At 54.8% G+C, this 135,914-nt stretch overlaps 7 protein-coding genes across 20 annotated transcripts; 2 read left to right on the top strand and 5 right to left on the bottom strand.

Annotated features, from left to right (window-relative positions):
* Nucleotides 1-47,480: 47,480 nt before the first annotated feature.
* On the bottom strand, nt 47,481-52,409 carry KAZALD1 (Kazal type serine peptidase inhibitor domain 1). The gene is made up of 5 exons (XM_043597298.1): nt 51,052-52,409; nt 50,072-50,628; nt 48,735-48,895; nt 48,506-48,653; nt 47,481-48,312 (listed from the first exon to the last, which is right to left on the bottom strand). Exons 2-5 carry the CDS (start codon nt 50,574-50,576, stop codon nt 48,218-48,220), a joined length of 909 nt encoding a protein of 302 aa, XP_043453233.1. The 5' UTR covers nt 50,577-50,628; nt 51,052-52,409; the 3' UTR covers nt 47,481-48,217.
* Nucleotides 52,410-71,027: 18,618 nt separating this feature from the next.
* SFXN3 (sideroflexin 3) lies at nt 71,028-79,339 on the bottom strand. Of its 2 annotated transcripts, none has more exons than XM_043597296.1 (11): nt 79,140-79,339; nt 76,741-76,904; nt 75,913-76,083; nt 75,466-75,564; nt 75,018-75,093; nt 74,763-74,848; nt 74,374-74,501; nt 74,145-74,194; nt 73,255-73,304; nt 72,727-72,774; nt 71,028-72,459 (listed from the first exon to the last, which is right to left on the bottom strand). In XM_043597296.1, the coding sequence occupies exons 2-11, from the start codon at nt 76,899-76,901 to the stop codon at nt 72,363-72,365; spliced, it is 966 nt and encodes a 321-aa protein (XP_043453231.1). In that variant the 5' UTR covers nt 76,902-76,904; nt 79,140-79,339; the 3' UTR covers nt 71,028-72,362. The 2 variants fall into 2 exon arrangements, with proteins under 2 accessions (XP_043453231.1, XP_043453230.1); XM_043597295.1 differs by lacking the exon at nt 79,140-79,339 and adding an exon at nt 78,146-78,413.
* A 203-nt stretch (nt 79,340-79,542) lies between these two features.
* On the top strand, nt 79,543-98,957 carry PDZD7 (PDZ domain containing 7). Of its 3 annotated transcripts, XM_043597281.1 has the most exons (17): nt 79,543-79,640; nt 80,298-80,688; nt 85,455-85,595; nt 85,901-86,075; nt 86,620-86,796; nt 87,031-87,178; nt 88,473-88,533; nt 88,924-89,331; nt 89,839-90,036; nt 91,602-91,649; nt 92,225-92,400; nt 95,333-95,424; nt 95,535-95,626; nt 95,782-95,853; nt 96,353-96,958; nt 97,253-97,353; nt 97,762-98,957. In XM_043597281.1, exons 2-17 carry the CDS (start codon nt 80,463-80,465, stop codon nt 97,975-97,977), a joined length of 2,937 nt encoding a protein of 978 aa, XP_043453216.1. In that variant the 5' UTR covers nt 79,543-79,640; nt 80,298-80,462; the 3' UTR covers nt 97,978-98,957. The 3 variants fall into 3 exon arrangements, 2 of the variants coding, with proteins under 2 accessions (XP_043453216.1, XP_043453217.1); XM_043597282.1 differs by lacking the exons at nt 97,253-97,353; nt 97,762-98,957 and having other exon boundaries at nt 79,547-79,640; nt 96,357-96,508; XR_006299833.1 differs by lacking the exons at nt 95,333-95,424; nt 95,535-95,626; nt 95,782-95,853; ... (1 more) ...; nt 97,253-97,353; nt 97,762-98,957 and adding an exon at nt 91,182-91,278 and having other exon boundaries at nt 79,546-79,640; nt 92,225-92,290.
* LZTS2 (leucine zipper tumor suppressor 2) lies at nt 98,800-109,418 on the bottom strand. Of its 7 annotated transcripts, XM_043597288.1 has the most exons (6): nt 106,029-106,121; nt 103,630-103,693; nt 103,035-103,484; nt 101,750-102,412; nt 100,963-101,220; nt 98,800-100,153 (listed from the first exon to the last, which is right to left on the bottom strand). In XM_043597288.1, exons 3-6 carry the CDS (start codon nt 103,440-103,442, stop codon nt 99,470-99,472), a joined length of 2,013 nt encoding a protein of 670 aa, XP_043453223.1. In that variant the 5' UTR covers nt 103,443-103,484; nt 103,630-103,693; nt 106,029-106,121; the 3' UTR covers nt 98,800-99,469. The 7 variants fall into 7 exon arrangements, with proteins under 7 accessions (XP_043453223.1, XP_043453224.1, XP_043453229.1 ...); XM_043597289.1 differs by lacking the exons at nt 103,630-103,693; nt 106,029-106,121 and adding an exon at nt 108,809-109,418; XM_043597294.1 differs by lacking the exons at nt 103,630-103,693; nt 106,029-106,121 and adding an exon at nt 108,809-108,942 and having other exon boundaries at nt 101,765-102,412.
* Nucleotides 109,419-111,224: 1,806 nt separating this feature from the next.
* On the bottom strand, nt 111,225-116,514 carry TWNK (twinkle mtDNA helicase). 2 transcript variants are annotated; one of them, XM_043597286.1, is made up of 5 exons: nt 114,727-116,514; nt 114,508-114,562; nt 114,041-114,148; nt 113,583-113,724; nt 111,225-112,423 (listed from the first exon to the last, which is right to left on the bottom strand). In XM_043597286.1, exons 1-5 carry the CDS (start codon nt 115,967-115,969, stop codon nt 112,103-112,105), a joined length of 1,869 nt encoding a protein of 622 aa, XP_043453221.1. In that variant the 5' UTR covers nt 115,970-116,514; the 3' UTR covers nt 111,225-112,102. The 2 variants fall into 2 exon arrangements, with proteins under 2 accessions (XP_043453221.1, XP_043453220.1); XM_043597285.1 differs by having other exon boundaries at nt 114,300-114,540.
* Nucleotides 116,515-116,547: 33 nt separating this feature from the next.
* On the top strand, nt 116,548-118,040 carry MRPL43 (mitochondrial ribosomal protein L43). The gene is made up of 3 exons (XM_043597297.1): nt 116,548-116,745; nt 116,835-116,941; nt 117,070-118,040. Exons 1-3 carry the CDS (start codon nt 116,615-116,617, stop codon nt 117,309-117,311), a joined length of 480 nt encoding a protein of 159 aa, XP_043453232.1. The 5' UTR covers nt 116,548-116,614; the 3' UTR covers nt 117,312-118,040.
* A 630-nt stretch (nt 118,041-118,670) lies between these two features.
* SEMA4G (semaphorin 4G) lies at nt 118,671-132,847 on the bottom strand. 4 transcript variants are annotated; one of them, XR_006299834.1, is made up of 16 exons: nt 132,713-132,847; nt 129,323-129,802; nt 129,066-129,214; nt 128,721-128,783; nt 125,341-125,439; nt 125,125-125,218; nt 124,860-124,973; nt 124,505-124,674; nt 124,260-124,429; nt 123,819-123,963; nt 123,449-123,671; nt 122,913-123,028; nt 122,627-122,790; nt 122,398-122,459; nt 119,901-120,963; nt 118,671-119,766 (listed from the first exon to the last, which is right to left on the bottom strand). XR_006299834.1 is itself a non-coding variant. In XM_043597283.1 (15 exons), the coding sequence occupies exons 2-15, from the start codon at nt 129,444-129,446 to the stop codon at nt 120,134-120,136; spliced, it is 2,523 nt and encodes an 840-aa protein (XP_043453218.1). In that variant the 5' UTR covers nt 129,447-129,802; nt 132,713-132,847; the 3' UTR covers nt 118,671-120,133. The 4 variants fall into 4 exon arrangements, 2 of the variants coding, with proteins under 2 accessions (XP_043453218.1, XP_043453219.1); XR_006299835.1 differs by having other exon boundaries at nt 118,671-119,762; XM_043597283.1 differs by having other exon boundaries at nt 118,671-120,963.
* Nucleotides 132,848-135,914: the final 3,067 nt, after the last annotated feature.

Raw genomic sequence — 135,914 nt, 5'->3', positions numbered from 1 at the left:
AAATGACTTTGCTGAGTGCTGCAAACCTGTCTGAATCTGTCTGGGGCATTTCGGACTTACTGCAACATCCCTTTGCTTATTTACGAAGCATTAGGCTTGACTCTTTTTTTCTGTTTTCCCTTTCTCTCTTACCTGTCCTGTCCAGTCTCCCTGCTGAGTGTTTTCTTAGTGCTCTTGGTCTGGGAAACTTCCTAACCAGCCCCTTTACCCAACTCGTAGGTTGTATGCACACAAACGCACATGCAAACTGAGAGGTGTGTGCAGACCTTTACTCTCAAAAACACACGAACAAAGTCCTGAGCGTAACATTAACCCCCCTCCCCCATGAAGTCCCGGATCCACCTGTGCAGACAGACATGCACCTGCGCTGTCCCCACTGAAATGCCGTCTCCCACTGTCTCCCATGCAGAGAAGTATACAGCCACATAGGTTAGCATGTTCATGCAAACACAAATACTCAACCAATCAACATGCCAAGCACAGTTTCTGAAGTTGGTGCTGCCATTGAATCTTCCAGAGTTTGCCGGGGATCAAACTCTGGAAGATTTGATATCTATTTCATTCTTTATTTTGTTAAGTTTATTTTTGAGAGAGAGAGAGAGAGCTCGAGTGAGCGAGGGGCAGCGAGAGAGGGAGAGAGAAAGAATCCCACGCAGGCTCCCAACTGTCAGTGCAGAGCCCAAAGTGGGACTCAAGCTCACCCGATAAGGGGCTTGGACTCACAAACCATGAGATCATGACCTGAGCCGAAGGTGGATGCTTAACCAACTGAGCCACCCAGGCACCCAGGAAGTGCCTTCTTTTATCCTGGGTGGGAACTCGGTATATCTAGGATAATATATGCTCAAGGGTATCTGGGGCTTGTAGAATTGTATGGCGGTATTGGTAAAAACCACTCCCCACAAGGTACCTGAGCTATGAGTCATTCCGGAGGACCTGAAAAAGTAGGAGGAGCACACATCTGAACAGAGGGATGTGGTCTACTCATTGGAATCCGAACCTGTCCATCATGTGCACTCTGTAAATCAGGTGCGGATCCTGAGACAGGAAGTCGGAAGGAACCCGGTGGGCGGGCTCCACAGGGCGTGGACTTTGAAACAGGAAAGGAAGGAGCTATCTGGGCCTCTCTCAGGGAGTGGCCCTCAGTTCCAAGAAGCACAAGGTAAAGCTAGCACTTATCTTGGGGGTGACTACTTAGGCCCTGGTGAAGCCAGGCCTCACCGTGGCCAGGAAAAGTAGTGGAGCTGTACCAAAAGGGTTTGTTTCCACCTCAGCGTACGTGAAGAAGGCCACTCGTGGCAAAGAAAAATGGACTAGGGTAAAAGGTGGGGGCTTCAGGAGGCTGGGGAGGAGGGAAGTATAATGGAAAGACCAAAGACACTGATGTTGGAACAGGATTCAAATTGTCCCCGTGCTCCACTAGCCGTGTGGTTTGGGGCAACATGTTTAGCCTCTCTGATCTTCGGTTTACTCCTCCATAAAATGAAGATACGCCACCTACTTTGTTTGATTGTGGTGAAGAATAAAGGAGATGAAGATACCTAAAAGTGCTCAGCCCAATGGCTGGCACAGGGCAGGATCCAACGGATGGGGGCTGTATGTGAGAAGAAAGTAGTTAGAAGGCCAATGTAAGAAAGACTGAAACGCAGGACCAGAAGGTTTAGGGCCTTCCTTTCCTGAAGGGGATTGGGCTGCTGGGGCCAAGGCAGGACCCAGAAAAAGAAGGGTGGCTTCAAGTTGAAGTGCCTGTACCTGGTCAAGTGAGCAGAGCACAGTGGTTAATAATCCAATGCCAGACGGCCCGAGTTCAAGTTCTTCTAGCTATAAGACCTACAGCCAATTTCTTTATGGCTTGATTTCTTTATAAAACGAGCATCATAATAATAACAGGATCTAGCAGGGTGCCTGGGTGGCTCAGGTGGTTAAGCATCTGACTCTCGATTTCTGTTCGGGTCACATCTCAGTTTTGTGAGATCGAGCCCCACATGGGGCTCTGCACTGACAGTGAGAAGCCTTGCTTGGGATTCTCTCTCTCCCTCCCCCTCTGCCCCTCCCTCTGTTCACATATGCGTGTGTGCCTGCTCTCTCTCAAAACAAATAAATAAACGCTTAAAATAATAACAACAATAACAATAACACCTATCTTGTGAACTTGATCTGAGAAGTAAATGAGTTATTATTTGCAAAGTGCTTAGAATGGTACCTGACACAGAATAAATGCCCTACGAATGTATGCTCAGTCAATAGAAACAAACCAGGCTCACGTGCTGACGGGGAACCTGGTCCCGGGGACTCGGTGGGGCAGGCCACACACCAGAGGCAGCCTGCCTCTTTGGCTGCATGATCAGTGATCTTCAGAACCCTGTGCTTTCGAACTCCTGTTTTTGTCCTCCCGTGGCTGTGGTTTGTTTACTTTAGGAACAGGTTACCCTTTTAAGTTTTCAAGGTGCTTGAGGGTTTGTTAAGGGAAGAGTAGACATTTCTTTATATGTTGCTGGTGGTGCTGTAAATTAATCCCGTCCTCGAGTGATGTAAAAACCATGATACTGTTCATATCCTTTGATCAGATAATCCCACTTTTGGGACCATATCCCAGGGAAATAAAAAAAGCAATTTGTACAAAGATGTTCATAGGAGCACCATTCATAACAGCTCAACCTTGGAAGCAGCCCAAACACCCAACACGAGGGTAATGGTTAAGCCAGCTAGAAAGCTGCTTCACAAAGGAATAGCACACAGCCATTAAACTGCTAACGAGGGCGCAGGTAAGGAGTGGGACGTGCCGTATTCCTAGGGGAAGATGCCAAACTGTAAAAATGTCAGAACTCCCTAAGAAAATGTACAGGCTCAATGTCCTACTAATCAAAAATCAAAGCAGACATTTTCTTATATTAAAAGAAAAAAAGATTCCGACATTCACATGAAAGAGTAAATAGGTGGACATATCAAATGTTTCTTTTTTTTTTGTTATTTTTTAGTGTTTATTTTTGAGAGACAGAGACAGAGCGTGAGCGGGGGAGGGGCAGAGAGAAGAGGGAGACACAGACTCTGAAGCAGCCTCCAGACTCTGAGCTGTCGGCACAGAGCCTGATGCGGGGCTCGAACCCGTGAACCGGGAGATCATGACCTGAGTCGAAGTCAGACGCTCAACCCACTGAGCCAGCCCCCCGGGTGCCCCATGAATACCTTCTGATCTGACTCCTGAACCTGGCCCTGCTGAACTTCCCTGCCTCCAAACCAGACTGAGACACCTCCTACCAGCTCCCTAGAGGCCAGACTGCCTGGGTTCCAATTTCAGTTCTCCACTTAAAAACTGGGCGATCTTGGACCAGTAGCTTAACCTCTCTAGATCTCAGTTTTCTTATCTGGAAGGTGGAATAACAGTAGTACTTATATAGAGAATTATTGCCCTGATTTAATCAGTCAACTTACGGAAACCCAGAGAACAGTGTCTGGCCTAGAGTAACATCTCAGTAACAGTTGGTCATTCTTTGGGTTGGGTTTGGGGGAACTCTAAAGGGAGGAGGCAGAAAACTGTTTAATTTCTCTGATGCTTATGTCTTCCGGGTCTCTGGTTGGTTTTGAAGCCTAGGGCACCTGGCTTTCTCCTTCATCTCAGCTGACGAAGCAAGAGAGTCTTAGCCAAGAGGGGGCCCTCTGTGCAGACCAAGAATCCAGTGCTGACACACAGGGCTCAGCTGCCTCAGATTCTTCCAGCCTGCGTGCCCTCCCTACCCCAGCCGGGGAGTTTAGCCCTGTCCTGCCCCCAGGGACTAAGACCAAGTCAAGTCTCTGTCATGGATTTGGGGAAAATGGGCTTTGTGCTTAGGGGATAAAGAAGGGCCAGGTTCTGAGCGCTTGGCTGCAGGCGATGTCTCACTGACCGGAGGGAACTCCCCCAGCCGAGGACTGGCCCCCATGCTGGCTCTGACCTTTTGCTCAGCTTCCTCCACAGATCACTCCCTCCAACTGAAGACTGGAGCTCCCGCCAGAAGTTTCCAGGCTTGCGGGAAAATGGGGGTGCTTTTCTTGAACTCTCTCTGTGTATTTGTCTTGCTAAGTCAGGCCCAGATGGGGTGATAGGGCTGGGAGGTGGAGTGGGTCTATTTTCTGTCATCTTTCCCTATACGTCCCTCACACACAAACCTGGGAGTGTCCTCATCTTGTGGTGAAAATTTTGTTCATTGCCCTGTTTGACTACACTTGATCTTAGCCAAAAGGCCAAGAAGCAATGTTTATTGCTCTGTTTTCATGTTATCGTCACTTTTGTTGTAATTAGCCAAGGTGAGACTTCCCAGAATCGACTTAGTGGCCACTTAGTGGCCCCTAGGAGGAGCAAAGGAAGTGACTACTGGGTCTGTACAGGATAGAGAGACATGAGGGCAGGGATCTTTGAGAGCCAGATTGAAAAACACTTTCTTCTTCTAGGGACTAGACCAGGTGAACCTTTAGTAGCCAAGGTGGCTACAGAATGAAGTGAGTGTCAGCCCTAGGGAAGGGGGGTTGCCCAAAGGGTCACCTGCAAAGAGTAAACAAGGAGGAGGCCTGGAAAGGGCTGAGGATCCTTCCTGACTCCCCAGTGAGACCAGCCCCACGTATGTGCTCAAAGAGTTTTGAACCCACACAGAGTCGGGAGGTTGACTACCAAGAAACCTTCCTGCCTTCACCTAGCCATGCGTGTATTCACTTATCTATCCATGTAGCCCACTTCGCTGACCTTTGTTCTAAGCCAGGCACCGTGCCTGCTATGTGAGAGCTAGGCAGGCCCCTTGGGAAAGGGGTTGGGGGGCCTGGGGGGCAGGCCCAGCAAGTCCCTTACTTCTGTCAAAGCCAGAACCAACCACTTCTCAACCTTTCTGGGATTCCAGTGACTCTGTAGTTTGTGTTTGTTTGTTTTGTTTGTTTTTTGTTTCTGCTCATCCCTGTTTGCCTGTAGTTCCTGGTGATTAGAAAAACAAGCAGGGCAAAGCCTTAAACATGAGAAAGGGGACCTGTGCTTGTTTCAGAGTCCAGGAGCGGAAGAGGCCTGGGAGGGAGAACCCGAAGTCAGAGCCTTCTTCCCCATCCCACCCTCCCCAGTGTCCCCCACCCCACCTCCTTCCAGATCCCCGGTTCCTCTCTCTACACCCCTTTAAACATCCCCCGGCATCGCACAGTTTCTCACGTCCCCTCTCCCTCCCCCTCTGGAGTCTGGCTTTGAGCCTTGGGTGCTGGAGGACTTGGGCTGGGCCTGAGCACCCCCCCCCCAAATGATCATTCGTCCTGGGATGAGCCCTGGCCTCCAGGGGTCAAAGGTGGCAGCTTTATTTACTCCCAGTCAAGCTCTCACTGCTCGGGTGCTTTCATCATTTTGTTATAATGGAAACAGCCCGATGGCCACAGGCGCCTTGGGAGACCGTCAGCCACCTCCCTTCTCCCCCCAGCCTCCAGACACACAGACAAGTGTATCCCTCCAATAAGGGCTCGGATTTCTCAGCAAAGTACAGCTTTGCTCTTACGACAGTTTTCAGCTGTCGGCGTGATCACATTCCTCTGTCTGTTTAGAGCCTGTGCCAGAGAGGCTGGGGGGCTGGCCCGCGTGTGAGAGTGGGCATGAGTGTGCGAAATGGGCACGGTGCGCGAGTCTGAGAGTGCGTGGCGTGAGTGTGTGTTTGTGTGTGAGAACTTGCACGAGTGTGTGGACGCGTGAGGTTCTGGGTGTATTTGTGTACACGTGTGTGTGTGTGTGTGTGTGTGTGTGTGTGACAGTCACGTAGGTGAGCCTAACGGGAATGCGCATATGTGCGTGAGAGCCCGGGCATGTCCGTGCTGTGCGTGTGCATGCTTGTAGCAGAACCTTATTCACATAAGCCGGCCCGTGTGCCAGCTCTTACAAGTGTGTGTGCATCTCCACGTGCAAATATCGTTTAAGGATGTGTCTGCACAACATGGATAGATCTCAGAACTATAATGCTGGGCAACAGAAGACAGACAAAGAAGGTAACATACCCTGTGATTCCATTCATATAAAGTGTAAAAACAGGAAAATCCATGTTTGGTGTAAGAAGTCGGAACAGAGTATTGTGCCTGGAAAGGGGTTCTGAGGGCATTCCTGGGTACTAATGATATTGTACTTTTTTTAAATTCATTTTTAAAAAAATATTTTTTAACGTTTATTTATTTTTGAGACAGAGAGAGACAGAGCATGAACGGGGGAGGGGCAGAGAGAGAGGGAGACACAGAATCCGAAACAGGCTCCAGGCTCTGAGCCATCAGCCCAGAGCCTGACGCAGGGCTCGAACTCACGGACCGCAAGATCGTGACCTGGCTGAAGTCGGATGCTCAACCGACTGAGCCACCCAGGTGTCCCTTTAAATTCATTTTTGAGAGCGACAGAGATAGCGTGAGTGGGGGAGAGGCAGAGAGAGGGAGAGAGAGAGAGAGAGAATCCCAAGCCGGCTCCACACTATCAGCCCAGAGTCCGACGCTGGGCTCGAGCTCACGAAACCACGAGATCATGACCTGAGCCGAAACCAAGAGTGGGATGCTTAACCGACTGAGTCACCCAGGTGCCCCAATAATATTCTACTTTTTGATCGGGATGCTGTTTACATGTATACATGTATGTGTCCGCTTTGTGGAAATTCACTGACCCCTATACTCATATATAATGAGAAATCATAAAGTACATATATAATTTTACTGGCTGAATATGTTATAATTCAGTGAAACATTGGTCCAAGAATATCTAACCTGAAGACCGTCCCCTGCACACCCCCCCCGAGTCCCTCCCACATGCCTGCGTTGCTCACCTTCTCCAACTGGCCCCTCGGCCTGCTTTCCCCCCTCACCCCCCCCCCCCCCACTGGCCTGGCACACACACTGTCTGTTTGTGTAAGAGGCCTATGTCTCTGGGTTGCCGAGATGCCTGCTCGGATCCCAGCTCACCTCTGGGCTTCTCCCCACAGCCCTCCTTTTCACTCCCATCTCACCTCTTGGTCTCTCCCCGAACTCAGTGACTCCCTTGGAAGGCAGTGTCCCTAAAGGCAGAGCGAAGATGACGGAAGATTTGGCTTCACCCTCCGGGAGCTCCCAAGCTGACGTTCTGGGTCTGGACAGGCCTCCAGCGTGCACACCAGTGTGGAAGGTCAGCCACGCTCCTGCAGGACAAACGACACATGGGAGGGAGTGGGTGACCGCAAGGCATTAGTTAAGGACGGCCTTTTATGAAGGAAAAACCTTGAAGGTCTCTCTCTGAAGACCCCAAAGGTGAGCCTTGGCTGCACTATTTAAGCTCCCAGAATCTGGCTCGTTAATCTGTAAAGGGAGAGAAAGCACTCTGGTTTCCAGCACCGTCCCTGTGATTATCTGTGCCTGAGTGTCTCTTTGTGTACAGGACCGTGTGCACATGCCCGCAGGTGAGGCGTGTGACTGTGGGTATGCTTGTGCCTGTGTCACCAGATGGGGTCCTGTAGGATTTCATAGGGAGTGTGCTCCTGTTCCATGCAGGAGGCAGGATAATCATATCACATTCCAAATCACTTTGCCCCGTGATTCTCACAAACACGTCCCTGCCACATGTCTCAATTTGGGGTTCAGAACTTCTGATAGAAATCAGAGCCGGGACATAGGGTCTACACTGGGAAGGGGGTTATGGCTCCAGAGAAGAGGGGGAGCCTGGCTCGACTCTCTCATCTTTCTCCAGGTTGGGTTTATTCACTCCCTCCCAAGCTGGCGCCTGGCATGGCACCCTGAGAAACCTGGCCCTGTCAGCTCTGTCCCTGGCCCAGGGCCCTCCCCCAAGTCAGAGCTCCTCCCACCCTCTCCCAAACCTGCTCAACCCGCCTGGCAGGCCAGCGTCTCCCAGAGGTGCCTCTGGTGCCCCCTGGGCGGGGGGTGGGGGGGGTGGGGGGGGCAGTGGGCAACAGGCATCCCACCATCATCAGGAGAGCCAGCAAGAGTAGCAGCAATGGGGTAGGTGGGAGGGTAGGCTGACCCCTTCGGGAGGGGTTGGGGAAATTAGGCTGCCAGAAATTGCCTCGATCCTTCTCCTGACCTGAGCTCGCTGCGCCCCCTCCCCCATGGTCCCTGGTCCCTCTTTCCTGCCGGCCAGAATTTTCCCGCTCTTCACCACCCACCCTCAAGGGCTCGGTCCTCCCTGCTGGTTCAGCTAACATCCAATCTGAATGACCCAGGGGGGCAAATGGGCATTGGCCTGGAATGTCCTAGAAGCACAGAAAGCATGAGAGCTAGATGTGAGTCATCCCATCCCTCTCCAGGGCCCCCTTGAGGACAGGCCTGGGCTCTGGATCTCAGGATCAGCAAGCACCCTAGATCCCTGCAGTAGGTGTGTACAAACAGACCGGAAGGGGAGACCTACCCAGCCGTCCCCCCTTCCTTGATGGAAGACAGGCTGAGATGGTGGCTCTTCTTTTAAGAGGCTCTTCTTTTTTTTTTTTTTAATTTTTTTTTTCAACGTTTATTTATTTTTGGGACAGAGAGAGACAGAGCATGAACGGGGGAGGGGCAGAGAGAGAGGGAGACACAGAATCCGAAACAGGCTCCAGGCTCTGAGCCATCAGCCCAGAGCCTGATGCGGGGCTCGAACTCACGGACCGCGAGATCGTGACCTGGCTGAAGTCGGACGCTTAACCGACTGCGCCACCCAGGCGCCCCTTGAGGCTCTTCTTTTAAAGAACAATTTGTTGAACACTTACTATGTGCCAGGGGCTGTTCAAAGAGTTTTATAGAACTCAGCTCATTTTAACTTTCGTAGCAATCCTATAGAGCAGCTACATTCCTTATCCCCCTTTTAAAGATAGGAAGACTGAGGCACGGAGAGGTCACATAAGTTGGTCAAGATCGTATCTCCAGTAAACAGAGGATTTAAGATTCAAACTCAGGCAACAGGGCTGCTAAGCCTGTGCTGTTAACCATCCCCTTATAACATTTGCATAATTACCCTTAAGTATATATACACCCCCTCATACTTAGGCCGTCTCACATACATAATTGTGCATAGAAACATATCATTACCCAGACGCTAATCACACCTAACATCTATACAGCAATTTATTTACAAATCGCTTTTACACCTAGATACAATGCCCACTGAAAGAGGGATTGTTGCCCTCTTAACCGTTAACAGACGTCAATTAAGGCTGCCACTTACTGACTCAACTTACCACTAACTGGCTCGGTTATTTGGCTGGAAGCGGTTTATCCTCTCTTTCTTTCTTTCTTTCTTTTTTTAAAAAATTTTTTTTAATGTTTATTTATTTTTGGGACAGAGAGAGACAGAGCATGAACGGGGGAGGGGCAGAGAGAGAGGGAGACACAGAGTCGGAAGCAGGCTCCAGGCTCCGAACCATCAGCCCAGAGCCTGACGCGGGGCTCGAACTCACGGACCGCGAGATCGTGACCTGAGCCGAAGTCGGACGCTTAACCGACTTTTAAACGAAAGTAAAATAGGCTCAGTAGGAAAATTAAAACAGGGCAACGGGAATAACGCGAAAAGTAGAAGATCCCCCCCCCCCTTTTCCTCCCAATATTTCTGTTTCCAGAGGTAACTGCTGCTGACAGTTTCTTTGTAACCCCTCTGGAAATGGTCAGTGCACACGTAAGTAAACAGTATTGGAGATTCTATTTGGCTTCAAATCCTTGCAACGTCTCACTTGCGAAGAAGCCCTGATTCTCCTCCTTTTACAGATGGAACTCGAAAGCAGGTGGCTCTCCGAAGTCACTCAGGTGTTGAGTGGAGAAGTTTGCTGCCCATCCAAGTTTTCCTGGTCTGGAACCTGGTCCAGGTCTGGTGTCGTCACTGGTTCCTGGTTCCTGGTCTGGTGTCGTCATCGTCATCTTCTTTTCTCCTCCTCCTCCTTCTTTCTTCTTTCTTCTTCTTCTTCTCCTTCTCCTCCTCCTCCTTCTTCCTTTCCTTTTTTTTTTTTAATGTTTATTTTTGAGAAAGAGAGAGTGTGCATGCAGGCGAAAGGCAGAGAAAGAGGGGGCCAGAGGATCCAAAGTAGGCTCTGGGCTGACAGCAGACAGCCCAACGTGGGGCTTGATCTCATGAATGACACTATCATGACCTGAGCCAAAGTCAGATGTTTATCCGACTGAGGCACCCAGACGCCCTGGAACCTGTGTCTTCTACACCCTCTGCCCCAGGGTTCCTTGCCTCCTCCATCTCACCCTGGCAGCGCGATGGGCCAGCTGAGGTGAGAGCCCCCTCATTCCCATGGGCAGGCCGGGACTCTGCTGCTCTGTGCTTTTAGGGCAGGGTGGCCCCCTCTGACGACTCAATCTAGGAGAGAACTTGCTGATGGGAAGGGCAAGGAGCAGGCCCAGGAACTTGACTGAGATGACCGTGGGGTCCACATCCGCGGAAGGGCCCATCCCAGGATGCCCTCTGGGGTCCGTATTGGGTTTCGCTGAGGCCTTGAGGGTTACAGAGAACTACAGGCCTCAGTGCCTGCAGGACCTCCCAGACAGGGACACAGGATCGGGGAGGAAAGTGGTCCGGGGCTCCCAGGGAGGAGAGGGACATTTAGATGAGAACTCCAGCCCTCCAGAGGGAAGAGGCCGAGCAGGAGCAAAGACAGTACTGTTGCTCCTGGCTGTGAGGAGAGGCTCTGGAAGGCCCTGCCCCCTGGGTAAGCTTTCAGAACGACTCCCAGACCTGTCCTCAAGTCCTCTTTTGTACAGAGCCTTCAGGTTGGGGCCTTAGGAGATGTGAGTTGCCAAGGTCCAGCCATAGTCGCTGAGGCCTCGGAGGAGACTCTCCCAAGGGACTGGGTGCAGGGGGCATCTGACCCTGGCCGCCTGGGCTGTCCCTGCCTGGGCCTGCATGCCTCAGGCCTGCGTCCCAGTTCTCACACTCCCTATCCTCACACAGAGTGTAGACAATGGGCCAGGCTGGCACCTACCCCTTCCCAGTCCTCGTGGGACGCTCTTTGGGACAGGATCCTCAGTGAGGTGCTCCTTCCTATCTGTCCAAGACGGAGCTTATATCAGGGATCCCTGAGGCCAGTACTCGGAAGGGAGAGCAGTCTCGACGAGGCTTGTGAAAGCCCGAGGAGAGGCTGAAGGTGGACCCATCTCTCTGAAATTTCTGGGCCAGACTGACTCCAAGGGACCAGGTAAGCCTGCCCGAGGGCTCAACCCTCTCCCTCGGCACACGGCAGAGGTCCCCAGGTCCCTGTTACCCCCAGGAATCATGTCCACATGCCTTAACGTGGACTTATTACTCGTGAAGGCTCACAGCTCTGATGTGTACCAGGTGGACATTTGTGGGACAGCCCGCTTCTATCTGTTGATAGTGACAGTGCTGGACTGGGGGTCTGAGGACATGGGTCTGTTCCCAGCTTGCCTTCTAACTGACTTAAGTGCCTGGGACAAGTCACTTCCCCACTCAGCCTCAGTTTGCCCATCTGTGAAATGTGAGAGCTGGACCGAGTTTGGAATCGTGGAAATCCGGGAATGAGCTGGCGTGAGTGGGGTTGGCAGGGGGAGTTCTGCTCGTCGAATTGAGGAGGATCTCTGTCTAGGGAGCTGGGGAGCACTGTGCAAGGTGGGGACCCCTAAAAGGATATTATTGGTCATGAGGAAAGAATGTACGTGTGTGTGCCATCGGTGTGTTTATAAGTGTGCATGCGATGTGCATATATGTACACCGGAGCATGAGTACATGTGTAGGCGAGCATGTGTTCGCGTGTACGTGTGTGTGTGTGTGTGTGTGTGGCAGCTAATTGATCCCTCCCTCCCAGCTGGGGTGGGGGAAGGGGCCAAGAAGGCACTCACTCATTAGGAGGCAGCTAATGGGCCCAAATGGCCGTGTCAGCAAAGGCTGAGCTCAGATGATCTTCCTCCCGGAGGGGGGCAGGGGAGAGATGTGAAATAGGAAAGAGCGGGGAGAAGAAAGCAAAGAAGAGGGAGAGAAAGAAGGGGAAAGGATGAAGCTTGCTTTCCCAGGGGGAACTGTAACGTTTGCCGGGGGCCTCACTTGGGCCCCGTCAATAAATACTCCCACCTGCTTGGAGAAAACGCTCCAGTACCCGAGAAGGGGAGGGGGAGAAACGGGATAGGGGACGGTGGAGGAAAGCGCGCCTATGTTCCTGTGCCCCAGGCACAGTATGTTCACGGACCCGCCCATGCCTATCGTGCACGCCTATCCATGCGCGCAGGAGCCACGGGCTCACCCAGGGACACACCCCTCGGGCACAAACTGAGCACACAAAAGGGCAGGTGCATGTGTGCATGAGGGTGTATATGCGCATTCACCCCAGGATGCTGGCTCTGTGTTAGGTGTGAGGGAGATCAAAGTGAAGAGGACAGGTCCCTGCCCCCTGGGGGCAGACATTTCAGTGGGGGTCCATGCTAATGAAACAGACCATCATGTGGTTTGACACAGGTACACATAGGTGGACTTCTCAGGACCCCGGGGGGATCACCTGCCATTCCTTTGCCTGGGGCCATTTTCATACTGAGGGGTGGGAAAGGGGGAACCAAGGCCAAAGTCTGTACCTCAGTCAGCTAAGCCCTAGGAGGATGTGACCCTCGTGTCACATCCATTTCCCCCACACCCTTCCTTCACCACACCAGACCGTTGCCATTGCTTACAAAATCTCTCACTTTCAAATTGTGAAAACACTAGCTGCATGCATTGATAATAGCAAATCAGATTCATAGTCTGGATACCTGGCCGGGGAATTCTCTAAACTTGACTTTACAAGAGGATTATTTCTATCTTGCACCATTTACAAACTAGATTCCAGAGGAAATAAAAATCTGATTCTTAAAATGTTAGAAGACAATATGAGCTAAAATGAAATAATTTCACATTAGAGAAGGCTGTTTAAAATAAGACACAGGGGCGCCTCGGTGGCTCAGTCAGTTAAGCGTCAGACTTTGGCTCAGGTCATGATCTCGCGGTTCATGGGTTCAAGCCCCATGTCGGGCTCTGTGCTAACAGCTGAGAGCCTGGAGCCTGCTTCAAGTTCTGTGTCTCCGTCTCTCTCTGCAGCCTCCCTTGCTCGCCCTCTGTCTCTCTCTGTCTCTCTCAAAAATAAATAAACATTAAAGAAAATTTAAAATAAGACACAAACTATAACAGTCATCAAGAAAAGCACTGAAAAATATTCATCTAAATTTAAAACTGCTTTCTGATAAAATATTGAAAATGACATAGAGAGAAAAGCAACCAAAGCATAACAAATACTAATATGCAGAATAACGAATTCTAATACACCAATAGGAAAAAGATTTTAAGAACCTACTTGAAAAATGGGCAAAGTATATGAACAGGCAGTTTATACAAGAAATACACAATATCCAATAAACTTAATAAAATATGTTCAACATTAGAGCGATGCAATCATAATTAGGAAAATGTAAATTAGAACAAAGATAAGATTTATTTCTGCTTGATCCATTAGATTAGCAAAACTCAGAAGACTGCTATTATCCAATACTGGAGAGAGTGTATGTAAAGTGGGTTGTCTCATCAGCAACTGGAAGCACCATAAATTGCTCCAGTCCAGTCTTTTGGGAAGGTACTTTGGCAGTTTCTATTAAAATTAACAAGGCCCATCTTTGTCTTAGCAGCTCTATTTCTAGATATCCATTATCCTAACGAAATACTCATGTCTGTCCACAGAACCACATACCAGGGAGTTCACTGAGCATTTTTAATAACAATGAAAAGCTGGAACTAACCTCCCAGTCCACTGGTGGGGCAATGGCCAAACTAAATAACAATGGCAACCTGTGCTATGGAATGCTTAGTATGTCGCAGTTAAAACTAATGAGGCAGATCTATAGGTATTGAGTCAGGACATCTCTGTGCCATATTTTTTTCCAAACCATATTTTTTTAAAAATAGAAACCTAGCTTATTTTTAGTGTTTATTTATGTATGTGTGTGCGTGTGTGTGTGTGTGTGAGAGAGAGAGAGAGAGACAGACAGACAGACAGAGACAGAGAGAGAGAGAGAGAGACAAGCGTGACCAAGGGAGGGGCAGAGAGAAAGGGAGACACAGGCTCCAGGCTCTGAGCTGTCAGCACAGAGTCTGACATGGGTTTGAACCCACGAACGGCGAGATCATGACCTGAGCCGAAGTTGGACGTTTAACTGACTGAGCCACCTGGGCGCCACCCCCCCCCAAGCCATATTTTTAACTAGAAAATCAAATTGCAGAAAAATAATGTGTACACAAAGCTAAAAACACACCCCCAAAAATCTGTATGTTTTCTCATGTAAAATATTTACATATACATGTAAACTCATAGGAAATTGTCTAGAAGGATACCTAGTAAACTGACCACAGTAGTGATCTCTGGGGAGGGTTCTGGAATCTGAAAGGGTGCTTCATAGTTATTTCTTACAACAGGAATGTATCCAGGCCGCCTGGCTGGCTCAGTCACTAGAGGGTGCAACTCTTGATCTCGGGGTCTTGAGTTTGAGCCCCACGTTGGGTATAGAGCTTATTTAATAAAAAAAATAAATAATAAATGGACAAAAGAATGCGTCCATGGCTTACTTTTGAAATTTAAAATAAAAAGTTAACTGAAGGTATTTTGAATGACTTCCTGAATGACGGGGGCAGCAGTGAGACCCGACATACACACGCGAGGAGGCACCAAGAGTTATTATCCATTGAATGAAGAGTGGAGATCCTCTCTGGAAGCCATGATGCCTTGGCAGATGTCACAAGGATTCGCCTTCCATTCCACTCCTGGGATGTTAACATTGGGGAGCTGTCCAGACTGACTGGCTAGAACCCCTCATTTTACAGAGGTGAGAGAGATGGCCGGGGCCCTAGCCAGAGCTGCAGAAAGATCACAAAAGGTTAATGGAAGGCAGAGGGTGGCAATTTGACCGTACACCTGTTTGACTCGTCATTTGTTGTCTCGGAGACAGATCCAGGCCGGGGGCTCCTGGATGTCACCACAGGCACTGCCTTCTGTCCCAGCGATTCAAAACAAATATTGAGTGATGATTGGTGCTAACAGTCACTCCCAGCAGCCCTCTGCAGTTGATAGGATCTTGCCTTGCACATGTCCTCATTTGTTCTCGTCATGGCTCTGAAAGGTGGATAGCCCCAGATGCACCAGGGCTCTCTAGCTTAGCGAGCTTGAGCACATGCCTCAACATTTTTGACTCTGTTTCTTCATCCATAAAATAGCAATAATATGAGAATCTCGCTTGAGGATGTGGCGAACATACACTGAGATAATACACAGAAAGGCCTTGGTTTGGGCCCCAGCATTTTATTAGCTCTCACTAATACGCTGAAGGCGCTGATGGCACACATTTATGGTGGGATGGCCCTTCCGCCCAGGTAAGCACGACTTAATCTCGGGTTTAGTGCACACTTGCACTACAGAAGGAGCTACGTCAGAGAAAAGTGTGACGGCAGCCTGGGAACTCCGGAGGAGCACCTGAGGCCGGGAGAGGATGAGCCAGTCTCCAGCTGCCAACAGGGAGAAATAAACCCCCAAACAGGAAAACAAGCCCCGTGTCTTTAGAGTGGATGGTCTGAGAGGCAGTCAGAACTCATTGTCGGGGGAGGGCGAGGGGGAGGGCCGTGGTCAAGGGCAGGACGGGGCCAGTATGCCAAGCAAAGATGCCAGGAGGATGGCCGGGGACAGGTTTTAGGGGTACTTAGGATCCACAGTGAGAGTCAGCCAGATAGGATCCACAAGCCAGGGTGGGTCTGGATTTCCCTTCCTCGGGGCTTTTGGGTCTAGAAGGAGCCAGAGAGGGATAAAGTAGAGGGCCGAGGGACTCAGAAGGCTGAATACCCAAAGCAGTCTCCAAGTCTTCTTGGCAACGGCTGATAGGGGACATCCAGAGTCATCCAAGGTCAAGGAGAGGGGCTCTCTGAGACAGTTCCATAACATTTTCCAGGCTGCTTCCTGTTGCCTCTCCCCAACTCTTGTCCCACAGGAGCCTAAGGCCAAACAGTTACCAGACTGTGGGGGCAGCCAGTGTGGAAGGAAGCGGCCTAGCCCAGCTGAGGTGTGGGGCGCTCTCGTTCGCCAACTGCCCGTCCAGGGGCCGGTCTCGAGCTTCCCCCCCCTCCCCCTCCCTCCACATCCACCTGATCATGAAACCCTCCCTAGGATTTCTAACGTCTCCCTTCCTTCTCCCTGCTTTCCCTGCCCAGGCCACCACCTTCCGCCTGGACAGAGGCAATGGCCTCCTCGCTGCTGTCCCACCCTCCCATCCACCGCTCGTGGCCACAAGAATAATCCTCCTAAAATTATCTATCTGAACAAACTACGCCTCTGATAAAATAAAAAACAACAATACCCTTCAGTGATTCCTCATTGCCCTGGAGGCCAAGTTCAAGTTCAAGGTCCTTATCAGGGTTGGTGAGGTCCCTGCTCTCCTCTGTGGTGTCATCGCTTATCATTCACCATCTCATAATTTATGCTCTGGCTGGATGGGACCGCGGGCTCTCACCTCAGGACCACTGAACCAGAATCTGCGTTGGAACCAGCTCCCTAGGTGATTCTCACGCACATCAAAGTCTGAGAAGACAGCTCTAGGCTCGTGTGTCCCAAATTCTCTGATAATTAGAATCTCCTGGGATGTTTATTAAAAATGCAAATCCCTGGGTCCCACCCTAGCCCAGCCAAATCAGAAGTTCCATGGGAGAGGCCTGGGAAGCTGTGTATTTAACAAGCCTCTCAAGTGACTCTCTTCGTCAGGGAAGTTTAGGAATCATTATCGGTGGTTCTCAATCTTGGCTGCACATGCGAATCACATGAGGGAGCTTTAAATCTATATAACCGATTGGGGGTTGTTTTCTGGGGTGCAGCCTGGCTGGGACCCAGAGCCTCCCTGTATGGGCTGTGGCCGTGGGATAACATCCCACTGCAGCTTGGAACCGACTGGGGTGAGAGCAGGGAGAGAGGCGGAGGGTGGAGAGAGCGCGCTGGCTTCCGAGGATCACAAACGGCACTGGAGCCTCAGGATTACTCCGGAAGAAGGTTTTCTCCCCACGTGCAGGTACAGAAACAGACTCAGAGAAGTCACGTGTCCATAGCCACAGAGCTGATCAATGGCAGAGCTTGGGCTCTGGGTCTTCTGGGATTTTCCCTCTGAGATACACAGGCAGTGACTGCCTTCCCCACTCACGTTTGCGCTGTCACACCCAAGCACAATCATTTACACTCAGAAGCACCCACACATGTACGCAGACACACGCCTACACACAGTCACACACATGCACACCGTCAGTCCTCCAGCATGCACACTCACGGATACGGACACAAATGCATCCATACCCGCTCTGATGAGCCCCTGGCGGCTCTCCCTCTTTCCCAGAGGCTGACTCTCTAATCTTCACCTGGACCTCATTCAAAGTGTGTATTGAGGGGTAGGTTTGGGCCTCAGAGGAGTGGCAGGGAAGCAGATGTCTGGCCCCAACAGCCCACCTCTCATCCCTCCGCCTTACGAATCGTGCCTCCAGCCCTGGGTCAAGGGGCTGACTGTGTTTGGGCACAAACACAGTTCATTCTTGAACGACCGAGAAGCCAGAATGGAGATCAGGATAGAAATCCACCATCAACCAGAGCCCCCGCAGGCCATTCTGAGCCTGGAGCGAAATCCTGGGGCTCAGAAGTCAGACCGAATTGGGGTTTGAATCCTGTTCTTACCACTTCCTAGTGGCGTGGCTTCCAACAATTCACTTCCACGTCTCTAAGTCTCAGCTTCCTGGTCCGTAAAGCAGGGCTGTGAGTTCTGCCTTCCTGCAGCACTGATAGGAAAAGCAAATTGCAAGGGCGTCTGGCACAACACATGGAAAGCATTCCATCCATTGAAGCTGTTTTTCACTATCCTTGCTATTATCATCATCAAATATCATCATTATTACAAACGCCCCCGCGGGTGGCCCGTTGAGGAGATCAGCCAACGGGCAGATGGGCTGAGGTGGCCTTTCCAGGGCAGAGCAGAAGGGCAAGGGTAGGGGTAAAACAGGTCGTGGGGCAGAGAAGCTAGAGAGGGCCGTGAGGGGGCTCCTTCCGGGCGGGAGCAGGTACAGCCGGAGAGGGTGTCGAGCATGGACCCAGCTGTGTCCCCCGGTTCATAGGGCACTTCCTGCCCTATCAGAGAGGCAGAAGGGAGCTGGGGGCCCTTCCCTAGGCTTCAGTGCCTGGTATCCCATCCCTCTGAAGCTCTAGATAGAAACCAGGGTCTACCCATCAGCAGTGGGTATCCTCCTCTTTATCTCTGCTATCAGTGCCCCGAGCCAGCACCACCTCCTGCTTACCATTGCTCCCTGAGAAGCTTCGCTGCATTCTCCAGGCACCCCGGGGGGAGGCTTAGAGGGTCAGGAGTTTTCTCCTTCACGGAGAGTCAGACTGGGAAGCATTTTCTGCTAATTGACCTTGAGGTGGGAAATTGAGACACAGGACCCCAATCCGAGCCACAGGGAGAATTCAGAAAAGCTGGGGCTGGAATCCTTGACTTTTACTTCCTCCCCCAGACAGTGACCGCCAGGGCTGGGAGGGGATAAAAAGGTCACCCCGGGCCGGCCTGAACTGAAGGGTCAAGATCTCCATCTTCTGGAGGTAAGGCCAGATTTAGCCAGTAGCTGGGGAGCGGCAAGACTTTTCCAAGGCACCCCCAGGCCTCTGCCAAATAAGACGGAAGGGAAGCCGAGATGGGTTGGGGGGGGGGGGTATTGCACTGAGACCGGTACTGCCCTCTCTGTGGCCGGAGCCCAGCCGAGGAGGCCAATTACCCACGAGCCCCTGCTCCCCAGGGCCCCATCACCAGGAGCTCTCATCACCTCCAGGCCCAAGCGGATCCCCCTTTATCAGCCCCCCTGGCACCAGCCTGTCTGAGCCTCCCGCACCTCTGACGCCCAGGACATTTGTTTTGGTATCTGTGGTGACTGTGGTCAGAACATAATTGGAGCTGAAACACCCACTCGGACCCCCTGAAGGATAAACAAGCTAGGCTGGGGCAGCCCTGGAACCGACGTGAAGACAGACATAAAGACAGTGGGCTGAGGAAGCCAGGCAAGCTGGGTGTGGAAGGCCAGGCGGGGAAGGGAGAGGGCCCAGGTGGGGAGACAGCCATGGGCCTGCATGCATCCAGGGCAGGGAAGTCAGCGCCCAGGTGCACCTGCGAAAGCCTCCCCACCCCCAGCCCGCCCGGGTCCGTGGCTGATCCTCAGGAAACTCTGGGCCTAACCAGGGTTTTCCCCAGCCTCCAAGGAAGTCCGCTGTGCAGACTAGAAGCTAGCTAACAGTTCTGTTCCCTGGACCCTATCCCCACAGCCTGCAGCTCAGTGGGTCTTCAGGCCCAGGAGTCACGCTTGGAAAAACACTGGCCTTCATTGAGGGGGACGTCTTGACCTTCCCTTCAGGGAACCTGAGAGCAGGAGACTGGGCCCTGCCTGGGGCTGGGAGTTCCCAGCCAGACCCAAAGGCCCCACAGCCACGAGGGGCACTCCAGGATCCCAGCTAATACCTGCAGAGAGCTGGGGGGAGGAGATGATGGCAAGGACAGCTAGGCAAGATCTGCCAAGGAGACGGATGGTTCCAGCTGTTTTCCTGGGGCTCTAGTTGAGGCAGCTGGGGCTAAAGGAGGCCTGGCTGTCCTTCAGAGTCCGGCTCTGCCAGCTCCACCCTTGGGGCTCAAGGCATTTAAAGGGCCAGAGCCCTGCGTCTCTGGGGGAAACAGCTTGTTGGCTAGGTGGTGATGCAATGCCACGCGTGCTATGCACACCATCATACCGCAGCTCTGCCCGGCCTCGGGAGAGGCCAGAAGACCATACCCTTGCGTGGGATGTGGGGGTTGAGGGGCTTGGAGAAGGGTCAGGCTGGGGGCCTCTGGCAAGCCCGTTGTTGAAGCCACAAGTCTCCTGAATCTTACGACTCATTTGTGTCTCTGGGCACCTCACCATTTACATGGAGGAGGGAGAGGGAGGAGGGGGCGGGTCTGTGGGGGGCCAGGGGTCCTTGAGTGGAAAGGGTCCACGCAGCTCACAGGCCCGTGTGTCTGAACGATCCGTTTGAGGGCCAGCGAGCCCTCCAGATGCTGAGGATGGGCTTGGACCTGGGAAGGAGAGCCTTAAGAGCCTGGCCACATTTCAGGGGAGCCCGGCCCCAGCCAGTGATGTTGGGACTGGCCACGTCCTCCCCGGCTCGGGTCCCGTTGCTCACACACGCCTTCTGGGACCCCCGACTCTTCTGAGACGATCCCATTGGAGGATGGCACCGGGTGTGGTCTCATGTGTGAGATGGGTCCTGTCTTTTGGTCCCACTGAGGCTCGGGGCTCTTTCCCTCAGCAAGACTCACATCTCCACCTATCCCCCCCCCCCCCCCCCACACGCGTCTGTCTCCTGCCCAGCCCACCTTTTCCAAAGGCATTTCCTCCAGCGCTGCTGTCCTGGGTTTTAGGTCTGCCCTCTGGTGGACACTGCCATAACTACTGCCACCACCTTCTGAGGCTTTGGCCTTCTCAGAGGTGTGGCCAGAGAGAGCGGCACCGACCCCAGAGAGACAGGGCCCTGGGGGAGGCAGGCAGGACTCCACGTCCATCCTCCATCCATCCGGTGAGCACGCCCACATCCTGCTTCCTGGGACGGGGCGCTCCCAAGAGTTGGGCTTCTTTGGCAGCCGAGGCTCTTAGGTGCTGGGCAGGAACCTCCCAGGAAAGTCTCCCTCTGCTCCACCCACAACGGCCTCAGGAAGCCCAAGGGGCCAACCACGGGCCTCTCATTCTGCCCCGTTTCTCCTGGCCAGGACTAGAAAGGTCCCGGAGGCCACAGCCCCATTTCCTAGAGCTGAGAAGTTCCTGTGCGTGTTCGCAGGCGGAGCAGACACTCACTTGCTAATGGGGCACTTCTCCCTACTATCCGCTCAATCCCTTTGCCTGGGGCTCCTTGCCTGGGCCAGACCAGTGAACACCCACAGTCCTGTAGAGCTGCTATGAGGACCCAGAGGTCCAATGATCCACCTCACAGACGCAGACGGAAGGACGGAAGCCCTCATCACAGGATTCCTCCACGCGCCCCAGCAACGGTGAATAATTTATGTACAAGGCGGAGAAGACAATAAATCAGCAGCAATGATTAACATGAGCTATTTTATGTGTGAGAAAGATCTATGGCAGGAGGCTGCCAGGTTGCTGGTGATTAATGCTGCTGTTTGCACTGGCTTCTGGGCCTTTATATTCAATTATGGGCCTGGAGTATGTGGGGGGTCCTGGGAATGGCATGGGGGAGACCAGGAAACAAGGGTGGAATAGTTGTTGCCTAGGACCGAGGTTGAGATGACAACAGGTGGCAGCCTAGCCCCGTGGACACCTTTACCGATGAAAAGGCTGTTAGTGGGACAGAGAAGTGGCTATTTCTGTGATGGGAGTCACTTTGCCCCTGGGATCCCCTGTAACTACTGGTGAAAAGGGTGCCCCGGCAAGGGGGCACAGATGGAAGGAAGTATTCTTGGGCAAATCTGACCCTTCTAGAGTCCAATGTTGGATTTCTGAGTCAGGAATGGAGTAACATCAGCCAGTCAGCTTGGGGTTGGGGTCAGCGGTTAATGCTGGGAAAAGCTCCCTGTCAGCAACAGAGCCAGGGAACCAGGGCCTAATTTCACATCCTAGACGTGGATGGCGGCAGGGGGACAGGCCGGGGAAGAACTCTCCGGGTGCCCTCGTCCCAGCTGACCCAGGAAGCCCTGGGAGGCCCCCTCCCTGCATTCCCACACTCGGCCTCTCTTTCTCAGCCGGCTCCAGCTGGCCCCTGTCAGTGCTGGGGGGGGGGGGGTGCGGGTTGGGGGGGGGTCCAAAGAACAGTGGCGGCTTTGGGGTTAAATGATTTCCCCCTGCCCACCCCCTCCCAGCCCTGGCTCCTATCAGCTCCTTCCTCCTCTTCCTCCTCCTCCTCCGCTCCAGTGACCTCTGTGCAGTATGGCCCTGCCTCCCCTTAGAACCCAAGGCTTGTCATGAAGGGTGGGGGTGGGGAGTCTTCTGGGGGCTGGGCTGACAGCTGAGCACTGGGACCCTTTGGAGGACCCGGACGTGCAGGAAGAGCTCCCTCCCTCCCCCCAGCCTGGCGTGGAGACTTCTGTAAGTCATTCTATCCACAGGCCAATGCTTCAGAATCGCAGGTCTGGGGTGGGAGGAGGCTTGAGGGAAAAGGAAAAGGGAACATCATCACCCTGGTAGGGGATGGGACGGGGCACCAGAGGAGGCTGGTTTCAGCAGGCCAGAGTTTCTGGCTGGAGAGAGAGCCTGTGGCTCATCTCCCCCAAGCCCCCGCCCCTTGCACACCCTGCAACTTCGTGGGAAGTGGTCCTAAGTCATAATGCTGTATGTCTGTGTGTGTGAGCCTGTGTGGGTATGAAATTCTGTGTGTCTGCCTCTAGAAGTCTCTGGGAAGCGTCTGGGTCCGTGGCCGCGTGTGCCTGTGTTTCTGAGCACCTGTTGTGGCTGTACGAGGGCCCGTGTGGGGAGCACATGAACACACACGCTTGAGGCTGACCCCAGCCCGGGCCTCGCTCACAGCCCCATCTGACCCACCATTCCCCGACAACTGTCTTCCTCGGCCCCTAATCCCCTGCTTGCCCAGCTCATCCCCTGGACTCCTTGGGACTCCATTAATGAGCCCCGGCCGCCCCAGGACAAGCTCCAAATTAACCCCACTGCTGACCCCGACATGGACACCTGTAATTAGGCCAGGAGTGGCTGAGGCAGAGAAGGCCCTGGGGCTGAGGGGGGTGAGGGTAAGGCTGGGCTGGGACAGGGAGCCTAATGCCCAGGAATGCTCTAAAAGCTGCGCCTGGCTCCAGGGCCCGCCGCCTGGCTCATCTCTAATACCTCACAAAGCCTCCCAGACGGGGCTCCGGGGGGGATTACCCCCCAGAGAGGCCCTGGAAGTGGGCAGGGCTGCTCAGTGCGCCCACCCTGCTGGCTCTGGGCTGGGGAGGCCTTACGGGAGGGGAAAGCCGCCCCCGCCCCCGTGGCCTCAGAGCCCAGCAGCTAGCCCCCAGGGTTTCGGCAGCCCAGAGCCTGTGTTCGTGAAGGCAGCCGCCCAGGGGAGAGCCAAGTCCGGGCTGGCTGGTGCACCCCCCACCCCAGGGCCAGCCCCTCCCTCCCCCAACTTGTTTTGTTTGCTCTGTGTGGCGTGTCCGGTAGCCCCACCTGCATTAACCCCTGACCCCAACCGTAACTCTTCCTCCACGGTCTGACAACTGTGTTTATCCAGTTCCCCTTCGAGCCTTTCCCCTCCTGCCGGGCCTCTCCCAGGGAAAGCTGCATCCACCCTGGGACTCCCCCGATCCTGGGAGCTGCGGGAAGAACCGTTGCCCGTGAGTGTGCCTGAGAGCAAAGGCGCACAACTGATGTGGCTGCTGCTGAGGGCCTGGCAGGCAGCACGCGCGCGGGCTTGGGAGATCACCTTGATGTGCAATCTGGCAATATCTATCAGGCGTTTTCAATGAACATATCATTTGGCCGAGCAATTCTACATCCAGGAATTTGTCTATCCGCGTCCCGCGTGTGTGCTCGGGCAAATATATATCGTCAGTATTTATGGTCGTGTTGTAAGAGCTAAAGACAGGAAGCATTCTAGGTGTCTACCCAGACGCTGGCTGATAATGAAGCCACAGCCACACAATGGAATACTCCGCAGCCATTCAAAAGAGTAGCCACATATTCCCATCATCAATGATCTTCAAGATATAAGGGTAGCAAGGTGCAGACAGAAGGCAAGATGCAGAGCAGAGTAGGGTATATGCCACCATTTGGGGAGGGTGCGGAAGAAGAGGAAATATGCACATAAGCATTCACCAGTTTTTGAAAATCTATAGTTTTAAATCTTCAAGAAGTAACAGTGATGGCACTGAGGACCAGGAGGGGAACTGACGTCAGGAGTTTCACTCCTTTGTACTTTATGATTTTTTTTTTTGAATTTTGTATATGCTTCACCTTTCAAAAACAAACACGTTTATTATAACACAAAAATAAAATACATATCTCTTGGGGCCCAACTATTCAATTTCCAGAAATCTAGCCTACAGAAATAAACAACTACACAAAGACAATACAAGGATGGTCTGCTGTTTAAATGTCACACACTGGGGGCGCCTGGGTGGCTCAGTCAGTTAAGTGCACGATTTTGGCCCAGGTCATGATCTCACGGTTTGAGGGTTTGAGCTTCGTGTCCGGCTCTGTGCTGACAGCTCGGAGCCTGGAGCCTGCTTCCGATTCTGTGTCTCCCTCCCTCTCTGCCCCTCCCCCGCTTACACTCTGTCTCTGTCTCTCAAAAAACTAAATAAATGTTTACAAAAATTGTTAAATGTCATACACTGGAAACAACTTACATGCTCATGAATAGGTTAACTGTTTAAATAAATGATGGTATATCTGAACAATAGAATATGAGTGGCCATATAAAAATGAGGTAGATCTCCACGTACTGGCATGGGAACACTACAAAGACAAATGTAAGAGGAAAAAGTAAATTGCAAGCCAATTCAAAAATATTCCATGTGTCAAAAAAGAGAAGGAGCAAGAGGAAGAAGGAAGGAAGGAAGGAAGGAAGGAAGGAAGGTGGAGAGGGGAAGGAAACGAAGGTGGAGAGGGGAAAGAAAGGAAGGAAGACAACTATATATTTCTCTATGTACATGTATATGACATAAATGTATCCCCAAAACTCTAGAAAGATAAACACCAAATGGATGGGAGAGGGAAAATGGGAAGAGGATGTCACGTATGCTTCTGCATCTATAACAAGACTTTAGGGGCACCTGGGTGGCTCGGTCAGTTAAGTGGCCGACTTCGGCTCAGGTCATGATCTTGTGGTTCTGAGAGTTCGGGCCCCGTGTCGGGCTCTGTGCTTACCGCTCAGAGCCTGGAGCCTGCTTGGGATTCTGTGTCTCCCTCTCTCTCTGCCCCTCCAGCTCACTTCTGTCTGTCTCTCTCTCAAAAATAAATAAACGTTAAAAAAAATTGTAAGACTTTAAGTACTTCTTGTATAATTAAAAAATCAAATAAATAAAAGCTCCAAAGATAACGACAGCGCCAGTCACTCGTCTGGTTTCCTCCCACCACATCAGCTTCTGAAACTGGCGTGAACAGCGCCAGTATTATCCTTCTGTTATGGAGGGGGAAACGGAGACTGAGAGAGGTTATACAACCTCCCCAAGGTCACACAGCACACCCGAGCTGGAGCCAGGCCCCGAAGCTCATAGCTCGTCCATACCATCTCTCCTTGGAGGTGCCATTTCTTCTGTGTTCTGAGCCTCCTCAAGGGTATGGACATCTGGGTTGGGGTTAATAATTTCCCCCTGCTCTTATGTACAGCATATCATGGACGCCCTTCCCTTCCTGTCCACCTCATCCCCTCCAGCTCCCAGAGGACCTGCTGGTGAGCCCAGCCCGGGGTGCAGCTCCTGGCCTTGGCATGGCTGCCAGCTTCCCCATCACCTGCTCCTGTTCTGGCTCCTTCTACCAGCAAGACTTATGTACCCGTTCCCCGCCAACACCCCCCACCCTGCCACAGAGCACCCCCTTAATTACAGTTAATGGCAAAGACCATAAGAGCTTTATTAACTTTATTATGGACCCAATTAGCAGCTAATGCCCCATGACTACTATCCCCCCCAATAATCCCATTAAACATAATGAAGCAGTCTTCTCCCTCCCCTGCTGGGTTGGGGCTGAGGGGACCGGGGAAATCCATCTTCCTGGGCCTGATTCTGCCCCCTCAGGCCCATTGGACACCAGTGAAGGCCTGGAGCTTCTAGGGGACCAGGGCTGGGTACGAGAAGACAGAGATTAATCAGCAAGTATTTTGATGTCAGCCATTGAGCCTAGACACACACACACACACACACACACACACACACACACACTCACATATACCACCTGGCTGATGTCCAAACAATTCCATTCTTGAAACAGGGATGTGGAATCACACCCAGTCCTCGAGTACATCCCTGTCCGGCACACAGACACTCTCCCAGCCTTGTCCAAGAGCTCTTCAGAGTGGGGCGTCCAAGTCCAAGGCCTCTGCCTGGGCTTGTCACTGGGTAAGGGATCAGGAGCCAGGAGGTAAGGAAGGCAGAGGGCGAGAAAGAGTCATTCTCCCCTAAAGCCCACACCTCCACCACACCCCTAGCTCTTGCCCTGCTCTGGCTGATGGTTTTGATATTTATTCAGCACCCACAATGTGCCAGACACAGTGCGAGACCCTCTCTGCCATCTCACTTGAGCACCGCCACAAGCCACGGAAGTAGGCATTACTTGTCCCGTTTTACAGATGAAGAAACTGAGGCTTTGAGAGACAGCCAGGTTTTGAAAGAGATGTTCTACATGATTTGCCTTAGAAGATCTCTCCTCTCTCCTTCCCCAACAACCCACCTTTCCCCCTCCTAAGGCAGAAGAGGGAGAGATCATGGAGGCAGTTCCCTATTACCTAGATGGGGAGCTAAGGCATAGAGAAGATTCGAGGGGCCATCATGGTGCTCATGACAAGACAGCTCATTCTACTGTCTTGAGAATGAGAATGGGTCTCATTCTACTCCCGCCTTGATGGGGTGAGAAAGCTAGAAACCAGAGAACGCTGCCCCCGCCCCCAACACTACTGCCACAAGAGGCCCCTGAACTGTTAAAGCCCAGGCCTCAATGTAGGATCTGGCATGAAGGAGAAGGTGGGAGGGGACAGGAGTGTGCGAGGGTAGCCACAACAGGTGAAATCCCCAGCTACCCCCATGATCAAAGCCTTCAGACTTGGGGATTCTTCTGGTCCCTGAGGGTCTATGCCAGGGGACCTCGTCCATCCCCACCCGAAGTACAAGAACCACCTCCAGATGGGCTGGGGGTGGCACGTACTCTCCTTCCCTTGGCCCCGGATAAAGAATAAGGAGTAGACGCTGAGACTGACAGCGTGGAATCAATGGCTGCCCTGAGCAAGGGGGCAGGGGCTCAGGAAGGGAGACCCTTGAACCTTGGCTTGGAAGCAGTCTCCCTGTTCCCACTCCCCCTCCCTCTGGCTGGCCCAGCCTGGAAGCAGCCACTTGAAATGGGTCCCAGGGAGCCTGGGAGAGGGGCTGGCCTGGCTGCCTCCCCAGTCAGACCCACTCCCCCACCCCAACCCCGACCCAGCCCCAGCTGGGGTCAGGCAAGAGAGCGAGAGCTTTCTCTCTAGATCCATCCAAGTCAGGATCCCTCCCTGCCACACACACCCAGCATGGCATCCCTCCAATTGTTCCATCCCTGGGGAGGGGGCGGATGTGGGTAAGTCAGCACCCTCTCCTTTCCCACAAGGCCATGGGGCCTGGGGAGGGGGCAATCCTACTCCCTGGGGTTACTCTAGGGCACTGAGTAGCCTCCCCGGGCGGGGCCCTATTCTCCTCTTTGCCCTGGATGAGTGTTCTCTGACACCCAGCCCCCCCCACCCCACCCTCTGAACAAACAGCACCACCCTCCCCACCCTCCTCACACCCAGAGGGATCCGGTGCCCAGGGAACCTCAGCTGGAGATATCCAGAATCAGCCAATAGGGGATGCTGCGGAGGGGCCACGGTGGAGTGCAAGTGAATTTGGGGGCCTTGGGCAAAGTCAGCCTGTACTGAGGCGCTGGGCAGCGCAACTATTGGCTTTACCATTTCCTGGCAAGGCCAGCTTAAGCAAGTACCCAAACCCTTCTGAACCTCAAGTGTTCTTCTGTAAAATGCGACTGAAAATTGAAGCTACTCTGTAGAGCTTTTTGTGAACATTAAAGTTGTAACATATATAAAACGCTTAGCGAGAATCTAGAAATACTTAGAACACAATAAATGAGAATTGTATTGTTGTCTGCAGGGTGGGGTGGTCCCTAGATTGGCAATAATAATCACAACATAATAATAGATAACGTTGTTAGAGCACTAGAGGGACCATGGCCCCTCAAGTAACTATGCCTGGTTCTTACTAAGAAAGGAGGAGAGGACTTCTGTCTCCTCACCTTGACCGTCCAAGGCCTCCACTACTTACAGTGCACCCTGGCCTGAGGATTTCAGAGGGCTGACTCAGTCCTGGCTCACTTCCCTCATACCCTAAAGGTATCTTTTTACATGCCCGCATCACATCTTTATACACGGCCCCCCAAAACTACACACACACACACACACACACACACACTGTGCCTTCTTCCCCCTTCCTTTCCCCGGAGCAAGGAAGAAAGAGATATCAGAGTTTGAAGGATGTGAAAATTAGCCAGAACTGAGAGAGGCGTCAACTTCAAGGCAGTATCCCCCCCCCCACACACACACACCCCTTCTCTGCCCAAGGGATGGTGTTTCCACAAGTCTCTGCAGGGAGACCCCCACCCCACCCCAGGTGCGGACTGACACTGTCGGGCGAGGAGAGGGAGCAGGAAAGGTGGCTTGCCAGCAAGAACAGGGCCCCAGCCCAAGGCCGGGGCGGGGCCTCCAAGCAGCCCACTCAGCACTCAGAGCTGTGCTCAGGGTGGGCAGAGGCCAGAGGAGGAGACAGCTGGAGCCCAGCTTCCTCAGCCAGAGCTGAAAGTGCCACGGGTTTGTGCCCCCTCGTTGGGGGACAGCTCCTTCCCTGGGAAGCAAGAGGGATCTAGGACAGTGTCCTTATCTCCAAGTGCCTTCCCAACCCCACCTCTGGCCCGTCTGAAGGTCTTGTTGGAGCCCCTGCCTCGATTTCCCCACCTCTCAAGGAGGGCCACCGGCTGTTACTTGCTCTGCCTTCTGGTCACACTGAGCGGCGGGCGGGAGTTCCCGGAGAGAAGGCCCTGGCAGAAGAGCCTGTCTCTGTCATCGTTAACAGCCACAATTATTATTATTTGGAGAGACAGGCCAGAGGTGGTCAGGGACGTGGTTGGGGTGAATGAAATGAAGAAGTCCTCGGTATGTGCCGTCTCGCCAGGTTAATACTCCTGCCTGTCGGCCTGACAGCTGCAAGATTGATTACCCAGGCCTCCCGCTCTTTATAACTCGATCAGTCGAATTAATCTCTGGCTGTCGGCCCATCTGATGCCTGAATCACAAATTTAATTTGGAGGTGCACGGCTCCTCCCCCATCCCGTCTCCTCCTTTCCTGCCAGCCCCCTTCCTCCTCAGTCCCTCCCTCCTCCTCCTCCTCTTTCCTCCCTACACCTCTGCTTCTCCCCACTTCTTCCTGTTCCTCCTGCTCCTGCTTCCCTGGGCCTCTAGGGCCTCTCAGCGGGCGGTGGGCGGAGGAGGGAGAGGGGGGTGGGTGGCCCTGAGTCAGCAGACCCTCTGCCCAGGCCACGGGAGGGGTCATGGTCACCCGCCCACCGGGCAAGGCGCCCATCCCACCGTGCTCCACCCCAAACGGAGAAAGAGGCTTAGCTGACACTAAGTAAGACATATTAATGTACTAAAGACTTAATGAAGTTGGGGGGGGGGGTGTGGGGTGGAAAGTGCTTGCTTTATTAGTTTATGGCCGATTAATGGGGACGCCATTACTGTGATGGAGATGAATCGCTGCTGTCAGCAGCCTGGGCTGAGGGCCGGCCCTGGCTCTTCCTTGGTGGTGGGTGCCCTGAACAGAGTCAGGGAGAACTGCATTAGAAGCGCCTATAGGATCCCACCCCGGGAGGCCCTGAGGCCAAGCTGGAGGGGTCGGAGAAGGGCTCAGCTCTAGGCTTTGGGAGGAGGGGTGCAAGAGGTCAGGGCTGGGCGCCAATGTCAGTTGGGAACGCAACCAAAGGCAGCAGGGCAGGGAGGTGGCCTGGCTCTGGACCTGCACACAGCAGGGGCTCAATAATGTCACCTGGGGGAAAGGGAGGGGGAATCTAAAAGGCCAGAATAACCAGCAACCACTTGATTCGCCTGAGACCCTTCCCAGAGTGAAGAGCAAGGGAGGCGAGCCGGATCTCTTCCATCCTTCCTCTGAGGGTGGTGGCGCACAAAGACCCCAGGTCCGCTGGCCCAGAGGACTGGGCGTCTCATCACCAGCAGCAGGCGGCCCTACCGCTGGGATCCCCAGCACCGGAGCCAGACACGTCACCCCACACTCTGCAAAAGCCTTGCCTCAACTAGCTGGCAGCTACTGACTGCCCAGGCAGCGAGGTGGAGAACAGGGCAGGTGGACTTGGGGGACAGCCATGGGGAAACGGGAATGATGCCACCCGACCTCTAGGCTTTCTCAGGCCTGGGGGACAGGCTGTCCCAGTCAGCGGGTGAGCTGATCCAGACACACCCTTGGTGGCTTCCCCCTCCCCTCAGCTCCTTCTTACCTCCATGACCCCAGCCCCACCTTGCCTTCTATGAAGAGGGAGAAGTAAGGACTGAACCTAACACAGCCCTGCTCCCAAGGGCCACTCTATTTGGAAGACTCCAGAGGCCCCCATCTCTCAAGAGTATATGACATCTTGACACGGACATTTTGATGCAGGAACATTAAACTCTCCGATTTTTTAAATTATTATCAAGTGATGTTCTTCTATCCTTCCCTGAGCCCCACGCTGCCCTAAGCCCCTCCCAACCCCGACACAGCCCTGAGAGGAATCGGGGATGAAAAGAGATTCTAGAAGGACTAGATGGACTCAGAATCAGTCTGTTGGCCACAGTACACGGTACTAAAAATACATTTTGACATTTTGACACAAGTTAGGCCAAGCAGCTGTGGCCAAACGACAGAGCAAAAGTGCCCTGTTTGGTCTTTTTGCCCTTCTTGCTACGTGCATGGTTTACATGACGCTGTGGGTGCGCGCGCGCGTCCCCGCCTCCACCGGCGACCACGTGTGTGAGAGCCAGCCCCTGGGTCTGAGCGTGCTCCACGAGGGCCTGCATCTGTGTGTGTCGAGCGTCCGTCTGCATCACGGGGCGGACACTCCCTCCTGCGGCACCGAGGTTGCCACTCTGAGTGCTCAGGCGGGGGGGCCAACCATTGGTTCAGGGGTCACCACCCAGGCTCACTCCCCAAGGTAGGAGCTACCTGCTCAGCCTAACTGGGAAATAAATACCCTGTTTCTGAGAGTAATTTAATTACTGGCTCCTGCGGACGAGTGGGTAATTAAATTCCGCAGCTCCCAAAGTAATTAATTGCTATGCAAATAGTAATGCCCTCTGCTTTGGAGAGAAGGATCTCGGCCTGGGTTTGCCCTGCAATTAGAAGCTAATAATTACCCTGTCAGTTCCCAGCCTCTGCCCGGTAATTACCTGCTGCAGCCCCACCGGTCACCAAGGGCCGGGACGGTCATCTGCTGCCGCAGCTCTGGCTACGGTGGCCCCAACTGCCAGGGCAGGGCATCTCCGGAGCACTGGTTGATCTTGAGGTCCTCCCCATGATGTGCCATATCCACACACCTCAGGAGCCCCACAGAGACACCCTCGCTTCTGACCAAAGACAACTATGGCCGGAACCTCTTCCGGTCCCCTCTGTTAAGAGAAGCAGAGCCTCAGCTCCTTGGTGCGTAAATTCCCGAGCGAGTCCCAGCTGTCGGGAAACTGTCCCAAAGAGTATCTAATAGTTAATCTTCATAAAAATCATTTTTGCCGTGTGATTTCCTTTGACGGGTCAACCAGGCTACACTCTCTCGGAGAACGGGAGAGAGGGCGGCCGCCACTTTGTAGCAAACACACACCCTCTCCCTGTTATTCAAGCAAACACTGATCTAGGGCCTGCTGCAAAGGGATTTGAAGGATGTAATTAAAGTCCCTAATTAGTCAACTTTAGGGAGAGTATCCCCTGTGAGCCTGGCCTAAGCAGGCAAGCCCTTGAAAGGGACACACTTCCTGATGAAGGACACTCCGGCTGCCCTACCCCCGCTAGACTCCTCTTCCTGATGGGCTGTGGACAATGGCCTTACCACTGCCCCGGGGTCCAACTTGTTCCTGAGCTATTCTCTTTCCTTCCTGATTGCATGACCTACAGATTTTGTACTTGCCTAGCCAACCTCCACAGTTGCATAAACCAGTTCCTTGAAATAGATCTCCTGCATATAAAATATGCATATATTATGATAACGCACGCTCCGCCCCACTCAGGCCCACCCCCTTAGAAGGAGTCAGAGCATCAAGAACCCAGGATGCCACTCAGGATGCCAACCCCCACAATCACATCATGCCAATTCCTTGTAATAAATCTCTGTCCTGGGTTCTCAGCCTAACTTTTACAGATAAAGAAACAAGAGTCAGATACACAGCAGTGGCTGACCAAAGATGCCATGGCTAGGAAGGGTGAAAACAGAGTTTGAAGCCAGGCCCCTGACCGTATTGCCACTTCCCATTCAGCAGCAGGATGTGGCTCCAGGTCCCATGTCCCAGGTAGGTTACATCTGTGCTGGAATGAGAGGGTATTTACGGATCCCCACACCCCAGAACTCTCAGGTATCCCTGTGGTTCGCCTGCTTATTCATTTCTTATCTGGATCTCGTCCCCTCTGTCAGCTCCCTCTGCCCCAGGTCTCTGATCCCCACCTGAGGTCATGGCCCTGGGAGCAGCAGCACCACGTGCCTTCTTGCCACCAGGTGCTCCCTTTGAGGAATACCCAGATCCCACCCTCTCTGGATCCTTCTCCTCTGGGTCCTACGTCTTTCAACTGAATCCCTGGGGGAAAGTGTCCCCAGAGTTGGGAAGTCTCTGGGGAAGCTGGATGCTGGGCAGGGTGTGGCTAGTGGAGGAGGACCTCTTGAGGAGACTGGACTGAAGGGCCCTGAGCCAAGAAGCGGTCCCACAAGTCTGGGAGAAAAGAGGTGTGAGGAGCAGAAGGGGCCAATAAGGGTGACGGTCCCCATCCTGCCCCACACTTGGGCATTTCCCCCTTACCCTTCAGGTCTCCATTTCAGTGTGCTTGGTCCAGAAAGTTCTCCCTCACCCCTAGGGGCAGGTGGGCCACATGCTCCATTCTCTCCCTCCCCTACTTTTGTCCTGGGCCAGGTGAGCAGAAGGGCAGAGGAGACAGGGGATGCAGGTGACAGTGCTCCTCAGCCCCTAGGACTGTCTAGGATTGAAGGTGGCAGGAAGCGCTACAGACTTTGAGGCCACAGTCTAGCCCTTGAATGCCTTGCCCTTGGGTCAGACACACTCTGGGATGAGTTTGTGCCACCTGAGGCAACACACCCACCAACACTACCAGGGAGGGTAAGAGAAAAATGGCAGACAGAGAGTGGCACCAGGGAAGCCAGTGGAGGTCAACAAATAGGTTTTCCGAACTTCCAGTGGGGATGTGGGCAGGTACCACAGGGAAACAGTCAAGAGTCTCAATGCCAGAAGGCGAAAGTCACTTGACACCAATGAGAGCCTCATCTGTTTGGGAGAGGCCAACCTTGGAGACGTCCCTTGCCCTTCTCCCTGGCTTCCCCTGGCCCAGTTCCCCCCCTAGTAGAAGGGAAGTAATGTGTTCCTTAGTCTGGAGTCTGCAGCTTGCCTTCTGTGCCCAACTTCTGCCGCTGACTTGCTGTAGGGACTGGGAGGCATCATGCTCTTACCTCTGCCTTCACGAGGAGGTAATTTCTTGCTTCTTGCTAGAGATTTTGGGACAAAGATGTCTGTCACTTCTAAGTTAGCACTCTTCGGAGAGCAGTCTAGAAAGTGGGCGCCATTTCTCTCCCCATTAGACTGGGGGTTCCCTACAAGCAAGGGATGATGTGTCTCCCCTCTAAACAGGGACGCCCAAAGGCAGTTGATATTTCCCTATCTTCCCCCTTGGTGCCTGGCCCCCAGGCCTGTAAACAGTGATTCTCAAAGCAAAAACACAAGCAAAAACTATGAGGTAGCCTCATAGGACGAGGGGTCCCGGGGCATGGCCAGGGGCTGCCAGGCCCCCTCTGCACAATCTGGCCTCCTGTCTCGGCGGGTGCGGTTACTGCTCCAGTGACAGCTCTTTAGAATCCATTCAGAGCTTTGGCCCTGCTGTAATCTCTGGGTGATGAATATTTCCCCTAATGAACGGATGGGAATTGGATTAGGCTGGAATGCCCGTGTGCTTAGACTCCAGCTGATTAAACCCCCATCTGTGCAAGTACTGCCTGTGAACAGCTCGTTACATATAATTTTTTGAAGGAGGGTAAAAATGATGTTGGTATTTGGGTTTTGCAAAGGAGGTGAGGGAAAGTAGAAGCAAAATGTCTGTCCAGAATTTGGTAGGGTTTAGTTGCTTTAAGTCTGACCAGGCCGGCGCTCCCCACACTAGGGCACCCCCACTTTCCTCCACTCAGGCCAAGGGTCCCCAGGGCTCGGATGCCTGCACTCTTAACCAGGAGCCCTACCCAGGGTTCTCTGGGCCCACACCTATCTGTCCCCTGCAAGGAGCATTGACTGGACAGGGGGTTGCTTTGAAAAAGGCAGGAGAGGGAGATGGGGCAAGAGTGGGAGGGGTCAGATCTGTGCATTCAGTTCTCACCAGATGAGCTCCAGAGCTTTGTTCCTACTCTAAAAATCCTTCAGTCCCTTTCAAAGGATATTGTAGGGAGTTGGGAGGACCATCCAAGACAGGGACTCTGGGATATTCCTGGGACCTTTGTCAGTCAGGACCAAGGATAGCACCTATGCCAAGGATCTCCAAACTTCCAGGCCCCTCCACCCATCCCTCTTTCTTCCCTACTGAACATGTTTCTCTACTCTTTAACACTCCTTCCTTTTCCTCCTCCTGCCCTTCCTTTTAACCCTCCCTCTCTCCCTCCTTCTCCTCTCTCTCCTCGATCCTTCTCCTTCTGAATCCCAGGGACAGAGCTTGGCCCTGGTTCTTCACCACATACTTCATCCCAGGAATTCCTCAAGAAAAGTTATTTGAGTACCTCAAGAAGCCTGTCTTATGTAACCTCTGTTAAAAAGCCTTATCCCCAGGATTGTTGCTCACCCACAGCATACAAGAACACACACACACACACACAGACACACACGCACACGCACACACACACACGCTGAAACACGGTATCTAGCAGGAAGGAAGGTCAGAGTGATTGTGTTTCAGACTGGCTGGCCAGCTCTCCCCATCTCCAGTGGGGTCAGGGATCGGCCCATCTGCCTGAAGGACTCCCAACATAACTACCAACTCTAACTCCACAGCCCTCCCTCATCTCTCCTTCCCTCTCCTCCCACCCTTTCCCGCCTCCTCCCTTCCCTTTCATGCCTCTCCTCTGCGTCTCTTTGAAAAGTGGCAGCAGCTGCTAGAGAAGGCATACCCTTCAATGAACATCAGCAATTGTAGTGACTGAGTGTCCCAGCCTTCTTTCCTGGTTAATCTAACTTGGGAAGAGTTGAGGTGCGCTCTGGCTTTGCTGCCCATGAAAGGCAGAGAATAAATAACAAGCCAGAGGCATAAACAGATGTGCAGATATATGCAGCTGGCGCTTTCCTGCCAAATTACCATGGACGGAACACTGGCGGGGGGCCAGGATGCCTCCCCCTTTGTTTGGAATTTGGCCACCAGGATCTATCCAGGCTCACCATCCATTTGGCAACATCTGAGTGAAGGGAGGGGACGCCGGGGAAGGGAGTGGAAAGGCTGCAGGTGCCCTTAGATTTGGTGAAGAGGTCTGGAGGCTTATCATAAAGACTCAGGTGGGTGGGGGTTAACGTGGTGGGGGAGGAAGAGGGAGTTCTGACTAAGGTTCCCTTAGTTTCCCTAGAATAGTTCCCCCAGGCTGTGGCTTGAAGCATTTGAAGGCTGACTCTAACAATACCGCATATGCATACAACGGGCTCTATGTTGCCACCCTTACTCTTACCCAAGGATTGGGTGTTCCTGTGATCCTTGATCCTGTAGAATGCTGCTCCCAGTTGGCCTGGAGTGCAGCAGGCAGGCAGCAGCTGGATGAGAGCCAACCAGAAATGGCCAAACATGAAAAGAGGTCCCTGAGGACTCCAGCCCTGGAACCAGAAATGGAGGAAAACTGGCTGGAATTTTGTGAAACCAGGGGAAAAAGCAGGTGAGCGGTGGGGAGAAAACGTGAGCTGGGGGGGTTGTTGCCCAAGGAGACCTCTCTCTATGGACACCCCCAGATCTGAATTCAGAGAGACACCAAGCCACTTGCCAGGATTCATTCAGACCACATGAAATCTTTTCTCTTCATCAATTATTAATTTGTCTTCCTCTTGCCAGGCCATCTCATGCAGATCTAGGGGGCATGGAACAATTTTTCCAGTGCCTGATTACTAGCCCTTCTCCAGATAATGCGATACAGATTCCTGACCTGTCGGATGGGTGTATGTTCTCTGGACAGCTATGGCATAAGATGGGTCTAGAGTGGACTCCGTCTTGTAGGCAATGGGAAGCAGGAGAGTAGTAAGATAAAAGTCATGGCCTAAATAGACAAGACTGGTGGTGAGGTCTAAGGATGAGTTGAACAGAGGAGAAATACAGAGCAGGGAGGCTAGTTTAAGAGCCTGTCATCACCGAAGGCTAACGATGTGGGTGGGACTTACTGATGGGTTGAACAGGAATCAGAGATGAGGAGGAATAGCGTGACCATATAATTTATGGTCCAATCCAGAATGGTTTTGAGGATGAAAAGAGTACTATCGGTCATTTTACCAAGACAGTAGACACACACTGAACAATCCTGGGCAAATCTGGACACGCAGACACCTTGGTCAAAGATGACCCAAGGTGTGGCACGTGGGCGACAAGATCTATAGGGTGATGCTGACCAACGTAGTCTGGGAGGCAGAGTAGCAGGATGGAAGGGAGGGAATAATGAGCTTGGAACAGGACTTACTGAGTTTGAAGTGTTGGAGACATTTACCTGGAAATAACCAGATCACCATCTTGGAAGCATCCACGGGCACTTGCTTGGAAATGTCGGTTTCAGGCTTAAAGGAAAAATCCCAGTTAGATATACAGCGAGTGTCTTTGGGCCCAGTGATGCCGTTTTTAGAAATCTGAATCTCATAAATACTCATTCCTTTTAAAACAATTTTTAATGTTTATTTATTTTTGAGAAAGAGACAGAGCATGAGCAGGGGAGGGACAGAGAGAGAGGGAGACACAGAATCCGAAGCGGGCTCCAGGCTCTGAGCTGTCAGCACAGAGCCCAACGTGGGGCTCGAACCCAAGAACCGTGAGATCATGACCTGAGCCAAAGTCAGACGCTTAACCAACTGAGCCACCCGGGCGCCCCAGAATCACTCATTCTTGTACAAAATGACATACATTTAAGAAGGCTTACCGTGGCATTGTTTGTAAAAGAACGACTTGGGAATAACAAAAAGGCCCACCAATAAGGAATTGGTGAAATCTCTTATGGAGTGCCGTGTGAAACATCTGTATGTGTTGAGGTGTATCCTTATGTGTTGGCCTGGAAAATATCTCTGATAGTTTTTAAGTGAAAAGAACAAATAATAAGATAGTAGTATGGCATGATAAATCTATATAGTAATTGTTTTTCAATCTAATTTGTTTTAATTTTTTTTTCAACGTTTTTTATTTATTTTTGGGACAGAGAGAGACAGAGCATGAACGGGGGAGGGGCAGAGAGAGAGGGAGACGCAGAATCGGAAACAGGCTCCAGGCTCCGAGCCATCAGCCCAGAGCCGGACGCGGGGCTCGAACTCACGGACCGCGAGATCGTGACCTGGCTGAAGTCGGACGCTTAACCGACTGCGCCACCCAGGCGCCCCTCAATCTAATTTGTGTGCGCGTCTGTCCCACTGTACATGTATGGTAGATATGTAAAAGATCTAGAAGAATACACACCAAATTGTTCAGAGCAGTCACTTACAGAGAAGAGAATAAGATTAGCGGGAAAGAGGAAAGAGGGGCTTTTCCTTCTTACTCTACGCACTTCTGGATCGTTTGAAATTCCTCTAATCCTATATTCATGTACTAGATTGTAAAAATAAAAACGATTAAAAGGATTCCTAGAGACAGACGCAGAGTCTGTCACCTTAGGAAGGTGATGGATGGGTGACATGATGGGGGAAGCTCTGGGGGTGACAGTCAGGACTGGGGCCAGAACATGAGGTTTATACCAACTGAAGAGGCCCTAGGAGAAAGGAGGCAGGGCCAGAGAAGAAGCCCCAGAGTGCGCCTGAAGAAAGTGGGACTCATTTCTGACCCCCCCCCCCCCCAGGGCTGAGAGAGAGAGACTCTCCGCTCCACAAATGAGGCTGCCTGAAACCACTCCCTCCAACTCCAAGCCTCCCCTTCAGCAGGACCGAGTTTAAACAAGAAGCCAGTTTTTTTCCAGGGCCCCTGACGGGTCCTAGGTGGCCTACTGCTGTCCCAGGCCCCATGCTGTTAGAGCAAAAACCCCTTCTTCCTTAAGTACCGTGCTTGCCTAGAAGACCAGCTCAGTCCAAGGCACCACACTGCCCTGGGTCACTCAGCGCCCCGCCACCCCCCGCCCTAGGCAGTCCTGACTTCTGCTTCTCTCCTCTCCCCTTATGCTGCCAAAATGCCCAGCACTTCTCCAGGTGAAGAAAATAAGAGCCCGAAATTAATTCCCTTCTGGAGCAGAGCTGTGCGCTTGGGGGGTGGGGAGTGAAATCCAGGGGACCGACGGCAGCAGTGACTCACAGGGGCTCCTCCCCTGGGGAGATGGAACTGACAGACCAGGGTGTGGGATGCTTCGAGGTGATTTCCTGACAAGGCTGTCAGCGCGTTTCACTCCTCACTCTCCGCGTGAGTCCCCTGCAGCTGAGCTGCGCCTTCTCTTTCTCTCTCTTCACCTTTCCTGGCCCTCTTCCGTTCCCAATGCTCCCTCTCCCCATTTGGCAAGTCCTTACCAGTGCTAACTTTGTGCCTTGGTGCCCCGCTACCCAGCTCTGCTAGGCTTTTCTTCTTTTTTTCTGTTAACAGAAATACACAGAGTCAGCTTTTCTGTTGGGGTGCCCTGGCCCCAGGCTCCTTCCCAACCACAGCAAATTTTATGGATGATTGGGAGTCCAGGGATGCACAGTACATGGGGCAAGGAGGCTGTGTGTGTGTGTGTGTGTGTGTGTGTGTGTGTGTGTGTGTGTGAGGGGGTGGGGAGGGGAAGAGGGAGAGAGAGCAGAAAGCGAGCCTCTTTGGAGTTGCATCTGTGCTGCTCAGGCGGGAGGCTTCAGAGCACAGCACGAGTAAGGGGAGGGGGACACGGCTGAGGCTGTCAATGCTCCTCAGGTCTTAGAAGATCATAGGACACCAGTAGCAGCGGTATCTCTAGTTTGTCGCATCAGCCCTCCCCGCTCCCCTCCCCCTTTACAAATGAGAAAGCTGAGGTCCAGAGAGGTTAAATGACTTCTCTTCATTCCCGCAGCTAGCTAAAACTGGTTCTGTCGGCAGAACCAGGATGAGAACCGGGGATGCTGACACGTGGACAATGAATGCCGGGTCCACAAGTCTATCAGAGACTTTGGAGGAAAGGTCCCATTTCTCAGATGCTGTCGATGACAGATTTGACTAACAACTTCTCAAAGAGATGGAAAATGCTAGAATCCCCTGGCTTTCAGGCTGCTCAGGGGACAGGCTGGGCCCTGTCTCTGTGCCCCCAGCAGCCCCAGCAGTGACAGCAACAGTTCTCTTCCCCTCTGGCTGCTTCCCAGCTCCTTCCTGGGTATACCCCGACACACAGCAGTCCGCCTGGGAATGCTCTATATCCAAGTCCATCCCCTTAGCTACAGGCAAGTCTTGTCTGACCCTGAATCCTGCCTGCTTCATCCAAGGACCTAGCCCAAGACAAATTCATCTTCTTTTCATCTAAGCTCTGATTCCAGCCACTCCCTCCCCAAAGGCTTTTTTTTTTTTTTCCTTTTTCAAAGTGTCCTCTGTCTCCCACCCCAAACCCGGAGAGCTTTTAATCCAGGGTCCCTTGGCATTGGAGTCACTTGCCTCCCCAGAAATAACATATGACCCCTCCCCCTTCACTGACTGAAAGAAAAATTAATCCTTAACACAGGCTCCAGTCATTTGTCCTAAATGGGAGATACCGGCATGGCATCCCCACGGAGGCTACATGGTCCAAAGCCCTCTCCTCTTCCTCCAGGTCCCCGTGCTAAGCTAGTATGCGGACAACCTCCCCCCTACCCCACTGTTCCCCAGATCCGCCCCCAGGACTTCCAGAGGGGCCCGAACTCCGGGATGTGAGGGGAAGCGGTGAGTTCTGAGCACACAATGCTTTCTTGTACTCTCCTGGCCTCTCGAAACTGCCCGCCATTCCCCAGGAAGAGAGAGTGGAAAGAGCGCTTGGACAGGAGGTTGGCAGGGCAATAAAAATGTCAGGGCCTTTCCTCTCCGCTCCCTTCCTCCCAATCGTCTCCGGCTCTCTCCTTCGCCCCTCTCCATCTCCTCCCTTCCCTCCCTCCTTCTCTCCCGCAGACCCTGCTGCAGCCGGGCCGAGGCGGCGGTATTTGGGGTATGAGACGGGAGAGGTTAATTATTGCTCCCCCGCCCCCACGCCCCCCCCCACAAGATGTATCTGACTGTCAGAAGGGGTGACAGATGAAGACAAAGTACAGGTACGGCTCCCGCAAACCCAGCCCTCCATGTACCAGCCAGGGGTGGGAGTGGAGGGGGGCGCGCTACCGAAGTTTTAACCCCTCCGACGCCGCCATCCACACAGCCAGGCAGGGCGGGGCGAGTGGGGGAAGCCGGGGTTAGAACCTGGGTCCCAGCCAGCGCGGGCTGAGCCTGGGAGACCTGTTGGCCTGCTCCCGCCCTCCACCAGCGGCCAGGTGGGAGGGAGGGAGGCAGCAGCTCTGTCCCAGAGGCTGCAGAATCAAGGTCACAAGCAGGCCTCCCAAGATCGTTACAGGTGCAGAGAAAGGGACTCCTGGAGTGGCCTGGGGGATAGATAGATTTGGGGGCCCAGGAATCCCAATGAGACAGAGGTCCACTACTCCTCCACCTTCTCCACGACAATGTCCCCCCTCACCCAAATCTGTCCCCAGGCATCCTTGGCAGGGTGTGCATGGGGTGTGAGACTGAGAGTTGTGTGTTTGAACCCGGGTGTGCTTGTGATGAAGTACCTCAATAGGCTCAGAAGGACTTGAATATGGTGTGGGGTGTGGGGGGGGGGGCTGTGCACACGTAAACCACAGTGCTCGGAAGTGTCATTTGCAGGTATCCGCAAGAGGGCCTATACTGCACTCCCAGCACAATGTGTTGGGAGTGTTTGTGCCCGAGAGAGAGAGAGAGAGAGAGAGAGAGAGAGAGAGAGGGAGAGAGAGAGCGAGAGCTTTTGCCTGGAAGCATGGCTGTGGGGAAGAAGTGTGTCTTCAGGAGAGTGTAGACGTGTGCTTCCAAGAGGTGAGGTGTCTGTGTTTGGGAAGATGTGGACAAGGCATGTCGTTCTGTGGGTACACAGTGTGTGCCGATGTGAGGGCATATGTGTAGACATTGCTGTTGGTATGAACATGGGTGTGATTGTGTGTGTGTGTGTGTGTGTGTGTGCGCGTGCACACGTGCCTGCTTGCACACGTGCCGGTCCAAAGCTGCCAGCATCTTCCTCTTACTGGCATCCCTCCCTTTCCTGACTCTCCCTTCTCCGTAAGCAAACGAGGTGAAATAATTACTTTTCCATTTAAATGCCCCATATTCAAGCCAGAATGAAAACAAAGTGATTTAATAAAATTGTCTTTAAAAGGGAAAAGAGGAAAATAAACGTCTGTTCCGTTCCTCTCCCTGGTGTTCAGGGAGGCCCCAAGCCCTTCAGAGTTAATTAAAACAGGAACTAAAATCGCAGAATAGCTTACCAACCCTTTTCCCATCTCCACCTTAAAGGTAAGGCGGCCCCCAAAAGCCCTGCCTTTGGCCGGGAACTTGAGGCCCTCCTGTTCTCAGGCTCAGCTTTACCCTGAGAGGAACCCTCATCCCTGGCAGGCAGGCCATCCCTGGCCTTCCTGCAGCCCCACCTAGGGGAGGAAACTCTGCTCCTTTTCTCCTCCCAAAGAGTCATGAAAGGCCTTGTCTGCACATTTGAAAGCCTTGATGGACACTGGCCCCCATCAGGAGCTTCCGGCCCTTGCCTCCTCCCAGGACACAGCCTGCCCTAAGCCCCTCCTGCCCCTCCCCATGCGTCCCCTGAGTCCCCAGCTGCTCTGAGCTTTATCTGTCTTCACTGACCCCCTGGCCTGGTCCTCAGCTCCAGCGCGGCACAGTTCCGGCTGTTTCCGCCTGGTCTGTATCTGTTCCCCATCAGAGGCCCCATTGGAGCTCCGGCCCTTCAGCAGCCCAGATAAAAGAGATGGATGGAGGTGAGTTTGGGGGACGCCCCTCCCTGCAAGCTCAGAGCTAGAGCCCTGGGTTGTGACAGGGGCTCCCTGAGGAGGCCTGAAGGTGAGGCTAAAGACTGCCAAGTTCTCCGGAGGCCCAGTTGCTACCCATCCCCACCCTGCCTTAGCCCTTTCCCTCCTCCAAAGGCCCAATTCCTAAGGCCCCCTCCAGGCAGGCACTAAGACTGCAGTCACCCCCTCTTCTAACACACACACTTCAGCAGGAAGCTCTGTACTAGGTACCCGACCCCCATCTCCATGCAACTCATCAGCCCACAAATAGTAGTAGTAAAATTGACCATTTACTATTGTGTTCCAGACACATTACTTATAAGATCTCTAATGTCATCACAACCCCCTACGGAGCAAGTTTTATATTATTTTTCAGAGGAGGACACAGAAGAAGGGAAGCTAAGAAAATTGCCCAGGTATGCACTTGAAAAGCAGTAGAACTGACATTCAAACCCGTTCTGCAAAACCCCATGTGCCCTTGCCAGGCTATCCTTGACCTCTGAGGTCTAGTTCTACTCGCAAAGACCCATCATTGCCCTTCAGAGACCACTGGCATTGAGACTGCCCCCCCCCAACTACTACCCCCCAATTCAAACCCTTCTAACACTGATTCACATTGCAGAGGAGGGGGAGCTGGGAAACCAGAGTTGAAACCTGGGTCTCTTGAGGGTCAGGGGAGTCCAGGAGGCCTGTGGGGCCTTCTCCAGCCCTGCTTCAGTGATCTGGGATGAGGGTGGGGTGGGAGGTAGGAAGTGTTTGTCCCTGAGTCTCAGCTCTCATCCCGGGAGACCCTCTCTCTTCTCACAAAGACTCCATCTTTTCTCCCAGGGAACTCCAGACCCCACTTCTGCACCCTCAAGGTCGTGCTGCCTCCCAAGGGGACAAGGTGAGACTTGACTGTGGGGTAACGTTTGTCACCCAAGCTGGCTTTCGTAACTGTCCACCCTGTTCAGAGAGCCTTCGGCCACTCGCTTGGCAGAGAAAATGTCAAAAATAAATTCAGGCCGGGATTTATAAATAAATAAAGCCAGCCTCTGTCTTCAGCCCCTCCCCCTGTACACACCAGGGATCTAAGATCTCAACCCTGGGAAGAAAAGAGAGACTGAAGGAAGGGAAGAGAGGCAACGAAGGGACAGAAGCCCTGGTTTTAGGGGGAAATAGTTGGGCTTGAGGTGTTGCCACAGACCAAGGGGCACCTGAAGGCTTCTGGCCTTGACTGCATCTGGAAAACATCTAGCAAAGGAGGAAAAGAAGGAAGAAATCATTCAGAAGCACCTTTCCTAATTCAGTCCCAGGAATGTGTGGGTGTACGTGGGGAGGGGGATCTGTGACCTTTCCCAGGTCCAGGCCTCACCCTTGTTTGAACCCCCTGCGCTGAGCCCAAACTGAAAGCGGTAATGGCAAAGCGGCGGGCAATGACCCAGGCAGTTGGGATGAGGCTTCATGGTCCAGTGGTGTTGGGATCCGTGCCTCACCTCGCCTACCAGTGAGTCACCTGAGCCAGGCCAAGCCCCACGGCCTCCACTCTTCTCTGCCACCAGCATATCTGGGACCCAGCTTGAGCAGAGAGAGGACTAGAGAACATTAGGGGCCCCAGAATGGAGAAGGGAGAGTGGGGAGAAATGCAGGGATGACTCCATCGGAGCTGGCCTCCAGGTTCCACCCCGAGACTGCCACCAGAGCCTCTATATCTGGACCCCTCCAACTCCATCCCTAATCCTAACCTCATTACTCCCATTGGGTCCCATCTCTATCCACCAGCCCATCCCTCCCAGAGTTCTCAAAACACCCTCCATTATCTGCAACTGACTCCCAGAGCTCTCATCACTACCTTCCAGATCAGATCCCTTCTACTCTCTACATGCCCCAACCACTGCCCTCAGAGAACACCTTCCTACCGCCACCTTCCCAGACTCCATTCCCACCCATCCCAATCTTCAAACTTTCCTCCCAAGGTGCTTTGCTTTGAGAGGTGAGAGTTGAGCTTCATTAACATCTCATTACCCAGAGTGGATTTCCATAACTGTTCACCCTTTTAGAAAGAATCTAGTCATTTACAGGGCTGAGGAAGTGACCAAAATATATCCCAGGAGGTGATGGGCCTGTGTCTCCAGCCTATTTCCCTCTGCCTTAAGCTGTCTGCACACTTAGAATAGAGTCCTAGGTGATAGGACCTGAAATTTTGAGCAAAAAAGAGTTCAATAAATCTCCAAGTCCACCCGAAGAGGGCTTAAGCTTGTCTGCCCCTCACATGTGTAGACAGAGTTACACAATCATGTGCATGTAATCCTGTAAACACACACGTATATAATTAATCTAAGTATACATACATTCACATGCACATGTTAGAACAGAATGTAAGCTCCATGAGTCAGGGACAATGTGCCTTTCTGTGACGTACCTCCAGCTCCTACAATGATGTTAGCACATAACAAGTATTTGTTGAAAGAATGGCATGTAATGGAACACATATTTGCAAATAAATGTATAATACATAATGGAACATATATTTGCAAATGTGTATACATGTATATACACAAATAACAATACATCCATCCATGTATACAATGCTTATGCACACACATACATATACGTGTCTACATGGTTATCCACATACACACATATGCTTTTAGATAATCCATATATATAACATATTGTGATGTACATACATACATGTATACACACACCTCATAAAATGCAGGTAAGCACACACACATATAACTACTATGAACATATAATAGACATTACATGTAAATATCACACACATATACACATATATGTAGGTGTAGGTACGTGTGCACGCTCACATACATAAATGAATACAAATAGAAGCACCTTTTTACTCAGAAATTTCCAGTCAATTTAACTGTCTAACCCCCCCCCCCCGCCCCCACCGGCCCAGGTCTGGCTGCCGCAACCAGAAATATCCACCAGATGGCACTCCTTTGCCACTTCCTGTACTCCCAAGTGTTGCCAGAGATGTCGCCCCTTTTGGCCAAGGCACAAAACTGGTGGAGTCGGCGTACCCCAAGAGCTTCCCCGTCACTCCCCTACCCAGCAGGGCGGTGGACATATCCTTCGTCCCCAAAGTCTGCAAACTCGTTCCCTCTCCGAAGTCGAACTCCTCCTCTGGGGCCTCCAGGCTTCTGTTGGAGGGGGGACTCCTCTTTGGGGGTCCCTCTTCTGCTCAGCCCTCAAATCCAGCCCCCTTCACCAGTGAGTCAAGGGTTGGGCCTCACCCAGACTCCCTCTGTTCAGAACAGCGTGCTCAAGGGCCTTTACTAGGAGCCTTCGTAGTAATAAGCAGATTCCCCACCACGGCGGAGGAGCGAGTCAAGGTCATCTGTACACGTGTGGCACCTCCACTCCTGTACACACAGCCCTCCGACCCCCGGCGTACCCCCGACATCGTGCCCTGGATGCCCAGCGGGAGTCAGCCAAAAGCCGAGGGAATGGCCAGGCCCTGGGACCTAGTACCCTAGGCTAGGGAGGAGCAGGTCCCGGTTAACCCCTCCTGCACCGGTCCAGTGTTGACTCCGATCTCTGGCTTAGAGTCGGAAGGAAGTACATTCGCTCATCTTAACCAAACCACTTCAAATCCCGGAGGTGAGGGAAGTGGGGTGCAACAGAGGTCCTCCCGCCACTTCGAGTCAGCTCTCACGGAACCTCACATTTCGGGGGTGAGCAACCTCGAACAGAAAACGCAGGGAAGGCTTGGAAACCCGTTGGGAGGCGAGGCCGGGGTTCTGGCAGCGGCTCTGCTTCCCCCTCCTCTTCCCCTCTCTTCCCCCGGGAGCGGCGGGAAATTATTTATTAAAACGCCGCCCGCGCTCTCATTTATTTGCGGTGAATAATCCTCGGCATCGCAGCGCGTTTATTAAACCTTTCCCGTCCCCGCATTACTTTAATAATAAATCGCGTGTCACTTTCCAGCGACGTTATTAAAGCCCGTCCGCGGAGCAGAGGAGGGGAGGGGGTGGGAGTGGGGAGGGGGGTAGAGCAGCAGGGATTCCTTCTATTCCAGGCTGCGGGGCCTAAACCAGCAGGGTTGCGGAGGGGGGAAACTGAGGCTGTAAGGAGGCTGCACGTGAATACTCTACAAAGTCTGCATGAGCAAACAAGGAGTGCGGATTCCGGGGGTGCGTGTGACCCCGGTTGGGTCGGGTGGAGCCTCTGCTCTGCAGGTGGGCGCGGTAGGATCGATGGGCCCGCCAGGGGGCGCCTTCGAGCACAGCCGCACCGGAGTCCCCTTCGAAGAACTAGCCTGGGAAGGATTCCCAGGCTTCCACAGAACCCTGACCACGTCCCCTCTTTCAATCCGGAGCACACCACCTTCTGTTCCGGACGCCAGACAACACGACCCCTCTATCCCTGGCACACTGCTCACGTCCCTACTCCTGCTTCCACGGTCGCCTTGGAATTCGCCTCAAGTATCCAACCCCCTCGTGCCGTGGAACGCAGTTTCTGGGGCCGCCGGGCTCTAGACGGGACTAGGCCATGAGAGCTGTCCTCTGGCTTAGCCTCTGGAGGAGCCCTGCGGTTCCGCGGGAGGCACCGCCAAGCCCTCGCATTGGGATTCCTGACCACGCCCCTCCCAAGAGCCCGGGCTCCCTGCTTCGGGCCCCAAAGGACAAGCTCAGACATTGAGCCAACTGCAATCTCTCCGGTGGTGGCGCCAGGCTCTAGGCGGAGCCCAGGCGCGCAGGAGACTGTCGCCATCCATACACAGGGTCTAGGCCTCCCGAACTTAAGTTTTCATTTTCTGCTTCAATCACTCAATAAACACTGTGCCTCACCAGTGCCCCTTGGCTAAGTAAGGAGAGTGTGAAGAGAGATGTGGGGAGGGAAAAAAACGTGGCTCTGTGAAGGACCCTCAGCCAGACAGGACAGGTCACAGTTGGTAGATGAGGAAACAGGCTTACCTGACTTCTGTCTGGTTTCAACAAGGAAATGGGTGGGTTCCTAGGGGAATCCCAGGGCTTGGCCCATACTGGTGGCCAAGCATCTCCCCTCCCTCATCCAGCTTGTGCTTTTACACTGGGGCCCTACCCACATAGACCTGGTTCGCCACTCTGCCTAGGGAGGGGACCAGAGTGGGCTGAACAGAGGGGGCAGGCACTCTAACTCTAGTCCAGCACAAATGGAGACCAGACTGGGAAGATACCCTCCCTCCAACCAGATGGCTTCAGCCTTCCTCCCTAGAGGGCAAGGGAGGCCCCAGCTCAAGCTTCCCCTCCGTACATCTGGCAGGCGTGTGCTTAGGGAGTGGGACCCACAGCTTTTGGATGCCTCCCCAAGGAAATGTGGTCTTCATGTGCACATCTGCATGAACCATCTGTGCATCCGTGTGACTCAGTTTGTTCATAAATCCTTTATTGCGTGCCTACTGTGCCTAGTCCTGTGCTAGGCATTGTCCAATACAGAGTGCTATAAGATATGGTGCTGGCCTTGTGGGGTTTCCAGAATGACAGACGCCGGTCATGACCAAATGCCCATTTTACTGCCCTGGACTAAACCATGCTCCATTATGCTTTTCTAGACAACAGATGGCCAACAGCAAAGAGGACTACAGTTAGTAAGTGCAACTGGGACTTAGGTGAGGGGGGAAATTTCTAGAAGGTGAGTTTTGAGGATGGGTAAACTGAGGCTAGGCAAAGGTTAGGGACTAGAAAAATAACAGCCGGAGCTGGGTAGTTAGAAAGACTGGCTGAGCAGGGCTGGAAGGAGGGCTCTCAGAAAGAAATGGAGGACCTTGGTTGCCTCCTTGTGCCCACTCTTCACGCGCCCCCACACCCCCACCCAGCCTAGGGACCAGCAGGCAGCTGCTGTCTTCTGCCTGGTTGGTCCCCGCTGGAGACTGTCCTGGCCAGGGCACTTAGCCTCCATGGGCCTCTTAGCATCCCACCACCCCTAGTCTCTGCCTCTCTCCTTATCCTCCAACTTTGTCTTCCTACTTACCACTACCACGTCTCCCCTATTAAGGGCATTAAAGTGATTCAAGGCCCCCGCTCCCCCTTTCAGGTCTTTTCAAGAGCAGGGATGAATACTGTCCCCACTCACCCACCCCCATAGGCCAGAGAGCTCCGGACCTAGTAGTAATCCTCGCCCTCTTCACTCTCAGCCTCCTCCTCAGGAACCAGATGTAGGGATGGCAGCTGGGGGATGCCTGTAGAGTTCAGCTGGTCTGCAAACACATGTGGGCAAAGGAGAGAGAACAGGAAAGAGGGGCCGTCGGTACCCACGTGTCCCAGACTGTGAGAAAGTCATACTTGCATGTGCACCCATATGCGCGCGCACACACGCGCGCGCGCGCACGTGTGAGGTCCTGAATCCACCACCAGTCCCCCCAGTCCCCGGAGCCCAGGGCTCCCCCTTACCCGGCGTGAGCACTGTCAGGCTAGCTGGGGCCTCAACCTGGCCGAGAGCATTGCGGGCCAGGCAGCGGTAGATACCCTCATCGCTGGGACGCACAGCTTGGATCTGCAGCCAGCCTGTCACTTCAAACCTCTGGGGTCCACCCCTGAACTGGAGCCAGAGAAAGGGTCAGCAAGATCCTTCTAGGGGGACCCTGGGCTGCCCAAGGGAGGCCTCTGCTCCCTATCCTACCTGCACTGAGATGTGGGGATCATCCCCTGGCAGCTGAATGTCCAAGCCGTCCTTCCTCCACTCGATGGATGCCATGGGGTAGGCAAACACCTCACAGCCAAAGATCACATCCTGTCCCGTCACGTTCCAAATGTCATATGGGTGCAACACGATCTGGGGCTCTAGGGGTGGAGGCGGAAGGCCTGAGAACAGGGTGGCACATCTCGCCCAGCAAGAAGCCCATGTATGAACCCTCATGGATGTGTTTGCGGGGAGACACAACAGACGCTCAGGTAGATACACATCCATTCCATAAGCAAGACATGACATGTACACACAGGTACATACAAATGTAGGTGCGGGTACACACAGGTACAAACCCAGAAGTGGCGAGGCACATGCAACAGGATGCACGAACGAGCACACAGGTCCACACCTCAGCTTGGCAGCCACACTCTGTCCCTGATTGCTCCCCTGTCCTCATTCCACCCTCTAGGCCCCTGTCCTGCTATACTTGTAACTGACACCTCCCCCTACCCTCCCCCTTTCCTAACCAGTCCAGTTGCCAAAGACCAGAAGAGCGGCCCTCCCCCTACCCCCCACTCTGGGACCAGGGAAGGGGGCGAGAGAGGGGGGGATTCCCACGTGGGAAAGGCAGAGAACCTGAAACCAGATCTGGGCAGCAGGCAGAAAGCCTGAAGTTGCGGGGTAAAGTGTTGGGACCCTGCCGGTGTTTGTTTTCCAAGCAGCCACGGCCAGGCCAGATCCCCCAAAGGGACTCAGGAAGCGAAAGTTACTAAAGCTGCCAAAGGAAACCTGAGGCTTGAATGGCCCTCAGCACCACCACCACCCCCACCCGGGGATCGGAGGGAGGAGCTGGAAGAGCCCCCTCCTTCACTACTCCCGAGGCCCAGAAGAAAGAGAAGGGAGGCGGGAGACTGGGCTAACAGCTTGCTCTGCGAATCCGAATCCGCCCAAGTGAAACCTGATTTCATCTCACTGGAACCCAAATCACGTTGCCTGGGCTCCAGCGGTCTGGGCAAAACCTGGGAGTCTCTTCACTCTCTCCCTTTTGGGAGACCAATCATTGGCTCTGTGCCTGCTCCCTCAGAGGGGTCCGTCCGGCCGGCCGGGTCTGGAGCTTTCACGCGCCTCAGGGCACACAGCTTGCTGACAAAGCTCGGACCGCACCTTAGGGCAGCGGTCTCTGCGGACCAGCAGCGAGCGCGGGCTCTTATACTGAAGTCGAGCACTCCCCTGCCTCATCTTTTTCGCTCCGCTGGCCAAAGACCAATTCAGTCGGAGGTCGGGGATCAGGGCCTCGAGCGCCAGGGGTAGGGACCCCGGGCCGTGCGTACCCGATTCGCAGGGCCCCGGGTGCGCCACAGTGAGGTTGGCGTCGGGCCGAGCGCGGGCCGCCTCCTGCAGCCGGCAGATCTGAGCGTAGGTGCGGCCGTCGGATCCGCAGAGCGGGCGCTGCGAGCGGCAGGCGCACAGCGGCTCCGGCACCTCCCCGCGGCTCAGGTCGCCGCCTGCGTCCAACCGGCACTCAAGCTGCTCGCCGCAGCGCCCGTAGAAGTGGGCGCTGGGGTCCAGGTCGCAGAGCTGGCCCTCGAGGTTGGCGCATTCCCAGCAGCAGCCGCACGCGTCGCGCACCCGGCCGGCCAGGCAGCCCCGTGGCGCGGCGCACTCTTCTGGCCGGCAGGGAGCGCAGCCCTCGCCCTCCGCCAGGAGCCGCAGCCAGCCGCGCCGCAGGTAATCGGGGCCTGGGGACGGTCGCGCGCCTGTCGGGGGCGGCGTCCGCACCACCAGCAGTAGCAGTAGCGAGGGCAGCGCCAGGGCAGCTGCCGGCGGCCGTGGCATGGTTAGCTGGAAGCCCTGCGAGCGCTCTGGGCATCAGCGCGTTCGTGGCACCCTGCCAGGGAGGGAAGCCAGGTCAGGAGGTCAGAAGCAACCTCACTGTTACTTGTACCAAAGTTTGACCCAAGCACTGCCCCCTTCCCTGCTGCCTTGGAGTCAAGGAGACCCTCAACACAGAAGCATAGTGACTCTCTAGGAGTCATCCAGTTATTGATCGGACCGGGTTTCTGGGGTTGGGGACAGATGAGAGGACAGGATGGTAAAACTCAGGCGCCAGCATACACGCGCTCGCGCGCGCGCGCGCACACACACACACACACACACACACACACACACCCAGCAGCAGCCCCACAGACCATCCAACTCTGAAGCTTCCTGTCCTAGAGGTAGATGGGAATGGATGGCCCCAGAGCTAAGGAGTTGTTAACAAGGGAGGAAACGCGGAAAGAGTAGATGCCCTGGGGCCCAGAGTGCTCACCTACTGTCTAGGACTAAGCCCTTCAGAGCAGCCGTGATTCCGGTCCGAAAAAGCAGGCAGTGGAAAGAAAGCAGAGGCCAACAAAAGGCTGGGCCTGCCAGCCCCCTCTGCTCCGGCTTGAGGATCTCTGAGAGAGCCCAAGGGCTTGGACTCGGAGAGCAACTCCTCCGCCCCCTCTCCCCGCCTCTCGACGTCGCACACAACCCCCTCCCTTCAGTTTTGAAGCTGCCAATTTTATGCAGCCGCACAGGACCCTCCTGGGCCACTTCCCCTAGCTGGGCCAAAGTCACAGTGAGAAGTGAGGAGTCGTAACCGGACACCGAAGCTGGGAGAAGACAGGGGGCAGGATAGGGTGGGGGGTTGGGAGTAGGGGCTATGAGGGTGGCTGGGAAGCTCGAAAGAGCCGAGTGAAGGTCTAAGTCTTGTCCCATCCTACTCTACAGTCCCTGGGGTCTGCTAGAGCAGCTGCGTAACGCAGAGGCCGTAGGAGCTCTGGTGCCTTGGCTCCTGGAGGGCAGAGCCAACCAATGTAGTCTCCCCGCAGCCCAGGGCTGGCTTCCCAGGGACTACTGCAGTCTCGTCCACCCAGCTTCCCCACTAAGGCGCCGGTCAGAGATTCGGTGCTTACATCTGCCTCACCACATATGGCCTCGTCCTCCCTCCCCATATCCGGCAGGTGCCTCAGCCCACGGATGAGCCTGGAGATTAGAGGTCCCAGCCGACTAGCAGCCGCAGGGAGAGGTGGGCGGGGCGCCTCCCCCGGGGACCTCGCTCCGGGTCGGGATTATAGGTTATAGTTAGTTCCAAGGCCGGCAGGGCCGGAGGCATTTGGTTTCGCGGCCGCCACCAGCGCCACCGTGGCACTGTGGGCTGGGGGCGGGGAGGAGAGCGTTCCTGGAGGCCCGCCCGCCTTACAGGGGGTCGGCCAGGCCCCGCCCTAGCCTGCCCCTAGCGGCTTACAGAAGCCGCGCAGCAGTTCAGTGTGTAGGGGGCGAAAACTGCGCTTTGCAGCGGGGGAGGTGACAGTATTTAGTCAGTCTCGGGCCAGAAGGACCTGGCCCCCAGCCTAGCGGCCTCCGAGGCCTCCTGACTAACCTCGAAGTTCAGGGCTGGCGGCAGCCTGCCGACCGCCCAGGGGGATCCGCTCCGCATGCGTACTGGAGGCCTGGAGAGTCCAACTCCCTGATGCGGTCCAGGACTGTTAGTCCGGACCTCAACTTGGACAAGCCCTTCCACTTAGGGGTTCCCTAGCCGCGGGCACGTCACTCCTGGCCAGAGGAGGCTCTGATGAGGTGGGCGAAAACAGATACACAGTCACCGCGGTCCCCCAAACTCCGGAGGGACAGGGAGCAAACTTCGCGCGAGATCTCACAACTATCGCGAGAACCTGAACAGGAAGCCTAGGAATTCGGAGCAGGAAAGGCCCGCGGGTTTTAAACCGGAAAAAGAATGGGCGGGGCCGGCGATGGCAGATATTTGTGGGTAATCCCCAGTCTTTTGCCCTGGGGTCAACTGAAATGTTGACCTGGGGCAGATGTGAACTGTAAGAAAACTGCAGGAAGTCCTGAGAAAAACAGGAGAGTGGGTCGGAAGGGACTTGAAGTTGCGGAACTGACTAATGGAGCCACTCAGGGAAGTCTGACTCTGAATTACAAAATGCCTTGAGGGTGATCACTCCCAGTATACAGAGGGGAAGCAGTCGGGGATCTCAAAATGAATTGTTACCGGCTTCTAAGACTTGGAGCCAGTATTTAAACAGCAAACTCCCCAGACCTACAAACCCTTCACTTACCCCACTTTACTGTAGCCGGTTGTTTGCTTTCAGTATTTGCTATGCTCTAAGCGTTTGACATTAGGAATCGTGTCTGACTCTTCACTGTATCTTGTGCACCTAGCCCTGCGCCTAGCAGCACAGTAAATTCTTGGTAAATATTTGGGGATTAAATGTGAAAGACTTTTTGTGTGTGAAAGTCAAGTTTAATTTAGACTTTCGGAGTCGCTGAAGGCTGGATAGACGGGGAACGAGCGCCCTCTGGTGGGCATGCGGTTGGCGATGAGAACAAGACCGTGCATACAGTAGGCACCAAAGATGTTGACGGTACAGATCTGCTTTTATTAAGTAAAGATGTGTTCCTGGAAAAACACCACATATTGTAAAACAAATATTTTTAGAAGGGATTTTTTTGCAAAAGACAATTTGAAAGTCTAGCTATGTTCCCAGAGCCTCATCATCTGACACTAATCCAATTCAGACTGCAAAACACATTCGATAACATCTATTCCCATTCAGTGTCCTGAAGAATACATAGTACTGCCTCTTTCTCTTCCCCACCCTTGACTGTAGACGCTTGTACTGAGAGGAGGAGGCATAGAATGTAGTTTGCTTTCCACCATGATTCATAGCCTGGAGTTCACAGGCTATCGTATCTTCACTTTCAGCCACTGACCCATGAAATAGTTGTTAGATATAATGATAGAATGAAATGGGTCTTATACAGATGAACAGCAGAAGAAACAAGGGTAAAAAATCAGTGTGTAACCGGGTAAGAAATTACTTAGGAGGGATCACACCTTCCAACCTGACACCAGCCTCTTTTGACATGGCTGGTGAAAATAGGGGGGTTGCCACTTTGATGAAGAGGCAGAAGTGAAACAAATGGTCCAAACTGACCCATGAGAGACAGATACGGAGGAATTGTGTTTTCTGAGAACATTAGAACCAGTTAAGTCAAAGAAGGCTCAACAGATAATTAAGATGGAATACCTTGTAGATACCAATGATGACAAATAGGTGAACTTAGTCAAAATATGTGTAGGAAAACAAGGTTAAGTGAAAAGGAGAAGGATCTGGATACTAATCATTACTGTGTAAATATTTGCCATATATATCATCAGTAAACACCTTAAGACAATTCAGAACGAGGCAAGTCGTTGAGTATACAGCTCACTATTCCTTTATTTTGTAAAATTTATTTTCCACAAAAAATTAGAGGCTATTTTTTATAGGTAGGTTTAGGATGTTGAGATAAATTTAGAAAGTTGGGACAGCCAGGCGGGCAGATACACATTATAATGTGACTACAAATAATATTACCAAATGAAAGTTGGAATACTCAGGAGACGAGCTGTCTGGAATACCTAGGCATTAAGTCAAGTAAAATGAGCCTTAAGACATGCAGAGAGAGATCAGGTGAAACAGTTTACTCTTCCTATAACCCAGGAGGCAACTCTCTCTGTCCCACCCTCAGTGTCCCATCCACCTTTGAGATGGAGACTGTAGCTCCATCTGACCTGATGACTTGGCCATATTTTGAATTAATAAACTTAGAAAGGATGTTTAAGTCATTTAGATCCTCTCTACATTTCTTGTTCTTCTTCTTCACTTTTTTCCCATTTTGAAGTATAAAAGACAAACAGAAAAAGTGCACAAAATAGAGATATAGGCCAATTAATCATTACAAAATTAATACTCGTGTGATCATCATGCAGGTCAAGAAATAGAACATTGTTAAAACCGCCAGAAACCCTCATCACAACCCGTCACAACCATTAATCCCTCCTTTCGCCACTAGGTAACCATTTCTAACTTCATATTTTAATTTTACCTGCTTTCGATTTATATATAAATTGCGATACACCTAGGAATGGAGTAGCTGCTTCATGTGATATACACGCATTCAACATTAGCAGTTATTACCAAACCATTTTCCCAAAGTGACTCTATCAATTTACATAGTCACCAGCAATTAATGAGAGCTCCCATTGTGCCACATCCTTGCCAACACTTGGTATTGGCAGTCTTTTCAATTGTAGCCATTAAGTAAATATTGTAGAGCCTAAGATCTAAGATGGCCAGTCCACAGGGATTTCCTCCCCTGGATTAAAAAAAAAACAACAACTTTATTTTGAAATAATTTAACATTTGCATAGAAGTTTCAAAAATAGCACAGGGGTGCCTGGGTGGCTTGGTCAGTTAAGCATCTGACTTTTCAGCTCAGGTCATGAACTCATGGTTTCTGAGTTTGAAACCCCCCAGTCTGGCTCTGTGCTAAGAATGCAGAGCCTGGGGCACCTGGGTGGCTCAGTCGGTTAGGCATCCGACTTCGGCTCAGGTCATGATCTCACGGTCTATGAGTTCGAGCCCTGCATCAGGCTCTGTGCTGACAGCTCAGAGCCTGAAGCCTGTTTCAGATTCTGTGTCTCCCTCTCTCTCTGACCCTCCCCCGTTCATGCTGTCTCTCCCTGTCTCAAAAATAAATAAACGTTAAAAAAGTTAAAAAAAAAAAAAAAAGAATGCAGAGCCTGCTTGGGATTCTCTCTCTCTCTCTCTCTCTCTCTCTCTCTCTCTCTCCCCCCCCCCCCAGCTGGCTCTCTTTCTCTCTCTCTCAAAATAAATAAATACACATAAAAAAAATAGCACAGAAAGTTCCCATGTACCCTCACCCACCTGACCCCAGTGAAACCATATTATATAACCATAGTATAATTAACAGAACCCAGACATTGACATTGCTACAATACTATTAACTGCTAACCAAACTATGGACCTTATTCAGATTTCACTAATTTTTACATACATTCATGTGGTGTGTGTGTGTGTGTGTGTGTGTGTGTGTGTGTGTTTATAATTGAAATTTTATTACATGTATAGGTTTGTGTACTATGAGGTGAATAAGTGGGTCTTCTGGGGTATGGGAGACTAAAGAGCATGCCAGGGGAACAACTTGTAGAATCTACAACACTAAACCAAATGTCATTTAGTATATAAGTTGCTTTTTAAGTTACTATCGAAAGTCATTGAAGGGAGGGGCACCTGGCTGGCTCAGTCGGTGCCACATGTGGCTTTTGATCTTGGGGTTGTGAGTTTGAGCCCCAAATTGGGTTTAGAGATGACTTAAAAAATAAAATCTAAAAAAAAAAAATCATTGGGGCGCCTAGGTGGCGCAGTCGGTTAAGCGTCCGACTTCAGCCAGGTCACGATCTCGCGGTCCGTGAGTTCGAGCCCCGCGTCCGGCTCTGGGCTGATGGCTCGGAGCCTGGAGCCTGTTTCCGATTCTGTGTCTCCCTCTCTCTCTGCCCCTCCCCCGTTCATGCTCTGTCTCTCTCTGTCCCAAAAATAAATAAACGTTGAAAAAAAATTTTTTTTTTTAAAAATCATTGAAGGGAAAGGAGGCTAGTTGTCAAGAAAGCTAAATATACATTTTCACACTCAACATCTACCTGTTGGGGCAGCTGGGGGCAAGGGCGGAGTCCCAGGGTCAATGGTGGAGGTCAACCGTTCATTATGGCATACTCAGAAGGAAAGACCTGGTAATGACAAGTGATGTTCTCCAAAGTGGCAGGCTCTTCAGTCTTGCCTTGCTTTTTACTTGAAGACAATTTTGTGTAAGTGAGGCCAACGAGATAACTTCCTGCTGAGACATCTACAGTGATCCTTTATTCATTCTACCATTATTTTATATGTCCAGATGATACCCAAATTTTCACCGCTGGCCCAGACCTCTCTCCTGAATGTCACACCAGTACAACCAAACTGATGAATCCACTTCTAGCATTTTCTTTTTTTTTTTTAATGTTTTTTAACGCTTATTTTTGAGACAGAGAGAGACAGAGCATGAACGGGGGAGGGGCAGAGAGAGAGGGAGACACAGAGTCCGAAGCAGGCTCCAGGCTCTGAGCCCAGAGCCCGACACGAGGCTCGAACTCATGGACCGCGATATCGTGACCTGAGTTGAAGTCGGTCGCTTAACCGACTGAGCCACCCAGGCGCCCCTCGCATTTTCTTCCAAGCAGTCAGGGAAGAAGGCCAGAAGCAGCTTCAGCCTGCATCATATTTATGGCTCCCAGAAAAAAAAGCATCAATATGTCAAATCACAGGATAACATCTCATTGACTCTGCTTGAGTGATATGCTCAAGGAGAATTAATCAGATGGCCAAGGCCTGGCCAGCCTGGAGCACAAGTCTCCCCCTGCTGCAGATGCAGTCCATGCCCCACGCATTTACTCTTGGCCACCCCAAAGTTTACCTGCAGACAGTTCATTCCTGTACAGTCTCGTGGGTCTGAGCCCCTAGAGTGAGCTCAGGTAGCAGGGCAGGCTAAACATGCCACAGTTAACCCAAGAGGAAGCCATATCAGGTGAGGGGCAGGAGTTGAAGGGTAAATACCTCTGCTTCATTTCCTTTCAGTGGGATAATTCTGAGGTGTATTCTGTCTGGTCTTCCAGAAGGGCTCCAGTGGGACTGAGCCCCAGTTACCCTCAGTGGTAACTCACTCACTGATGCACCCTCTATTTGTTTCCGCCCCCCCCCCCCTTCCCTCACTTCCCTTCTCCCTCACTGTGTTCTCTGGGGGGGTTGCCAAATAAACAACTTCTACTCAAACCTTGTCTCGGGATGTGATTTCTGAGGAACCAAAACTAAGATGACCCCTGCAAGGCCATCTGTCTGGAAGCCCCATCAAGACCATTTGACCAGGAAAAGATTTTGGACCCCAAACTACACTTGTCTGTGACCGTATCCTTTGCTCATACCCCACTTTCAACCTTTGCTTTTGACGTATAACAGTTCAGTGTTGGCTTCTGTGGGGAGTTGGGCAATAGGTTAATAACATCCGAGACTTCTCCGAACTGAAACCAAGCTTTCCTTGAAACCAAGGAAGAATCTGGGAAATGTATGCTCAGAACTCCAAAGAAGAAATGGTAGGATGTTTTCTCAAGGGCTGATGGAAGACAGAAAGAACACTATTAGGAACTACTTGGCTTTTAGGCAACCGCACCACGTAGAAACCTCTTGACCCCGGGCAAGAATCAGAATAAGGTGAGTATAATCCTAGGCAAAGAGTAACCGCCATCTCTGCTCAGTGTGGGCAACTCAGCACTAACAGAACAAACATGTTAGAAAGGACAGGCGGTAAAGAACAAACACGGGGCTCTCCCAACCGAGGTCGGGAATCAGACTGTGGATTTGGGCTCAGGTCATGTTCTCATGGTTCGGTTCATGGCGGGCTCCATGTTGACAGCACAGAGCCTGCTTGGGATTCTCTCTCTCCCTCTCCCTCTGCTTCTCTCCCTCTCAAAATAAATAAATGGACGTAAAAAATAAAAAAAGAACAAACACGAGACTCAGCATGAACCTCTGAGCATGTCCAAAAGTCCATAAGCCTCACATGTCAGTATGAAGCCACATGAAACCCCGGACACACTTGTGCACTTTCTCTCCTCTTCCCCAGTGGTTAAGGTGCAGGAAGAGAGGTACCAAGAGAGGGCACAGGAGAACCATGGCTAGCGAACCTCCTGCTGGCTCGGTCCCCCCATTAAAGGGAGACCCAAGTGGGGAATTCGTTGAGTAGAATCACACTGCGGTTGAGTTCAAGAAATGGGTACAAAATGGTGCTTTAAGCTAAAAGCGGAGATCTCCAAGGGTCCCGAGACGTGACTTCGTGCCGCGCGGCTGTCTACAACGTTTCTAAAGAATTGGGATTTAGCCCAAGAGCGAAGGCTACTGTGCCACTGGCCCAGCCACTGGCAGCATCTCCAGCGTGCGGCAGCTGAAAAGGCCGACAGTGTGGGAAGGGCCTCACAGAAGTTCCTACTTGAACTTAGCATCCAGGCTTCCCGTCAGCTTTGCCAGCAGCTGCGACCCATCTGAACCTCAGTTTCCTCTGAGAGACGAGGGTGAATTCAGCCTTCGGACATGTTGTATTTGGCACAGGGTTTTTGGGTTTCTAACTAATTGCCAATATTTCAGCATAAAAATCCAGAATGTGGGGGGCAGCGTCGGCAGGCCAGGATGCTCAGGGAGGCCTGGAGGAGAACTCCCCGCTGCTCTTAGTGCTGAGATAGGGAGGTAAGAAAAGTCAAGCTGATATCAAGCTATCAAGCCGCTGGTGCTGCTAAAAAAGAGGGAGTGGGGGGGGGAGGGAGGGAAAGAGAAAAGAAAACCTGGGGAATCTGGTCCACTTAGCAACCACTGAGCATAAGTAGTGGCTGCTGTTTTAGATGGGTCTGGCCCTCTCCAGCTCACCCTAGTCCTGACGGTGGGACCAGTTTGCCTCATTGAAGACTCCTGCCTGCCCCTGTAACCTTTGCGGATATGATCCTCGAACTAGATCGGTCTTTGGCTCCAAAAGTCAATAGCAACGACAACAACAACAGCTACCGCTGAGCAAAGGTTCCAGTGTGCCAGGCACTGTGGCCGGCAATTTACATACATTAGCTTGTTGCAGACTTGCAATGCCTTGTAAGGTAGGCTTATTAAACTTACTTATTTTTTTAATGTTTATTTTTGAGAGAGAGAGAGAGAGAGAGAGAGAGAGAGAGAGAGAGAGAGAGAGCACAAGCAGGAGAGGAGCAAAGATAGAGGAAGACACAGATCTGAAGCAGGCTCCAGGCTCTGAGCTGTCAGCACAGAGCCCGATGCGGGGCTCGAACTTACAAACTGTGAGATCATGACCTGAGCCGAAACTTACTTTTTAAATAAGGAAACTGAGGGGGCGCCTGGGTGGCTCAGTTGTTTAAGCATCTGAGACTTTGGCTCAGGTCATGATCTCATAGTTTGTGGGTTCAAGCCCCGTGACAGGCTCTGTGCTGACAGCTCAGAGCCTGGAGCCTGCTTCGGATTCTGTGTCTCCCTCTCTCTCTGGCCCTCCTCTGCTCATGCTCTGTCTCTCTGTCTCTGTCTCAAATGAATAAACATTGGGGCTCCTGGGTGGCTCAGTCCGACTCTTGGTTTCAGCTCAGGTCATGATTTCGCGGTTTGTGAGATCAAGTTGTGCGCTTGAGAGCACAGAGCCTGCTTGAGATTCTCTGCCCCTCCTCTGCTCTGTCTCTAAAAATAAATACACCTTTAAAAAAGTTTAAATGAATGAACATTAAAAGAATAAATAAGGAACCTGGGGTTCAGACCGGTAGGTAAGTTTGCCCACTGCCACACTGACCAGTAAGCAACAGAGTCAAGACTTGAACCCGGGGCTGCCCGGACATGATCCTACCATCACACTGTCCTGACACTATCACTCTTATCTTTATCTGCTACCTTCAGGGCAGCTAGAGCCAGAACTGCAGCTGGTGGTTTATAAGTTTAAATGCCCCATATTCAAGAGCCAAGCAGTAGAGATGCAGGTGAGTATATGTCCAGTCAGCAGAAAATCGGGAGGCGGGGAGGTGATGGGGCACATCCTCGGTTAAAGCATTTGGGCACCTGAGGCCAAAGCGCCTCGGGATTAGTATTAAAAGAAGACAAGAGCTACGAGCTTGGGGGAGGGGGGCGATGGGATCAGTCTCCTGAGATGCCAGGACCTTCGAGAGGCCTTGGGGAAGGCCTCTCCAGGTGCTCCTAGTGCTGAGACAGGTAGGTAGAAAGTGAGACAGTGACGGCTGCTACCTGAGCTGCTGGTATTGACAGGAAGTCTCCTGGCTATGGGGGGTTGGGGTGGGGGGTTCTGGCGAATGGAAAGCGGGTGGCCGTCTGAGCTGGGGGACGATGTGAGCCTCTGGGCCATGAGGCCTAGGGGTCCCACCCATGCCTTCCTCCCTTCTTGCCCCTCCCCGCTCCTGGTCTGAGGGGTCTGTGGTAACCAACCAGCTTCCTGTGCAGGACGTAGCCCAGCTAGCTCACAGGGGAAAATTGGATCGGAGCCTTTCTTAGGTGCAGCATTTTACCTAAAGCCTCGCGGACGCGGCGCCCCACAGTGCAAGGACGGGAGAAGGACAAGGAGGAAAGGACTTGTTCAGAGGCCCTTCACCTCGGCGCGGGGGCTCAGCCTCCACTTGCCTGGCCCGGTGGGTAGCAGGGAGGATGAGGCTAGGTCTGGGGGAGCGAGGGCACCGCGCGGTTCCGTGTCCCAGTCAGGTGAATGGCCCGGAGCCTAGAACTGGGCGCCCTGCCTGGGATCCCGCAGCCAAGGCCTGGAGCGCCCCCTGCGGAGGCCGAGAACACCGCAGGCAGGTGGCAGCACCCGGCGAGGAGGCCGGAGGAGGGAGCTCCAGCCCCGCCCGGAAGCCGGGTGCGCCCCCATCCCACCTGCACGAGGGCACCCCGCCCGGGGGAGGGGGGCGGGAGTCCGAGGCGGGTCGGATTCCCAGCCAGCTCTCTCCTCACAGGAGGCGGCCCATTATCCGGCGTCGTTAAAGAGCAATTAGATGGAAATTAAGCCGAGAACAAGTATTGATTATCTCATTAAGGCCGGGGGAGCCCGCTCTGTCGGTGAGAGTTTACCGCCGCTCACCCCATTATCTGCAAGGTGAAAGCCTGCGGTCATCAAAACCCAGTGAAGTATTGATCTTACCCCTATCCCCAAACCCAGTCCCGCGCCCTCCCCCTAGAGTGTATGGGGTCTGGAGAGGTGACACGGGGTGTGTGTGTGTGTGTGGGGGGGTGATGGGGGGAGGGAAATCTCAGGCCCCCACTCTCTGTGTCTTAGCACTTCCTCTGTATTCCTTTCATTTTCTGCTTCCAAATCATTATTTTTCCCGGTGCTACTTTGGTGGGGGTAGGGGGGGGAAGGAGACCAGAGATAATTCACATCCCTCCAGGGCGGTAGAGGGGGATCCCCTAGTTTTACCTCCAGGGAAGATAAACTAAAGTTGAAACTTAACTGAAAGTATTTGCCCCTGTTGACACAGCGCATTGGGTGTCTCTGGGCCTCGAACCCCATACCCTGCAGGGAGGGGGATGGGCTTAGTTCTGGATCACCACCATCTCCCAAAGAAGAGATACCTGGGATCACCCCCAAGGCCCCCCAAGGCTTAGAGACCTTAGAGTTAAGAAGGGGCTTCCCCAGGGTCCCCGATGATGAGACCTTGGGAGAAAAATCGGAGCGTGTTAGAGAGAAAAGTTGTTTTCATCCTAGTTTTGCTTCTAGCTAGCTGTGTAACCTTAGGCAAGTCACGTTGCCTCTTCAGGCCACAGAGTCTGCAAAGAATGGGGTTGGAAGCGCTCTAGAGCTCCTGCGCCCTCAGACACAACAATCTGTCAAAGTGCGGAGTCCGGTTGGCAGGCCTGGGGGTGCGGCTGTGTGCCCAGCCCCTGCCTGACCCTGGGGGAGCTTATGGCCTCAAGGGGAAGAAGACATTGAATGGATAATCATGGAAATAATTAATAAGTCACAATTATGATAGGAACTAGAAGGAAGAGTGCAGGTGCTAAGCGAACAGAGGGGGCTTGCGCAGGAAGCAGATGTTTCAGTAAAGACACAGGGAACGCCTGTTGCCCACTAACTAGCTCAACACACGGTTACTGAAGGTGCTCCAGAGCCCAAGGTGAGCCAAACCACGGTACTTCTCCCTGGAGCCCATAGTCCAGTGGGGGGAGACAGACAGCAATGATCTAACCACACAAATGAAAGCAAAAGCACACATACGGTACACCTACTGAAAAATACGACGAGTCACGAGCGAGAATAAGAGGAGGGATTCACTTGGAGAAGAGAGGGTCCGGGAAGCCTCTCTGAGAGCTCCATGGTCAGTCCATCATTGAAGACCAGAAGCCCTTCAGTGGAGTCTGGGAAAACGGGGTGGGGGAGGGAGTCTCCTGGAGAGGGCGCACCTTCCTCCCCAACGCGCCTTGCCTTGGAGCGCGCCCAGGACGGAGACCCAGCAGAGACTAGGGTTCCGGCCTCTGACACTCCGGACCCCACCGTGGGGCTCACCTGAGAGTTTCAGGCGAGCCTAGGGGGCGGAGGGCGGGCCGGCGGCGGCAGGTGGTACGCCGGGCGCACACCAAGTTGGCCCGAGCGGAGTGCGCGGCGCCGCCGCGGTATCTGGGCTCATCTCCCTGCCCCGGAGCCGGGCAACGATTAATCTTGGTTGACGGTTTCTAATGTCCTAATTGGGAGGTGGGGAGAGCGGCCCAGTCCGCCCTAAAGGTAGAAGCGGCTAATGGGCCTCTTCATCACCGCCAGGAGCGGGTCCCCGGTGGAGCGCGAGGGGCGCTGCAGCAGGTGAGGCGCGGAGCTGGCGGCGGCCCTTAATGAAGCTGCCCGGCCTGCGCGGACCGAGAGGAGAGCTCCGGGGAGGGAGGCGGTTCCAGGGGTGGAGGGCGGTTAGCTCAGCCCAGCGCGGGGGCTCACCTGGGTGCCCTTTCCCTGAGGAGGCCCCCCGGGGGCGCAGGGCTGGGTGGGTGGGGGTGCTGGGTTAGACCTGAGTAGAGAATGGATCTTTTCGGAGGTGACAGGAGTGGGACGGGATATGGCCCTGCATAGGAGGGGTCGCCCTGCAGTAAGGAAGGGCCTGGCGCTAGGTGGGCGCTCCGAGATGTTGCTGACCTACAAGGCCTGTGCCCGACGTGTGCAGGGCAGAGATGTGAGAAGCAAGTGTGGATTCTCGGGCTTTCGGGGACCCTAACGACTCCAGAGCGCCTTGTGTTTCACAGTTGCGCCCCTTGGCCTCTGCGACTCAGTTTCCCTTCTGGAGCGGGTTTGTGAGCTCCCAGCCCCTCCAGCTCTCAAGCCCGCCCCACCCCCACCCCCACCCCCTCCAGCATATACTAGTGGGACCTGTAGCTAACCTAGTCCTACCGATACGGTCTCCCTCACCCATCCCCATGTGGCCCAAACTGCGGGGCTGGGGGGTGCGGGTCACGCTTGTGCCCCTCTCCCACCCCCCGCCAGCCCCGGACGCGGTACGCGCCGCTCTTGCCCTCCCCTGAGAACCGCTGCTTTCTGGAACCGCGTCTTCTCCGCGGGCTTCGCGGTCTCTCGCTCGCTCGCTGGAAGCCTCTCTCCCGCCCCCTTCCCCCTCCAGCCGCCCCAGAAATATATTGTATTCTCACCTAATCCTGTTCAATTACAGCATAATAAAACACATAATAAAAACCTAATTCATTTTTCTCCCGCGCCCCCCATCTCCCGGCATCTTCTTGCTCGGGATTAAAAATTTGTCTTCATGCTTGTGGCACCGCAGTCCCGGCGCCTCGGCATCTTTAATGTATGAGCCGGGGAGCCAGGGACCCGCCGGCTCCGCCGGCTCCGCTCCGGAAAGGCGTCCGCTAGTCACCTGAGGATGCGGGCGGGGACGGAGGGAGGAGCGCATCCCCGAGTGGGGCCCCATTGGCAGCCACCCCTCCTTTCCACGGGACGATTTGGGGCTCAAAGGCCCTCAGATTCCCAGTGGTGAGGCGATAGCTTGTCCGTCAGAGCCAACGGACCCAGTGTGGCCTCCAGGGGACGCAATGTGGGGCAGGTCTCGGGGAGGGAGTGTCCTAAGGAGGCTTGGCTCCCCACCCCCTAATGCAGAGCAGAGCCGGGCAAGCAGCGGCCCCAGTTTCCTCGGCCTTCATTCTCTCCTCTGCCTCGGCTCTCAGCTGGCCCCGCCAACCAGGCTCTGGCTTCTAAGTTACCGCCACCATTCCCAGTCCCTCGGGACTCTCCACCACCCTCTGATCACATTGTGTGAACAACCTGGAACGCTGAAACAAGGTTAGAACTTCCCACAAAGAATTATCAAGAATTCGATACGAGAAAATTTCCTACAAAGGCGTAGGAGATTGTAGAGGGCAGGTCTGAGACTCAGTACAACCTAGTGGTATTCCCTCATGCCTTCATTTCTTCCTTCATGCATTTAGGGCAAGGGTTCTCAAACTTTCTATGGGTTCCTATAGGACCTTTAGTTTCCCAATTTTCTTCACAGTACCCTAGGCCAAAAGAAATATCTAACAGTTCTGTGTAAGTACTTAGGTCCAAGCAATTCAGTACATATTTCTGTCCTAACTCCTTTGTACTTGTTTGAAAAACAAATCGACATACATTGCGGGAGGGGGGAGAATATTTTTATATAATTCGTAACCTTGATTCTTACTAACAGGATGTGTGCACCTGTTGAGATCTGCAAAACTTGTCCACACTTGGAACCAGCTTGGCTGCAGTCACCCTCATTGCCTGTGCCCCATTGATTTTTGTGTACTTCTTGCTTTTTGGCACATCAAAAACCCAGTTTTGCCCAAAGGCATTGAAAGTAATGCAGCACAATCTAATTTTGAAACCACGAACTTGAGTTAGCAGTTTGTGCAGTGTCCAGCCTATGTGGAGTACGCTGGGCTTCTCTGGAAAACTGAAAATATCTTGCCACAGTCCTAACTAATTCACTGTAGTGCTCTGGGGTGCCTAAGTGCACGGTTGGGAAACCACAGATTTAGGGAGTCTGTCTGTTTCCTTTACACAGCAAGCCTCTAGTGGTCATGGAAAGTTTGGGACAAGTGAATGGAAGTCATCTGATTCGGCCAAAGAAAAAGAACTTGAATCTTACCCACAACTCAGAGATCAGATAGCAGCAGGGTAGTCTGACAGCCTGGGGCTTTAGGTGTCAGAAGCCAGCTTGCAGAAATGGGGCGCTGGAAGAAAATCACTAGCAGTGAAAGCAAATCCAGCAGGAAGAATCTGACCCAGCAGAGGGCTTGAGTATCATAAAAATGAATGCTTCCAGGTATATTGTAGGGTGATGCTTAATCTTACATCACTACTACCCAGCACCTCCCCCACCCCACTGTGTCTTGGTGCCCTGGAAAAGAGAGGGGGCTGAGCCCCTCCTCTCACTGGCCATCACGTGTAGGGACACAGCTAGAGCAAGCTTCACCTTGCCTGAGGGACCTTTCAAGCCCCAAGGTTCTGATATGCCTCCCGGGGAGGATATGCTCCCCCATCTTCCAGGCTGAAAGTCACTAAAGATGCGAACCATTGTTTCTTTTGTGAATCTGCGACATATTTTAGGTTTGCCGAGGAGTAATAAAATAGATTGAGAGACACTGCTGGTGATCTTACCTAGGACCAACCTATGAGTGAGCTTTAGGGCTCTTTTGCATTCCACATTCATTTATTCAGCAAACATGTATTGAGTACTTACTGTGAGTCAGGCGGTACTAGGGGTGGTGTGGGCATAAAAAAGTGAATATACGAGCTGTTGCTTAATGGGTACAGAGTTTCAGATGCGCAAGATGAAAAAGTTAGGAAGACCTGTCTCACAACAATGTGCATATACTTAACACTACCAATTATACACCGAAAAACGGTTAAGATGGCAAATTTTGTGTTATGTGTGTTTTATCACAATTTGTTCTAAACAAGTGAAGATAATGGGGCCCCTGGGTGGCTCAGTCGGTTGAGCGTCCGACTTCGGCTCCGGTCATGATCTCATGGTTCGTGAGTTCGAGCCCCGCGTCGGGCTCTGTGCTGACAGCTCGGAGCCTGGAGCCTGCTTCGGATTCTGTGTCTCCCTCCCTCTCTGCTCCTCCCCTGCTCACACCCTGTCTCTCTCTCAAAAATAAAATAAAGATAAAAAAGGGAAAATAAGGCGCCTTCCCTCAGGGGAAGGTTCATGTAAATTGGAGAGAATCTGTATGGGGGCAATAGTACATGGTGTAGTAAGTACCAGTCGTGGTGATTCCAGCTCACTGTTATTGCCCTGCTTCGAGAACAGCCCCAATCATAGAGATAGACATGAAGTAATGATGTCCAATGTCCTTGTAACTTGACCCGGGCCTCTGGCCACCTCCTAGGAGGGGACAGCTGATCTAAGCTGTACCAATTTCCGAAACTTGAATGGGCAGATCAGAAACCGGAGCTGACTGAAGCTGCTCTATGGCAGGGTCCATAAACTCCAGTTGCTGAGGCCCAGGGGGCTGCCCGGCTTCCTGCTCTTTCCACGGCCAGGCTGGTTAGCTCTCTCTCTGGTTCTGAGAGCTACTCCAGAGTCCTTCCAGTACCTCCCTCTATTTATGGAAACTAGCCACAATCATTCTCTGTTGCCTTCCACAAAATGGCTTGAATTAAAACTCAAACCAGAAGTGCTTCTTCTGGGAAATAAAACCTGTCAACAGACTGAAGACTTGCTGGTGATCGGGGATAGGAGGTCTTCGGTCAGAAACTAATATAGGTAGTTGATTGGTTAATTTATAGACTTACGTAGCAATCTTCTGTTCCATAAGCGAACACGTTGTCCCGAAAGAACTGCTTGTTGCTTGTTAAGAGGGATGGGTTACTTTTGGGCGCCTCGGTGGCTCAGCTCGTTAAGCGTCCGACTTCCGCTCAGGTCATGATCTCGCAGTGTGTGAGTCTGAGCCCTGCGTCGGGCTCTGTGCTGACAGCTCAGAGGCTGGAGCCTGCTTGGGATTCTGTGTCTCCCTCTCTCTGCCCCTCCCCCGCTGTCTCTCTCTGTCTCAAAAATAGATGAACACTAAAAAAATATATTGAAAAAAAAAGGGGCACGGGTTTACTTCCCTGTTGGATGTATGGGGCTGGGGAGGGAGGGGCTGTGTTTGTAGCCCAAGCTATGCAGGGTTCCTCCCCTGCTCTAAGGGTTGTTATTCAGTTTTCAGAACCTTGCTGGTTTCAGATTGGAAGGAGGAAAGAAAAAGCTGGAGGAGGCTGGGGCCCAAAACTGGGGCCTGCGGTTATCCTTCTGGCAGCCTGAGTTGGGAGGACTGCCCATGAGGAAAAAGGTGTGTATATTTAGAAAGAAAGGAGGGAGCTGCCCAGGAAGTTCCCTTGGAGGGTATGATGCAACTGGGCCAAGATTCCTCCACAATTCCTAGCAAAAGAATGCCTCCGCAGCAGCATCAAAACCCAGATCGCTGTAACAGGCAGGGAGATTGACGTAGAGGGGAGGGGGAGAGACATCTTAATGACTGCTGGGCACAGGCTGTGTCCCTGCAGATGAGGAAGGACTCCATTCACCCAACAGGCCATTTCTACCCAGCACCGAGCATAGAGCCACTCTTAGCAGTTCAGTAAACGTTTCCTGAACTGTGGGACGCAAGCGCAAGTGGCAGGGCCAATAGTCGGGTAGGCCGCGGAAAAATCCGGGCTTGGGACCCAGGAGAGGCATCGCGCGATTCCTCGAAAACGTCGCGGATTTCCGGGCAGGAAGTCAAAGGGCGGGCGCTGGGGCGCTCGTGAACTTCGAAACTGGAAAGGAGGGAGGCGATCTGGCGGCTGTAACGGTCCGGGACCGAGGACACCCGGAAAGCGGACCTGATAGTAGGTTCCTAGCTCAGGTAGGGAAGAAGAATTGCATTTCCGGCCAGCGGCGATAAAGCCGTTGCCTGGGAAACAGAAAGGAGGTGGAGCCCAGCCTAACTTTGATTGACAAGGCCAGAGGAGGGTCGGGACTCTGCGCTGACTGGCTTCGCCTCCCCAGGGGGCGTGACTTACCGATGACTGACAGCCCCCCCCCAGGGCGGGGCTGGCTTGAGACTGACAAGCCTGACTGAGAGGAAAGGGGGGCTTGGCTGTGATTTGCAGGGCGCCGCAAGGGGGTTGGCGGGAGAGCGAGGGGGAGGGGGGACTAGCCTAGTCTGATTGGCCTGCGCGCACAGAGCGGAGCTGAAGCTGGCCCTAACCACTGTCCCTGAGATGCCAGCCTCAGTGACCCTAGAAAAGGGCAGGCTAAATCTACTCCTGAAATCATTGTTGCACTATATGCTAACTCACTTGGATGTAAATTTAAGAAATAAATAAGAAAGAAAAGGAGACAAAGAAAGAAAGAAAGAAAGAAAGAAAGAAAGAAAGAAAGAAGTGTGGGATATGCCCATTTGGCTCCCTCCCTATGGCCAGCCTAACCCAGACCTGAGCCATTTTTCTCCTCAGAACGTGGGCTGGGAGAGACGGACGGTTGTGGTCTTAATAATGGGCAAGATGGGAGTTCTGGAGCAGATGAAACCAGGCCAGGGGAAAAGGCTGGAGAGGAAGACCTAAGACGCAGATGTAGGCTCCCAAAGAAGGTTCCCAGAGTCTGGCTGCGCATGAGGAGGAAGAAGGGAGGCCCAAGAATGGGGGAGATTATTTTCCAGTGAGAAAAGTGCTACCTCTGTCCAAATGCTGACGTCCCAGGAAAATTCCACCTACGTGGAAGCAGTATGGAAAAGGCACCTGGCTAGGATTTGCCCCTAGAGAGCCTGTGAAGTTAGCCTACAGCCAACTTTTGCTCTGAGAAGCTGGTGTGGAATTAGGAAGGAAAGATGGCAGGAAAGCATTCCTTCCTAACTGGCCTCACTGGTGCCTTGGCCAGTCCTCTCCCTGATAGGGTTAGTGTTATCTACAGAACACAGTAAGTTATAAAATGTTCTTAATGATTTTGTTTAACAGAGGTTCCTGCACCTCCCTCCCCAAATAGGTTTATTTTACATGGATTTTCCAGTAAGAGTGCAAGGCCTCTTTTCAAGGAGGTTACCAAAGACCAAAGCAGTACCTGCAGAAAGAGGTTTCAAGAGTTGACCCAGAGCCCCCTGGGCTTGATAGGAGGCACCGGTCAAGACTGGCAGAACAGGATGGAATTGAAACTGGGTTTTGAAATGTTACGCCATATTTAAAAACATTTTTTTTTAAAGTAAACTCTAGGCCCAACATGGGCTCAAACTCACAACCCCAAGACCAGGAGTCACATGCTGTACTGACTGAGCCAGCCAGGCACCCCATCTAAGTGTTGCCCTGTATTTAAAAAAAAAAGTTTTTTTTAATGTTTGTTTACTTTTGGAAGAGAGACAGAGCGTGAGTGGGGGTGGGGAAGAGAGAGAGGAAGACACAGAATCTGAAGCCGGCTCCATGCTCTCAGCTGTCGGCACGGAGCCCGACCCAGAGCTTGGTCTCACGAACCGGGAGATCATGAGCCGAAGCCGGACGCTTAACCAATTTGAGCCACCCAGGCGCCCCATGTTGCCCCATCTTTAATCAAGAAGAGAAATCTTTGCTTATGCTCCTTCAGCTGTAAAACTCTCAAGCTTGGAAACTCCTCGGGCTTTAGTAAAAGGTCTGAGTACACTTGTGGGCCTATCAGTTTTGTGGGCCTATAAACAAACTGGGCCCAGGGAGGAGAGGCCCTGGAGCGTCAGAGAGACGAGAAGAATGATCTCAAGTTTGGCTGGTGGCTGGCAGGTGAGGAAGCAGCTCAGCCCAGTGGCTTCAGAGTCACACGACTCGACTTGAAGCCTGGTTCTACCACTTCCTAGTTGTGGAACCACGGGCAACTTTTTAAATGTCTTCAAGCCTGTGTTTTTGCTAAGAATGGACATAACATGTCTGGTCCCCCAGTGGGTTGTGAAGATCAAAAAAAGGTGGACTTAAAGCACTTGGCCCAGCACCACACGTACGGCTCAATGAGCAGTAGCTGGTATCACCCCCACTGCCCATACAAGGAAACTTCCATTTCCCAAGAGGAGTGAGAGAGTCCAGGCCAAGGTACCAGGTTCACTTCAGGTTGTTGTGGGACCATGCAGTCCCAAAGATTGTCTCCCACCACCTAGTGTGAGAGCTTAGAGCTGAAAAAGGGGAGATGAGGGGTATGTCCTAGGCAATGGATTTTATCATAGATTCATACATGTTTATTCCTTTGAATCTTCCAAAGCCAAGACTTGGGGTAAGAGAGGCAACTAACTATAAACTGTTTAATAGTAGCTCTCACCATCTGTTCAGAGGCATGAACTTTTGCCCTCATTTCTCCCGGGGGGGGGGGGGAGGGTTACATAAGGGGGGAGTGGAGGGTCCTGGGATGGGGGGGAGGGGTGCTAACTAGCAAATGGTCCCTGCCAGGCTTGTTCCTGTGCTGTGCTGGTGGGGGCATGGAGGGGTATGAAGGGTGTGCTGGTGCCCTAACTTCTGTCTGATGGAGCTGGACAGTCCCTAGCCTTCCTCTCTCCAGAGGGTTCCCTGGGTACCAGAGGCCCACCAACCCATGCCAAATGCCTGAAGGGAACCAAGAAGCCCAGAGCCTGAGCTGGTAGGTAGGTGGGATCAGCCTTCCTAGCCAAGAAGGAAATGAAGCCAGGACTCTATCTGCAAAGGGAATAGAAGGCATCTACATCCCCTTAGCACTCTGGGTGCTGATGGAGGTCTGATTTTCTAATCTCAGAGTGCCCTCTGCTGGGCGCTGAGGTTCCATACAGAAGGGAGGGAAGAGCTAGAACCTAGATTTTGTGGGGGAGGGAAGGCCGAAGGCAGGAGACTGGCTCTTCCTGAGCACTCAGGACACAGAATCAAGTGAAGATCAAGAAGTAGATTGGTTTTTAGTTTATTGAGTAACAATGGCATCATAGTTTTAGTCACTGGTAGCAGATAGTTGGGGGAGCACAAAAATGCTCTTAGAGGATCCCACTGGGGCCTTCGTCCACACCACCCACTGCTTCAGCTAGAGCTCATGGGAGTTGGAGTCAAGGTCAAGCTCTGTATCCTGTGAGTGTAACACCATACCTTCCATTCCCAAGCCCACCTGCCCTTTGGACCAGCTATGGATGCCTGGGCCCTTCTTCCTCTTGGGAGATGGGGGTGGGAGTGGAGGTAGGAGCAGGGCCAAGCCTCAAAAAAGAGGAGCTAAGGTCAGGGTTCTGCTGAATGTCTAACAAGAGTCAAGAGAACACAGAATTTCCTGTCTTAAGATTGTACACTCAGGGCCTAGTTGCCCTTGAGGGTGTGCTAGTTGTCTCCACTCAGATACCTGTGGTATCTGAGGTTAAGCACCATTCCCACAGCTGTGTCCCTCTGCAAGAGGGGGCGCTGGGAGCTCTTAAAGGGGGAATGCTTGCTCTGCCTCCATGGCTTTTTGGTTTGGGTTGGGACTATCGGTGTAGATTTGAGTTTATGATGTCAGAGCAGACCAAGAACTCCTAAGAATGTACCTAAAGATGTCCACACTGCAGTGTGGGGGCGATGGGAGGGTGGCGAGAGTGGTACAGGATGCCACCCCTTTGTTCTGACAGAGGAGAGGAGAGGAAATGAGCTCTTTCAGCATGTGGGGGGTGCACAAACTCCCATCTCCCTTACCCTGATATGTCTTTCTCTGCCAGCCCGGTTCCTGGGAGCCAGGAAGCAAAAGTCGGAAGGAGTCGGGCCCGTTTGGCCTGCTAGTATCCCTCAGTCTCTGTTCAGAGATCCTGGCTACTCCTGTGTCGAGAAGGGGCCCTCGAGGTGCTGTCAGAAATGCCTTGGCCAGTGGAACTGTTTAGGCAGGGAAGTCCTGTAGCCGGCTGGCTGACAGGTGGCAAGAGGCCGAGAGGAGAAGCCAGATTATCAGGACATCCTAGGACAGCACGTCCGTTCCTAGCTTCTAGGACAGCATGTACACACACACGTACACACGTATCATGTGTGTACATACATAAGCATAGGAGCACAGGAGAAAGGGATTATGTGGCCCTGCTCTTTGAAACCAGAGAGGAGAGAAAAAGGCTTAACGGGGGCACCTCTCAGCCTATGGATTGCTGGTTTCAATGGCTGCTTCCTCACCAAGCCCCCGCCCAGTACCAGGAAGAGGGGCAAGTGGCAGGGATGGCAAGGCTCCACCAAAGCAGCAGCCCAAGGAGGTGAGGGAGGGGTCCAGGGGCTGACCCTCCCTCAAAGCCCCTTGTTGTAGTAAACCACTTCGATGCTGGGGTTTTGCTCACGGACCCGAGCTCTCAGCTCTGGCTCCAGCCTGCTCACATGTAAGGAGCTGCAACAGAATAGCACAGGCAGGCTGAGGATCCCCTCAACCCAACCTGCATCAGCCTAAGGGCTCACCACCTCTCCTCCTCCCAGGCTGGACAGTCTCCTTCAACTGCCAGAAGGCCCAGCTCACCATCAAGTCCCCACCCCCAGCATAAGTCTAGTGCCTGCCAAGCCTCCTCCTGGAACACACTAAAGGACCCTAAGGTCAGTGGGTTCCAGAGATGCGGAGACCTATTCAGAGCCCCCAACCAAGCCCGGGGGCAGTACTTACCTTCTCTGGGGGAAGAGGGCACAGCACAAGGGGGTGGCAAATACCAGGCTGGGGGGAGAAGAGTGTTGGGAAGGTTTGTGAAGTTTTGACCTATGGTTGTTGCCTCCCTGCATCCCACCCCATCCCTGGAGACACCCCCTAGGGGTAGAGATTGATTCAGGCCAACGCTGACATCAGGTTCTGGCTAAGGAAAGAGCCTCCAGGGCCATGACCCAGAGCTCCACAGCCAGTGAGTGCCTGAATCAGAAATTAAACGTGCATGAAACTCCTGGATGATACCAAAAGGTATATTTCCATGCTTTCCTCTTGTACACAAAGACTAGAATGTCTTCAACTAGACTGTTGACCTTCAAGGGTGGCGATCACCTGCCAACACACACAACATGCCCTACAAGTGTCTAAGAGCCCTACCAGCTGAATGGATGAATGAATGATGTACATAAACATCTTAAAATCAGCAAATACCCACCCACATCCACCAGGGAAAGGGCACTCCCACACACCCTAGCTAAGTCCCCACACACTTACCAGAAGCCCACCAGTCCCACCTGCAGGGGCGCTCCCAGCCAGGGGCGACGCTGTAGGGAGACAGAGGCAATGGGATGGCTTGTGTCCCCTCCTCCCCTAGCCCCCACCGCATTTCCCCTACCACAGCTTTATCCCATCAACCCTGCCTTTGAGTCTTTTCTTTCTCCCAAGACCATAACAGGCTTGGGATTTCCAAATCACCAGCCTCCAGTCCAGCCACGCCTACTTGCGACACCCTCCCTAGTGTCCCTTCACCCACTCTCCCCTCACAGGATTGGTTCCGCACTTCCTCCAGGAGCTGCTTTCTTCAGGAAGCCTCCTCTAACATTCTGCTCTGCTCCCGTCCCAGTAGCAGGCATGAATCTGTCCCTTTCCTGTTCTGCACGCCCTTCTCCATTCCCTCCAGCCACAGGGACCAGCGTTCGGTTCCCCCAGTGGGCACAGCTGGTGCTCAAGATATATTGGTGAATAAATGATTCAATAAATGAGCTTGTAGTCCTGTGCCTTCTCTGTTCTGTTCGTGCGTGTGTGAGCCTGTGTGTCTCATTGTTGTCGGTAGGTGACAGCATGTATATGGTGGCCAGTGTGATGGTGGTGGTCCATCCCCGTGTGTGTCAAGAGGCCTCTGGAGTGATACCAGCTCTCTTCAGGACAGAAACCATTTCCTTCCTTTCCTTATCCTCTCCTCCTGCTCCCTCCGTGTTCCTTCACCCCAGCCCACTTCCTTCCTGCTGAATGAATGAGTGAAGGTGGAGGGGGCAGCCCAGGGGTGGGGCCAACAGGGAGCAAGTCTCAGACTCCTGGGCCAAGCTGGAAAGAGGGTTGGGGACTGGTCACTTCTGCTCCCAGCCGTCACCTCTTCCAGGGTGGGAAAGGTGGGTGTGGCCTACCTTTAGGAAGTCTTTCTTCTCCAGAGTGTCCATGATCACCGGGGGGATGGCTGCAGGGAGAGCAGGGCAGAAGAGGAGGTAAGAGTTAGTGGCATGAAAGTCAGGATCGTGAGGAGGGGTGGATCCCCTTCACAACTCTTCCCACTCCCCCGGGAGTGCTCAAAACCCCTGGAGAATGCACCCGTTCTCTTAGAGCCTCCCTTGCCCCACCCAGGCACCCCTGCCTCACCCATGGCAGGAATGGCCATGCAGATTCTCGATATCACCACCTGGAAGATTCCCTGCTTGGCAGCGGCCACTGAGTGGCCAAGTCTCTGACCTTCCTCATCAGTCACTGGGATGCCCACCTGCAGTTCCCTGAAAAGGGCAGGGGGTGGGGGTCAGATCACAGGCCCACATCCTACCTGCACTGCCCTCACGGGCAGCTATTCCCTGGGGTCCCGTCAGATATCACAGATTCAGATATCATTCTAGGATCCCAGAGTCAGACTGAGACTGTGCCCAGAAGCTTCTGTTTGGAGAGGGAGAGGACGGTCCCCACCATGGGCCGGTGGGCATGGCGGGATGATGTGCCTACCTGCACGCTGGGCCTTCATGCCAGGAGCTGGAGCCACTCACCTCTGCCTCATCAGGGGGATGTTGATACAGTTGGCAGCTGCCACAGCTGCAAAGGGGACAAATCTGCCCACCAGAGGGGGCAGGTGCTGGGGGGAGGAAATATATCGTTTAGTGGTCCTAAGGGCCATGGAGTGGTGAGGAACTCTGGGGAGGGATGTGGGGAGCCTGTAGGTTGGTGTGGACGAGCGATGGGGAAGAGGGAGACAGATAAAGGGTAAGTGAGGAGGCAGTACAATGGGGGGGGGGGGCATTTACCTTGGTGAGGGATTTGAGTCCCAGGGCTGTGGCTACAGCCCCAGTGGTGGCACTCACATAAGCTGTTCCCAGCTGCCTGTGGGTGGAAGAGGCAGGACACAAGGTTGGAGGTGAACAGTCCAGCCTGTGGTTCTTTCCTTCAGGGACATGTCAAAATCCTCAATACGTGAGGCGTGACGGGCAGAGAAATTCCTCCCCTGCTACAGCATAGACTTGCCTGGAAGCTCCAATCCCTCGGACAGGGCCTCCCTTAGCACAGGCAAGAGGACCCCAAGCCCTCAGGCCAGGAGAGTGGGGAGAGGGGCGGGCTGAGGGGAGGGAGTTGAGTCACTGGCTGCAGGAGCACTCAGGAACAGGAGCAGACAAGAGGGAGCAATGGTAGGCCTGGGGAGGCCAGGGCAGGGAGAGAGTGGGGGGGGGGAGTCCCGGTGAGGGGATGAGCTCTCACCCCACAGTGATGGGAGCGTCGCCGCTGCGATTGGAGTAATTAACAACAGCATTGAAGGACTGATTCACCCACTGCCAGAACACCACGGTCGGGGTCTTCCTGAGGGAACAGAGACACTTACTGCTGCTCCTGCTACAGTGTCCCTTATCCTCAAACCCTAATAAAGAAACCCTAAAGGTTATTCCCAAACCTTCAGGAGGGACCCGGCTGATGACCTTAGAACTTGCTTCGGGGACCTCTGCACGACCCTCCCCACTGACACGACCACATACACTTGTCTCTGGGGTGGGAGGAGCCCTGGGGCTGAGTGCTGAGGAATGTGAGGGATTCTAACACAAGCTGTCATTCACCCACTATTTTCTGCCCAAACTGGCCTCACCTAGTCATCAGGCTACACTCTAGTCTGGACAGAGTGCTCAGGGAGGGGACACACGGGGCAGGACCTGCCTGTAGAAGGTGAGCATGCAGCCAGTGATGGTCATGTTCATGGGCACCTGGGCTGACATACGGCCAATCAGGACCACCTTCTCCCCCGTGTCCGGATGGAAAGCAGAATCGTACACATACTTGGCCCTCCACAGCTGGTCCTCAGTAAGCCCTGGCGTCACCACGCCGGCCCTGCGGAGAATGTCAAGGAACAGACAGGCAATTCTAGGGGCAGATCTGCCCCCACCAGCCCTGACCACTTAGCTCAGGGAAAGTCTGGCCAGAGGACCAGGAACTTTGGCCCTGAGTCTCAGAATAAAGGAGCTCCTTGTCTCTGGGGGAGTCAAATCTTCCAGAAGGGCACCTATTTCCATTTTCCTTCTAGCCACATAAAGGAGGGTGCCCTTCTGTTTCTGCCTAAATGCCTGGTCATGGGTAATGGTAGTTTCCAGTGGGTCAAAAATGGCTGGGGGCATCTCAAGGGTATTTCCTCTTGGGGACAAGGGGGTGCTCTCCTATCTCCTTGGGACTCAACTTGGAGCCCCATCTGTCCTTGAAGAGGGTGGGCCTAGCAGTGGGACAGTACCCTGTGGAGGGTTGCGAAACATACAGCAGCCCCCCACCCACAAATATCAATGCCACCTCCTCAACCCAAACACCCTGAAATTCTCTGGGTTGAAGCGCTGTGCCATAGTTGCCTGTGATTCCAACATATAGAGCTAGGGAGTAAGGGGGTCAAGGAGTGGGACAAGGTCACTCTCAAACTTGAGGAGATAGATGCAAAAGGTACCATATTAATGGCAGGGAATGAGTACCCCAGGGTCTCATTCGGACGGGGCAGGGGGCTACCTGTAGTTCTGCACGATGTTCCGGGAAGCTTCCAGCTGTGCTCCAGACAGCAGCAGATTTCGGGGGTCAGTAACGGTGAAGAAGTGCCGGGCTCTGCCCAGGAAAGTGCTTTGGTCCCAGCGAGGTTCCTGGATATTGATATCTAAGGGCAACTCCCCCATTTTCTGCAGAGCAAAGATCAGGATCAGAGGACTCCAAGGAGGGGGTTCAAGAGCTCTACCTGCGGGAGCCTCTGGTGGCTCTGCCCTGGTCCCTGGGCCTATCACCAACCCCTTCTAGAGCTCAAGGTGACTCCAGATAGGTAAGCAAGGGTTGGGGGGAGGAGTTGTTTTCCAGGCAAGGCCCTGGCTCAGAGGCCTGCAGCCATTGGAGGAGGGGGCAGGGGAAAACAGAACCAGAAAAAACAGATCTCTTTTGCACCCTGGCCTTGTGCAGCTTTTCATCAGTGAGGATTTACACGTGTATGGTTGATGCAACAGCAGCAACTAATCCTATGCAGCTACTCTTGTGCTCTGTGTGCACAAAAGTGTGTATTATATGCGTTATCCAGGCATGCTCAGGTCAGCTTCAGGGCCCGGCTGCCTTAAGACCTAGATACAAACCCCCAAGGCTGTCTGGGAAGATGGCATAAGCCGTCCCACACCCCAGCCCCTGATTGGAGGAGAACAAGGGCTCACTGGCTACTTCAGGGCTTATCTATTCCAGATCTCAAATAGGGGACTCTGATGCCAGCCAAGCATGCGTGCTCGCAGTCATGCACAAGTCCCCCTCTCCAGGGGCATTTTTCTCAACCCACACTGAATGGCCCAAGGCCCTCCTTGTTCCCCAGCTGGGCAGGGCTGGCACAGACACCCATCCATCTCTCCCCAAGCCACCTACGTCTAGAAAGGAGGAGTCAGTAAGTGCCCTCTCCACCCAGTACCAAGAGGAAAGCCTGAAGCAGCCGGCTGGCTGTGTTAGGCAAAATCCTACAATATGACTAATCCTCTCCAACCGCACTTCCTCCCGCACTGGAGGAGACACCCTCCCCTCTCTCACAAACTCACACTCACATGCCCACATACAAAGATACGTACATGCCCTACACAGATATACAAACGGCGGACACGCACTGCATACACTAGCCCACAAAGACCGTTACTTGCACACTCACACATACGCGCACACACACCCACCCCATATCCATCAACTGCAGACACGGGAATGTGTGACCACATAAGGCCCCACCCTGACATTACTCCCACCAGCCAACCTCCCCTCGTGCCCCAAGCACCTCCCTAGAACCGAAGATACTGAATCCGGGTAGGACAGAGAGCACACCCAAGGCAGGCTTCCCTCCCTCTTAGCCCTCAACCTCCTACTCCCCTGAACCCCGCGAACCCCGCCCCGGACAGCCAGCACTCACGCTTTGCTGAGCTCCTGGGCTTCTGGCCTCTGCAGCTCCCGGACCCGCCTTTCTCTCGGCGCGTCGCCCCTGCCTCCGCCCCCCCAACCCATCACGCGTAACGTCACGCGTGACGCTGACAGGCAGGAGGGGCGGGGGCAACCCCCGCGCGTCCGCCGGGCGTGCCCAGGGATTGGCAGAGCCTGGGGGCGGTGGGTGCCATTTGGGGCGACGCCCCCAGCCCCGGCTGCAGGGAGCTGGCTCTACGCCGCCTCCCAAAGCCAATCAGGGCTCGGGGAATAGGTTCTGGCCCGTCCCCAGGCCTAGAGAGGAGGGGAGGAGCCGTGGGCGCTGCCCCCTTTGCTTGCAGTCCCCTGACTGGCCTCGGGAGGCACCCGGCTTCGGCAGCAACGCGTCTAGGTGCCCAGGGCGAAGGCTCCCTGGGCGCAGGACGAAGGCTGGCGGCGTGGAGGGGCCATCCTCTGATGGTGCGCCCGGAGGGACTCGGGTTACCGCCTGGGTTGTTTACTAGATGGCCGCCTTGGCAGTGGCCTTTGCCTACTTGGCCCCCTGGGCTCCTACCCCAGTTCTCACAAGCTCTTCTCACAGCACTTGGGCATTCGCAGTCCTCCACAATCTCGTTCCGCTCGTGTCTGTGCCCCTTCTATGTCCCCACCCTTTTCCTCCTCCAGCCCCCTCCTTACCTAGCTCCACTAGGTCCCAGTTTCCTTACGTCCCCGATCCCTATCCCGGCACCACAGACCTAGCCCCAGTCCCTGCCCTGGGAGGTGTAGGGGAAGAAGGCTCAAGGTAGCTCTGTCTGCATCAAGCAAGTGGCTCAGAAAGATTCTTCCTCCCCCTGGTGTCCTGGAACCAGTGATCCACTCTGTCCCCTTTCCAGAACTGAGGGGCCAGAGAGACACTTTGTGACATAGAAGGAAGACGCATGAGAAAGAAGTCAACACTCACACACACACCCACACCCACCCCCACACACATATACTTCACAACTCACCCAGTCACCTTAAAGGGCACGCCTGCCGCACGCCCAGGCGCCAGCCCACGATCCTGTCCACCGCATGCTCACGCCCCCACTGCCCAGGTGACATTCCTTCACTGAGGCCTCACAGGTGACGCGAAGGGGTGACAATTGCGAGCCCTAGCATCTAGCTTGGCCTGGAGAAGACGCGGTTCTGGGCTCTCCTGCGCTGAGCCGGTAGCGGGAGGGGGCGAGGCGTGACCCAAACCCTAAATTCGTGGGGGCGTGGTGGGGCATCAGAACTCGAACTGCATGCAGGGGTCTCAGCCCAGGTGACGAACGCCTGACCCGAGCGCCCGAAACAGGGGGCGGAGAGAGTGACTGGCGGCCCTCGCAGCCAATGGGAGCCCGGGGCTACGTAGGCCAGCCCCGTTCCAGCAGCTAGGCGGAGCGTGGGCGGGGTTCCCCGGACGCTGCAAGAGCTTGCGCCCGCGCCCACCCGCTGGCGAGGCCCGCGGCCGCCGCACCAGCAAGCAGGTGAGGGGGGCCAAGCTCAAGAGGTGGGGGCCGAGGGTGGGATGCTGCGTTCTCAGTCCCAGAGCTGCTCTGGGGGACTTAGCCCCGGGTTTGGGGCGCGATGTTGTGGGACTCTAGCCAGCAGGTCCTCCCCGCAAGCCTGGGAGACGTTGAAGCAACCCCTTTCGACGGGAGAGGGGGTGGGAGGGACAGCAGCCTGGAGCCAAGGGATCTGTGGCGGTCGGGAAATCTCTGGGGCCATTGGCTGCAGCTGTCCCAGGTGCTGACGCCCTGCCTCGAGACATGAGCCCCCTGCCCACAAACACAAGGAAAGGCGTGCAGTGACTGGTCCTGCCCCCAATTTCTCTCACACCGCTTGAAACCCTAGGGCCCGCAAGAATCCATCTCCACTCTCTCAGCCTCTACTGAGAACTGGTCACTGGGGTGGATGACTCAGCTGAGAGCAGGAATGAGGGGTGAATGAGAGGTTCCCACTGGCGTTGTATAAATGACTCCCAAAATCCACGATGGTGCCTGGACTGGGCCAGGGGTGGGAGACGTGAGGGACCTAGGGCATGGGAGGGCAGGAAGCTCAAATCAGGGCGAGGGGTGGAAGTTCTGGGAGGCAGCAAGGGCAACATTCACACCCTTGTCCCAACCCCTGCTCTCCCTCCGCAGGCCTGGAGCGCACACTGCTGTGAGGCAACGGAGGTGGGGTCTCCCAGTCCCTGAGACCCCAGTCCCGCACGGAAGGCTCATGGAGCCTGGGGCACGCGGGGCCCTTTGCTCCAGGGCTAGCAGATTCTTTCTGGACCTGTAGGGCGCCGCCCCAGTCTAGCCACAATGGCGCACAGTTTTGCGGTGGGCTTCGACCCACTGGGCCTTGGAGACCTAAGCTCGGGCTCTCTGAGCTCCCTCTCCTCCCGAGGCCACCTGGGCAGCGACTCGGGCTCCGCAACGCGATACCTGCTGAGGAAGCAGCAGCAGCGGCTGTTGAATGGGCCCCCCCGCGGAATCCGAGCCTCATCGCCCATGGGCCGTGTCATCCTCATCAACTCTCCCATCGAAGGTGGGGGCGGGGCCCAGCTTGGGCCGGGAGCTAAGGGTGGGGGTAAGGGGCAGCAGCACTAAGTAGGAGGAGGCAGAGCCAATATGGGTGGAGGAACCCAAGAGATGGGAGTCTTAAGGATGTGGGAGGTGGAGGGTCTCTGTTTACCCTTACACTCTACCTTAAAAACCCTTTCCTTATGTTTAGGCCAATCCTTTAGTGTTGCAGGGCTGTAGAGAGGTCAGAGGTGGAAGATAGGAGCCGGGAGGCACGGAAGAGTGTGTGTGGTATGCTAGCCCCCAAGTGAGCAAGATAGGGTATTGAATTGGCCCCTCCATCCTATGGACTCTGCCTTTCTCCAATCCCTTTGTGTACGCCTTTGGTGGGGGGCAGGATAGAGAATGATATAACCCCATCAACCAGCCCATTGTGTGACCAGCTCAGTGCAGGGCTGTGAGGAGTCAGTGCCCAACTGAGCAGACAGAATTTAAGATTTCAGGTGCAGAGGCCCCTGACCAGTTCATTCAGGAGAGCGTGCGACTCTTGATCTCAGGTCATGAGTTCAAGCCCCATAGTGTGTGTACAGATGATTTCAAATAAGTAAATAATAGGGGCGCCTGGGTGGCTTGGTCGGTTAAGCGTCCGACTTCGGCTCAGGTCATGATCTCACGGTCCGTGAGTTTGAGCCCCGCGTCGGGCTCTGTGCTGACAGCTCAGAGCCTGGAGCCTGTTTCAGATTCTGTGTCTCCCTCTCTCTCTGCCCCTCCCCTGTTCATGCTCTGTCTCTCTCTGTCTCAAAAATAAATAAACGTTAAAAAAATTTATAAAAAAACCAAGTAAATAATAATAATAATAATAATAATAATAATAATAATAAAAGATTTCAGATGCAGAAGAAAAGAAATAGAGGTAGAGCAGCAAATGTTCCAAAATGTGGGGAGAAGAGGAGGGTTGAGGGTCAGGAAGAGAGCCCCAGGACTGAGCCCAGGTACCTAATCAGGGCGTACCTAATCTTCTGTAGTTGCCCAATGCTGTTTCATTGCACTCCTGTTCTATACCAGCCCTGCTTAGGTCCTGTAGGGGACCTAGAGAAAAATAAAGGTCAATCGTCACCTTCCAGAAATTTACAGGGTAGCAGAGCTTAGAGACAGAGCAATGAGAACAGCTGCTGCTGGGGTAGAGGTATCCCAGATAAGGCTGGAAGTGGAAAACAAGAGTACAAGTTGCGGGGGGGGGGGGGGGATGCAATTAGGAGACAGCCAGGCTGCAGTGACAGATGTGAGGCGACACAGAGCTAGTGAGTAAGGCAGGACCTTGAATGCCCATGGGGAATGGGGACCCCCCTGGGGTTGGGCTCTCTGCGGGCCAGATGCCATAAATGTCTCCAGCTCCCCTTTTGTCTCTCAGCGAGCAGAACTCCCCTGGCTGGATCCCAGAGTGGGCTTTTCAGACCCTGTTCCTCCCCTCTGACCCAGCTGGGCATCTCTGTTCTCCTCCCTGAGCCACTGGGGCAGGGATAGCCATGTTGCTCAGGCAGCAGGCTTTCCTGCCTCAGTGGCCCAGCATGCCCACCCCCATCATCTACTATGATGGGCCTCACCCCTAGGTGAGCTGTAGGGCACTGCTGAGGGTCAGCACTGTCATTTGGGTCATGGAGCAGAAGTCCTCAGAGGAGCTAGGAGACATGGTAGGGGACAGGGAAGGCACTGGGGCAGGACCCTTGTAAGTCCCATTGTATTAAAATAACTATGTTTTACCTCCCCTTCACAACCACGCACACCATGCCCAGCTACGATGTAAGAGCTCTGTCCACTGTCCTGCTAAAGATCCTCTTACAGAAGTTCCAGGATTGCTCTCTCTTTCTGCCTCACCCTAGAGCCCCGGTGCAGCCAGGAGAGCAGGGTCTCCCAGCAATGGGAGGACTGGGGCATTGCTCTGACCTGCCAGCCCCTACCCTGTCTGGGCTGGGAAGCTCTGAGCCCAGAATCTTCCCCCTCTGCCCGAGCACAAACATCTCCCAATTCACTGAAGCCTGGAACCTCTCCCCCTTGTTACTATTCAGACCATTCCAGAGGCCTAAAATAGCTGATAAGGGAGAGACAGTGGGAAGGGAGAAACTGCTACCCACCTCACCCCCACGAGTTCCCACCAGCTCTGCAAACTCAGCTGGTCCCAAAGGAAATGCATCCTCTAATCCAAACCAGCCCTTTCTCTTCACTCTCCTTGTTCATTGGTCTATTCACTCATTCCTCCCTTTATTCTTTTACTCATTCAAAAAAGACTTAGCAGATATCAAGTGCTGCGCAACACATTGGAGATATATTGGCAGAAAAGAATTACAAAGTCCCTACCACGATTGAGTTTACAATCTAGTGGAAGGAGACAGACAATAAAATATGAATAATCAGTATATGAATAAATAATATATGAATAAGCAAATAATGAGAAAGGATGGTAAGAATCTTGGAGGTACTAATTTGGACGGTACGACAGAGTAGCGGTTCTCAAACTTTGGAATACATCAGAATTGCCTGGGGTGGGGGGCTTGTTAAAAGACAAGTTGCTGGGTCCTACACCCAGAGCTTCTGATTCATTGTGTCTGCGGCGAAGAGCAAGAGCACACATTGTTGTTATATAATTTTTTAAGACTCTATTTTGAAGTGATCTCTATACCCAACCTGGGGCTCAAACTCATAACCCCAAGACCAAGAGTTGCATGTCGTACCAACAGAGCTAGCCAGGTGCCCCAGGTATACATATTTTTTGAATAAGTTCCTGGGTGCCGCTGCTGCTGTTGGTCTGGGGAGCATGCTTTGAGAACCGCTCTAATAGAGACCATTTGGGAAGAAGGGAAGGGACTTCTTCAGGTAGGGTAGTCCAGGAAGGGTTCTCCGAGAAAGTGGTGTCCGAGCCAGGAGGGGCTGCAGAATGGATGCTGGCTTTACAAAAGTCTGGACAAGAGTATCAAGGATTGAGGGAACACTGAAATGATTGGCCCGTGAGAGGAACAGGAAGGAGGTCAGTTTGGCCAAAGCTCAGTGAGGTTAGGGATGGTGGCCAGAGGTGAGGGTAGGGAGGTGGGCAGAGGACAGCCCATGGAGGGCCTTACCGGGCATGGGGAGCTGTGGAGTTCCTTCTAGAAGCCGGAGCAGGCATTGAAGTTCTCAATAAGCAGTCTACTGTAAAAGCTGGCTCTGGCCACTGTAGGGAAGGGTCTAAATGAGGCAAGAATGGAGGTGGGGAGACAGTGAGGAGGCTGTGAGTGCCTAGAGGGAGAGGTCGGTGGCCCAGGCTAGGGTAGTGGAGGTAGAGAAGTTTCCATCCTCAGAGGCCCCAAGCTCCTATGCTCAAAACCCCAGTGTGGCATCCCCCTGGCTCAGGGCCCTAGGAAGGCCCCAGGGAGGGCCTGAGAAGAAAGAGGGTTGGGGGGCAGGAAAGCAATAGACTCCTTGGCTGGGTTGAGACCTATACAGTCAGAATCAGCCAGGAAGCCTTAGAATATCGCACATCTCTGTCCTGCACCATCCATGCCCACAGGCTGCCCTTGGAGATTTCTTCCTGAGCTGTTCTGCTCATGTATTGTAACCTGATTTCTCTTAGATCACAGAGAGAGAGAGAGAGAGAGAGAGAGAGAGAGAGAGAGAGAGAGAGAGATTTGTCCCCCACAAACACCTCTAGAGTAAGCCTTGTTCAAGAGGAAATCTCACCTTCTCACCTTCTCACCTGAGACCTAGCTTCCCCCTGCGGTCTTCTTATTTTTCTCTAACCAAAGGCCTTCTCAAGGACCCACCACAGTGCCTTTACTCACTCCATCCCCTTCTTCATTAGTGCCCTCCCTTTCTGCTCCCCGCCTCCAACCAAATCCCGCTCCTCTCAGTCTTCCAAATCATTTTCCCTGACAGCTCCAGCCCCTAGGGACCCTGCTCCCCTGACTTTCCCCAGCACTGATGGAGAGGACCCCTCTGGGCTCTGGGCGCACGCTGCAACATAGTGGTGTTTTGGGGTTCTCTCCTCATAGAGTCAAGTAGCTCCTAGAGCCCTTACCTCCAGAATCACAGAGTTGAAGAGATAGAAGGAGCCTCAGGGATCCGTCCACAATATCCCAGACAGGGATTTATCAGGGGTCAGCTTGTATGCCTCCAAAGATGGGGAACTCATTATCTCTCCAAAACTCATTCCATTGTCTGACAGCTGAAGGTTTTAGATAGATAGCCTCTCTCTCGGGCTTGGTTCTGTCCTCTGGGTTACACAAACAAAAACATCTAATGCCTTTCACAGAATAGCTCTTCAACTGTTTGAAGATTAGCATACTCATTTCGTGCAAGCCGAAGAGCCCAAATTTGCTCAACTCTGCCCTATCGAATGGAATCTTGAACCTCTTCTCTGTCCTTCTGACCCTTAGAGTGACAGGATTTTCAGGAATTTGTCCTATCTCAGGCCTGTGGGTGTGAGAAGCTGAGTAAGCATTAGAAACACACACACACCTGCACACACGAGCACGCGTGCACACACATACGCACACACGCTCACCTATATAAGGGAAGGAGAACAGTGGCTTCTACTGTGGAGTCCTGTCCTGCCTATTCCCACACTCTCCCTGGCCCATGGCCTCAAAACCACCAATAGGGAACGCAGAAATTGGCTGCCCTCAGGCCTTAGAGCTTTAGGTATCTTTGCCTAGAAACCCAGCCTTTGCAGGCCCCAACCTGGGACACCCAGGGGCCCTCTGTGCCCAGAAAGGACATGGGAGTCATGCCTATGTCCCTCCCACCAACACCACCACACAGCCAACAGTGATGAGAGCGACATCATCCATGCAGTCCGGGTGGAGAAGAGTCCAGCAGGGAGACTGGGTTTCAGTGTGCGGGGCGGCTCGGAGCATGGCCTGGGCATCTTCGTCAGCAAGGTGGAGGAGGGGAGCAGTGCAGGTGAGCAGGGCTCCCAGGAGCGAGGTTCTGGCTTAGGATGGTGCTCTTATCAGGGATGGGAGGAAAGGGTCCTCAGCTTTGGAGGGCCCGATCCAATGGGGACATGGGGACCCCTCCCAGGGTGGAGTGGGCTAATGGACAGGTCCCTAGTCTCATAAGGACTACTCAGACCTCATCTGGGGATCCCCAATTTCACGGAAGAAGTTTTACCCCAGGGAGCCTTGTGTGGTGGCGGGAGGCTTAGCTTTACCCTGGAGGACTTCTCCCAAGTGGCCCCTGCCAGCCACGCCCCTCCCCTGGTGCAGAGCGGGCCGGCCTGTGCGTGGGGGACAAGATCACGGAGGTGAATGGGCTGAGCCTGGAGAGCACCACCATGGGCAGCGCCGTGAAGGTGCTGACTGGCAGCAGCCGCCTGCACATGATGGTGAGGCGCATGGGCCGAGTGCCGGGCATCAAATTCTCCAAAGAGAAGACCACGTGGTGAGAACGCCGGGCCCCAGCCCTGGCTTTTCCCCTCCCCATCCAGCACCCCCCCCCCCCCTTCCCCCGCCGCAGGAGAGGCCGAGGTCACAGGGCTCTGCGTGGAACTTGACTAGTATGGCTTCTACTCTTCCCTCCACCCAGGGCACCAGAAACACAGGGATCCCAAGGCCTGACCTTGAAATAAGGCAAGGCCGTGTCTCCCCCCAGCCCTCCTCCCAACCCTGCTATCCCAGAGGCCAGCGGCCCTGCCCCCAACACCGTCCGGCCTCTGCTGTGAGCCTGGGGGTGGTAACAGCATCTCCCCCTCAGGGCTCTTGTAGGGAGTTGGAAACGGGCACATGGAGCTGCTCCGTAAAAAAGAGGAGATCCAGGTCGTTTTCCAAATTTGGCGAAATCTACATCCCACTGAACGTCTCTGGGCTGGGGAGTCCCCCAAGGCAACCTCTCCTTTCCCATGGGGTTGTCAAGGATGCTGGGAGGAGGGGGGGGGGGTGGTGGTGGATGGGGGGCCCAGGTCGAGGGCCCCTTGCTGTTGTCCCAGGGTGGATGTGGTGAACCGGCGGCTGGTGGTGGAGAAGTGCCGATCAACGCCGTCTGACAGCGGCTCGGAGGATGGCGTGCGGCGCATCGTCCACCTGTACACCACGTCAGACGACTTCTGTCTGGGCTTCAACATCCGCGGGGGCAAGGAGTTCGGCCTGGGCATCTATGTGTCCAAGTGAGGGCTGGGCGGGGCATGCAGTGGGCGGGGATCAACGAGCGAGGCCTGGCCAATGACATGTCCAAAGGAGGGCCTGGGTCAGGGGTGGGGTCTGGAGAGGGGTGGGGGGCTCGGGGAGGAGAGCCAAGGAGTTTGGCTGGGGCATCCCTGTATCCGAGCGAAGAGAATCTGGACTAGGGTGAGAGAGGGCAGGCTAGGCAGCCGACCAGACCGCCTCCTGTCTGACCCCAGAGTGGACCACGGTGGGCTGGCCGAGGAGAATGGCATCAAGGTGGGGGACCAGGTCCTGGCGGCCAACGGCGTCAGGTTCGACGACATCAGCCACAGCCAGGCCGTGGAGGTGCTGAAGGGCCAAACACACATCATGCTGACCATCAAGGTGGGCAGGGCTGTGGGTATCAGGGAGAGGCCAGACTATAGGAAGGACTTCCCCGACTACTCTAGTACATCATTATGCCCATCGCTCTACAGTCTATGGTTTTACCATAGCCATCGGAGAGGCAGGGCAGGCATTGCGCTCGTCCCTATTTCGCAGAAGGAGAAACTGAGGCTCAGAGAGGCAGAGTAACTCAGGAATCCCAGTCCATTACTCAGCTGGTCAGTAGCAGGGCCTGGGTCCAGTCCTGCTCTTCAGATGCCTAGGGCAGTGCCCCTTCACATGAGTGGTGGAGGACCTGGGCTGAAAGGAGAAAATGTCCCACCCAGAGGGTGGGGTGGTAGCTGTGGCTTTGGGCAGGACGTGGGCACAGGGCAAAGAGGCTGGGCTGGGGCCAGAGATTGGATTTCAGGGGAGGCACCTGCATTCATTATTCATGTGGGTCTCACACTTGCCTGAGGATCAGGTCTTTCTCACTCTGTCTCCAGAGGAGGTGACGTCTCGCTCTCGGCTAGTGCCCAGTCCCAGCCCCTGCCCCGCTCTCTTCCCTTTCCCAAGCTTTCACCCACATTGCCCTTCAGGGCCTCCTCTGCCATTCCTCTATTTCTGCAACCTTATTTCCCATCCCACGATCCGCCCCCCCTTCCCGTTTCTCCCTTTCCTTCCTCTCACATGACCCCACACACTCCTCCTCTCTCCCGCTCTGCCCCTCATTCATCCACTGAACATTTTCGAGTACGTTCTACATGATGGCCACTATGACAGGTACCGGGGCTGCCACGGTGAACAAGACAGGCAAGGTCTCTGCTCCTCGGGGGAGACGGACACACTAGATGCGGGCCAACTGTGAGAAGTGCTACACTGTAATTAACAGAGAGGTGGGAGGGGTCATTTGGGAAGGCCCTTTTAGCCAGAGTGGTCAGGGCAGGTCTCTCTGGGGAAGTGACACCCGAAGAGGGAGGAGCTGGCCAGAAGGTGAGTTGAAGGAAGAGAATCAAGGCAGAAGGAACAGCAAGTACCAGGCTCTGAGGTATAGAGGAGTTTGGCATGTTGAGAAATAAAGCAGCTTGTTTGTCTAGAGCATGATGAACTTGGAGGAGAGAGAGAAAGGGGGTTGAAAAGTTTACTCCTGTCCCATCACTCCCCCTTCTTAACCCCATCCCTTCTCACCCACCCCCTTCTCATCTTCCCTCACCCACCCCCTTTCTCATCCCTCCTACTCACTTACCCCCCTTCTCACCCACCCCCTTCTTGCCCACTCCCCCATGCCTTCCTATGCCCACCACGCTCTTCCCAGGAGACTGGCCGGTACCCTGCCTACAAAGAGATGGTTTCTGAGTACTGTTGGCTGGACCGATGTAAGTGGCTCAGGTCCATGGGTTGGAGGGAAAGGGCTGAGGCCCAAGGGTGGGTCAGAGTCTCTGAAGAATAATTGGGCAGGAGGAGCAAACCTCCTTGGGACTTTCACACCACCCAGCGCCATTTCTGGGCTCCCCTCCGAGGAGCTGCAGGTTTGGTTTCAGGCTCCCCTTGGCTCTGGGGTCCTGCGGTGAGTGGAGGAGAACTGATCTGCCTAAGTCAGTGGCAGGACTGCTGAGCACCGGTTCCCCAGAGCCCGTGCTTCCAGCCCTGGCTGCTGCCCCACACTACCCACCCCCCCCCCACCCCCCCCCCCCCGCCACCAAGCCCAGGGTGGTCTGCAGCCCGGCCTTCCCCTCAGCCGCCCCCGCCTTCCCCACTGCCTGCAGTGAGCAACGGGGTGCTACAGCAGCTGTCCCCGGCCTCTGAGAGCAGCTCCAGCGTCTCCTCCTATGCCTCCAGTGCCCCCTACAGCTCGGCCGAGGGCTCGGGCTCCCTGCCCTCCGACCGCATGGATGTCTGCCTGGGGCCTGAGGAGCCGGGCGGTCGGGGGCCAGGCTGGGGGCGGGCGGACACAGCCATGCAGACGGAGCCCGATGTGGGGGGCCGCGTGGAGACCTGGTGCAGCGTGAGGCCCACCGTCATCCTCAGGGACACAGCCATCCGCTCCGATGGGCCCCGGCCTGCCCGCCGCCTCGATTCTGCACTCTCGGAGTCCCCCAAGACTGCCCTGTTGCTGGCCCTGAGCCGACCCCGGCCCCCCATCACAAGATCCCAGAGCCACCTGACCTTGTGGGGTACGTAGGGGGATGGGTGGTTGATGTTCTCTCCGAAACTCCCGGTCCCAAACCTGCCTCGCACCTTGTCCTGGGCCCCAAACCTCCCTTTGCCCCGGGCCTTGACCCAACCTCAGTTGCAGCCCCAGAATACACTTCGATGCTGCTCTGGGCCCCATTTTAAATCAGTCCTGGACCCCAAGCCCCAGTTTGTTTTCCTGTCAGTTTTGGGCCCCAAACCAGTCCTAACCCATCCCTTCCACCCTACACACACACACACACACACACACACACACACACACACCAGCCCTCTTGGAGACTCCTCGAAGAACTGGAGCTGTGGGGTGGGGGAGGGTGGAAAGTTGGAGGAGGACACCCACCCCTACCTCCAGCACCACCTCCCCACAAAGCTGCAGGTCCTGTCTGCCCCCTACTCTCTCTCCTCTCTGTCCCTCCTCATACCCCTGCCCCTCGGCCTTCCCTTGTGCCCACCACTCCAGCCCCGCGGGCGCTCCCTCATGTCTGCAGAGGAGAAGAGGCAGAGGAAGAAGGAGAAGTTGGGGTCTCCTGGGGAGAAGGGAGCCCTGCAGCGCTCCAAGACACTGATGAACCTCTTCTTCAAGGGAGGGCGGCAGGGGCGGCTGGCAGGGGACGGGCACAGAGAGGCCTGGACGCTGGACAGAGGGACCCCGGCCAAGCCCCGCCCTCGCCTGGACCCGGAGAAAGGTAAGCGCCATGCCGGTCAGATGAGATGGGGTGGACGCAGGTGGGGCCCACGTTGGCATCCAGCAGCTCTGGGTTTAAATCCCACACTGCTTATTACGAGCTGGGAGTAACCCCTGGCCCCTGTAAGCCTGTTTCCTTATGAGTAAAGTGAGAGTGATGGTACCTATTTCTTTAGGAATAGTGAGGAAAAAGTGTATGGATGGATGTCAACCGCTTAAGGACCTCGTCTGGCAAATGGAAGGTGCTCAGAAAATGTAGTGGTTATTGTTATACTGTCTCGTCTCCCCACTTTCCAGAAAGGAAATCTGTTAGAGGCACAACATAGCAAGGAAGTTGAAGGGCTTGGGTCAGATCCCTGTGCCCTTGGTGCTGAGGTGGGTAGGGGGCTCCTCTCCTCGAATACGTGGCTACATCTCCCCTGGCCAGAGCTCCACAGGCCCTACCCAGCTCTAGAACCATCCTTGAGCAAGGTCATTTCTAAATCAGGGCCCAAGCAGAAGGGCCTCGGCAGGCTCCACTATGTCAGGGGCTTCAAGGACCCTCAGAGAGGGCCTCTCGTCTCTCAGGTGAGGTTCAGAGACTGGACCGAGAGTGGAGGAGTTGAGACGCTTGGGGTTGTATGGGCCAGAAACTCAACTCAAATTAGGTTTAAAAAGCACTGCTTGGCTCAGCTACTGATGTAAGTGGGTCTAAAGATTTAAACACTCTCATCAGACATCTGCCCCCTTCATCTTTGGTTCCATTTTCCCCTGGGTTGGCTTCATTATCATGTAGGTTTTGCCCAGAGTTAAGATGGCCACTGTTGCTTGGCAACCCAGGGACAAGAAAGCTTCTTAAATCGTTCCGGCTGAAGTCCTAGGTTCTCACTGACCCAGCGGGGACCACATGCCCAACAAATGGCTGTGGGGTGGGGTGGGGGGGTGCTCTCATGGGCCAGCCTGTGTCTTGTGCCCACTCTGGAGTACATGCGCTGAGAATGGGGGTCCTCAGGTGAAATCGGGGTGCTGTTTCCGGAGGGAGAGTGGGTGTTGGGTAGGAGCTGGCCCTGCCCCTCCTGGGGGGCTAAAGTGAGAGTCTCACGGGAGAGACTCTTTAAATGAGGCCAGGCCAGCTTCCACCTCTTCAACCCATCTCTTTTTCCACAGCCCCCGGGGCCCTGCTCTCTCCTGATTCTCCTCCCATCCCTCTGGCCTCTCCTCTCTCTCCTCCAAAGGCTCTTCTTTTTTTCTCTGTCCCTTGAAGGTAGGTGCCCCCCCCCACCTTCCCTTCGGGGTTCTTCCCCCCATATATTTGCCTCTGAATGAGTCTCCACAAGCAGAGGTCAAGCTGTACCCTCTCTTGGTCCCAAACCTTCACGGACTTCCACTGCCTATGAATGAAGTCCCTAGTTGACCATGGCCCCAAGACCTTCATGGCCTGGCCTCTGGCCTCCCCATTCCACCTCCTCCCAGCCTGAGCTTTTCATCCCAGCCAGTGATCCAGCCGTCCCTGAGCCCCCCCCCCCCAAGCCCCATTTGCAGATTGGGAGCCAGGGCCTTCAGCGTAACCCTTCTTCTCCACGGCAGGGGCAGTGGGGCCCGTGCAGAAGTTTGTCACATGGAGACTGAGACGCGGTAATTCAGCATCCCTTTAGCAAGGCCTGGTGACAGAGCTGCAGATGGGGTGCATGTTGGGGGCTGCTAAGGAGCTCTGGGCTAAACTCAGTTGGGGCCAAGTATGGGGGACTGGGTGCGAATTGAGGGCAGCTAAAAGAATTGGACCAAGCTTACTCAGAAAGACAGGGCTGCAGACAGATGTTGGGGTATGTTTTTGAGGACTGGGGAGCTTGGTTGGGACTCCCAAAGACAGATTTTGGGGGCGGTGAGGGAGCCTGTGCTAGAACTCCAATGAGTACTCTGACAGTGCATGTTCGGGGGCCCAGAGGGCACTGGGCTAGGACACCATTAAGGAACAGACTAGTAAAGGGGTCTGTGATGGGGGCCATGGGGTCTGGACTGGTGCTCCACTGGTGGGCAGATTGCTATGGGAGGCCATGGAGGGGAGAGTCCGGGCTAGGCCGGGATGTTGTCAGGGGCACCTAGGCCTCTCACGGACCTGTTCTGGGGTCCGACCCAATTGAGAGAAGCCCCTACTTCCCCCTCGATGTCTCCTGGCTCCTTCATCATACACCTTCGTTCCTGCCCTACAGAGCGGGAGAGGGGCCGGGCCCTGCTCTCTGCCAGGTCTGGGAGCCCCTCTGGCCAGCTGCCTGATGTGGATGAGCGGGTGCAAGCCTGGGAGAGCCGACGGCCCCTAATTCAGGACCTGGCCCGACGGCTGCTGACTGACGACGAGGTGCTGGCAGTCACCCGCCACTGCTCCCGGGTGAGCTTCCAGCCTGCCCCCAACTCCAGCACACGGTCACCCAGCCCCTCGTTCATTCAGGCCACTGTCTCCGGCTATCTGGGATCGAGGCCGTGAGGTCAGTGGTCAGAAAACGCAGGAGTCACTCCTGTCACACACACACACACACACACACACACACACACACACACACTGAGCTTACAGGCAGGAAGGGGAGTTACAATGACTAGAACCTAGACACCCATAGTGACAAATCATGTGAAGTACTGTGAAAGGAAAAAACATGAGAACATAACCCAAGAGGTACAAATTAGGTCTAGGGGGGCCTCCTGGAGGAGGTGATATTTCAGCTGAGACGGAGCCAGACAGGTGATGAGTGGGGGCACACCGCAGTCACTGCCTTCCTCTTCCTCTCAACCCCAGCCTCCCCTTTCACATGCCTCCCTCTGCACCTGGGTCAGCCGACAGGCCCAGCCTCATGCCGGACCTTCCAGGGGGATTGGTAGGCCCTCCCCTATCCCTCTGCCTCAAAGACCCCCAGGTTTCCTGTGCTGGGGTCCCTGTGATGTGCCTGCATCAGTGCACGTGTGAGCCTGTGTGCAAGGACAAACTGAGGGGTTCCAGGGCATAGTTTGTGATCCCCAACCCCCCAAAGCTCTCTCACTCTGGTCAGGGTAGGGCTGTGTTGTGTGACTGTGTGATGTGTACATTTGTGTGTCCGTGGGGTCCCTGGGTTTGTGTCACCCTAACTGTATGATGGATCTGTGTGTGAGCGTGTATGTGTCTGGCTAAGGCACGTGTGTGTCACGTGGAGACCGAGGCCCAGTAATTCCTGCGGCCCTTTACCAAGGTCTGGTTTACAGCAGAGCTGCAGATGGGGTGCGTGTTGGGGGGAAACTAAGGTTCTCTGGGCTAAACTCCTTAAGTGTCAGCCTGCTCCACTCTGAGCGCTAAGTGGGGTGGCGCGCCCTGGCCGCCGTGAGCTTGCAATTCTGGGATCTGGCCATTAGGTGGCGTGATGTGTCCGTTTCTTTGGTCAGGTCCTTCTCCGTCATCCCTCTGTTCCTCCCACCCTGTCCAAACCAGGACCACCTCTCACTGCACCCCCACAGCACCTGCACACTACCCAAACTTGACCCGCACGACACCCACACCAAGAGATCAGGCCCTCTGGGGTAGAGCTCTGGCCAGAATGATTAGTAAATCTCCCCCAGTGACTCAGATCACTGGGCCTCCCCTCTCTCTCCTCCTCTGAGCTGTCTCTCCACAGCCACCAGACCAGGCTTTATAAGTCACCTCTTTGATCACTTTACACTCCCCAAACCCCCTTGCAACCTCTTATCTTTGACAGAATAGAGTTCCTTATGCTCACATTCAAGGCCTTCCCCGATTTGACTCCCCAACCACTAACCTCAGCTCTCCCATGGTCACCACATCACCACGTCATTATCTTCTGCTGGTCACTACATAGGGGTGTACAGGTGATGAACTGCACAACTCCAGAGCACTACTCTGGGAGTCACGACGTGCGCGGCCTACACGGAGGCCTTTCGTGTACCCCGTGGCTAAGTTAAACTTCTCTCTGCCCGTTATGCCACGTCTCCCTTGGAGCGCCTTCCTCCCGACTTGCATGTTGTTCCCTGCATTCATCCTTAAGAGTAAGTGTAAATGGAAGCCAACAAACAAACCAAAAGGGCTCAGCGTCAATGCCGCCTTCTGCAAGAAGCCAACTCCGGTCTTGCCACCCTCCTCTGAGACTCCCTCTGCCTCATTGCCAGTGGTTTGGAATTCACTGGGGCACGTGGCTCATCCTGCCCCTTGTTCCCACTGGCTTCTGAAGGAGCTGGAACAGGGTCATCTTCCTTGTGCCCCCACTGCCCAGTGCAGGGCCAGGACCGTAGTAGGTGCTGAATGCAGGTTGGTGGACTTGAAGTGTGTATGTATGTGACTGGTTCTGTGCAATTGTATGTATCCCTCTCCCGACATGCGGGGTTGTATTTTTGATACGTGTTTGTCTGAGTCCCTGTAAGTCTGTGTGTGGTTTAGGGCCCCATAGCTGACAACTTATTTCCGGGTGTTTATGAACGTCTCACTCTGACCACCAGGGCTTGCTGTGTTGTGTCTCTGTCTATCCCTGTCCAGGATGCTGTGTGTGCGTCTCCCTGAATCAGTACGTGTCTCCCTTTCACCACCAGGGGGCGGTGTGCCATCCAAGCAGGGTGGCTCCCCGCGTTCGGTTTACCAGTTTGTCTGCGTTAGTGGGGTGTGGCTGGTGGCATCCGGGCAGTGCCAGGCAGAAGGGCCTCCCCCCAACCCCCCCACCCCCCCGGGTACTGACTGGGTAGGCTTTCTGTCGAGCCGCCCCTTCTCTAAGGTCCCCATTCCAGCCCTGAACAAAGCCTAATTGGTAGGTCTATGTGCAGACATATGCTGGGCCTCCCAGGCCCGCGGCCTAGTGTTTGGCTCAAATTCCTTCCTTCTGCCTGGGAGGTGGGGGGTGGGGAAGAGCTGCCTGCACATCCTTTTCCGGCACCAGAGCAGGCAAGGGCCAGACTTCTCAGGTTCCAGTCCCTCTTCACACTTCCTTACCTGTGTGGCCGTGGGCAAAGTCCTTGTCTCTGAGCCTCAGTTTCCGCACCGGTAAAACGAGGATAATTAATGTCATCTCTCAGGGTTGCTCAACGGGAGATCATATGTAAAAGGCTTAAAAAAGGGCTTGCTCCAAAGCTGTCATTGTCGTTGCTGCTATTATAGGTCTGTTATTATCGCAGGCTTCCACCTCGTCACCAACGTAAGACCGTCCTGTGAACAGCCCGGGGTTGGGGAGAAGCCTTCCTAAACGTGGGGAACCCCACATGCTCAAGCAGCGCCCCCCCCCCCACCACCGCGTCCTCCCCTCCCCCCGGCTCTGGATGGCCGTGCTGCTATCTGACCTCTGGGTCTCTCTCTGCAGTATGTGCACGAGGGCGGTGTAGAGGACCTGGTGAGGCCCCTGCTGGCCATTCTGGACAGGCCCGCAAAGTTGCTACTACTGAGGGACATCAGGTGGGGCGGAGGGTGTGGGGAGGACCGGGGGGCAGAAAGGGGACCTCTAATAACTCCCCCTACCTCCAGAACTGTGCCCCTGCCCACCCCCTATCTCTTGCCCTCCCCAGGAGTGTGGTGGCCCCCACGGACCTGGGCCGCTTTGACAGCATGGTGATGCCCGTGGAGCTGGAGGCTTTTGAGGCCCTTAAGAGCCGGGCAGGTCAGCAGCTGGGCGGTGGGGAGAGGGTAGGACCTGTAGACCCTAAGCCCCGGGTGGGGATGGGAGTGGAGTCTCCCAGGGGAGAGGGGGCAGAGATGACCAGCTGTGTCCCCCGCTGGGCCCCCCGTCTCTGACCGGATCTCCTCTCCCACCAGTGTGGCCTCCTGCCTTGAGACCAGCCCAGCAAGACGCACCTCCCAAGCGTCACCTCATCACGCCCGTGCCTGGTCAGTCAAGAGTCCCAGAGCCTGGGGAGGGGGCACACAACTGGGGTATTAGGGGAGTGAAAAGGGGCCTTCTGCCTCTGCCCCCGTGTAGGGTATCCAGGCTTCAGAAGTTTGTCTGGTTCCCTGAAGGAAGTCCCTTGTCCACCGGAACCATTTTTATCGTCTCTACTCACCACCCACACTATTATTTCCTTAATAATTGGTTTTAGACCCACTCACTTTTGAAATCTAGTCTCACTCTCTGCAATAATCTCCGAGAAATTGCCAGTTTGGTGTGCGAGCAATATTTTTTCTACGACACATATCGCGATGGAAAGTATGAAAATACTATTCCAACAGAACCCGGGCAGTGACCCTCACTGTGGCAAAGCTGCCGCAGGGCCCAAGCAAACCCACGCCTGGGTCCCCCAGGCCCTACCCCAGCAAAGGCAAGGACTGGGGCCTGGCACCAGCAAGGCCAAGGAGGGGCAGCCTGCCTGACCTCGGCCCTCTTCCCCAGATAGCCGTGGAGGTTTCTATCTGCTGCCTGTGAACGGCTTCTCAGAGGAGGAAGATGATGGGGAACTGAGGGAGCGGCTGGGGGGCCTCCAGCTCTCCCTGGGGGCCTCTGCTCCCCGCCACCCTCATGAAGGGATCCCCCCTCTCCAAGACGTGCCGGTAGATGCCTTCACCCCACACCGAAGCACCTGCACCCCCCCTCCGCAACCACCCCCCGTGGCTCCCAGGCCCCCAAGGCCTAACTGGCTGCTGACAGAACCCCCGACCCTGGAGGACCCGCGGCAGAGCCAGATCCAGGGCCCTGCCCAGAGCCGCAGCCGCAGCCGCAGCCGCAGCCGCAGCCGGGGCCGAGGCAAGTCCCCAGGACGCAGGCGCTCCCTGTCTCCAGCACCTATCTCCACCCAGAGCGTGGCCAACGGGCGCTACCACAAGCCTCGGAAGGCCAGGCCACCTCTGCCTCGACCTCTGGATGGGCAGGCAGCCAAGGCGGGAGGCCACCAAGGCCCTTCTGAGAATGGAACTGGTGGGACAGCCGAGGAGACAGCCGCGAAGGCCCCTGGCGGGGAGCTGAGGACAGTCACGTTGTCCAAGATGAAGCAGTCCTTGGGTGAGTCCAGGTGGGCCTGGGCCTGGCAGGTGGGGCTCTTGGGTTTGGTGGGGTCTGTGGGCTTGGTTTTGGGCTATAACTAGGGGGCTTGGGCTTAAGAAAAGATTGGGGTATGGGGGTAGATTGCAGAGGTGGGAGTAGAGGATTTTTGGAGTTGAGGACTGAGTAATAATAGAATATGGGGATTAGGGAGAAGTCCGGGCCCGGACTTGCTGTTGGGGTCTTGGGTTTCTCCTGTGAGCTCTGGGTGGAGGGGGGTGGCTGCGCGTTCACCCAGTGCTTCTCTCTCGCCAGGCATCAGCATTTCTGGGGGCATCGAGTCCAAGGTGCAGCCCATGGTGAAGATAGAAAAGATCTTCCCTGGGGGGGCTGCCTTCGTCAGTGGGGCCCTGCAGGTGGGTGAAGAGCACCCAGGCCCACTCCTGAGGCCCGGAGCTGAATTCTGGCGGGAGTGGGGCTAGAACATGCTCATCTTCCAGCCAGACAGGTTTAGACCAGGCCATGGGAGGAGGCTTGGGTGCAGGGGGGTCAGGACTGCAAGATGACCAAGCCTAGGGAAAAATCTGTCCCCTCGCGCGCCAGCCTGGGCCTGAGGGTGGCCCATCCTGTTCCACCCCTAGCCCCAAGGGACAAAGGGCCATTGTCTGTGTCTCACCCTGCCCCCGACCGCTCCAGGCACAAAAGTCCCATTGTCCATCCCCTCCACCCAGATGGGGAGGAGTGTCCTCGCTGGTGGAGGTGAGAGGTTGGGTGTTGGGCTGACCTGAGAAGGGAGGGCTGTGATTTTCCCACTCCCATCCCAGGCTGGCTTCGAGCTTGTGGCAGTGGATGGAGAGAGCCTGGAGCAGGTGACCCACCAGCGAGCAGTAGATACCATCCGCCGAGCTTATCGAAACAAGGCTCGGGAGCCCATGGAGCTTGTGGTCAGGGTCCCTGGGCCCAGCCCACAACCCTTACCCCCCGAGTCGTCAGCCCTCACCGATCAGTGCCTTCCTGCTGACCATTCCCCTGCCCGCTGACCCCCTCCTGGTACTCATTCCTTCCCACTGCCTCCCAGAACCTCCCATAAATGCTCTTCCCACCAATTCCCAGATCCCTCCCACCGATGCCAGTCTCCTCCAGCGGACCGCCAGCCCAGTCCCTTCTCCAGCCCCTCCGGACTCCCGATACTAACCCCAGCCTCTCTCCACCTACGCCGGGACTCTTCCCACTGACCTCAGATCCTCCCGCTGCCCTCCCAGGACCCTCCTGCTGTCTCCCAGACCTCCCCTCCTACCCTCCTCTCGGGATTCAGGAACCTCTCACTGCTCCTCGACTTGCCTCCTCCCAGAGCTCCACACTGCTGGCGCAGACCTCCCCACTTTCTTCCCTCCCCCGCTGTCACTAAGGCTCTGCCCTTTCCAGATAAACTTGGTGTCAAGGACAAGGTGCTGCGGGGTAGGCTGTGTCACCCGCGCACTGCCCCCAACCTCCCACGACTGGGAGAGGTTGGGAGAAAGCCAAGGTCTGGAGCTTGGGATTGGCGGGCCCTTGCTCATGAGGCCCCCTTTAATGCCCCCAAGCACTGAGGAACATGGACTCTCAGGGCCCGGAGGGGTCATTGCATCCGTCCCCCAGCCCCAAGCAGTGTTCTGTGCAAGGGATAGGATGGAAAGCTTTTCTAGTTTCTCAAATCCTGGGAGACCGTTTCATGTGGTGGTCCGCTAGGATCTCACACTTTCCACTGGATTTGTCCATCCCCCATCACCCTCTTTCTCCCCCCAAGACCTCCACGAGGGGTCAGAAAGAGGTGGGAGTCGGGGTCAAAGAAGTTCCCATCAACTCTCTCTAGCACACTCGTCTTTTTTTACAAACAGAAAAATTTTTAATTTGTTTCTTTGGGTTTGTACAAGAAATTTACAGTGTGGAAAAATATACAAGTGAAAACGAGGCCATAAACCTGGGTGTGGGGAGGGGCCACTTGGTCACAAACACAAATAAACAAGACGTTTCTGAGTTCTTCCTTTGGTCTGACTACAGCCCCTTACCCTGGGAGACAGGCTGCAGAGCTGGAACCTGGGGGTCAGACCCCAGTCCCAGCCCTGTCGCCCGACACGGGCAGGGTGGGGGCAGGCACATCTGGAGCAGCTGGCACTGTCTGGCTCTCTCTGGCTTCGGGGTAGGGGAGTGTGGAAACGAGGGAACCCCTTCTTCTTCCCAGCACCCCCCGTTCCCCCCACCCACCCCGGGCGTCTGGGATGAATGCGGTCGGCAGAGTGGCAATGGCGGCAGCTGGGGAGTGAAACGGGTCGAGTGAGCAGGAGCCTCTGTGTGACAGTGAACACGGGGACCTTCGAGGAGTCTGATCTTGCTCATCCGAGTCACAGGGCAGCCCCAAGTTCTTGGCAGAGGCCCAGAGGCCTGGACCCCCGGGGCGGGGGGACGGGCGGCTCTGGGGCCCTCAGTGGACCTGAGGCTCCCGCCCCCCCCCCCTTCGGCAAGGCTCCCCGCAGATCCGGGACGCCGAGGGCCCTAGATTTCGGTGGCGGTGATCTCCTCCAGGCAGATGCAGGGGGCCGGCTCGGCCAGGCCCAGGTCGGCGAGCTCCCGAGCCTCCAGCTCCAGGCTGAGCTGCTGCAGCTCCTGCTCCAGCTGCCGGTTGCGCCGGTACATCTGGATGTAGTTGTGCTGCAGCTGCTTCTGGTAGCGGATCACCTGCTCCTTCTCCGCCTGCCAGGCCAGCCGCTCGCCCTCGAAGCTGTCCCGCTGCTCCTCGCCCCGCCGCCGCTCCCGCTGCAGCTCTGCCCGCAGCCTCTCCACCTGGGCCCGCAGGCTGCCCCCGACCCCGGCCGCTGCCCGCTGCACCTTGGCCTCGTCGCTCTCCGCCAGGAGGAAGGGGTCGGCGGTGGCAGGTGGCGCGGGGGGTTCCCGGAGTCCGGCGGCCTCGGTGTCCAACTGGCCGGCTTTCTCTCGCAGCCGCTCGGCCTCCTGGCGGTGCCGCTGCAGCTCCTGGGAACAGGCCTCCAGCTCCAGCTCCCGAGCCCGGGCCGCCTCCTGCAGGCCCCGCGCCCGGCCCTCACTGACCCGTAGTGCGGCTCGGGCTTCTCGAAGCGCCACCCGCAGCGCCACCAGCTCGCTGCCCTTCTGCACCAGCTCCGCCTGAGACTCCTTCAGTTGCTGCTTCAGCAGGGAGATCTCGCCTGACTTCTGGCACACCTGTTGTGGGGGGAGGAATGGAGAAGGATGGTGAGGAGAGTTCTCCCGGGGGGGGGTCAGGCCCTGAGATCACGCAGGGTATGTGGGGAGAGGCTCTCTGATCGTGACACCCGGAACACAGATGGGGACACTGAGGCAAGCTTAGTGATATGTCCAGAGTCACACAGCTGGTGAGTGGCTGAAGGGAAATACGGATCCAGATCTTTCTCCTTCAGAGCAGGTGTCTTTAAACCATCGTGAAGCACCACCGAGCCCTGGGGACAGGCTGGTGGCAGGCCGTGCAGGAGTGGGTGCGGTTGAGGGCAGTGCCTACGTTTCCACAGGCAGGCACCGCGGTGTCTTGGTTAACAGCATAGACACTAGAGCCAGATGGCCTGAGTTCAAATCTCAGCCCTGCCACGGACTAGCTGTAATTCTGGGCTCCAGCCTTTCTGGGTCTCAGTTTCCTCAAACGGGGATGTTAACAACACCCAGCTGGCAGGGCTGTTATGAGGATTAGAAGATCCCCCCCCCATATGACCTAGAACGGTGCCCGGCGCACAGCAGCACTACGTTCTTATTCTTAACTGGTCGGGAGGCAGCGGGTGGGAACACCCCTGGCTGTGTGAGCGCTAAACCCGACTGCTGAGGAGCCCCACGAGGGTGGCACAGGGAGACCCCCACCCAGAAAGGAAGGTCAGAGGGGGAGCTTCATCTCACAGAGGGGAGGGTGGGGGGGTCCTCTAGGAGTAGCAGGCCAGAGGGGGTGGGTATGGCTGGACTCCTTTTCCCAGCAGGCCCCGCTCCCTGCCCCTCCTGGTCTGGCCCACCTCCCACTTGGTCTCCTCGAGCCTCGGCCCGAGCTCCCGCTGCTCCCGCTCGAAGGTGGCGCAGCGCCGCTCCAGCTGCTCCCGTTCCTGCAGCAGCTGTGCAAAGTCGTCCTGCAGCTGCCGCTTCTCCTGCTGCAGCTGGAATACCTGCAGCTGCAGCAGCTGTTGGGCTCGCTGTGCCCGCTGTGCCTGGGCTGCACCGTCCTCCCGCAGGGCCTCGCGCTCCCGCGGCCAGTGCCGCTGCCGGTCCTCGTAAGCCTGGGGACGACAAGGCGGCCCTGGGTCCTGGCGGCTCCCCCCCCCCCCCCACCCGGACCCCGAGCCCCACCCGCCCACAACTCCCCGGTCACCGACTGCTCTGGCGGCCCAGTGGCTGGGCTCGGGGACGGCAGGCTCCGCTGCCCCGGGATAATGATCGCGACAATAATCACAACCACTTTTAGGACGCTAGAAACAATATCCATAATAGCAAGCGCTTCCGTAAGAGTTTCTAGGTGCCAGGCGTTATTCTAAGCACTTTACAGCCTTTGCCTTACTTCATCCTCATGATAAATATCTCCATTTATAGATGAGGAAACCGAGGCTCAGTACCATTAAGTATCTTGCTCAAGTCTGAAAGACAGCAGACAGTGGTGCTGGCTTCGATTCCTTACCACTCTGCAGGTTACGCCGGACAGCTGGGCTGGGGACCGCCCCCCCCACCCAGCACAAACAGAAATGCTCCTCGGACTCCCCAGCACCTCTGGATGTCCTGCCATGCCACCCCCATTATCGCTGCTGACCACACCTGACACATGGTCACCTCACTCTCGTCCAGACTGTCCCGCAGCTGCTGCAGCTCTGCCTCACGGTCTCGGAGCTTTCCTTCCAGGACACAGTGCAGCAGGGCCTCATCCGAAGGGGGTGGCGGGGGTGGGGGCGGGGGCGGAGAGCGCTCCCCACAGGAGCCGCTGTCAGGGGAGGCCCGGGCACCGCTGCCCAAGAGCCCCCCAGCCACACGGCCTCCCAGGGAGCCTGTGCTCTTGCTGGAGGAAGACCGACCACTGTCCGAGTGGGAGGGCCCAGTAGGGGCCCCTCGGGCTGGACCCGGAAGTGCCCCCCGCCCGGGGCCGTGGGAGGGCAGGTGCCCGCCTGGGGAGCCGTTGGCTGGCTCTGCACCCCCGGTGCTGTAGGTGGGCAGGCTGGACAGTGAATTTCGGCCGGAGTCAGACAGTGTCCCCGATGGGCAGCCACTGGCCCAGCCACTCAGTGCCAGGGGTTTGTCGGCAGCCGAGGAGGAGGAGGAAGAGGAGGACGAGGCAGGGCCCCCAAACAGCTGTGTTAGGCTGCCCTGGCTCCCAGACAGTCCGGCGGCCCGAGGACCCAGGAAGCTAGGTAGGGATGGTGCCCCTCGAGGTTTGGGCAGCACTGGCTTGAAGGCTGTTGGGCGGATCAGGATTTTCTCCATGTTCTGAAATGAGGTGCCATGGGACACTGGGGATCAGCTGCCCAATCTTTCAAAGCCCTTATCATACTCCCTGCCCTCCCATCTGGGGTCCCTATCCCCACATGTTGATAATAAATGCTACCACCGGCTGAGGGCCTCCTGATGTCCTCTACATCAAGCAATTTAAAAGGTTCATCTCTAATCATTACAACAGCCATACAAGTAAAATATCATCAGTATCCCCATATTACAGATGAGGAAACGGAGGCTCAGCAAAGTCAAAGACCTCGTTCAACGTCAGACATGTAGTTGTGCAGTAACAGTAATTTGAGCAGCTGACGTTTATTGAGTACGTTATGTGACAGGTACTAGGCTAAACCCTTACGTACATTATTTGATTGAATGCTCACAACGATCACATGAGAGCTAACCTATTACCTCCATTTTACAGATGCAGAAACTTTGGCTCAGAAAGGTTAAGTGATTTTCCTAAGGTCATGCAGCTAGAAGGAGGCAGAGCTGGGATTAGAACCCAGGTCTGGTGAATCGGGAGCCCACATTCTTTCCTCTGAATCGACCCTCAAATTCCGGCTTCTTCAGGGGCTCCTGATTCCACCCAGGCCCCAGAGGAAGGGCTGGTCCTCACCTTCTCCAGCTTTCCAGAGACAGGGATGAGCTTGGGTGGGGGGCCGCGGAGATGGGCATTGCGTGCCCGCTGCTCTCGGGCATCCTCAAGGTCACTGCTCGGGCTGGGGGGTGACTCTGTCCGGAAGTCCTCGTTGATGTAGGTGAAGCTGGTACCAGGGACGGCCTTCCTAGGGGGCACAGCTGGGCACAGTGGCTCCTGTGCCTCATAGCCACCCCGTAGCAGGCCATCCTGCTGGCGGAAGAAGGTGGGCCCAGAGGGTCCGTGGTGGCGGGGAGGAGCTGGCCCCCCAGGGCAGGGCCGGCCTGAGATGAGGCTGCTCACGCTGCCCATGGCTGGAGGTTGTGGGGCAGTGGTGGCCTCAGGAGTGGGCTCCAGTGGCACTGGCAGAGTCTGCACAATGGCCATGGCGACAGGGGCTCAGGCCTGGCCAAGGGCCTCCAGGGGAACCTGTGAGCAGGGCAGGGGTGTAAGAGTCCCTTCACCTTGAGGTCCCTCCCTATCCGAGTCCCTGAGTCCCTCTCCTGACCCCGCGTCCCAGGACAAACAGCCCCCTGACTGCCCGCAACTTCCCCCTCCAAGCACTAGCACGAACCTGACTTCTTCCTGGGACCCAGGCCACTGCCCAACTCTGGTCTGAACAGGGCTAACGACTGACTCTACAAGCAAAGATGATGACGGGATGTGAGGCCTGGTGGTTACGCAGGGCCCTTAACAGCAGAGGCCCAGGCCCCAGCCTAAACCTGCATCCCTCATCGAGGCTAGGACTCAAGTTTAGGAGGGAGCTCTCTGCCAGCTCCCAGCACATGTTCCTGGTCCCCTAGGACAGGTGGCCTCATTAGAGGGCAGTTTGGGCACAGGCAACCTCAGGGACAGAGTCAGCAGCAACTCAGATGGCAATTAGGGAATAAAGAGCCAAGGCCAGGCAGTGCCCAGCCTCCCCCAGCTGGGCCTCAGTTTCTCCCAGACAGAGAGGCAGCAAGGGTGGAGCTGACCAAACAAGAAACCCAGAGCTTTTAGGGAGCCCACAGGTGCCCTCTGGGGTCTCCCACCTTCCAGAGGTGGATACAGGCTCACGCGTGTTTCCATGACAATTCCTGGCCTCGCCATACCCAATCAATCAGGCCTAAAGGAGCCTACACAGGCATGCCACCAACCTCTAAGAAACCATGCGGCTTTAGACATTCCCCAGAGTAACCCGGAGGGGATGAGGGTACTCCATCACCTTTGGCAGCTGCTCTAAGATCTCATTTCCCTGGAACCCAGGGAAGAGGGCTCCACCTCCCCAGGCTCTGCTCCTTCCTGGAAGCGGACAGCAAGTCTCCGCCCGGAACTCCCTCCCCAGTCCTGAGGCCGAAGACCAGGACTCAGGCATCTGCTGAAACCATCATGCAGAGCGGGGGCCAAGAAGCGGACAGAATCGAGTCGGAACAGGAGTGTGCGTTTGTACTCATCGGTGTGTCTCGGGCTGTGCACAGGCGCATGGAAGTGAACTTACTTCGCGTGTATGTGAAAATGTGTGAAAACGCGAGTGCATCTGAGTGTATGTATGTTTGATTAGAGGTAGGAGTACATTCGTATATTCGTGTGTGTGAGTTCATATGTGCACGAGTATGTGCGTGCCTCCGGATCACTCTTAGGAAATACGTAAAAGTGGTAACTGCGTATGTAGTAAGTAAATTTGTGCTGTATGAACGTGACTGGGAGAAGAGAACATCTTTGGATAGATGTCCATTCACATGTACGTGAGTTTACGTGGAAACTGCATACGAACAGGGAAGTGAGTGTGCACAAGCGGGTGCAGAGCACTGTGTGCACAGAGCACGTGTGAGAGTGGGTGGGAGCCTGGGTGGCAAGCAGGGCCACCTAGGTGAGCAGGAGCCTGGTTTCTGTCACTCATTCGAGTGTGGGGAAAGGACAGACACATTATCTGACTCCTGTGCCGGGTCCGTTCCCCTTCTTTCTTGCTTGTATCGCACGAGGCTCCCCCTCCACTCCCCACTCAAGTCAGGAGACCATGAGAACCGGGAAGGTATCCAGACTGAGCCTGGAAGCGGGGGTGGGGGGGTGGGGGTGCGCTGAGCCCATTGGCAAGTGCCAGCCCCGAGCCAGGCAGCCGGGGCACCGCCTCTCTGCCCTCTCCCCCACCACTCCAGGGCATGGAGAAAGCTGTGGGGTTAGGGGCTTCTTAGGGGGCAGTGGAGGCTGGCACCTCTGTCTGCATTTGCCCACTTCAGTGAGCACTGAGAAAGTGAGAAGTAAGGGGAGGAGACAGGCGGACTCAGAGAAAGACAGGGGCCCAAACGACCAGAGACAAAGACTCAAGAGAGACCCCAGGGTCGGGCAGACAGGGAGACAGGCTGAACCAGTGAGCCCAGGGACCTGAACCCCACAGAGCCAGGGGCCCCTAAACACCGAAGAGACATGGAAGCTGGGCCCCGAGAGCCAGACGCCCAAGGAGCCAGAGCCAGGCCTCTGGAAAGCCAGGCCCAGCCAGCCGGGCTCCAAGAGCGGGAGCCCGAGAGAGGAGGGGCAAGTGGAGGCTCCATTTTGAGAAACGCGTTGTGTCTGTGGGAAAGGGAACCCCTGGCTCTCCCAGCACTCCTTGAGTAATCACTCTGGCACAGCGCACGCACACCCCCTTCGTGGGCCGGGGGCAGCCGGGTGCTGGCTTCGGCCAGGGCCCCGGGCAGGTCTGGCTAAGCCCAACTCCCGCAGACCTGTTCTGGGGGCTGAAGAGTTGGGGAAAGTCTCCCCCCACCAAACTCCAAGGACTAGTCAAGCGGGATCGAGTCTGGGATCACGAGTTCGCATTCCGCGATAGGAAGCCGGGGGCCCCCAACCCACCCTCCGGGGCCCCCCCGACACCCCCCCCTCCCCGCCTCTATTAAGTGCGGGCGGCTGGGGGACGCCTCCTCCCCACCCGCCCACCGCCGCGCACAAGTTGGGGGCGCCCCCGGGTCGCCTCCCAGCCCGGCCCCCCCTCCCCCTCACCTCCGCCGCGCCGCTCCATGCTCAGCCCCGGGCCGCCCCCAGCGCTCCACAGGCGCGCCGCCCGGCTCCAGCCCGCGCGCGGCCACTCGGAGCCGCCCGGCCCGGCCCCGCCTCCGCGGCGCCCCTAGCCCGGCCGGCCCCCGTCCGGCCCGAGTGGGCGGCGCAGCGCGGGGGAGGGGTCGGAGGGGCGTCCCCGCCCCGGGCGCGGACACGCGCAGGCACCCCGCGTCACGCGAGGCCGACCAGGCGCACGCGGGGGCTGCGCCGGGGGACCCAGGATCCCCGTCCCCCCGCGCCCCCACTCCGAGAGCCGGTCGGCTCAGGACTCGGCCGCGGCCGCGGGTCACCCTCTACCCCTACCCGGGCCCCGGGGCCAGCGGCAGCTGGTCATTGTTCGAGCACAAAGGGCCGGGCGCCAAGGCGGCCGCCCTTCCCCCTCCGCTTCTTCGGTCGAAGCCTCCCCCGCAAGACACACTCTCGGGCTTCGGAGTCCAGAGCGAGACGCCGAGGGTCGGCTGCCCCTCCCCCGCCCCAACCCCTGCTACCGGGACCCTGCGCCCCAGGATGAGTCGGGGGCCGAGGCTCGCGCCGGGCCTGCCCCCCACCCCCAGCGGTTGGTGGAGGAATATTTGGACTTGCGGAGGCGGCGCCACCTGGCGGCGCATTCGGTGAATACACTCAGTCACCCCCTCGCCCTCCACCTTGGGGGCCTCTACACGACTCCCCGGCCCTGTACCCTCTCCTGCGCGAGCCCAGGCCTGTCTCAGGCGCGGCTCTCTGCTCCCCAACCTTCCCTCAGAATCATTTAAGAAGGAGGTCATTGCTGGGAGAGAGGCGCAGCCCCTGGTCCCCCAACAATCACTGGGGTGAGCCGGTCCAAACCTACACCAGCCTCACAGCTGACAACATTCCTCTGCCTTCTCAGGGTCGCAGATATTCTCACCTTCTGGCAAACACCACCGTCTTCATAACACCCACACGACCTTTCCCACTTGCAGTCAGTCCCACGCAGCCACAATCACACAGTCTCATCCATCACGTGGTTCCACGCTCCTTTCCATAATCTTTCAGGCCACCGCACACACAGACATACTCCGTGTCACAAACCTTGTTGTGCACAGTCTTTCACAACAACTCAAAGTCCTTACTACCGACTCACGATCTTAAATAGGCTTCCTCTCCTAAGCATCTTTCACACATTGGTGGTCTCATTCACAGTCAGACAACTTTCATAAACAGTGAGTTTCACAAACATTCTGCCACACAGACTTTCCCCGAAGGGTCTCTGTGCCCCAGTCAGGTCAGCTGATGCCCACACCCCTGGGCAAGAACAGCTTCCCACCCCCTACTTGCAACCCCACCCCCAAGGCCAAGGCCTGCCAGAGCTCCTCTGCCCCAGGAAGGAGCATCCCCCCCTTCCAGGCCACAGCCCTGGCCAGCTCTCAGCTCTATTTTTAGCTCTATGGAAAGGGTTGTTTTTCTTTCTTTTTCCCTGGAAAGGGAGACATAACCCAACTACCCTCAGGCTCATCCCAGACCCTGAGCCTTACAAGAACAGACTGAGCCCCCCCCCCTCCCCACTAGAGACCCCCTCCCCTGGCCTTGCCCTGATCCCAGCCTCTTGGGGCACCAGGAGCCTCCTCCCCTTTCTGGCAGCCAGCCCAGAAGCTCAGGCAGCAGCTGGGCTCAGCATGTGTGTAGGGGTGGAGGGTGGGGCGGTGAGGGAGGCAGAAGGCCGCTGCCCACTCCCTCATTCCCTGGGGGAGGGGGCTCATCCTCCCTTCTAGGGGAGGGAGATAGGCCCACTCTTGTATTTAGGGACATTTACCCTCATGCATTCTCCGGGAAAGGGCCCCCATCCTCGCAGGAGTGGGCTTTCTGCTCCTACCTTGGGGGGAAGAGCTCCCAGTTGTGCAAGAAGGGGAGTGGTAGGAAGGGGACCCAGTGGGGCTCAGGCAGCTGCTCCCCGGACTGGAGGTATGGGGCAGGGGCTGCTGTACACTGCCATCAAAAATAACTCCCTTCTTCGATACCTTCAGGGATAAGGGCACCACGAACATGTTCGGGTGAAGGAAGGAGTGGAGCCCAGGTCACCCCACCCAGTGCAAGTCTCCAGTCCTGCGCTACCCAGACTCCAGGGGGCGTTCTGTTCCCACTTCTGCGGGAAGGTTTAACACTTCTCTGGAAAGAGAATGGAATACTGCTCGGCTGGAGACCTTGCAGACTCGCCCAGGACTGGGGAGGGAGGTCCTCGCCCTGATGCGCGGGTGGGGGAGCACAGCCCACTTGTCTGCGAAGCGATCACGTGCTCGCCGCCTGTTTACGTCTAAGTCTTCACCTGTGGGCGGCCAGGAAGCAGGAACCTCGGGAGGTGTCCCACCCGGCCCGCCCCCGTCGGCGGTCACAGGGCAGCCCTTTATCTCCAACCCCCGTCAAGTGCGCGACAGCAGAGCGCTCTGTCCGCTGGGGGTCCGTGCGGGCCAGTGGCGCTGCTCCAGGGACTGCAGGGGTAATCTATGGGGCGCGCGTCCTTTCCTGAATGCACGTGTGTTCGTGTGTCCCAAGTGCGTGGGTCTGTGTGCGCGCGTGTGTGTGCCCGCTGGTGTGAGTTTGTGTTGGTTCCCTGTTCAGACTCCTCGCCTGCGCCCCGCCCCCGTCGCCCAGAGTGGGGACCCCTTTCTCACTCCAGTCCCCGGCTTCCCCAGATCGGGAAAGTTCGCTCCGGAGCCGGGATGTGTGGAAGGCTGGAGTTCCGATACCTCCGTGTCCCCACCACTCACCCAGCGCCACCTGCGCCGCCGCTCCAGCTCCCGCCCAGCTCCTGCTCCAGCGCGGGCACCTCCTCGCCGCAGATCCGCCGGCTCCCAGCCAGCTCCGGGCTCCGGACTCCGGGCGCCCGCCTGGCCGGGCCTGGTGGAGCGGGGCGGGGCGGGGCGGCTGAGGCCGCGCCCCCGGCCCAGGAGGGGAGTGGTCTGCCCAGCACCCCCTCAGCAGCCGACCCGGTATCCAGCCCAGCAGTAGCTCAACGGTGGCCTGAGGCTGCTCCGCTGGCCTCCGACTTCACAGCCTTCTGGATTTGGCTTTCGACCTGGGAAAGGGCCGAGCAGCACGTGACCGAGAGCTAAACTACCTGGGTGCCCTAACCAAGTTGGCGATAGGGCTTTACTGCCACCTGCCCGGCCCTGTGGGGAGCCAAACCGAGTCCACTCTCGGCTCCTTCCCTAGGCACCGGGAAAACCCCTAGGAAGCAGACAAAGAAGGCTCAGGTTTCACCAAAACAGACCCCGCCCCACCCTCGGGTCAGAGCTGCCCTAGCACAACTACCTTTCCCCTCCCCTGGAGTAGGTGTCTGCCCAGGTGGGTGTGCTTGCCAGTTCTGGCCCCCCACAGAGCAGGGGCCAGGCTTCCCTTAGACTCATAAAGTTCCACCCACAGGCACAAACAGGAAGTTGCCTTGTATTGCAGGGAGGCACCTAGGGCTCCCTCCCTCCATGGCACCCGAGGCGGCCAGTGGGAAGGCACAGACTGCGAGGTCTATAGGTATCTGGGCCACACTCGCAGCCTGAATACTTGGGCAGCGGGAGTGCAGTGAATTTAGTCCCTTCTCAAACCCATCTGCAGTAACGAAGCTGCTGGAGGACTGAAGCTGCCCCCCTCACAGACAAATGTGACCTGGAATCTGAGAGAGCTGCAGATCCAGCTGGACCCTGCTTGGCCAGGCCCTTCCTGAATGCGCAAGGAGATTCTTAATATCCAATTGGACATAGGCAGAACCAGGGTAATTTGACTTAATCTGCTCTGGTTGGGTACAGGGACAGTGGCTCCCAGGGATTCCCCCACTGCTTTCTAGGCTCCTGGGACTCTTGAACATACTTTGGGCTAATCTTGATGTGAGGAGTTTAAGACAGGGGTGCAATGGAATGTGTGTAGGGGGAGCATTAGCTCCCCATCATTATTCTCGTTTGTGCCGGGCAGGGAGTCTGCTAGGAGGGTGGGGCAAGACAAACAGGCAAGTGTGTGTCTGTCCCTCTATCCCCAATTCACAGGGACCTCAGGGATTTCCTGAGAACTCACCAGGAGTTCCCAGTAGATCAGAATGTGGGATGTAGAACCCACATCCTTAGAGGTAGGACTGACCTGGTGGTGTGCATCTGGAAGGCATGGCTGACGTTGTTATAGACCCTGGATGAGGCCTAGACCAGCCAGCGGCTGGGAATGATTACTGCGGGATTAGGAGGCCTGGCTCCAGCCAGTCTGGGAGACCCCCAAGAAGGGAGGCCCTGGAGGAACTACCCCCTCCCTCCCCCACAGGTTCTTCCCCAGAGAACAGCTTTGTTCCACGGTCTATTTCAGGAGTCAGCTGTAGCCATAGTTCTCACACCCAACAGACCAGAGAGCCCAGAGCCTTCCACAGGGCCCCAGAAGCCCGCTTAGGTGGACTGGGGGAACTTGATAAGGCAGCCCTGCCTGGAGGGAGCAGGAAACCTCCACCTACCCTTACAAAAGGCTTCTCCCCAGCTCCCTCAGGACACCTGGCATTCTGACCACTCTTGCATGCAAATCTAAAGGGAAAATAGGGCTTAAGGGTATCAGAGGAAGTGAGATGGAAAAGTGCCATCATTTAGAACTATTTTTCACAAGTCTTTTACATGACAATCCCCTTCAGTACTTGTTAAAGATGAGAAATCCTGTAACTTTTCTCAAACCTCTAGAATCAGAAACATCTGTGTGTGTGTGTTGAGGGGGGGAGGGGAGTAGGCCCTAGGTTCTTCATTTTTAAAGAATCCTAGGAGTTCTGACACACACTGACATAAGACAAACACTGAGTGTACAAGGATGAGGCAAATGGATGGGGAGTCCGATAAGAAGGCAGCATGCGGAACCCGCACTCAGGTCAGTGAGTGGCTCGTATCACTGAGGGACAGCTGGTCAGGCAGGGCCTAGACATGTGGCCCAGTGACCCACACCTGTGCCAGGGATCACATGGAGATCTTCAAGGAAGATAAGGATAAAGAGACACCATTCTGTCATCCCTAAGCCAAGAAGAGGTATAAGGGGTTGTGTGGGTGAAGGCCCTTTAATGCCCGTTTCCTTGGGAGTGCACAGCTAAGACTCCCTATTGAAAGCAAGAGGAAAATCCAGTTCTAGACTGGGGAGACACCTGGTGGACAAATAAGAAAAAACACAGAAACCAAGGCCATGGAAAAACTGTTTTCAGTAAAACTAGAAAAGGCTCTACAAAAAGTCATGACTATCCACCCCAGTGGTCTGAGGTGACAGAATATGGAATCTGTGTCCATGTGGCAGGCACTCTGGGCTCCGCTTCCTTCCATGGCTCTCTGGCCAGCTTCCACCTTTGGGGCCCTGATACTACAGGGTCAAGCACCTAGGATCCAATCAATGGTAGGAAGTGCCACCTCATGGCAGGGTCCAGAATGGGCAACACAGGAGTCTGGTACCCACCATGTCACCCTTTGGCTCCACAAGCCTAGGTTTGAGTTTGGCAAGAAGTCCTCTATTCCCTTCTACGTTCAGGGGGCCTGAACCCACTGCTTTGAACTCAATTTGCTCATTCCCACCTCAGGGCCTCTGTATCTCATTTCCACTCTGCTTGGATCCCTCTTTCTCCAGATGTTCACACAGCTCAATCCTAGTCCTTTAGGCCCCATCTCCGATGTCCTCTGCTTAGAGATATCTGTTCCGACCTTAATCTACACTAGGCTGTATGTATTGCCCGGTTTTCTTTTCTTCATGGTGTATCTCACTGTCTAAAAATACGTTTTGTGTTTGTTCATTATTTCTCTTGGCTTGCTTATCAATCAGACTGCAGGTTCTAGGGAGGCAGGGAGCTCATCTGTCTTGTCAGTGCTGTATTCCCAGGACCTAGAACGAAGCCTGGCACACAGGAAGTTCTCAAGTCTCTCACTATGGAACTCTGCCCTAGGTTAGGACCCTCCGTGGAGGACCCCTAGCTTAGGCCCACAGGACAGAGGTAGTCTTGGCAGAGGGCTAAAAAAGTCTATGCCCCTGCCTGTCCGGCCAGGCTCATTTCAGTGTCCGGCTCTGAACGGCCTTCACCTGGAGGGCTTGGAGGGGTCTGGGTGGCAGGGCTGGTGGGCCTGATCCAAGCAAGTCTCAGAGTTCTGGGGCACAGCCCCCTTTTTGCCAGAAGAGGGCTTTTTGGTCGCTAGCCCATTGTCATCCTTGACCTTCTTGAGCCGAGCCTTGCTCTTTGGTGGTATGGAGAAGGTAAGAGAGCTCTTGTTGAATTCAAGTGGGAAAACACCTACGTCTCCATCAAAGCGGTTCTTGGACACCTGCAGATACCGTTTCCCTGGACCAGTTACCAATTTCCTGTCCTGTAGGATCAGAACGTTGTCCGCTTCCTGGCTTGCCTGGGGGATGGGGGCAAAAGGAGGAAGGAGCAGTGAGAAGACATATGAGAAGTAAAAAGGAAGGTTGAGGGTCCAGGGAAGAATGGCAAAGCCATGGACTACTGACCACAACCTGGGGCCACCTGAATCCTTCAGTTCCTTGACTACTCACTGCTGCCCTAGATTCTGTACACGCCATTCCCTCTGATTGTAACACTTTTCCACAGCCCACCACCCCACTCAACCCCTGCTTCTTATCACTCAGGTCTCTATCAGAATGTCACACTTTAGGGCGCCTGGGTGGCTCAGTCGGTTAAGCGTCCGACTTCGGCTCAGGTCATGATCTCGCGGTCCGTGAGTTCGAGCCCCGCGTCAGGCTCTGTGCTGACCGCTCAGAGCCTGGAGCCTGTTTCAGACTCTGTGTCTCCCTCTCTCTCTGCCCCTCCCCTGTTCATGCTCTGTCTCTCCCTGTCTCAAAAATAAATAAAACGTTAAAAAAAAAAATTAAAAAAAAAAAGAATGTCACACTTTATCAGAGACCATTCTTGATCCCCATAAACAAAGAACGAACCATCATCTTCCCACTTCTGTGTTACTCTCTTCCCTAGCTCCATGTCTGTTCCATTGTGGCACAGTTTGTGCTCCCCACCCTGTATGCCCTGTGCCCAGCCGGCCTGCCATGTAACAGGCACTCAGTGTACCCCTGGAAGCTCCAGGACTGGGCTGGTCCCGCTGCCCAGGAGGCCCTCCCATTTATTCGATTATTTAGCACTTACTGTCTGCCAAAACTCAACCTAACCTTTGTTGACACCTCCTCTCCCCAAATGGGTGAAGAAGTCTCCCCAGATGTCCCAGGTTGACTCAGATGTTTCGCGGCTCCCCCAATGCCCGTGTTGCCTACTGTAGCTCTTATCATACTGAGTTATAATCACGGTCTTGCTATTTTCCCCACTGGATGATGTGAGCTCTTAGAGGACAAGGAGGACAAAGGACCAACTATCATCAGCCTTTATACTCCCAGCACACGTATTCCTCCTGTCATGGCCCCGAGGCAGCGATAGCTGTCTCCTGCCTCTTCTAAGTGGACAGTCAAGATGATTGAAGGCTGAGTGAGGGCCATCCCTGGTCACACCTGCCCCCTCTACCCTCCTAAGCTTGGGCTCCTCTAAAAGCCACTCACTTTGGCTGAGCCAAAAATGGACGCTGTCTGCAGTTCCTTATCGTCATCCTCCTTCCGGGGGTGAATGACCAGTGTCACGTGGCAGCTATTGTCTGTTGCAAACTTTCGAAAGGCCCCGACGATGTAGTCTTGAGCTGCAATCCTGCCCCCACCCCAACAAAGTGAAGAGGTTATCGGACACAGACAGAAGCACAAGAGCATGCACACACTCTTGATTCATTCGCATCTCCCCACGCCACAGACCCACACTACTTCACTCTACCCAAGAACTCACACTTAGGTTCCTCTCCATACTTCCCACTGCCACAACCCACACGTCTGTGAAGGCAGAAATACACACAGGGTGGTGTGTACCGGCACACAGGTCAGAAATCAAGAACACAGCGTGTGCCTAAGGGCCAGCTGCCTACGAAGACACGCGTGTTCAAGTGCGTTCCAGCTACACAAGAGGGTGTCACCTGTCTGTGGACAGCGGCTCGTGCCCCATCATGAACTGCAGATTGTCGATGACCACATGACAAATGTCATACACGTATACTGCATGTTGCATTGTGTCTATCACAGTCCTGGGAAGAGGAAGAAGCAAGGAATTCAAGAGTCAGTTACAAGCAGTCTCTAGACCATCCCAGCAGAAAAGCCAGCATTCCTGAAAATTCTGTTGGGGATCTGTTCTCCTGCAGTCCCATTCTCTGAAAACCCTCGGCCCTGGAATCTCACCTGATGCTCTGCTGCCCATGGAAAGTCATGAAATAGAGAGGCAGGTCCTCAAAGCGGTCGGCCCACTCATCGTATTTGTCCAGTTGCTCTTCTAGCCGCCCCACAGCGAACTGTGTCAGCATGACCCGGGCGAGTCTCACGTTGCTGATCTCAAAGCTACCCCATAGCGTGTTTACCCCCTGGGTACACAAATCCAGGGCATACTCACTGATGAATGTGGTCTTCCCACTGCCTGTTGGCCCTGCAGGGGGTTGAATACAGACCTGGGTAAGGGAGGAAAGTTCTACCCTTAAAATTAAGACCCGGAGCAAGGGTTTCAAAGTTGGGAGAAGCCTCCTCTTTAACATTTGCCATGGCCCAAACCCACATTCGTTTCATCACCTGATCCTCTGTCTCTTACCCCAAGAAGTGATTTCCCAAGGCTCACCTGTGAAGACTGTCAGCTCGCCCTTCCGATGTCCCTTCAAAAGACGATTGAGGTCTGGGAAGCGGTTCCAGCGGATGCCAGCTGCCTGCTCCACATTGGACAATTCTCCTAGCACCTCCTCCCGAAGCTGCCGGAAAGACACGATCGACTTGTGCCAGGCGGGCAGGGCGGTACGCAGAATACGAGAAAGACTTAAGCCTCGGTTCAGGGCCTCCAGGGGCCGGGGCTGCCGGTCTCCAGGCCGCACCAAGGAGCATCGCTTGGGGTTCAGTTTTCGGGCAAACAACTTGGCAGCTTCCCAGGACCGAAGGTCATCTCCTAGCCAGAGCACAATACGTCGAAACTGTTCGAGGTAAGGGAGCAAGGCAGGGGGTAAGCAGGCTGTTCCTCGGGGTAGGGTAAGGGTGGGCAGCCCTGTGGATTGGTTCAAGGCCAGGCTGTCCAGCTCACGACTCGTCAGTACCACCTCAACATCTCGACGACTGATGAGTGGTAATCCAAACAGATTACGGTAGACCCCAGGCCGGGGAATGGTGGTTTCCTTGTAGTGCACTCCATCTCCCTGGCCTTCAGCGCCTAGTAGCTTCAAGCCTCGTAATCCCAGACCTCCAGGGGAGAGCCAAGGGAAGACAAGGCTGCGAGCCGGCCGCAAATACCGCACATTGAAACGCCTGAGCGTGTCATCTGTCACTCTGGTAAGGCCAAACATCACACGAGCCAGCTGGGCCTCCTCCGGCTCAGGCAGCTCCCAGAGAGGTACAGCTCGGTCCCAGATCCTCCGGACCTCCTCACTGTCCTCCACTTCTGGGGCCTCACTGAGCAGGACCCCCTCTCTGGCCCCATCTCCTCGTCCCTCCACACTGGCCTGGAAGTCTTCCCAGCTCCCCTCTGCTAGACTGGTCATGCAGAGAAAGCGGCCTGTGGTCTTGTCAATGAAGAGGCTGAAGGAAGCAGTAGCACCATTCTGGTCCTTGAGCGGCAAGGCCTTTACAAAGGGGCTGGGTGCCCGCAGGCAGCTGTGGCCATCTTGGAAGGGGATCCCACGTGCCCGCAAATATTGGCGGATTTCAGTTGCAGTTACAGGCAACACTGGTACCTCCAAGGCTGGGAGAGCCTCCTTCCTGTACCGTCTTCGAGGAGGGCCTGGGGCCAGGCTTCTGGGCAGGCCCCTGCGACCCATCCACTCCCCACGCAGCGGCAGCAGGATACGGAGGGGGTACCCACCTCGAAGGAGTACCCACATTCCTAGTCAAACCGAGGAAGTCACTACTTGAAATGCCTTCCGTGCCTTGTTCGGGGGGCCTTCGCTAGGTCAGACCCCAGGGATCCTCGGCGCAGCACTCTACAGAGCCCACTGGAGGTGGTTTCTTTCTTCCAACTTCTCCCTCATAAACATCTCTCTGAATCCTCTTCAGCCCCTGCTCGTTGCTACTTCACATCTATGGCCATCTACAGGCCCCTTTCACGTCCGTGGGCTTCTATCTGGCTCTCTGTCTCCATGGCCCTGTGCAGCCACCTCACCTCTACGACCCTCCACACTGCCCCTCACCGCTGTGCCTTGTCTAGATCATCTCTTTACCACTCCCGCCCCTCCAGGGGATCTCCTGGTCGTCCTCATCTCTACCGCCGCCTGAGCCCTTCCTGGCCTCAAGGCGCTAGCCCCCAACTCTACTGCCAAGAGCTGTGCCGCTTGCGACCGTGGCCGCGCATCACCACCTTCCTCTCGCCCCTTTCGACCGCAACGTGGGTCACTGTCCCACGCCCCGGGCCATGACCGCGGAAGCAAAACTCCCCGGCCGCGTGTGTTCCCGGAACCGGAAGTCCCGGCGTAAGTCCCGCCCCCGTCCCGCGAGGTTGGGTTGGGTTGGGCTGCCTGGGCGCTGTAGCCATGACGGCGCGCGGGACCCCGAGCCGCTTCCTGGCCAGTGTCCTCCACAACGGTCTGGGTCGCTACGTGCAGCAGCTGCAGCGTCTCAGCTTTAGCCTCAGTCGCGATGCGCCCTCGTCCCGCGGCGCCAGGTGAGCCGGGCGCAGGGCGCGGGGTGCTCTCGGGGCAGAGGTCGCCCAGGGTCGGGGGTCGCCGTGCTTACTCTTCTGGGCTTCCGCAGGGAGTTCGTGGAAAGGGAGGTGGCAGACTTCGCCCGACGGAACCCGGGGGTCGTAATATACGTGAACTCGCGGCCGTGCTGTGTGCCCAGAGTAGTGGCCGAGTACCGTGAGTGGGGTCGGACGAGGGCTGGAGGGCGGCATCTGGGGGGGGGGGGGTGCCCTGCCGGCTCGCCTTCCTTTCGTCTTACCCTGATCCATCCGCTTCCTCTCCCCCCACCCCCTCCCTTCGGCCAGTTAACGGGGCTGTGCGCGAGGAGAGCATCCACTGCAAGTCAGTGGCGGAGATTGCGACGCTGGTGCAGAAACTGGCGGACCAGTCGGGCTTGGAAGTGATCCGCATCCGTAAGCCCTTCCACACGGACAGCCCTAGCATCCAGGGCCAGTGGCACCCCTTCACCAACAAACCGACAACGTTGGGCGGGCTGCGCCCGCGAGAAGTCCAGGATGCTGCCCCAGCCCAGGTGCAAGTGCCATGAAGAGTTACCCCAACAACTCCAATCCCAGGCTTTGGACTCTTGCCCCAGTGGAGGTGGTTCTTCCTCTCTGGTTCAGGGGATTCCAAGCCCACGCAGGCAGATGGAGCCCACCAAAAGGGAAGTTGACGCCAAAGCTTTTGCTTGGGATAAAGAAGAGCTGCTTGTCTTCGTTGCATAGGAGGAGGGGCAGTGACTTTGTTAAGTCTCCTAATTAATCGCCCAGTTGACATCCTTGAAACCTGATTCTTCAAGGATTTTATAGGCTTTTATTTCTCTGTAATCCAGACTGATAATAGTGATCTCAAATCCAGGTGTGGGGTTTCAAGACTGGCTTCTGAGGAATCTCTGATGTCCCAGTTCTTTTTTTTTTTTTAAACATTTATTCATTTTTGAGAGAGAGACAGTGTGTGTGTGTGGGGGGGAGGGGCAGAGAGAGAGGGAGACACAGAATCCAAGGCAGGCTTCAGGCTCTAAGCTGTCAACACAGAGCCCAATATGGGGCTCAAACCCACAAACTGAGATCATAACCTGAGCCAAAGTGAATGCTTAATTGGCTGAGCCACCCAGGTGCCCCTCCCATCCATGTCCTATTTCTGCAACCATTGAACTAGAGAGAGCTAGCACCTTAGATTCTGCTGTGAACCTGGCATTAGGACAGTCACTTTACATCCGTGTAAATGTTTAGATTAGAAAACTGAGGTTAATAAACTTGCCCAAAGTTACACTTGAGATCTTCAAAATATGTGTATATTTTAAGTCTAACCCTATTTTTCATTATCCTAAAACCAGAAGGGGAACATACAACCCTTCAGGATGGTTAGTGTTAGAGGCCATGTGATTATCCAGTCCTAACCCTTGGAGACTGATTCTTAGGCCAGGTCCCTGGTAACAAGCTTGCCCTGGTCCTAACTACTAACTACTCCCCAAGACAGGCCCCTCTGCAGAAATGAATTCATGTTGTTGTCCCTTGTTGGGGGGAGGGACGGGACTGAAAAGCTTTTGGGGATGAACAAGAGAGCTGATAAACAGAGCATCTTCTAGGCTTAGCCAAAACAAGGGGGAGGAATAGTGAGGAAAAAAGCTAGGAGGTAAAAACCTAGAAACCTTTGTATGAATTCTTGAAGTGTTGTAATTTTGTTTGTCATGCCCATACCACCATGATCAGTGAGTAGTGAGAACGTTATAAAGGCCTGTGTATCCACCCAGGGCAGTCAGATGGAACCTGAGGATCCCAGTTTCCCCTGCAAATGGTTTTATGGGGAGCAGAGCCAACCCTGCAGCACCATTTCCATAGAATCAGAAGCCTGCCCCCTGGTGACCAGGGGAAGGCCAGTCTAGACCAAGCGGACCACACATGGCTGTGGGGAAAGAGGGTATTTATTAACCAACAGGAGGGGGAGGAGCTGAGCCCAGGCTCCCCACTCTGTCACATGCCTGTTCTGCCCACCTTGGTGGTGAGTGGGGGCATTCCTAAAGAAGTGTAGCCGTTCTCACAATAAATACATTCATTGTGGGGTGGAGGTGGGAGAAGTTGGGTGAAGGGCAGTAAAAACCCGTGGGATTCCACGTTCTCAGCTACAAAAATAACAGTCATCCTCACCCAAGGGGAATGGGGGAGCTCAGTCAGGATTTGATTGTCCCATATGGGCCTGGAGACTTCAGAGGCCCCTGGACCCTGAAAGTGCCCCGGTGAGGTAGGACAGGGATGGGAGCCAAGCATCCAAACTCCCAGCCTCTGCCCTTTGCATAGTTCCAAGAACGGGCTTCATGTGCCAGGTGAGACATCAGATCTCCTCCCCCTGCTCTGGTCTGGGGGTAGCAAATGCTTGGTCCCCAAAAGGGAGGCTGGCTCATTGCAGTGTTGGTCACCCGTCCTAGGGAAATGTCTGAGAGGACAGCTGAATGGGAGAGGGCTCTCCCTCTGAAATGTCCATGGACCAAACCCAACAGATACAGGTCCGAGGCAGCAAAGGGAGGCTCAGAAATGCAAGTGGAAATGTAAGCACGTGTGTGTGAAGGGACATGCCTGGGGCTCTGTCTGTCACTCTTGAGAGTGACCAAGGGGGTGAGGAGGTTGACCAAAGAGGGCTGCACGTTAAGGAAGAAGAGGGGAATGACACAGTCTTACCTCCCCAGACTGGCCTGTCCCCAAGCTTTTGCCAAAGAGGTCACCACATGGGGCTGGGACTAGGGGAGAAACCTAGATAGGATGGGATATGGCCGTTGGAAGGGTACCCAAAGTCCAGGAGAGATGAAACACAGTGTTCCAGGAGATGGGGGTGGGGGCCCTGCAGCCCAGCTGATAGACATTCATCCGTGTGCACACGTGAATGCATGCAGGGCTCAGGTGGCTCTGGTGGCTGGCAGAGGTCTTGTCTGGTTTCGGGACCATCCAGCACATAGGGCCACGCAGAGGGTGGTGACCTTGAGGTCATCTGGACCTGCAGAGCCCTGCCTGGGAGAAAGAGGAAGGATTTGAACAGACAAATGGGGCAGGAAGATGGCATCCTCTCCTCCCAAGTGATTGGGGTAAGGGAATAGGAACTGGGGCTGGGTCTACAGAATTCCACGTCCTGGGGGAGTACCCACCTCTGAGGAGCACCGGTGGGCCTGGGCTGCTCACAGATGGGTCTGTGGAGACTGAGGAGGGGACTTTGGCTGGGCCTGACTCTGCCAGCCCTACAGGGACATCACAAAGTTGGGAGAAGGGCCTGGAGTTGGGGGGAGGGAGGTGAAGGTAGAGTGGCTGTGTTGGGGAAGCAGCAGCCCAGCCTGGGGCAGACAGGCTGGCTTGGAAGAGCATTTGTCCTAGGAGGCTGGGCTCAGACAGAGCTCTCGTCCAGGTGCTCTACAAGCTGTGTGTGTTTCCTCTTCTCCAGGATGCGGCTGAGCTCCTCAGCAAACGAGCAGGGCCCTGCTGGCACTCCGTTGTTGCTCTGCCTCAGGAGCACGTAGCTGTTGCCGTTCATCCTGCGCAGCCGGCTGGGTAGGGCCACCAGCCCGTTGGTCAGCTCGGCCGGTGGCGGTGGGGGCGGCGGAGGCGGTGGGGCTGGGGCTCCCTCCCCAGGGATGATCTGGAGGCAGCCACCTTCCAGGCCCCCAGCCCCCTCCCCATCATCACCCTCGTCTTCCTCTCCAGGACATTGGCCTGAAACTGTCTGCAGCTGCACAGCAGAGCCCCCTGCCCGGCCAGCCCGACCCAGAGAGTATTTCCTTCGACGCCCTCGTCTGCCTCCCTGAAGACAGGCCACATAGAGGAGGGAGGAAGCCAGGATGAGGCAGAGGCCGCCAAGCGCAGCGATGGCTAGCACATACAGTAGCCTCACGTCAGGTGCCAGCTGTGCCCCGGGCACGGCAGGGGCTTGTGGAGCTGGGGCAGGAGTGGCTGGCCGGACTGTGAGGCTGTAGGAGGCCAGCAGGGTGCGGAGGCCATTCTCCTCAGCATAGCAGCCATAGTTGCCACTGTGCTCAGGCTGTATGTTTGTCACCAGCAGCCCATCCACGCCCACGCGGTAGCCATGCTGTCCGTCATTCAGGCCCATGCTCCCATTGAGCAGCCACAAGGCCCGGGCCAGGTTGGATGGCTGGTCACAGGGCAGGAGAACATCGTCACCTCGGAGGACAGAGCGGGTTCTCAGTGGTGGTGGTGGCCCTGTAGGTGGGGAGGGGGGCGGTGAGAGGAGTGGTCAGTGTTGTCTATCTGAGGGAGGGCGCTGGAGATGGCAGGTCAGGTGGTTCACTGTTAGTCCCTAGCACCAAGCGCAAATCTGGAATCATGGTGACAACGGAATGAGGTCTCCTGCGTTTGTGTTCCCGTTTAAGGTTTGCATTGGCCCGTCTCAGTGGTTTCAGTGCCTGCTATCTGCCAATGATTTGTAAGCTCAATCTCTAGCACAGAGTTCTTCCCTGATCGACAGACCTGAACATCTTCCACACACAGGGCATCTCCACGGGAGGTCTCTTGAACATGGCACAGGAACTAAGGCCAAAGCCTCCGTCCCAAACTACACCAGGTCTTTTCCTTGAATTGTCACAGTGAATGGCACCAGTAGCTACTCAGCTGCTTAAGTCAGAAACCGGGGAGTCCCCTTGCCTCTCTCTCTCCTTCACCTTCGTGTCTAATTCTCACCAGGATTCTGCTTCCAGAATCCATCTCAGCCCTGTTCACTTCTCTCCTTCCCCAGCTGCTGGCCCACTCTGGCCCCCATGTAATTTATTCTCCATGCAGGAGTGGGGTAACCTTTTAAAAACACCACACTGATTGTGCCACTTCCCCGCCTCAACATGGTCCCTGCCCACTTCTCCAGCCTCTTGGCAAACACCCCAAGCTCATCGGCCTGCTGCCCCTCTGCTTGGATGTCACCCCCCCTCTCCGTGCCCTCCGCTGGTTGGCCAGGGGGAAAGAGCACAGAAGTAATGAAAAGCACCGACTCCAGTCAGACTGTTTGGGGTCAGGTTTGAATTCTGACCCCACTACTTAATAGCTTATTAACTTTGGGCAGTGTACTTACTCTCCCTGTACCTCAGAGAGATTGCCCCTCATAGGGATGGGGATCGTGGCACCTCTCTCCTAGCAATGCTGTGAGCATAAAAGAGATCGTGTGTGTACGTGTTTGGTCAGCGCCTGGCACAGAGTAAGTACTCAGTACATGTTAGTATGACTATTAACTTCCACTCCTCCTTTAGGTATCAGCTCAGTCATCTGATCTTCCTCAGGGGAGTATTCATTGTCCTTCAAATCCTTGTTATAGTTGTAAGTATTCCTTTTGTAGCAAAAACCAATGGAAAGAATTACTTGTGTGATCATTTAATTGCCCCCCCTCCCGCCCCCGCCAGCACACACTTGGCTATAAGCTCAGGTGTGACAAAAAGAACTTTTATGTCATGAGCCTTTCTCCTCATTTATAATCCTTTAGGGCAGCAGATGTCTGTGGAGCACTTACTCTGTGCCACACTGTGCTGGAACATCCTCGCTGAAAGCACACAGACACAACCATTCAGATACGTACACGCACAGGCAAATGACAGTAAACGTAGAGGACGGGCTATGCAGCCGGGCCTACACACGTCCATGCCTGTCACTTACCTGTGTCCTTGTTGCCTTCACAGCCTCGGTTTCCTCTCTCTATGTCCTGTATCAGTGCTGTCCTAAACTCACGAACAGGGGAACTGAGCTTTAGTTTCCCCAGTGGAAGTCAATGATGCTGTTGCCAACAACCGCCCCCCACTCCCCCTCCAGCTAGCAGGCCCGCCTCCTCCCCTCAGGCCCTGATCCCCTGTTCACACGGGACCCGCACACCCCTACCACCTCTTACCTGCTACCCTGGGACCTGTTGGTTATGATGCAGGAATGGGTGCTGGGGTCCCAGCCACAGTAGGGGTCCCGGGCCAGGATGCAGTCATAGCAGGAGCGGTAGCGGGAGCAGCTCGACAGTGGTAGCTGGATGACACCACTAGGGGCCCCCACGTAAAGGCTGTGCTGGGAGCCGGAGAGGAAAGCTGGTTGGCAACACCCCCAGCTCCCACCTACAGACACACACGGCCACTGCCCAGCCACCCACTCCCTCCCCCTATTCTGGCAAGTAATGGGTCAGAGGCTACCTGCATTGGAGAGATGACCAGATTTTCCACAGACTGGGGCTCCTTGAACACTTGTGTCTCTTCGATAATGTGCATCCCAGAACCCAGCACCACGGCCTTGTGGATCCAGCCATCAGCTGGTATGGAAAGGGCAGAGGGTCAGAACCCAGAAATGGAATCTGTTTTCAGCCCCCTGCAATAGCCTAATGGGAGTAGCTTGGGAGCCAGGACGTCAGGGACAAGGATTCAGCCGGTAACAGTTACTCAGGACTGGGAACAGTTCCCTGGCTGGGAACTCTGGGCTTGTCATGGCAGGAATTGTTGGGTCCAGAAACATTAGTGATCAGGGTCAAATATCACTGTGGTTGGTGACAGGAATCCGCAGGTACCAAGAGCCAGTGGTCACTGGGGGTCAGTAGTGAGTGCTCATTGAAGAATCAACATCATTGGTCACCAGGGTTTTGTGATCAAAAGTCATTCAGGGGATGAGCGGTCAACGAGGATCAAGGACCCAGGTCAGCAGTTACCAAAGGGCCCAGGCCAGGGGTCAAAAGTACCTGTGCCCAGAAAGAGCAGGTCATAGGTGGGTCCGGCAGGCGTGGTGACAGGCGTCCCTGTGAGGTGTGTATAGCGCACACTGCGCTTGAGCAGCAGGGGCCGTCCTCGTGTGGGCACCACGGGCCGAGCCATTAGTGGGTGCAACTTCACGAAGTCCAAGACGAGGGATGGCAAATCCTGGGATGAGTTGTAGCCGCGAGTGCGCAATGAATCTGTGATGCACTGGGGTGGGGGGCAGAGGCAGTGAACCTCAGGAATCTACTGCTTGCGTGCCCTCCCCCTCCTCCCCCCCCCCCCCCAAGGCTAGGCCCTCCTGCCCCTCCCGGGGGTTCTGTCTACTCAGCACTGACCCCAGGCCTGGGCACTCACTGAGCCGGGCCGGGGCTCCGGCACCCCACCCTCATAGCGGCCCCAGCGCCGGGCACCGTCCTGGTATTCCATGTAGGGACCTGCGAAGACAGCCTGCACCTCGGCCAGGTCGTAGCGGCAGATGGCTGAGGCCTCTAGGGTCTTCCTAGGAAGGGACATAGGGGAGGGGCCTGAGCCACACTGGGTGGAGCCTGCCCCCCTGCCACCTGCCCCAGCCTGGAGCTCACTGTTAACCCTGGCCAACCCCAGCTCTCGGCCTCAGGGCCTCTCCTAAGGGTCAGGAGGCCACTGTGGCCTCTGGCTCCAGGCTAGCTGGATGTGCCTGGAATTCTCTCTCTGCAACCAGCCTCCCCACAAGGGATCCTATTTCTCCTCGTTGACCTCTGCTCCAGGCCTCAGGCTGTCCCCAGTTCCTTGTGTCCCCACTGTCCCTGCACTGACCACTGTGTGGTCAGCGTGAAGGCCGCATAGAAGTGTGTGCGTGCTGAGGTGTCCGTGTCCAGGCTGCAGACACCACGTAGCATCTCATACTGTGGAATGTGGCAGACTAGACGCGCCTTTAAGAAGGAGGTCCACTTCTTCTGCAAGATCTTCTTTCCTCCTAGGTCTCCCTGGGGAGGTAGGGCACAGGGTCAGCGTCAGAGGTTCCACTTGTACACTCTTGGGCCAAACTTGGTGCCACTCACCTTGCACACACGGGCCACACGGGCCACACGGTGGCTGTTGCGGCTCTGGGTGAAGCTGCTGGGGCCCTCGTCAGTGGCCCGCTCCGTGAAGAAGTAGTAAACCTTGTCGTCATCGCCCACCGTACTGGCCTCGCTCTCCCGTACCAGGACGGAGAACACAAACTCAGCATCTGCAGGTTGGGCAGTTCAAGTGGCCCCTGAGACAGGATGGGGATCCCCTCCACTACCCCTCACTCAACCACACTCAGGAATAGACAGGCTCACCTGGGAATTTGGGGATGGGATGTCAACTGCCCAAGGGAGTAAAGATGAATAGTCCCCTGCCCCCCAACATCCTGTGCCTCATCCTCCTAACCATTGAGCCAGTGCATCGGAGCCTCCTCAGTCCTCAAGGAGTGCGGGTGGCGGCTTCGGCGGATGTCAGGGATGCTCCGGAATTCATACCGTGTGGCTGTGTAGAGGCCTCCATCTGGAGCACAGGCATGCCACGCGTGACAGACACGTCACATACAATAAGGCACATAACACATATCAGTGGCAAGTCCTAGCAACGAGGTCCGTGTCCCCCAAAGAGCACGCTGATGGATAAGGGGCCAGGGTGGGGAGGAGCGCATGCTCACCGATGATGAGGCCTGTGAAGCCACGGGCTGGGTCATAAGGACACTTCTCCTTCCCCTCCTCAAAGCTTGTTGGCAAGGTGAAGGCCTCAGCATCCTGGAGGATTACGAGGCCAGAAGTCAGTGGTCTCGAGGACAGGCAGGGGTCATGGCCCAAGCTCAGACTGGTCCAGAGCCAGGGAGCAGCAATAAGGGCTGGGCTGGGGCAGACCTACTCACAATGGCTGCACAGAGAGGCTGGAAGGCGTGAGTCCCGCATGCATAGAAGTGGGTGGCATTGAGTCGCTGAAGGAATCGCACATGGTTGAAGCACTCCGTCTGGGGGGGAAGTGGGAGAGGGCTGTGAGCCCCCAGCCTGCTTAGAGGCCTTTTCCGTTAATCCAGCGTTGTAGTTCGGCTCTTGCCCCCACCCACCCGACACAGTTCTGAGTTCCCAGTGGGCCTGCTCACTGCCCGGAACACAGACTACTCCCTGGAACCCACTGTCCTTGGGCTTCCCAGCGGCATTGACCCCTCTTCAGTCTTCTATCTCACTGTCAGGATTACCTGACACATTTTGCCAGCTTCTGCATGGCCTGCAGCCCTCCGCACCCCCAGTTCGGGGGCCCCCAGGGCTCCCACCACCCTGAGACACTTCTCTCACATCTCCTTCTCAGCAGTGTCCCCTAGTCCTGGAGCTCCCACACCCCCTGTAGGGTGACACTACCAAATGTATCCCCAGGCTCTGCCCTCTCTCCACCCAATAGCTAGCTCATTCCCTCCTCCCTAACCTGCATCTTCCCTCCTAAACCTGTTCATCCAGTCTTTCCCACCTCACTTCATCCATCCATCTTATTAGTCGATTCCAGGAGTCATCCTTGCTGCTTCCCACTCCCTCACCCCCATGTTCAGTCCTTCCTCGAGATTCTTTGTCGTCATGTCTCCTGACGTGGTCCACTTCCCCCTCCACCTCCACCACCCTAGTCCATGTCACCACTGTTGCCTCTTCCCTGGACAACTGTAGAGACTGCCTGTCAGTTCTCCCAAGCCTCCGCCACTCTGTAAAAGCTACTTGTTTATTCTATGAGTGAGGAATGCATGTACACAGTGTAAAATTCAGAAGGTACAAAGGGATAGGTTGTAAACAGAGCGTCTCCTTTTATCCCTGTTGCTTTCAAAGGGGACTGCTCTTACCATTGTCTGGTTTCCTTCCAGAGATATTCTACCGATTAGCACCCTCTGGCAACCCACTTTCCAAGGCATATTTTAAACATGTAAACCAGATCATGTCACTGCTGTATTTAAAAAACCTTCAGTGGCCCACTAGAGTCCTGAACATAGCCTACCACTTCCGGCCCTGCATGGTAGGTCTCTGTGCCTTCCTCCCCTCCCTCACCTGCTCCAGCCACACTGCTCTTCTCTGCCCATTAAATGCCTCAAGCTAAGCACCCCCCCCCCACACTTGTTTGCCTTGTTCATGATTCCTCCTCCTGCTTGTTACCCAGGGTTTGAATCCATGCAGGCCTTTTTGTCTCATCCCATTGCCTCCCCGGGTCCCTTCTCTCCACTAGCCTGCTCATGCCTTCCTCCTCTGACCCCCATGATGCCCCCAACCTTCACTGCCTTTCCTGCCTCCAGACTCACTATTTTATTTTATGATTTTTTTTTAGAAGGATTTTTTTTTAAGTTTATTTTTATTTATTTTGAGGGAGAGATAGAGAGAGGGCAGGGGAGAGGCAGAGAGATAATCCCAAGCAGGCTCCTTGCAGGACTCAAACTCACGAACCACGAGATCACGAACTGAGTCAGATGCTTAATCAACTGAGCCACCCAGGTGTCCCATAGACTTACTCCATTTTAATCCATCTAGTGCCTGGGCCTGGATTCGTATTACTCTAGTAGTGTTTCCCCAAGATGTTTACATTAAAAAAGGTCGGGGTCCCTGGGTGGCTCAGTCGGTTAAGCGTCCAACTTCGGCTCAGGTCACGATTTCACAGTTTGTGAGTTCGAGCCCCGCATTGGGCTCTGTGCTGACAGCTCGGAGCCTGGAGCCTGCTTTGGATTCTGTGTCTCCCTCTCTCTCTGCCCCTCCCCACTCATGCTCTGTCTCTTTCTCTCTCAAAAATAAATAAACACACACACAAAAAAAGTGGGGGTGGGGGGGGATGGGGGTGGGTGGGAAGGAGAGCACCTGGGTGGCTCAGTAAGTTAAGTGTCTGACTCTTGATTTCGGCTCAGGGCATGAACTCATGGTTTGTGGGATCAAGCCCCATGAGGAGCCTGTGTGGGATTCTCTCCCTCACCCTCTGCTTGCCTCCCCCCCCCATTCATGCACACACACTCTCTCTCAAAATAAACTTAAATAAATAAACAAACAAAAAAATAAAGTGGGATGAGGGAGGAATTCTGTGGTCAAATAAGTTGGAAACCATGGCTAAAACCTGCCTTGCCAGGGGACTTCTCAGGGCCTTAGGGATGTTGCTGTGCACTGTGGCATTAAGCATACAGCATTTCCCAAACTCATCTGACCATTAAACCCCCCTTTTGAAAATTAATGTTTCTCAGAACATGTTTTGGGAATTGTCTTCCTGAAGCCTTGCTACCCAAAGTGTGGCTTGGGGAGCAACAGTATCAGCTTCCTCTGGAAGCTTGTTAGAATTGCAGAATCTTGGGCCCCTTCCCCAGACTGACTGAGTTAGCACCTGCATTTATAACATACCCAGGTGATTCTTGTGCACACTAAAGTCTGAGAGTCTCTAAAGTACCAAATGGTGAGGGTGCCCACTGTCACAGAATAAAACCCATACCTCTAGCTGGGCATTTGCAGTGCTCTGTGACTGGGTTCCACTTGCTTCACCAGCCCCACTTCCTACCCATGCTGCTCCAGCAGCACTTTTGATGAAATCTCTTAGCGGTGCCTCGTTAAACACACCTATCCCGACACCACCCCAGACCCACTGAATCAGAACCCCTGGGCCAGGGAATATAGTTTTTTTTCTTTCTTTTTGGGCTTCTTCTTTCATTGGGCTCTATGCCCAATGTGGGATTTGAACTCATGACCCTGAGATCAAGAGTTGCATGCTCTACTGACTGAGCCAGCCAGGCACCCCTGGGAATGCGTATTTCTAAAAAGTTCTCCAGATGGATCTGTTACATAGCCAGACATGGAACCCCTGCAGACACCCTGTTCTTTAGCTTGAAAGAACTGGCAATTCGCTAACAGCCCTCCATGGAATACTGGGTATTTGAGCTAGTCCTTGACTAAACCTCATTTGTCTCATCTGTAAAATGGAGGATAATACTATTTCATAGGGTTATTTTAGAATTAAGAGAGATAATGGCTAAGTCAGCATTTACTAGAGATTACTTATTTCTATCATGATTCTTACTCAGGAGCCCAGAAGAGATTCAGATGCCACTATAGGCCAAGCTGGTAGGTGACCAGCTGTTTGGATTAGAAGTGCTGCACCTAGGGCCCACCACTCTGGCTACACTCACGTGTTTGCTGTGGTTGCTGCAACTGACTGGCTGATCCATACCTCTCCATCTGTGTCCCCACCAACCTTGACATCTCCAACTGAAGAGAAGGAAAGGAGCTGGGGAAAGGACAGACCACATACCTGGTTGTTTTTCCCTTTTTGATGGCATTTGCTTTGCATCTCTGGGGAGGCCTCCCAGTGGATCTGGAGACAGGGAAAGGGAATGGGCTGATGTGTTGACCCCAGGAGCCTTCCCTTTCACCATTATCTGTGGGACCAGGTATAGGACTGCAGGGAACAGGGGAAACTGGGGTACAGGTAGGTTTCAGGAGGAGCATTGGATGGTAAGGGAGACGTGGTTTAGGAAGGGCCATGCTATCTGACCAGGGGGCTATGGAAGGCTGGCGAGGCTTCCAGGAAATCGAGGTCCCAGGGAGGTGGATAAAGCCGGAGATCCTCTGGGTGTTCCAGGTTCTAAGGGCTAACCTCTTTGTGAGCCCCATCTCCTATGTCACGGGCATTGAGAGAGAAGAGGGCACCTCGGGCTCCAACCAGCAGTCTTGCTGAAGACTCCTCCAGCAGCAGTGTTGAGTAGTTCTGGGCTTGGCCCTTGAAGTGCCGGGTCCTGGAGAGCTCTTGGGGAGAGTGGGAGTCGTGAGCCCAGCCCTGGGGTGTCCTCCCCACTCCCAGACCTGGCTCCTGCTGCATTTCAAATTTGGCGGGGGGGGGGGGGGGCATCTAACCTTCATAGGGGATGGTCATCCGTGGGATGGCATCTAGTTCTCTGGATGGTCTCCGCAGTGAGGGTCCAGGGACTGCAGATGCTGTGAGGAAGCTCAGGAAGAGGGGCCAGAGCCTTCCCCACATTTTTCTGGGGAGGCCCAGACCAGTAAGACCCCCAAGGGGAGCCAGGGCCACAGTCACAGGGTATGATGGCAAGAATAGTCACAGGGGTCAAGGTCCAGGGAGGTCACTTGGAAGGTCAGGGGTCATGGGGCCAGGGAGGGTCCTGGAATCGAGGGGACATGGAATCACAGGGTTGTGTGGCCATGGAATCCCAGGTTAGAGGTCAGAGGGAGGGATGGATCACACACTGCTTTTCTGCATCAAATACAAACTCCATGGTGGGAAGGAGTTGTGGGGTCATAAGGGGGTCGTAGGTCACTGATGGGGTCACTCTGCCCCGACAGCAGGACTAGTTCTGGTTCTCTGAGGTCCGTTTTCTAAAGAAAAAAAACAGGGTAGAAAAGCTCTTTTATCTGTGTGTGTGTGGAAGGTAGATGGCATTACCCCCAGACTTCAGGGGGCACTGGTGGGAGGGACCACAGAACTCCTACGTCAGGATTGGCTCACTGTCGCTCTGTCCACTTCTCTGCTCTGATGCAAGTTGGGTAGAACTTGCCCTCCTTACAAGACCCTAGACTCCTCCCAACCCGAACCCAAAGTATCCACCCTCCTCTGGCCAACTCAGAGGCTAAGCTAGGCCTCCGTCTCGGGTGGAGCTCCGTTTTCAGAGAGAATGCCTTCTCCTCCCAACAATGGGACCAAACTTGGGGCAGCAGCTGCCCCTGCTGCCTGCGGGGGTGCCTTATGCAAGAAAGCTTGGCAGAGACATTTAATGGGCCTTTGTTGATTTTGTCCTGTTTTCCCTTTGTTTTTTCTTTTCCCTGGCCCGAGAGCTCCCTCTGGAATCTCTCTTTAATTAGACACTTCTCCTCCTCAGCATTCCTCTCCGAGGGGGTGCACATCTCTACTCTGCCCATGCGAGTCTGTACTGCACTCTCTGGCTAGGCATCCACACGTGTCCCTACCTGCAAATAGGCATTCATAGACATGGTGGGGGGCGGGTATCTGGGGCCCCCTGGCTGCACTGCACAGGTGTAATATCTATGCAGGATGCTCTAGTGTGCAAGGCCAGTTGAGATAAAAGCAACATGGAAATGGTGAGTGATGGGAGCTCTTGGCCACCTCCCCTGGCTTACCCTGGAGACTATTCCACACCTGGACTCTCTCAAGTCATGTGGGGATGGGGTGGAAGTAGGTGGCAGATCTCCCCTGACCCCTGTAATAGGCCTGATCTCTGAGGTGGCTCTTGAAGGCTTCCTGGACTGGGCTGGGTGTGGAGGAAGCCTGACCCACCCAATCTCATCAGACACCCACAGACACAGCCACAAGGGCCACTGGCCTCTCCCCTCCTTTCCAGGTCAAATATTAACTATGTGGCCTTGAGGCGAGGGGAAGGACTAGGATCCGGCCAGAGGGAAAACAGGAATTTGGAGCATTTATTCAAGAGGTAAAGGTCAGCACTGTAGTGGTCAGAGCCCAGAGGGGGAGAATATAGTATGAGTGTAGAGAAGAGTGTAGACTAGAGGGCGTCAGCTCCTCATCTGGGGGCTGGGCAGCACGAGGCCCCAGGCAAACTGCCCATGCCCCACCCCTCACTGTGGAGGCACACCTGTTTACCTTTGGGGCCTCCTATTTGCTTAGTGCAGAAGTGGGGTGGGGGGTGGAGAGGGAGCCCTACGGCTATGAGGTATCAGGCTCTAGGACTGGGCAGGAGGAACACACTCCAGGTTAGAGAAACCACTCAGAGTGTGGTTCATGGCAGAAGTCACACATGTCCAGAAGGGGGTGATGTGCACACAATAGGTGCACATACACACATGTTCACAGAAGGGCTGTGAACAAATGTACTCATAGGAGAGTCATGCACACATACATTCACAGGGAGGTTTGTGCACACATATGCTCATATAAAGGGCCTGCCAGATGCGTTCATACACATTGACAAATAAGGCTCTATTCACATATTCTCATCCGTTCATTCAGCAGATCGCACAGCCTCAGAAGTTAAGGAGGGTTATAAATCCACACGTGTGCATATGAAGGATTGTACACCTATTCACAGAAAGGTCGTGCACATACATATGTGTAGGGACATGCACACAAACCCACCGATACAGTAGGTCAGGCATGTTCATGTTAACAGAAGGGTCAAGTACATGTATGTTCACACAGTGCTCAGACACACAAATTACATGTGTGCAGGGGCAGCATATGTTCAAACAGGGGTCCAGTTCTCACTGCAGGGTTGGAGGCTGCCAGTGTCCACTGAGGTGCAGAGCAGCATTACCTCCCTTCCTCAAAGTCCCAATTTTAAGGCCAGATTCCAAATGTGTGTGTGTGTGTGTGTGTGGTGATGTAGGGAGGCATCTGACCTCAGATGTTCAAATGCAACGGGCTTCTCTGCAAAGGAAGGGGTACCTAACCTAGACGGAAGGAGGCCCCTCGCTTTAGCAAAAGAAAGATGGAATGGAACTTAGCACCGCTCCACTCCCCTGTATGCTGCCGTTCTAGATATGGGAGTTGGGCAGGGGCTCTCAGCCTCCATTTAACCTGTTGGGAGGGAGGGCGGGGCTAAACGGGGGGCGGAGCGGCTGCCCTCCCTCCCCCAGTGGCGACAAGGCTTCAAGGTCTCCAGTCTACACCCCACACTCCACCCCCAGTTCCACAGTTTGGGTTCCTCCCTAGGGCCAGCCCCCTGAACTCTGATCACCTTCCGAGTATTAGATCCTAGGGCTCAAGAAACTGAGGAACGGAGGCACCCCCTCCCCCCCAAAACAGGATCGATGTTGGATCAGCAGGCTCTCGACCTTCATCCCAGACGTCCACCTGCTTAGTGTAGGCGGCATTCCCCTCGGCCCAGTAGGATGGCCGTCTCTTCTGGCCTGAGAGCCCTTCCCCCGCTACCCTCTCCTTCCATCATCCTGGACAGTATGAGGGTCTTCCCTCTCCTCAGATCTAACCTCTGTCTCTACTGCTGCAGCTCGAGGACAAGCTCTCCTTCGATCCCGCCGGACGCCAGGAGACGTGACCCAGATCCCGGGGAACACTGTTCGCCACGCGGGTCCCCGCCCCGCGCCGGTCCCCGACTCCGCGGTGGCGGGTCTGCGCCCTGCACGGCAGGAGGCCTGGCCCGCGCCCCTCCAGCGCCTTTATAGCAGGACCCGGGACTTGACGGTGAGAAAGGCCTGGCCCAGCTTGGAGGGTGGAATGGATGTGGGGAAGGCCTGGCCTGGCCTCCGCCCCCCGGCCCAGGCCCCGCCGCCGCCCGCGCTCCCTGCCTCTCTCACCTTTAAGCTTGGATCCCCGGCCATAGAGACGGCGACGCGCTGCTCCGCGGCCCCACAGCACCAGCTGCGGGAGGAAGGGGCTGCGGCCGGAGGCGGGGCGGGGGGTGGAGGCGGAGCCGGGGGTGGGGCGGGGGCTGGAAGGCGGGGCCAGGGAGGCGGGGCCGACAGGGTGGGGTGCAGGGAAGGGCGCCGCTCTCTTCTTTCGCGCCCCCCACCCTACACGATAAAGGTTTGAGGCCAAGGCTCACACGGCCTCCGGGCATCTGGCGTCCTCCACCCTCAAGGGCAGCAGCACCAGTATCGCCCCCTGGTGGTGGCCTCACCACCCCTGCGCTCTCTCCATGGGCTTCTGGCCCACCTTGCCTCCCCTCTAACCCCAGGACCCCTCTGACTTGCCTACTGCTGGGGACTTGCAAACCTGTTCTCTGGGGGCTTAACTTTCCGAGGGCCCTCTGACCAGTCTTCTAATATGGACCTCACTTCTTGCGTTCCTGCTATGCTCTTGGGCTCTCTGCCCAGGGTGCTGAGGGCCAGGGTAGGTGGAGGCCAAGCCTTGGGGGCAGCTCTGAACATAGAACTGGGTCTGGATTCCCAGCTTCACAGCCTCCGGCTGCCTGGTCCTTCAGCTTGACTGTGAGTGGGTGAAAGGAGTTGGGCTTGGAAGGATGAAGTAACAGCTTGGCAAGAAATTCACACAGAAAATGCTGTTTTTCTGAATAAGCCACAACCGTTTGTACCTGTCCATTCAACCAAACCTTTTAGTAACGGGGTTCACCTCCTCAGGGACTGGGTCACTCGGATAACTGCCTTCCTTCCCTTCCAGCTCATGGTGAACATCATTCTTACTCCAGATCTTCCAGTGAACTCTCCTCATAGGCAATTAGACATTCTGTCCCTCCTAGGCTCAACCACCTCACCCTGCAGCGATCTAGGAAGCCCCCCTCAGAATCAACTCCCCAACTCCTCAGACTCAACCATGATGGTCCTCCCATGCAACACTTGGTGCTGCGGTTTCCCTGCAACTCAGGCCATGCCTCTGCCTCAGGGCCTGTTTAAGACCCCTCTAGGGTTTGAATCAAACCGGAGCTCTAGCCATGACCTGGCCTGCTCCTCCCTCCATCATTTATGCCAGTATTGCAATGGGCCCAAGAGCAGGACTTAAATGATGAAGGCCACAGGGACATAGGTAACTGACTCTTGCAGGTACCTGGGTGTCTGAGCTCTGGAGAGGCAGGGGGTCGGGGAACAGGCAGATGAACACTGGCTTGAGAGAAGGTGAACAAGATTCAAGTGGCTCTTGTCATTATTGAACTGAAGGGACCCTGGGAAAGACATGTCACCCCTCTTTCCTGAATACCCCCCAAAGCTAGTTTGGCACTTCATCATATACAGTCTTGTAGTCTGGGCTGCTGTGTGTGACTCCAGATCGCTAGACAGCAGGGCCCACGCTACACTTCCACTTCCCCAGCACTCTAAATAGGATGTGTGTGTATGCAGAGAGGGAGGCAGCTGAGAGAAATGCATATGGTAAAGCGTACACACACACACTTACAAAGACTATTAGGCTTCATTTAAAAACACTGTACCCTCATTCTGTCCTGAGGGATTAATAGCCCCATTTTATAGATGGAAAAACGGGCTCTAAGAGGTTAAGTAACTGGCCTTGAAATTCACTGTTGTGTTTACAGAGAGGAGAATCTGTACCGGAAAAACCTGAGAAGAGAGATACAGGGTAAACCTGAAGGGGAATTACCAAAGGCAGAAACATGCACAGACGTATACTGGAGGAGTAGGCAGAAGGGAATGGGTGTGAAAGAGAAAAGTGAGTTTGATGTGATGAGATGGGAGGGCTCCTAGTGGGAACTAGAAGGGAAAAGTCAGCAAATAGTACCAGAAAGACCACAGAAGAAAATCCTGATAGATTAAGGAAGTCCACGCTGGGAAGTCCAGGAAAGCCATGGCTAAGAAAAATAAATCTGCAGTCCTGTGGGCAAGTGGGTTGGGGGTGACAGTGGAGGGAAGGCAGGAAGGCTGCTAGCCCCATCATACCAGACAGGAGACAAATGAAACTGCAGGGGCCCAGTGGGCTAAGAGACGCAGCTCATGTTCTCACAGAACTCACAGCGCTGACTTCAGGTACCTGTGCAGCTGTAGTGATGTGGTGGCAAGTTTAGCATCCCACTTGCCTACACTGTGAGGCAAGCCTTTCTCCTCCAAGGCGTACGATGGCAGACTCAGAACCTCACACATTCCAAATGAACAAAATGTGTAAATTACAATGCGGAGTTCCAGCATGGCGCTTGCAAGACAGTAGTTGAGCAGTGTATCTCTGATAATATAGATTTAGATCACAATCCATTTCTCTCTGCTGTCCTTCCACTTCAATCTCTGAACCTAATGAAACGATCAGATGTCATGACAATTAATGGAACTTTCTATGAGAAGCCCCTTTGATGGACCATGCTCTTCTCTGCAATCAAGCTGATAAAATATGAATGAGGGGAATACTGACAGTGGAGGCGACTCAAAATCAAAGCAAGAAACGAACCCTAATCTAGCCATGGATCTGTGTCCTGGGACACAGGCAGGGCATTCTTTGAGCAGGTCGTTAGTCATCCTTAAAGTCACTAACCCCAGCTGCTTCACAGGGTGGCTGTGAGAGGACCCCATCTGAAAACCTTCTGTTGTACTTCACAAGCACGGAACATAAAACGTGCTTTTGTTTTTGCTAGACTATTCTCCCCAACTCTGCTGTAAGAAAGTGGCTGTTGTCCTCAGCCACCTACACACCAGTGTTTGCTCCAGGCTTCGCACAGAGCAGTTACTCACTGTAGCAGGGATCCTAGGTGAAGGGGGTAGGTATGAACTCCTGAAACTTGAGCAGAGGTTCCCTGAGGCAAAGAACTCTGGCCTAGTCAAGTTGTCCTGCTTCCTGTTCACTGTGGCAGCAGCATTTCTGTTCCTGCTTTGCCATCTCCACCTCTGGTTTGCCCAGCACTCTCCCTTTGGGTGGCGTGATCTTTACTTTGGCCATATGTATAGCTGAGGTGCTTCTTCGGTAGGGACTGTCACCAGGGCACCAATGCTGTAGTCTCACTGTTCCACTGTGCCTCAGAAGCCTGTTTTGCCTGTTAAGTTTTCCTCCCAGCCAGTCGTCTTGGAGTCAGACCCAAAGCTGGGCCTTCTGGTTTGCCCTCTCTTG

The sequence above is a fragment of the Prionailurus bengalensis genome, chromosome D2 (genome assembly GCF_016509475.1).
Source record: "Prionailurus bengalensis isolate Pbe53 chromosome D2, Fcat_Pben_1.1_paternal_pri, whole genome shotgun sequence".
NCBI classification, from domain to species: Eukaryota; Metazoa; Chordata; class Mammalia; order Carnivora; family Felidae; genus Prionailurus; species Prionailurus bengalensis.
This window is presented reverse-complemented; position numbering and strand designations above follow the sequence as displayed.

What these genes read in the sequence shown, in the direction of transcription:
- KAZALD1 (XM_043597298.1), bottom strand. Translation starts at nt 50,576, where the DNA reads ATGCCACGGCCGCCGGCAGCTGCCCTGGCGCTGCCCTCGCTACTGCTA. An exon ending in ATCCCCACATCTCAGTGCAG is followed by an intron (nt 48,654 to 48,734) that starts GTAGGATAGGGA and finishes CTCTGGCTCCAG; the next exon opens with TTCAGGGGTGGACCCCAGAG. An exon ending in CCTGACAGTGCTCACGCCGG is followed by an intron (nt 48,313 to 48,505) that starts GTAAGGGGGAGC and finishes ATGTGTTTGCAG; the next exon opens with ACCAGCTGAACTCTACAGGC.
- SFXN3 (XM_043597296.1), bottom strand. Translation starts at nt 76,901, where the DNA reads ATGGGGGAGTTGCCCTTAGATATCAATATCCAGGAACCTCGCTGGGAC. An exon ending in CATGGCCATTCCTGCCATGG is followed by an intron (nt 74,195 to 74,373) that starts GTGAGGCAGGGG and finishes CTCTCCCTGCAG; the next exon opens with CCATCCCCCCGGTGATCATG. An exon ending in GCCCTCTTCCCCCAGAGAAG is followed by an intron (nt 72,460 to 72,726) that starts GTAAGTACTGCC and finishes ATTCTGTTGCAG; the next exon opens with CTCCTTACATGTGAGCAGGC.
- PDZD7 (XM_043597281.1), top strand. Translation starts at nt 80,463, where the DNA reads ATGGCGCACAGTTTTGCGGTGGGCTTCGACCCACTGGGCCTTGGAGAC. An exon ending in GGCCCTTAAGAGCCGGGCAG is followed by an intron (nt 95,627 to 95,781) that starts GTCAGCAGCTGG and finishes CTCTCCCACCAG; the next exon opens with TGTGGCCTCCTGCCTTGAGA. An exon ending in TCGTCAGTGGGGCCCTGCAG is followed by an intron (nt 97,354 to 97,761) that starts GTGGGTGAAGAG and finishes CTCCCATCCCAG; the next exon opens with GCTGGCTTCGAGCTTGTGGC.
- LZTS2 (XM_043597289.1), bottom strand. Translation starts at nt 103,442, where the DNA reads ATGGCCATTGTGCAGACTCTGCCAGTGCCACTGGAGCCCACTCCTGAG. An exon ending in TCTCTGGAAAGCTGGAGAAG is followed by an intron (nt 102,413 to 103,034) that starts GTGAGGACCAGC and finishes ACCTCATTTCAG; the next exon opens with AACATGGAGAAAATCCTGAT. An exon ending in TCGAGGAGACCAAGTGGGAG is followed by an intron (nt 100,154 to 100,962) that starts GTGGGCCAGACC and finishes CCCCCACAACAG; the next exon opens with GTGTGCCAGAAGTCAGGCGA.
- TWNK (XM_043597285.1), bottom strand. Translation starts at nt 115,969, where the DNA reads ATGTGGGTACTCCTTCGAGGTGGGTACCCCCTCCGTATCCTGCTGCCG. An exon ending in CATGGGCAGCAGAGCATCAG is followed by an intron (nt 114,149 to 114,299) that starts GTGAGATTCCAG and finishes TCCTCTTCCCAG; the next exon opens with GACTGTGATAGACACAATGC. An exon ending in GAGCCGCTGTCCACAGACAG is followed by an intron (nt 113,725 to 114,040) that starts GTGACACCCTCT and finishes GGGTGGGGGCAG; the next exon opens with GATTGCAGCTCAAGACTACA.
- MRPL43 (XM_043597297.1), top strand. Translation starts at nt 116,615, where the DNA reads ATGACGGCGCGCGGGACCCCGAGCCGCTTCCTGGCCAGTGTCCTCCAC. An exon ending in CCCTCGTCCCGCGGCGCCAG is followed by an intron (nt 116,746 to 116,834) that starts GTGAGCCGGGCG and finishes GGGCTTCCGCAG; the next exon opens with GGAGTTCGTGGAAAGGGAGG. An exon ending in CAGAGTAGTGGCCGAGTACC is followed by an intron (nt 116,942 to 117,069) that starts GTGAGTGGGGTC and finishes CCCTTCGGCCAG; the next exon opens with TTAACGGGGCTGTGCGCGAG.
- SEMA4G (XM_043597283.1), bottom strand. Translation starts at nt 129,446, where the DNA reads ATGTGGGGAAGGCTCTGGCCCCTCTTCCTGAGCTTCCTCACAGCATCT. An exon ending in GATGACCATCCCCTATGAAG is followed by an intron (nt 129,215 to 129,322) that starts GTTAGATGCCCC and finishes ACTCTCCCCAAG; the next exon opens with AGCTCTCCAGGACCCGGCAC. An exon ending in TGAAGGCAACAAGGACACAG is followed by an intron (nt 120,964 to 122,397) that starts GTAAGTGACAGG and finishes CCCCACCTACAG; the next exon opens with GGCCACCACCACCACTGAGA.